Genomic DNA, 144,179 nt, shown 5'->3' on the forward strand with positions numbered 1-144,179 from the left:
CGATCTAGGAAATTGGAGCTGGCTCACCACAAGACTGAGGTGACGGTTGTCTACAACCGGAAGTCGTAGCAGCAGACGGAGATCAGTGTAGGCGAGTACATTATCCTGGCAAAGCGCTCCGTCAAACACTTGGGAGTGATGATGGACGACAAGCTTACCTTCGGTAGCCACGTCGATTATGCCTGTAAAAGAGCCTCCACAGCTATTGCGGCACTGTCCCGGATGATGTCCAATATTTCTGCGGTGTACGCCAGTAAGCGCAAGCTTCTGGCTAGTGTTGCTTCGTCCATACTTAGGTATGGCGGCCCGGCGTGTGGCACTGCGCGGAGTCCTGAATGCTACCGACGGAAGCCGGAAAGTACTTACAGGCTAATGTGCCCGAGGTTGCGAGCGCGTACCGTACCGTGTCACACGACGATATCTGCGTCATTAATGGTATGGTGCCTATCCGCATCCTTATGGCAGCGCGCGTGGGACAGTTCCACCAAAGGAAGGTGGACCCATAGGTTGATACCGAGGGTAGATAGTTGGATTAATAGGCGCCATGGGGAAATTAATGGGGTCGAATTAAACCCTTCTACTGGACAGTTAGCCACGCGGAAGACTTCCGGTTATGTCGTTTTTGTTGTGAATGCCTACAAGGCGACCCCGTGGTATGAAATCAGTAGGTCGGCTCCAGAGGCACCTTATGGTATGCAACTACTCCCAAATCGAAGCTTCTTAACACTTAAGTCTTACGCGAGTGGCCTGATTCCGACGCTTGTACAAACCCTGCATAAATTTCCAAGCTTCAATAACGTCCATTTATCGTTAAGCTCCTGCTTCGTGTTGTTTTCTGGTTTACTCGTTCTGCCTCCAACCTCTTGACAGGATCTACCAATTAGGTTAGCTTTTTGTCCAGTTGCGACCACGAGCTTGTAACTCGGTGGCTCAGGGATTGTGGTTCTTCAGGGTCGTTGAGCATGACTTGGCTCTCACATCTTTCAAGGAGGACGAACATAACAGCAGGACCGGTACAATAGACTACACTTACTCACCAGTGTTTCACAAATATACGAATTACATTCAGGAAATACAAAAAGCATAAAATCTGATACAAAATTGGTGAATTCCCGAAAGACGAGGCTTGGTGGCTCCTTTCGAGCCCGACAAAGCGAAAAATAGCAAAAAGTGGTGGAAAAATCTTAACCCAGGGCTATGCTCTCGAAATAAGCTACCACTGTGGCTCCTATTTACAATTTTACATTTTATTGAAATGACGTCACTTTTAGGGGGTTTGTACTTGCGGTTTTGTTATCGCCAGCCGGTAGTTCGGGAACGTCTGGAGCTCTTCGAGTGCCGTTTGGAGCCCACGGACCACGGAGGTAGTAAGATGGCGGCCACCGGAGTTGATGAGGTAGCCGGAACATGATTTTCGGCAGCGAACGCCGAAAAATCGTGGCAAAGCCGGCCACTGGGAACCAATATGGCGGCTCCTGTTGAACCCACAGCATACGGCGGTCGACGATGGTAGCCAGCGACGTAACAAGCATGGTTTCGTATATCTCCTACTCCCAAAAGGGAGGGGGGGGGTTTCTGGCGGAGAGCGCGCTGGTGTTTCGCGCTTCTAACGGTTCGAAGGCGATTCTAGGTGGTTTGGCCGTCACCGTCGCTCTGGCCATCGAGGCGGTACCGTCTGCTGGGAAAAAGCTCAAAGCAAAGAAAAAGGCCCAATCCTTGGACCTAACCACAAATTAGACCCCTGTGACGTCACATTCCTTACGACCTGACACACTTTTCACAATTATACAATATAGGTTACCTTTTTCTTGTTGTTTTAACGTGTTTGTTGTTGTCTGGTAGTTTTTCTTTTAGAATTTCACAGGATCTAACATGGGATCTAACAATTTAACAATTAGTTATAGGATAAGTTTCTAACACATTCTAACAATTTACGTACTTTCTGCATGATTTTTACCACGACTAACACTTTTTAACCATACTAACATTAACGTAGCTAGTAGGTCGAACTAACATTCTTATTTTATCCTATTGAAACAAGAGAAAAAACACTAAATTAAAACATTTACACCACATGAGGTTTATCAAATCTAACCTCGACATCGGACGAAAACACTACACACGCGCGCACTACTATTTCTTTCAGAAATCACCAGAAAAGAGAGCTGCATTATGGAATGCTAGCCTATTTATAGGGAATCAAAGATTTGCATACTAATGCAAATCTATGCTTTCCGTGTTTTTAAAATCGGAATCTGCCTGTACTCTGTTATTTGGGCGACACCTGTGAGTTGGAGCCTGAGGAACGAACCGGTTCAAACTGCTCGAATATGAACTGACACTCGAGCATGACAGATCGCCGTGAGAGTGGAGTGGCACTTTCTCATGCATCAAGTCACTGCATGAGTGCCGCTCACTCCATTTGTTTTAGTGACTAGTTTGGAATAAGGGCGTGTTAGGTTCGGGAAAAGGATATTTTGGTCTTGCGGTGGAGCCGACAAGTTAAATTTGGAACCGACGGTTACAATACCCCGTCGTCCCTCCTGAAAAATGAAAGAATTTTCATTTTTGGTCAAAGTCTAATCGGGTGAATTTAAGAAATTTGAAGTGAAACTACAATTTTCGAACTATTTATCTTGAATAGGCCCTTTTGATATAGCTTGTACATCTTCTTCGCCCTTGCGAGGAAGCAAAGCACTCATAAAGGTAACTCATTCTCTAATATGTACTGAACAAAATCGTCGACTCTCAACTATTGTTTACGTTTCGACACTAAACTATCGGCTCGCGAAACCGTAATCCGTGTTTACTCGAAGCTATCGCGGACAATTTTCGGTATGAAATCCGGCGCAAACTGGGACAAAATCGTGTCCGCCCGTAGGAAGTTCCCGGGATGTTAACGGGTCATCGATTCGCGGATCACTTTCCGGTCGTACTTCTCTCGGACTGTTATTGAATCGGGGGGAGAACTTTCTCCAGGGGAGGCAATTATGCATACCAGGTAAGAGTAATAATTTTGTAAACAAAGTCTCGAAGTACTAAATTTGTTATTCTATTTTTAGCATCGTCACACCATTGATGGACATCCGCGTCCGGACATCTTAATGGGTGAGTAAATATTCAATTAACGACTGACTTGAAGAAATTTCATAATCAGTTTCGGTTTTAGGATCGGTCAATCAGCCGTCCACCGAATGAGGGTATCTGCGATGGGATATTTTCGTTCGCCAACTCGTTTCGCCGAGCTGGTCCCGATCGCCGATGTGAATCGCCGGACATGACCGTTACTCCTTTTGAGTTTGGGCTATCGGCTGCTAAGGAACTGGACGATTGTCTCGTCTTCAGGGATAACTCTCAGGCCATTCGGGTGACCCGAGAAAACTGAATCGTTTGATTACTCTCGCTGTATTTTCAGGAGACAATGATTCAAAATAAAGAAGGGTTGGGGTTGGGGAGCCTTTATTGCTTCACGGCAAGAAATTTTCCCAAGATTAAGTGGGTGGTTGTGCCTCTGGGGCTACAAATTATCAATGAGATAAGATGCTGTTGGAGAAACGCTTGCATGCTGAGGCAAAGGTTTGTATCGAGGTTTGTATGGACATTTCTATTCTGGTTCATTACCGATCGCGGTAATTGAACTTTCGCGAACCTTTATTCGGTATTCGATCCTTTTATCGTATCGTGATTGATTCGATCCTGCGATTGGATCTCTATTTCGCGTCTTTTCGGATCACTTACCAACGAATACGGTGCGGGTTGATCATTCGGCCACGGTTGCCGGACGATCGGTCTTCTACGAATTGAAGACTGGCAAATTACGATTTGTTCGGGTTTTCAACGGGTCGCGTTTTCTGCTGGTTTGAACCAACGAACCGGATCGTTGTCGGTCATTTCGATCAATCTTGCCGAGGAACGAACGAATCGATCTCGGGATTGCATTAGACTCCGACAGCGTTTCTCAATGGGTTCTATTACTGATCATTTCAATTTCGCAGACTATTCAAGATGACATGGGCAGACCGGAACTGCCATTAACTACGCGTACGCGGCTATTTTCTAAAATGTGTTATCCTAAACTGCGATTATCGAACCGAATTCGAAACGAAAATAAATTAAAAGCGACTATTTGTTGCAAGCGCATTTGAAAATTCCTATTATGAGCTCCAGCATTTTGTAATGCGAAATTTGTTATTCTAGGACTGGCTACGAACAGGCCTGGATGATCCAAATCCATTTATGTCCAAAATATTACAGAGAATCTTCGTTAGGAGAACGAAGAAAGCTACTAAAAACAGGCTGCTGTTTTTCTCGTCCCCTCCGGGGGAGAAAATGAAAGCTTTCTGTCATTTTTCGTTGGGCGCCAATTTGTAACTCGGTGGCTCAGGGATTGTGGTTCTTCAGGGTCGTTGAGCATGACTTGGCTCTCACATCTTTCAAGGAGGACGAACATAACAGCAGGACCGGTACAATAGACTACACTTACTCACCAGTGTTTCACAAATATACGAATTACATTCAGGAAATACAAAAAGCATAAAATCTGATACAAAATTGGTGAATTCCCGAAAGACGAGGCTTGGTGGCTCCTTTCGAGCCCGACAAAGCGAAAAATAGCAAAAAGTGGTGGAAAAATCTTAACCCAGGGCTATGCTCTCGAAATAAGCTACCACTGTGGCTCCTATTTACAATTTTACATTTTATTGAAATGACGTCACTTTTAGGGGGTTTGTACTTGCGGTTTTGTTATCGCCAGCCGGTAGTTCGGGAACGTCTGGAGCTCTTCGAGTGCCGTTTGGAGCCCACGGACCACGGAGGTAGTAAGATGGCGGCCACCGGAGTTGATGAGGTAGCCGGAACATGATTTTCGGCAGCGAACGCCGAAAAATCGTGGCAAAGCCGGCCACTGGGAACCAATATGGCGGCTCCTGTTGAACCCACAGCATACGGCGGTCGACGATGGTAGCCAGCGACGTAACAAGCATGGTTTCGTATATCTCCTACTCCCAAAAGGGAGGGGGGGGGTTTCTGGCGGAGAGCGCGCTGGTGTTTCGCGCTTCTAACGGTTCGAAGGCGATTCTAGGTGGTTTGGCCGTCACCGTCGCTCTGGCCATCGAGGCGGTACCGTCTGCTGGGAAAAAGCTCAAAGCAAAGAAAAAGGCCCAATCCTTGGACCTAACCACAAATTAGACCCCTGTGACGTCACATTCCTTACGACCTGACACACTTTTCACAATTATACAATATAGGTTACCTTTTTCTTGTTGTTTTAACGTGTTTGTTGTTGTCTGGTAGTTTTTCTTTTAGAATTTCACAGGATCTAACATGGGATCTAACAATTTAACAATTAGTTATAGGATAAGTTTCTAACACATTCTAACAATTTACGTACTTTCTGCATGATTTTTACCACGACTAACACTTTTTAACCATACTAACATTAACGTAGCTAGTAGGTCGAACTAACATTCTTATTTTATCCTATTGAAACAAGAGAAAAAACACTAAATTAAAACATTTACACCACATGAGGTTTATCAAATCTAACCTCGACATCGGACGAAAACACTACACACGCGCGCACTACTATTTCTTTCAGAAATCACCAGAAAAGAGAGCTGCATTATGGAATGCTAGCCTATTTATAGGGAATCAAAGATTTGCATACTAATGCAAATCTATGCTTTCCGTGTTTTTAAAATCGGAATCTGCCTGTACTCTGTTATTTGGGCGACACCTGTGAGTTGGAGCCTGAGGAACGAACCGGTTCAAACTGCTCGAATATGAACTGACACTCGAGCATGACAGATCGCCGTGAGAGTGGAGTGGCACTTTCTCATGCATCAAGTCACTGCATGAGTGCCGCTCACTCCATTTGTTTTAGTGACTAGTTTGGAATAAGGGCGTGTTAGGTTCGGGAAAAGGATATTTTGGTCTTGCGGTGGAGCCGACAAGTTAAATTTGGAACCGACGGTTACAAGCTATATCCGGTTAATGAACATTCAGTTGTTGACCAGCCAGAAACCACCTAGTCCCGTATCGCCTATCCTTTCCATGGGTTCTGTCCTCTGTTACAGCCAATTCATCTGTCTGGAATCCTGAAACCCTCCTAAGCCTCCGAAAATGCTCCTGTAACGCTTCTGAAAATTCGCTTAAAATCATTTCATACCCCTCATACCCCATTTCAAACCCCCCTCAGACTCCATGTAACACACCAGAGATCTTCCGACGAAAGAGAGAATTTCCTGAAATGCCTCCAAAAATCTCCTGAAACCGCCTTGGGCCCCCTGTAACGCACGTGAGACTGAAAATCCTCTGAAACTTCCTGAAATGCTTCCGAAAATCCCACCAGACCCCTTGTAAATCCCCTGAGACCCTCTAAGATCCCCCAAAAACGCTCCTGTTACGCCTCTGACCGTTCCTCCTGATACTCCCTGGAAAGCCTTCTGGAACCTCGAATTCCCTTTGAAACTTCTAGCCAATCGCCCTTCTTAAACTTCTTTACAACCTTAAATAGAAGGTCCTAAATAGCATTAGGCAGCCTCGACTCAATACCTAAATGGAGGTTTGGGTGTATTGTATATTGTTGATGAGGAAGAGTTTAAGGTCTTCTATGATAATCATGACGTCGTAATTGGGCAACAGCCGCACTTGTTGTGGTCTGCGCAACGAAATTTATCTCGTACTCTTGAGGAAATTCTCATCTGGCATGTTATCAGGCTTCCTTGTTCCACTAGCCTTCTTCAGTATAACAAGCATAACAGAAGCGCCGGTCGCGATTACGCAGCCACCCAGTCGGAAGGCTCGCCTCAACACGCCAATATGACGCGCCGAGGCTCACACATGCCCACCGAAAACCCGATCAAACCGATGCAACAACTCCCAGCAGACAGACGACTGTTTCTGGCGTTGGGGTCTCCCCAGACCGGGACTGTGTGTACAACCTACCTCGCTATACATGCCACACACACAGTATGTAATTACCTGTTTTTCCTCTTTCAGCGTGCGCTCTTCTGGTGCACCAAGCATGGAAGGTGCAACAGCGGGGCCAGGCAGTATCCGCCGCACGGGCAAATGATTTTGGAAATTGAAAGTTACCTCGCGCTAAAACTTTACATCTGAAATATCAATAAACCTTTTTTCCGTGGTGCCGAGCCACGACTTGGGTAAATATTAAACGAACGCTGGAGATTAGACGTGGTTTTATTGACTGCTACTTTGGCAGGTTGCGGATCCGTGTGGTGGTCATGCGTCGAGGTCTATGGGATTTCAGGGTGGTCAGTCTGGGTGTAGTCCGGTCGTCAGTGGGATGTGGTAATGACCAAGGTTGAAGATACTCATTAAATGTTTCCAACAGAGGTGTGAACCGGTCGTTGAATGTTCGATTTCCGATTGAATAGGATTCATTTGGGCTATAAACATTAATTGTGTTTTAAGCCCTGCAAAGCAAATGAGTCCACTCTGAACAAATTAGGTAATATTTTAGGTAGAAGTCCTGACATGATGTTTGAAGAGATTTGAGATAGTTTTTCTATCTATATTGCTGATATTTCAACAGAAATTTTGATGTGTTCATAGGCATGTAGTTGGCATTAAGAGGAAGATCTGCCAATCACAAACAGTCTTCTACTCGCTGGAGATACGGTGAATTAGATGCAGTGGGAAAACTGTCACTACCCAGTTGACAACTCGCCATCACTGCCGTGTGCAGCATAGATGTCCCAAGTTCTACGGGAATCCCTATTAACATGGGACAACTATGCTGCCAACGGCAGATCAGCCAACGAAAGGTTCACATGTCGTAATTGTGTTTGTTTTTCCGTGCGACACCGTGTCGCAGAAAATAGCAAAGAATAGCCATAACACTAGCATAGGGGGCTGCTCCGTGAAACGACGACGACGAGAAAAACAGTTCCGCGGAAGTTGGATATAGCGTGCGAAAAAAGAGTAAGAGATCAGAAGAAGAAAAAAAATAAACATGGCAAAACTGGAGCAAAAGAAAACCATGCGGCCCCCCGGTTGTGGAAGCATTCGAAGAATGGTGCGATAATTTTGCCCTGTCTTCTTGGCCGATCGGCAAGCTCGATGAAAGTAAAGTAAGACGCGGCTGGTGAGGCCAGCACACGGTGCGGTGGGTACTATCCGATAGTCATTTGATGACGCAATACATGACTGGTACAATTGTTAACTCTGCAACCTCAGCTGGGGGTTCAATGGTGCATTGAATCATTGATCCGAAGTTTTTTTTGTTGGTCTAGAAATGTTTGAGAGAATAGAGTACAATGAATCCGATATTCGGTTATGTAAATAGAAGATGAAAGTAATAAAAAACAGAAGTAAGACAATAGAAAAAGCTGTACATACAAATAAAGAAAATAAATGATAAAAAGATAAAAAACAATGGATAGAAGCTAAGAAAAAGGCAAACTTAGAATACACAAATTGAATAATAGAAGAAAGCCGGAGTAGTCAGAAGATAGAAGATAGAAGATAGAAGATAGAAGATAGAAGATAGAAGATAGAAGATAGAAGATAGAAGATAGAAGATAGAAGATAGAAGATAGAAGATAGAAGATAGAAGATAGAAGATAGAAGATAGAAGATAGAAGATAGAAGATAGAAGATAGAAGATAGAAGATAGAAGATAGAAGATAGAAGATAGAAGATAGAAGATAGAAGATAGAAGATAGAAGATAGAAGATAGAAATAAAAATGCTAAAATTCGTGAAGAAATTCTCGGAATGCTGCAACATGCTCTGAAGATGTATCCAAAGGAACTCCTGGAGAAATTTCTGAATGAATAACTAAAGGAATCTCTAAATGTATTCCTGAAGGAATGTCCAGTCGAATTCGTGTACAAATCTCTGGATGAGTTTTTGTTAAATCCTGTTAAGAATTTCTGAAGGTTTCCAAGGATTTTTTTAAAGAAATCAAAAAAGAATCTTTAGAAGAAATGCTTAAAAGAAACTCGATGGGAAACTCTTGGTGGGATGCTCGGGAGATATTTTAGATTACTGACGTACGTACTGCTGAAGGAATTGCTAGAGGAAAATCTGAGGAAACAAGTTGATGAAAATCTTCTAACATTCCTACAAAAATCTCCTGCGAAATTTTGAGTATTATTTTTGGAGGAATTTTTAAATTTATTCCTGAAAAAAAAACAAAGAGAAGTGTCCAAATGTGTTCTTGGTAGAAATCCTGGACAAAGTTTCGGAGAAACTACATAGAGAAATATCTAGCTGAATTGATAAGAGAATCTCTGTCTGAATTTCTGCAGGAATTCTCAGAAGAATTTCTGCTTGAGCCACTTAAAGAACTCAAGCAAGCATCAGTGGAGATAACCTTGAAGACATTTATGGAGACATTCTTCCTGGAATCTCCAATGGAATTCAATATTAAATATCCCGAGAAATTCCTGCAGCAGTCCTTGGTGAACTTCGCTAAGGTATGGCTGTACGAATTTTCGTAGGCATTTCTGGAAGAATTTCTGATGAAACTAGAGGATTTTTTTTTGATTTTTCAGAACAATCCCTGATAAAAAAACTGGAGAAATTTCTGAACAAACTTCTTAAGGAATTCCTGGAAGTTTTTTTAGCGCATCCCTGGAGAATTTTTTGGAAGAAATGCATTGAAGACTTTCTTGAATTGTGGAAAATTTCCGAAGAATTTTCTGAAGGAATCCCTGGGACAATTTCTTGAAGAATCCTTGGGAGAATTTATGAATAATCCGCTGGAGAAATTTCTGAAAGATTCTTTGGAAGATTCGTTTACGAAGGAATTAGTGGTTTGAGTTCTGAAAGAATCCCAGGCGGAGATTTCAAAGGAATCCCTTGAAGATTTTCTTAAGAAATCTTTGGAAAATCTTCTGAAGGAAACGTTGAAAGATTTTCTTAACGATTCAATGAAAGATTGTATAAAGGAATCTCTGAAATATTATGTAATTATTATTAATTAATATTTATTAAAGACACTTTACCACTTATGTGACATTCGTGTCTGGTGGAAATATTATGTAAGGAACTTCTAGAAGAATTGGTAAAGGATTTTTTGAGAGATTTTATTAAAGAGTCTCTGGAATCGCTTTCAGGAATCATTGGACAATATTTCTGAAACAACCTGTGAAAGATTTTCCAAAACCAGTGGAATCCAAAGGAGTTACTAATGCAATTTTAATTGGAATTTGTGGTGGAATTTCTGGAGTAACTTCTGAAAAAATGCTCAGAGGAACTCCTAATGAAATTCGTAAAGGAATTTCTGAAGCAACATTTTTTTTTTTAAATAATGCTTCGATAAATTTCTGAACAAAAAAAAACCCTTGAAAAACAATCCGAAAGGATACCTGAAAAATTTTTAGCAGCGGCACTGCAACTAAATGATATGAACATTGAGAAGAAAAATGACAGAGGGAGATCTGTTAAAGTAGATCTGCGCAGTGACGTGCAAAGGCGTACAATTGCAATGAAGCCAATTTATAGTGAAATTACTTATATAATTGCTTAAATACCTAATTTTCCTTATAGCTAACAGTTGAATTGTGCTTATAAAGATATTATTAAATTAGCCTATATATCACAGAAACTATCACAGTAAGTTAGCTTATCATCTACCAGTTCGTAATTCTAACCTTAATAACTATTATCACAAATGGATCTAAAGTAATGTTATGGATAACGAATGAAAATCAGTCTGATATCGCTTTGACCGAATTATGTGAGTAACGATTGTAATTGTAAACACTTATTGAAATAATCGGGCAATAAATTCCAGCTTTAAGCTGTACTCGCACCCACAGATAGGTGTTTGCGATCTGCTCAGAAGAATTCGGCTTCGAGCTTCACTCTCAGAACCCCCTTTTCGCCGTAACACTACCATTATTGCACAATAATGGTCTACGAAACAGATTTACGAGGAAAGATGCAATCAGCACCTTCAAATGATTTTCTAGATGAATATGGTCTTCTACAAAATTGTTCCTAAAAATATGGCCCTCTTTTCAATATACATAAAAAAAGGGTGGTCCATATTTTCAATGAAATTGGGAACCAAACTTTTTTATTTGCAAGAATAACTTTATACATTCTTCGGGATAGTTGTAGATCCATCAATTTTGAGTAAGTTTGCTGAATACACTTTTTATGTAGCTTTAAAATTGACCGATCTAGAGGTATTTTTCTGAATAAGCTTAGGGTGGTTCAAGAAAAACCGGTTTTCTGGCGGTAACTTTTTCAGTTCCAATTTTTCATAAAAGTCGCCCAAAAAACAATTGTAGAGCATTTGAAGACGCGCCGTTTTGTGCGCTGAGATGGTCGTTATCTCTTTTGGTTCAAAAGTTACAGGCATTTTTCTTAAAAAAAATCATAGTTTTTTAAAAAAAGATGTTATGATGGGTTGGGGCAAACATAAAAAATATCTTTTGCCCGCATTCAAAAGAAGAAATGTTGTTATAAAACATATCAAAAAATTAGAGGGGTGTTATTTTTATAACACAAGTGAAAAATACTTGAAAAGTGCCTATTTTTTCTAGAAAATCATCAATATCTTTTGAACGGAATGACGTAGCAACATTCTCAGCGCACGCAAATGTGCATTTTTTTAAGTTCTTAAAATGGTTCTTAGACAATTTTGATGAGAAATTTGAAACAAAAAAGATAAAGCAATAAAACGATTTGTTCTAGCGTCACCTTATGAAAACTATGGGAAAATGCTCCAAATTTGGTCAAAACAGTTTAAACAGTTTAAGGTATTGATGATTTTCTAGAAAAAATAGGCACTTTTCAAGAATTTTAACTTGAGTTACAAAAATAACACACCTCGAATTTTTTGATATGTTTTATCACAAATCTTCTTCTTTTGAATGCGGGCAAAAGATATTTTTTATGCTTGCCCCAACCCATTATAACACCTTTTTAAAAAAACTATGATTTTTAAGAAAAACGCCTGTAACTTTTGAACCAAAGGAGATAACGACCATCTCAGCGAACGAAACGACGCATCTCCAAATGCTATACAAGTGATTCTTGGGCGACTTTGATGAAAAATCGAAACTGAAAAAGTTAACGCCAGAAAACCGGTTTTTCTTGAATCAGCCTAAGCTTATTCATAAAAATACCTCTAGATCGATCAACTTTAAAGCTACATAAAAAATGTCTTCAGCAAACTTGCTCAATATTGATAAATCTACAACTTTCCCGAAGAATGTATACAGTTATTCTTGCAAATAAAAAAGTTTGGTTCATTCTTTGAAAATATGGACCACCCTTATTTTCATGCACATTTTTAAGAGGGCCTTATTATTAAGGTCCCATTAGACGCGACAAATATTTGGCCAAACAAGCCCAACAAACGCCCAACACAGCCTGGATAAATGTCGGACTTCAATTGCAAATATTTGTCATAATGACAAACAGTCTAATAGCCCCTTTAGGAACAACTTTGTGGAAGACCATATTTGCCTAAAAACTCATTTGAAGGCGTTGAATTCATCTTTCCTCGTAAATCTGGTTCGTGGACCACTATTGATTGAAAATTGTTCAATGTTCACTAAAGATTTCTCCATAAATTTGTGCTGGAATTTCTCTGAACCCCTCTGAATTTTCCCATAAATTCCTCCAGAAAATCATAAATTTGGTTTGTTTTCATAAACCTTCTGGGGATTTTTTAGAATATCCTCCAGAGATTCCTTAAATTTTTTTTTCAGGAATTCCTTCAAAAAATCTTCCAAGCATCTTTTCAAACATACTTCCAGTCTCCACAAATTCCTACAGGCATTTCTTCACATACTGTTCCAGGTATTCCAGGAATTGGAAGTTCTTGCTGAAATGTTTCTCTAGTTTTCATCAGGTATTCCTGACCTTTTGGTGACCGCACGGCTACGAGGCTCCACTGAATTTGAAAAAAAAAATAGTAGTATTGGAAACAGGGTTGAATGAAAAAATCTCACAAAATAAAAATGATTTTTCAGCTCTTCAGAAAACTGTAGCGAATAAAATTTAAACAGTAAAAATCTGGAAAATATTAATTTTTGTCAGCAGTTTTGTATACATAAAACACCATTCAATACCAACAATAAAACATATTTTTGATGGAATAATCCCCAACGTTTAAAAATGGTCTATTTTATGTCAAATTTTTACACTCTGCTTAAAACATCTTCAAATACCACTCTTTTTGCTAAAACCATCTCGTTAATGAACTTAAAAATATGCCCAATTTTAAAAAAATACGAATTTTCAATTTTGAATATTTTACATTTGCGAGAACGTAATTTGGAGGAGTATGGAAAAGGGGGGTCCTCAAAAATGGCCTTTTCTCAGTCTTAGGAATAGCGCTAAAAGTAGTGGACATGTTTCTTGAAAAAGTTAATTGACTTACATCATGAGCATTCTGGAGAAGAATGTATTTAGGTAAAAAAAAAATTTCAAAGATTATCGCACATTTTCGAATTTTTAATTGTTTTTGAATGTGTGCAAAATTTAAAAAAACATGTTATGACGTAAGTTCCGATTAAACAATTATTATTTTGAAAATTTACCCTGGCATATATTTTTTCGAAGATTTATACAGTATCTTGAACAGTTACTTAAATATCGAATTGAACTATTTTTAGAGCGATTATGAAATTTTAAACTACTTAACGATTCACTACTTATATTGGAAATTCCCCCAGCGGTTCTTCAAAAAATCTTTCAGATGTACTTCAAAAAAAATCCTCCAAAAACACCTTTAGATAATCCTCTAACGTTTTTTTTTCTGAAATTGTTCCAAAAACTACTTTGGAAATTCTTTTATGAATTCCATTCAAAATTGCTCCAGAGAGTACTTAAAAAATGTAGGGATCCCTTTACAAAATTCATTTAAAAATGTCTCTAGGGAATCTTTCAGAAATTCATCCAGCGTTTTTTTAGCCGTTTCTTCAAAAAAAAAAAAAAATCTTCGAGGTAGAGTCTTCAACCATTTGGGCAAGTGACTTTATAACTAAATTCAATTTCAATTGATTTGAATTATTTGTATAGGGTTAGTTACTGTACGTTTCTTACCGTGTGCCAAAAACTAGATTATTTGGTGTAAAATTGACTTAGTTAATAGCGGCACGTGCTCAAAATACGTACACCTGCCCAAATGGTGGGCTTCGTGGCCGAGCGGTTAGCGGCGTCAGTTGTTTAGGTGTCTTGTAAGCCTCGGAGTGTGGGTTTGATTCCCGCTCCAGTCGGGGAAAACTTTTCGTCGGACGAAAAATTCTCCACTGGGCCACTGGGTGTTAAATATATGTGTTGTCCGTTGTCAAATGTTAGTATTGTTCAGTCTGTAGAGGCCGCAAGGTCGAAGACGGTGTAGTTGTCTTTTTTTTTTTAAATGGCACATGACCCTGTTCCTACATAAAATCGTATCGATATTCATTCACGAACTTCTTCAGGGATTCCCTTTGAAATTTCTTAAGGAATTCCATTGAAAATTTTCCACATTACTTTCTAAAGAAAATTTCCTAGGAGTTCTACAGAATTTCATGCAGGGAATCTCCCCCAAGTCAGTGCATTTTGTACATATAATTTCTTGTAATAAATCCAGCAGAAAAATCTCCAGAGATTTTTTCAGAAATTCATACACAGATTACTTCAGGATTCTCCTCGAGTATTCCTGCATGTTTTCTTACCAAAAAATCGTTCAGGATTTTCTCCAAGTATACATCTTGTAAAATTTCATTCCAATTTTTGTCAGGACTCTATTCACAAATTTCACCTTTTTACAGGAATTTCGTTAGAAATTTCTTAAGAAATATTTTTTCAAGAATCTTTTCAAGCTTTATCTGGGTGTTACTCGTAGGATGGCTTTAGATACACTTCCACGGATTTTTTTCTAATTTTTTTTTCAAAAAATTCTTTAGGTATGTAATTTAGACAATTTCCCAGAAATATTCCTTGGATTTTTTGAGGAATTCTACCACCGGATTCTCAAGGTACATTTTTTTTTTTTTTTTTTTGAAATTCATTTTCTTGATGTAACGTCCCAACTGACACAAAACCTGCTCGTTAGCTTACTATTCTATGGACATAATAGTTATTTCTCTGCCAAAGACCATTTACTATGTGTACATCGAATGGCTGGTGCGAAAATACTTTATGCCAAAGAAATCAAACAAGTTTCCTAAACCAATAATACCTAAACCGACCGGAAATCGAATTCGTCAGATTTAGCATGGTCCTGCTATCCGTGCAGTTACCGCTGAATACCCGTGCAATTATCATCTGGTACCAGATGGTGCCTGTCCATCTTTCACAATCAAACAAAGGCAAACAATGCAGGGAAACAATACAGCTCAGCTATTCACGATATGATTGTACTCAAGGATGCGCAACCTAAACTGGAAGCTGTCACAGATGACCAAAGTCCACCATAGGTCTGACAGGAACATCTAAGTTGTGGCCGTGTGGATCAAAGACGGCAGTTACGAGCGGACGATCTCCCAGATCTGCTTAAGTAGATCTGCAATCTACCGTCTGGTAAAGGGTAAAACTAGGACTACATCAACGATGGTAGTCGCTAGTATTCCTGATAGTTTTGAAAACTAACCCCAGCTTTTCTTTCTCCAGAAACAAATCCCTGCCGTTTGGTTCATCCGCACGTACGACACTCAGAATCAAATTTTGATTGAAATCCTGAAATTGGTCTATGCCTGCAGGATATCAATTCAATTGTATTATGATCCAAGGAAAACCTTTAATCTCATCCTTTCCAGTCCTACACCGTTTGGATGGTACACTTTACACTTTGATCTTAGCCTTTAGGCCGAGAAGCGATACCGTTTGGATGGTAATTCCTGACCTGTCTCAATGTTAACTTAGTTCACACCAAGTTGCCAAACAGTACTACATTGAGCTGATTGTGCAATATTTTTGCCATGATAGTCAATCCAAAAGCGAGATAGGAGTGTATCTAAATATATCTACGCAACCATCAAGTAAATCAGAGTAAGGTAAAACAACTTTACTACCGCTAGTCGACATCATCGGCGTGGATCTACAACAACTGAGCACCACCGAGGCTAAAATATGGACTGAATGTCGGTAGCGGTTGTCTCAATTGGCTAAGAATAACACTACGGATCGCCTGATCTAGTGGTAAGAGTCAACTAAACAGGTGACCCCTAATTCATCGTGTTATGCGGCTTTATGCTTACCGTGCCAAAGAATGAATTGTTAGTGGGATCTAATAAAAACCTGACTACAAACGGAGCCTGTGGAGTACTAGGGCGCCCTCCACAGTATTCTGCGCTTACTGCGCTATCCGGAGCAATGGTGCAGTTGACCTTGTGTTTCTCCGATATAATCTGCTACCCTGCTTAAGCCTCAACTGCGAGACTCAATAAGGGTGGGATTATTAGTATGTTGTTTATTAGCTTTAATTATAACCTATATGGCTCTTCGCATTATGCGTTCTTCACAGTGTCCTCTGTGTATGTTCGTCTCTGGCGTTCTTCAATCGATACCGAATTGGTTTTTATCGCTGCTCTTTTTCTTGTGTTGTGATTGTAAGAGTTTATACGTGCCTAGTTTGGGTAGTAGCTATAGTTATGACAGCTCAGACCAATCTTCAGCATAAAAGAACAGCTTTGGTCCAAGAACCTTACCTTCGTAGGGGGGATTTCTATGTAGATACAGTGTCGGACAAAACAATAAGACCACCAGCCATTTTTCATACAAAATGGTCAAGTTTGACGATGTGATGCTCGGTTCATAGTGAACCGATTTAGCTGAAATTTTGACAGTTGCCATGGAGTTACGTGAATTTTGATTTGTATTTAATTGAGTGAGTTCTGCTCACTACATCAAAAGTTACAGATATACGAAACGACAAAATAATAGGACCACTTTCAGATTGCCATTATCAAATGATATATGAGAGTATCTGATACTTGATGATTGATAAACAAGTACTAAGATTAAGGATGCCATTTAAACTTGGGTAAATTTTTATTAAATTGACCACAAATATCCAACATAAAAATTTGGTGTCAGAATTTTGTCGCACCGGATATCTGTAACTTTAGAAGTAGTGAACAAAACTCAATCAATTAAATACAAATCAAAATTTCCGTAAATCCATGTCGGATGTCAAAATTTCAGCCAAATCCGTTTACTAGAAACCGAGTACCATATCGTCAAACTTGACCATTTTGTATGAAATAGGACCGGTGGTCTTATTGTTTTGTCCGACACTGTACATACATTTACATTTATTTGTTCAACATCATTAAGACAAGACATAATCAACAATAGTACGCCACAATACTCGGTTTGTGGCTGCCGCTCTCCATCCTCGGTCGCGCCCAATGCTCGCCAAGTCACGCCCCACCTGGTCCGCCCATCGTGCTCTCTGCGCTCCACGCCTTCTTGTGCCAACCGGATCCGTTGCAAACACTATCTTTGTAGGGTTGTTGTCCGGCATTCTTGCAACATGCCCTGCCCAACGTATCCTTCCGGCTTTGGCCACCTTCTGGATGTTGGGTTCGCCGTAAAGTGCTGCGAGCTCGTGGTTCATCCTTCTCCGCCACACACCGTTCTCCTGCACACCGCCGAAGATCGTTCTTAGCACGCGTCGCTCGAAAACTCCGAGTGCTTTTAGGTCCTCCTCGAGCATGGTCCATGTCTCGTGCCCGTAGAGGATCACCGGTCTTATTAGCGTTTTGTACATGGTGCATTTGGTGCGTGGGTGAATCTTTTTCGACCGCAGTTTCTTCTGGAGCCCGTAGTAGGCCCGACTTCCGCTGATGATGCGCCTCCGAATTTCCCGGCTCACGTTGTTGTCAGCCGTCAGTAAGGATCCGAGGTAGACGAATTCCTCCACCACCTCGAAAGTATCTATCGTAACATTACTACCCAGACGGATCCGGTCGTTTTCGGTTCCGCCTACCAGCATGTACTTTGTTTTTGAGGCATTCACCACCAGTCCGACCTTTGCTGCTTCGCGTTTCAGGCGGGTGTACAGTTCTGCCACCGTTCCAAATGTTCTAGCTATAATGTCCATGTCGTCCGCAAAGCACACAAATTGACCGGATTTTGTGAAAATCGTTCCCCGGCTGTTGAGCCCGGCTCGTCGCCTCACACCTTCCAGAGCGATGTTGAAGAGTAGACATGAGAGTCCGTCACCTTCTCGCAGTCCCCGGCGAGATACGAATGAACTGGATAGTTCACCCGAAACCCTTACGCAGTTTTGCACACCGTCCATCGTTGCTTTAATCAGTCTAGTCAGCTTCCCAGGAAAGCCGTTTTCATCCATGATTCTCCATAGCTCTGCGCGGTCGATACTATCGTATGCCGCTTTGAAGTCGATGAACAGGTGATGCGTTGGGACCTGGTATTCACGGCATTTCTGGAGGATTTGCCGTACGGTAAAGATCTGGTCCGTTGTCGACCGGCCGTCGATGAAGCCGGCTTGATAACTTCCCACGAACTCATTTGTTTTAGGTGACAGACGACGGAAGATGATCTGCGATAGCACTTTGTAGGCAGCATTCAAAATAGTGATCGCCCTGAAGTTCTCACATTCCAAATGGTCGCCTTTCTTGTGAATGGGGCAGATTACCCCTTCCTTCCATTCCTCCGGTAGCTGTTCGGTTTCCCAGATCCTGACTATCAGCCGATGCAGACAGGTGGCCAACTTTTCTGGGCCCATCTTGATGAGTTCAGCTGCGATACCATCCTTACCAGCTGCTTTGTTGGTTTTGAGCTGGTGAATGGCATCCTTAACTTCCCTCAGCGTGGGAGTTGGTTCATTTCCGTCCTCCGCTGCACTGGCGTCGTCGTTCCTTCCGTTGCCGTGGACTCCCGTGCCTACGTTCTCCACGCCGTTCAGGTGCTGATCGAAGTGCTGCTTCCACCTTTCGATCACTTCACGTCCGTCCGTCAAGAGGCCTCCGTCTTTATCCCTGCATATTTCGGCTCGCGGCACGAAGCCGTTGCGGGATGCGTTGAGCTTCTGATAGAACTTCCGTGTTTCTTGGGAACGGCACAGCAGTTCCATTTCTTCACACTCCGCTTCTTCCAGGCGGCGCTTTTTCTCCCGAAAGAGGCGGGTCTGCTGTTTCCGCTTCTGTTTGTAACGTTCCACGTTCTGTCGAGTCCCTTGCTGCAGCATTACCGCCCTCGCTGCGTTCTTCTCCTCCAAAACCGTTCTGCACTCTTCGTCGAACCATTCGTTCCGTCGATTCCGTTCCACGTACCCGATGGTGCTCTCGGCTGCGTCGTTGATGGCTGCTTTCACTGTACTCCAGCAGTCCTCTAGAGGGGCCTCATCGAGCTCGCCCTCGTCTGGCAACGCGGCTTCGAGGTTCTGCGCGTATGCTGAGGCGACATCCGGTTGCTTCAGTCGCTCTAGGTTGTACCGTGGCGGTCGCCGGTACCGTACATTGTTGATGACGGAGAGCTTTGGGCGCAGTTTGACCATCACCAGATAGTGGTCGGAGTCGATGTTGGCGCCACGATAGGTCCTGACGTTGATAATGTCGGAGAAGTGCCGTCCGTCAATCAGAACGTGGTCGATTTGAGATTCTGTCTGCTGTGGTGATCTCCAGGTGTAACGATAAGGGAGGCTGTGTTGGAAAAAGGTGCTACGTATGGCCATATTTTTGGAGGCGGCGAAATCAATGAGTCGTAGGCCGTTTTCGTTAGTTTGCTGGTGGGCGCTGAACTTACCAATCGTCGGTCTGAATTCCTCCTCCTGGCCTACCTGAGCGTTCAAATCTCCTATGATGATCTTGACGTCGTGGCTTGGGCAGCGATCGTACTCGCGTTCGAGCTGCGCATAAAATACGTCCTTGTCATCATCAGTACTTCCGGAGTGTGGGCTGTGCACGTTTATTATGCTGAAGTTGAAGAATCGGCCCTTGATCCTCAACCTGCACATTCTTTCGTCGATCGGCCACCAACCGATCACGCGCCTCTGCATATCACCCATCACGATGAAAGCTGTTCCCAGCTCGCGTGTGTTGCCGCAGCTCTGGTAGATGGTATGATTACCTCTAAACGTTCGCACCATGAATCCTGTCCAACACACCTCCTGCAGTGCTACGATGCCGAACCCGCGGTCCTTCAGTAGATCGGCGAGTATGCGGGTGCTCCCAATGAAGTTGAGAGATCGGCAGTTCCACGTACCGAGTTTCCAATCGCAAGTCCTTTTTGTTCGCTGGGGTCGTTGCCGTTGGTCTCGGTTCGTATTATTCTGTTGCTGATTTTCCGTTACAATGGTTTTTTACGGCTGGCTCGTAGGGCCTGACACCAACCCCCTACTTTCCGGAGGACCATAGTGCACAGTTGAGCTTAGAGTCCTTCCCTGGCACTCGGACGTAGATCAGCCGCCCCTAACATGGGGATCAGACGCTGTTGTGAGCCACTCCTCCTGGAGAACAGACGCTCAGGTTTGCCGAAGCAAACCCCCCCTTCCCTGTCAGCCTACGACCAAAGTTCCCACCAGGGTTGGTTACCCGATCTTCCCTAAGGTTGCTCATAGTTTCCGGCCGGTACCGCGTGGAGGTAGGGATAGGAGTTGCTGGGCAGAGGCTAGTGGATCACAATGGGATCTGAATTGCGCAGCATACCCAGCCTTTACCGTGCCATCTACGTAGATGTAATGCTTTAATTAACACCTATATGGTTCCGCATTTTGCGTTTGACCCGATGTTTGCTACTTTCAGTAAAATTGAAATGACAATCTCGCGTGTCATGCCTCGAGCCACAAAATGTTTTGATAAAACTGCTTGTTTGCCGCCTTGCTATTCCCAAATCTTGGTGGAACTATACAGTCAAGTTTATTCCGTAAGTGGATAATGCATCGTATGAAGATCAGACCTATCAATTTGACCTCTTTCTTCTGAAATGATTAGAACGCTTTGTCGAGCATCACACCCGTTTTATTCTTCTGGCAAACATGCCTCTCCATGGGAACTAACATGCTTACCAAAATGGAAAGTCCACTGTTATTTGTTTACACAATGGTGTTTACGATATCGGAAAAGCATTCATTAAAAAACAATTTTGTTTGGCTGTTGTCTTGGATTTCGAGGCTACTTTTGAACACTTATCAATCGATTCCATATTGGAAGCCGCATGGATTGTCCTTTTGATCTTTCAATGATTTCCAATTGGATTTACCAAATGCTCAAAAACCAACATCTCTTCTCGGCATTACGTCAAGCAGCGATCCTTTCCAGTCCTACACCGTTTGGATGATAATTCCTGACCTTTCTCAATATTAACTTAGTTCACACCAAGTTGCCAAACAGTACTACATTGAGCTGATTGTGCAATATTTTTGCCATGATAGTCAATCCAAAAGCGAGATAGGAGTGTATCTAAATATATCTACGCAACCATCAAGTAAATCAGAGTAAGGTAAAACAACTTTACTACCGCTAGTCAACATCATCGGCGTGGATCTACAACAATCCGTGAAGCTGAGCACCACCGAGGCTAAAATATGGACTGAAGGAGTGTGACCGGTATTTTACTGAACCCTTTACCTGCTCTTATAAAACTTTCTTCCACTTCCTCATTGTCACTTGTCCACAGCTGGGTAGAGCTAGATGGACGGCAATGGATGGACCTATTTGGATGGATGCTGTTTTGTCCCACACCTTAATCAACGATGGCAATTACGGAACACAACAACGACGACGACGACAACAACAACATCAACAGAGACGTCAACAATAATAAATGTGGTTCGAGCTGTTTTGGAACCGCGGATATTTTATGACCTACTCCAGGGAACCAAACTAAAATTTGCATAATTAAAGACCTTCGGTGGTCGCTGCTATATGATGAGGGAGATCAAGCTCGTTTGCTAGATATTATGCTTTCGCTGAAATGGTCGGGATTGTTGGGGGGCAAAAAAGCTAACGAGCGACATGTACCGTGATACAAAAAAAAAGCTGGGCATCACCTTCGTCTGCCAACGACCTGCCCAAAGAGCCTTGACGAAGGTGAAATGGAGCACAGCGGGTCCCAAAAAAAACTTTTACTCTCCCTTCACCCGAAATAATCTGAAACCGGTTTCGCCTCGAAAACGAGCTGCCCTTATGTAATCATCGATTGTTTAATAAGTGACCGCTGATTGATGATCCATGGTGGCGGCGGCAGCGTCGGATACACTACTGGTAAGGGACCATGGTGTCGCCCAGCAAACTTTGAACCATAAGGTAACCTCCCTCCCACCAGAGGGTCCAAAATTGCACCCCCGATAAAGGGAAATTACCCATAGCAGCATGAGCGAGCAGTGAGCTACTTTCTATTGGGCGACTCTTGCTTGGCACCCGTCCGTCATCGTTTAAATGCCCTCCCCAATAATGGCCAGAGGGGGTCTAAAAGTTATGTTTTATTGCGTGTGGTGTTATTACTCCTGGTCGGAGTTGTTGTTTTGGTCGAGATCGAATTAGGAAGTGCTCTTTATGTAATATCTGCTCCCAAAGCCGCGGTGGCGGCCTTGCTACAGGTAAGCTTCGGTATGATGTACTTTTAAATTAGTACAAATTGCCAAGTATAGACATTCATATATACATCGATTAGTTGTCATAAAATCGATAGATTTCTAAACATATTTGGATATCATTGATGAAGTATATCATAATTTGTTGAATATGTATGTAATGTAACGAAGCGTTACATGTACCGATGAAAATATATAGAAGTTCATCTGTAGATGTAATGATGCGATGTTAAAAGGCGATCTTATTCGGATGCCGACTGCCAGCGGCAATCGGCCATCGCCCGCCAAGATAAACGATTTTACTGCCGTCCGAGCTCCACAGGTCTGGACCAGATCCAAGTACAGGAACAGGTTCGTCGTCGGTTAATCTGTCAGCACGCAGCGATATGCGAGGCTCGCTCTCTATCTCTAGGCTGTGTGTTTGTGACGCTGCATTTTGATTGATTGGGTCGTGCGAGATTATGTCATAGTGGCTGCTGGTTACGATAGCTACAACCAATTGGTAGGATCGTGTCGGATATGTCTACCAGGGCACAGACCTGCAATTATCGTAATCTGCAAATATTAGGTCAATTATACAATGACACGCAAAGCACGCTGCACACCTCTATGAACTTTTGATGGCTTATTACGATAGGATCTGGAGTAATGATACCTTGAGGCGGAAACGATTTGAATTGTGTATGTCATGATTAATTTTGTGAATGATCTGCAATCTGCTGTGTTTATATGGTTTATTTTTTACTTCTAGCTTTTGGTTGCAATGTTCTAAATACTTCCAGTTCACTACAATAGATGTAGTTCGTCGTAACTTATCCTGTCACATCCTGCAAAACCTAGTACAGTTCCATGTTCCAAGTTTCCAATCGTAGTCCTTATTTCGTCGCGTGGGTCCTTGCCGATTGTATCGAGTCGTATTTTCTCCTATGTTATTCACAATGGGGATATTTACGGGTGGCTTATTGGGCCTACACCAACACTCCTGTCTCGCCAGAGGGCCATCGGAAGGGGAGGTCCACCGTAGACGCTATCTTGTCGGTTACAAAAACCGCCGAGAAAGCACTCGAGCCTAAGAGGAGGGGAATTCGCTTCTGCGGGGTAGTGACTCTGGATGTAAGGAATGCATTTAATAGCGCCAGTTGGGCTGCTATTGCCGATGCGCTCTTGCGTCTGGGGATACCGGAGTACTTGTACAAGATTCTCGGAAGCTACTTCCAGAATCGCGTACTAGTATACGACACGGAGGTGGGTCGGAAGTGCTTTCACATAACCTCAGGAGTCCCGCAAGGTTCCATCCTGGGTCCGGTGTTATGGAATGTCATGTACGACGAGGTGTTGAGGTTAGAGTACCCAGTGGGAGTGGTGATTGTCGGATTTGCCGACGATATTACGCTCGAAGTCTACGGTGAAACGATCGAGGAGGTGAAGTTGACTACCGACCACTCGATCAAGGTTGTGGAGGCGTGGATGCGGTCCAGAAAACTGGAGCTGGCTCACCACAAGACAGAGGTGACGGTTGTTAACAACATGCAGTCGGCGCAGCAGACGGAGATCAGTGTAGGAGAATGCACTATCCTGTCGAAGCGCTCTGTCAAGCACTTGGGCGTGATGATCGACGATAAGCTTACCTTCGGTAGCCACGTCGATTATGCCTGTAAAAGAGCCTCCACAGCTATTGCGGCACTGTCCCGGATGATGTCCAATAGCTCAGCGGTGTACGCCAGCAAGCGCAAGCTTCTGGCTAGTATTGCTACGTCCATACTTAGGTATGGCGGCCCGGCGTGGGGTACCGCGCTAAGTACTGAATGCTACCGACGGAAGCTGGAAAGTACTTACAGGCTTATGTGTCTGAGGGTTGCAAGCGCGTACCGTACCGTGTCACACGACGCTCTCTGTGTCATTACTGGTATGGTGCCTATCATCATTCTTATCAGTGAGGACATGGAGTGCTTCGAAATGCGCGGCACAAGAGGCATACGCAAGACTGTCAGGATGGCCTCTATGGTCAAATGGCAGCGCGCGTGGGACAGTTCCACCAAAGGAAGGTGGACCCATAGGTTGATACCGAGGGTAGATAGTTGGATTAATAGGCGCCATGGGGAAGTTTCATTCCACCTGACACAGGTCCTTACAGGTCATGGTTGCTTCCGACAGTATCTACACCGTTTCGGGCATGCGGATTCTCCCGAATGCCCAGTGTGCAATGGTTTAGAGGAAACGGCGGAACACGTGTTGTTCGTGTGCCCGCGTTTTCGCACAATGCGTGACCGCATGCTTGCCACATGCGGGGAGGACACAACTCCGGACAACTTGGTCCAGAGAATGTGTAGGGATGAGATTAGCTGGAATGCCGTTTCAACGGCTATCACCCATATCGTCTGGGAGCTACAGAGGAGGTGGCGCGTGGACTCGGAGAATGGCTAGTCCAGATGCAGTACAAGAGGTGGTCCAGGGGTTCGAAGTCGGCTTCGTAGGTCATACCGGTGCCCTGCGGTCGAGATCGACCCTTACAGCGATTAAGTGGCCGCGGAGAGGAAGTCCCGGTAGCGGTGCTGTCGTGGCGTCGGTCTACTGGGTTGGATCTGAGCCCGCGGTTGGAAAGGGGTCCCCGGCAAGGGTCGGGGTAGGTGAGATCCTGCTGTCTGCAACCTACGGGTGCATCTGATAGGGCCTGAAGGGTAGTGATACCCTTCCTTTGCGGGCAGGTCAGATCGGGTTGCACGTGGGCATCAGTTCTTGATGTCCGCTCAGCAGTAGGGCGCGGGCGGGGTTGACCCTGCCCGCCTTCCGAGGACAAAGGGAGTGGCGAGGACCACTCGGGAAACTGGCTAAGCGCCAGCATGCTATCGTGATGGACTCTCCAGAGCGAGTCATCGATGTTCGTTGCTGCTAGGCTACGGCAGCTAACCTTGAGGGTGCGATATGCACTAGCCCCTCTCTGAAGCAATACCTTCTTGGTGGTTCCGGAGAGACGTAGGGTTTGGCGACCATAGGAATGTGTTTTAGTGGGTCGAGGAGAGAGTAGTCCTGGCTTCTACCGGCATTGTAGAAGACGGCCTCATCCCCACACTACCCTAACCTTCCTGTTAGGGTGTCTGATGAGCAGATTTATCCCCCTATGGTTTAGAAGAAAAAAAAAAAAAAAAAGAGGGCCATCGTGCCAGTTCTGTTTAACGTCCCAACCAACACTAGGGCGACCACGCTGAGGGGGCTACCACCTTGGATCTAGCTGGGCGTGGTGCAGCGTTTCTTACTCAGCCGCTGGATGCCAGAACAGACGCTGTTTAAGCCGCACCTCCTTGATGAACAGACGCTCGGGTCGTACCTCCTCAATCTAGTTGAAGTCATAAGGACAACGGTGCCCAGGCTGCACTACCAGCTAAGCACACAACTCTTAGCTGGCGGTCTTTGTCATCACTTGACCCGTAGAAGCATGAGGTAGGAAATTGTGAGGACCAGAGCTATGTTGGACGCTCTCCTTATCGACTCACCGTTTTGCAGCCCAGATAGAACAGCTATGGCAGATTATGCACGAATACGGATTCCTGGATAAACTGATACGATTAATCAAGGCGACGATGGATCGAGTGATGTGCGTAGTTCGAGTTTCAGGGACACTCTCGAGTCCATTCGAATCTCGCAGAGGGTTACGGCAAGGTCTTTCGTGCTTGTTGTTCAACATTGTAGTAGAATGTTTAATAAGGAGAGCGGGGATAAACACGTGTGGAACGATTTTGGTTGGCTTTGCTGATGATATTGATATTATTGCTCGTAAATTTGGGACGATGGCGGAAACGTACATCCGACTAAAGAGTGAAGCCAGGCGAATCGGATTAGTCATTAATGTGTCGAAGACAAAGTACATGATGGCAAAGGGCTCCAGGGAGGAATCACCGCGCCCGCCACCCTGAATTACTATCGTCCGACGGTGATGAAATCGAGGTGGTTGAAGAATTCGTGCACTTGGGCTCACTAGTAATTGCCGACAACGACACTAGCAGAGAAATTCAGAGGCGCATTGTGGCAGGAAAACGTGCTTACTTTGGACTCCGCAGAACTCTACGATCGAATAAAGTTCGCCGTAACACGAAGTTAACCATCTACAAAACGCTCTCCTCTATGGGTCCTCTTTGGGCACGAAACATGGACCCTATGTGCAGAGGACCAACACGGCCTTGGAGTTTTCGAACGGAAGGTGTGGCGTACCATTTACGGTGGAGTGCGGAACTGGAGCCAAACAGCCATGGACCGAGTGGAATGGAGACGGCTACTATGTACAGCAGAGACCACCCAGGCCTTAGCCTGATCGGTAGGGTAAGTATGAACTTCTGATGAGAAAACATGGACGAATACCAGGGGGATTCCTGAAGTAATCTCTGTATGAACAACTGCAGCATCCACTGACTTGTCAGAAATAAGATTCACTGACTTGTTGGGGAAATCCTGAAGGAACTCGTGGTTTCAAGAGGTTCCAGCGGTAATTTCAAGTAGAATTTCTGGAGAAATTCCAAAAGGAATGCTTGAAGGCGTTCGTGAAGGAATAATTCGAAGAATTTCTGAACAATTCGCTGAAAAAGTTTATGAAAAAAAATGTTTGGTAGAATTTCTTAAAGAAATCCCTGGAGAAATTTTTGATTGAACTTTGTGGATAACTTCTGAACGAAACACTGGTAAATTTTCTAAAGAAATTTCTGGAAATTATTTTGATTCTCCGGAACAATTTCTGAAAGAATCGCTAAAAGATTATCTAAAGGAGTTTCTGAAAAAAAAAATGACAAGATCGTCTGAGCCAGGGAGTTTTTTTGCAGAGCATATGGAAAAAAATGAAGAAAACGCTGGATGAATTTCTATTGCATTCCTTAAATTAATTCCTTGAATGAATTCCTGAACTAGGAATATTTTCTAAAATAAACCCCTGAGGAATTTCTGAAGGATTCCTTGGCGCAACTTTCCGGTGATATTTTTGGAGTTTTCAGACGGTTTTAAAGACAATTGTCTTGAAATCCCGCTTCAACAGTGCATCAGAACTTCAAACGCACAAATCTCAAGAAGCAAGTTTCAAATAACAGTGCATTTATTATTTTGTTCTTGCTCACTTGTAATAAGCTTAAAAGCAGAAAATCAGGTGCGCTGGTTTTGTTTACGGAGAGATTTGTGCGCTTGAAACCGTGAGTAGGTGCCAAAGTCGGCCATTGTGGCGGCCATTTTGGGATTACAACAAGTCTGTCCTTAAGGCTAATACAAGAATTTTCAACGGGGTTCAAGAGGTTTCAGAGAGATTTCAGAGGCGTATTAGGAGGTTTCAAGTCTCTATCATAGAATTTCAGGGGTGTTTAAGAAAGTCTCAGGAAGTTTCAGAGGGATTATGGTTGTTTCAGAAGGCTTAACGGCTTTAATAGGGTGTTTCAGGGGATTTCAGGGGATTTTCACGTCGTCCTTGGCAGTTTCATGAAATAACTGGGTGTTTCAGGAAAGTTTCAAACCGTTTCAGGGAGTTTGATGGGGTTTCATGACCGTGTCAGCAGGTCTCCGGGGATTTTAAGGGGTTCGTAGGGTATTTTAGGGTGTTTCAGGGTAATAGGTTTCAAGGGAATTCAGAACATTACGGAGTGTTTCATGGAGTTTTCTGGTGCATTTCTGGGGTCTTCAGGGGTGGCTATAAGTGTCGTCTCTTAAAAGACATCAAAATTCACCCCTTAAGCCCTCTTAATAGTTCTTAAAATTCTCTGAATCAAACTAAAAACGTCTAAAGTCCCCTTGGCGCCACTCGCTCCACTTAAAGACCCTGACACCTCCCCTGGAAACCCCTTCTCTTATCCTTTCCTGAAGCATACCAAAACCAGATATTATACTAAGGCAAGGTATTGTTCGGTTATTCTTATTTGAAATAGCTTATTTTGGTATTATGTCATCGACAAAACAAATACCTCGGCTCAGACGTAACACCTGGTGTTCGCCACAGCAGATGGTATAAAAAACTACGCTCTAATTCGTCACTTTTAAGGATGTTACCAAGACAGTTCTCGACCATTGGAGGATTGCGTCATTCTTGTCTAAGAGTCAGAGATTAGTCCCAAATATTTGTGCTTTGATTCGGGCGGGAAGGAGGCATCCCTCATAACAGCAGTGTAGGGCTATACACCTAAGAATTTTTTGCGACTTACTTAATGCTAATGCTAATACTAACATAAGTCATTAAAACTAGGTTAGATATTCACTCTTCACCGAAATGTTCATTTCTTCCCAGTAGTTTTCCGATCCAACTTTCCTCGATAAAAAATCCTCGACTATGGTGAACATCTCGGAAGTGGTTGGTTAGATGATAGTAAAATTCCTCCAACCAGCACTCTATTTGGATCGTAGTTAATTACTCCTAACAATGTCGAGTACACCTTCCAATTCACAGATCAACTACCGTAAACTCCATTTAGGGAAATTCAGGTACACTTGCTACCTACCTACGAAAAAGCCATCCGGTTACATCTCGGTTGGTTGGACCAGTGCGATCCAAACGTGCACCTCTCAGACTTACAATCAACCGACCAACCAAGGAGTTCATTGAGAGTGAGACCACGAACACCGGAAAATACTCTCACTCTCGGTGAGTGTATCAAGCTTTGAATCAAAACATGGACCCACCATCGCACCACACCGGTCTGCGGTCCGTCTGCATGGCTGCTGCAACAAGTTGCACCTTTGCAAGAAACGGAGGCGTGAAACTTGTTTGGTCACTTGACGCTGCGCTGCTACTGATCGAGCCGGTCGGTCATTCGGTGTGACAAAGTCGTTTGTCTTTGGCAGCAGCAGCAACAGTGGACAGTGCAATGTGATGTTGTCTCGCTACACCTGGGAGCTACAAGATGATTTTCCTGGAATTTATCGAGGGGAGGGAGCTGCTTCAAATCCCCTCAATCCTTCACAGAAAAAAATATTAATGTAAAATTCAGCGAAAAATCATGCACATAAAGGGAATGCTAGAGTTAGTGAATATTTACATGAGATATCATGTAAATTTACGTTACGTTCGTGTAAATTTCCGCTAATAGTCGCGTAACCGGTTGGTGTCCATGATGGTTTACGCGATGGTTGGCGGAAATTTACACGATCGTAATGTAATTTTACATTATATCTCATGTAAAAGTGCACTAACTCTAGCATTCCCTTTATGTGCATGATTTCTCGCTGAATTTTAATTACATATTTTTTTCTGTGTTCTTAAAACTCCTTGAAGATCATTAAAACGCCTAAAATACACCCTGAAATTCCCACCTTTCAATTCCTGTTGAAGGCTTTAATTATCCGAAACCCTATCTGGCACTCCAAAGAAATTCCCATTAAACCTCTTAAAATCTTCTGAAACAACCCTAAAACGCTCCTAGAATCCTCTGAAACGCCCATCTGAACCCCTCTGAAATCATCTGTAATTCCCTAGAAAACTCTCTGAACTCCCCAAGAAACGACATACTTCATGGATGTGTGTTTCAAACTTTACCAGGAATTCCGCTCGAAATACTCCTACTTGAACAACGAGAAAAACTCGCGGAAAGAAATTTATGAACCAACACGACTCGGATGCTGTGCAGGACCGTGCTCTGTGCACTAAGTACGACCATGGCGGACCCAAAGAGGGGCGAAAAGTTTAATATAGAGCACCGGATCTGGGGGTCTTAAGACCATTTGGCCGTAGCCTTTGGTATCAAACGCGTGCACGTCGTCATAGGGCTCGTCGTGGTCGCCAGTTCGTGTGGTTGTCACTCGTCGTCGGGGAAAAGATCAATTTCTCCTGCCGCGTGCAAAAGTCTAGACGGGATCACGTCACGATTGATTGGCGCGCAATCTGCGCTAATGAGGCACGATCTTTGAAAATTCCACCCATCGCATCGCATCGGAGAGGTTTGGCGCGCGAGCGCGCGCGTGTGTGAAAAGTGTCTAGATTTTCGGACCCCTGGCTTGCGCTGCCCGTCCGCCCTCGGTGAGAAGTGAGTGAAGAAAAACACCATCGGAGGCAGTACCCAAGAAAAAGAGTGAGAGTGTCGTCACCCGGTCCGGGTTGGGCATCTGTGCGAGAGGTCCACGGTGCAGCATCAGACCCTGGCAATATCATATCGATTCGAGATCGCGGACGGTTCGGAGGCGAAAAGTTTTTCCTCTTCGGTCGGAACGGTGGACCCCAAGGTGGTGCGTGGTGCGCGCGCGTGTGAATTTCTAAACATTGTCAGTGTTGATCGAGAAGACGGTCGGACGGACGGACCCCAAGTGGGTAATGTTGGTTGGGTACGACCATTCGGATGTCAAATGCAGACAAAGTTCATTTGGTGTGAAAGGGAATATGATTACCATTTTCTTCGTTGGAAAGGTCGCAAAGTGAGATTTGGGAAACAAGTGCCTGACAAGTCAGTGTCGGTTTGTACACGCAGATTAGATGGTGGATTGTCTGCGGTTTGAATCTGCCGGAGAAACGATTTTGTTGCGGTGAGGTGTTATGAAGTGCTGAACTAGCCAGTTGAAGAAAACGTGATTCGTGGAAAAGTTGATGAACATCTCCAAAAGGGTAAGATATTATGTTAGGACTGCTGAATGTGTAATTCAGAGATAATTGTGTAGTGGGTTTGCAATGTAGAAGGTGAACCAAGAAAAGGATGATTCAAAGAAAAAGGTTTCATTGCGACGTTTATGGGAAAATAACATAGTGATAAAATGTGTCAATCTGTGATGCCAAATGAACTGGAAAGCATTGGAAAGCATGTTTTATTGTTTAAATCGACTGCATAGTAATCAACATTACTATTTTAGTCAATGCATCCAGAGATATTAATAATGATTCTTCCTAAAATTGGTCTCGCAGGTAGATTTTTTTTCACAAAATGTGCTCATTACCTCATAACAGTGAGTAAAATTAAGGTTATTAAAGAAAATTTCAGTTTTTAAAAGTAGAAACTTTGAATATTATTAATTTTGGTGAATTAATTGACATACGGTGCTCGTAAAAAATAGCAACATTGATGGGATGCACGAGTGCTTATGGTACAGCTTTCCAGCGTAGCACGACAAACCTACACCACTACTAGTTCAGAATTACAATGTTTCTAAAGAACCGAGATATGTTTCGTCAAACTTTTTGAAATCATCAGTGACCGTATAGTATATCGTAAGTAAACATCTGCAATATACATTAATACCACATAGCATAGCTTTTGTGAAAGCGGGTAGAAGAAAAGCAATAGACCACAATTGGTTTGAACAAGGTACAAAAGGTGATGCTCATTAAAAATTCCATACAAAATCACCAACTTTGACATGCTCTAACTCTAACGCAACGCTCGCTCTTTGAAGACACCCCAAAATAAAACTTATTTTTTCTTAGCGTTTAGCAATCGCTAGAACCGATTTGACAGATAAAACAAAGAAAAGTAAAATAATGCCATGCATGGATTCGAACACCGGACCAGCTGATCCTGTACAACATCTCTTACCTCTCGGCTATTTCACCGAGTTAGAAGGTGGCTAATGAACGTAATACTGATTTTACGTTTCTGGTGAAACGAATTTGTTGACATCTAACGCAACCAACCAGCACTTAAGGTATGCACACAGCAGAATCTAGCCATCGCATTTTGGATAGATTTTTTTCAATTTTCATCGAATCGTGGTAACCTATGTCGCAAATGAAATATTATTGTCAAAGGAATCGAAAAATATGTACTACGGGAGATATTTTGACATTGTGTTTAAAATAGAATCAAAGGAACAAGAAGTCCTCGAAAAGTTTTTGCACAAACGTGCTGAAAATCTGACAATGCACATTAAAACGACCGTCCCCACAGACTTAAGTTAGCTTTCAAGTATTCGGTTCTATACATCATTACAACGTGGAAAGGTTGCAGATTAACTTAAGACCAAGAAATAATCAAAGTTTGGCAAGAAACACATAGTTTGGTCAACAATATGAATTTGTGGTTTGAAAACCCGTACTTTGAAAAATACATGTACAACAAATCATCTTTTTACTACGAGAAATCTCAAGGAAAATGGCTGGCACTCCTTATTCAAAAGCTTAGATATTATATATTGATTTGGATTGATTTTTGTGCCCTGTTTATAGCGGAGAATCCTTGCGTTTGTATGCAGAAAACTATTTGGAAATTGTACCACATTTTTCCAAAAAAACGTAAAATCTCATACACCTCAAAACTAAACTAAATTGAAAAATAATGAGCAATCGTGAATTGGAACTTTCAAAAAATGTCAAGAAAGGCAGCTTTCATCGAAAAATAAGATTGATTTTGACACAAAGGTGGTAGAAATTTACATGATGCGCGTAAAATTGAGTCCAATTTGTGATTCAGTCTTGAAAACGTTGAAACGTTCTTTGGTGATTCCGTTTCGTGCAAATTTCAGAATTTCTAAGTGTGTATGCTGAGATTTGTTGAAGTAACACTTTAAAATTTTTCAGGTGAGATTCAAAATAGTTGGAAACTCTGTCAAATTGCTCAAAATAATAGCAGTGAAAATAAATTGAGTTGTTGCTTTATCTTGATTTAGAAAAAAAATACTTCGCGCGCTTTTCGAACAGTATCCGCCCTGGATTTAAATCAAAAGCTGCAGATTAAAAAAAAACAGGCCGAACATAAATTTCAAAACAAACACTGTTTTTTTAACAATTCAATAACGTGTACCTATAACTTTTTTACAGAGGCTCCAAAAATTTCAATTTTTTTCTTCAACAAAACTTAGCACATTCAAAATAACTTGACCTGATTTGATGTCTTGTTTTATTTTTATCTTTATTAACGAGATTTTTAATCCGGGGCTAGTTCATCTCGGGACAGTGTTGCGAATACTCACTTCCGAAAAAATATACTCACTTGCTTCTATCTCAGTCCAGAAGCATGCTATCAAAAAATGATGTTTGAAGGACTTTTAGATTGTAGTTTAATCTAAAAGTTTGCCGAATAAAGTAAAGGTCGCAGACGCATACCAAAACTGTGAGAGAGCTGTGAGCACAAGGTGAGTATAAATTACACGAATTTTACTCACCTCGTACTCACAGCTATCTCACAACTTTGGTATGCGTTTGCGACCTTTACTTTATTCGGCAAACTTTTAGATTAAAACTACAATTTAAAAGCCCTTCAAACATCATTTTTTGATAGCGTGCTTCTGAACTGAGATAGAAGCAAGTGAGTATCGCTCTTGCAAGTGAGTATTCTCAACACTGTCTCGGGATCCACGCTTTGGTCCCATTACAATGAAAGAACCCACATTTTTGGTGAGTTTGTCGAGAGGGGGACTCGATCCCAGGTCCTCGATGTGATAGTTAGGTGTTCTAGCCATCACACCAGATCCGCTCCACATTTTGCTTTGTTATTATTAACTTATTAGCCCATGTCTGCCCAGCGTCTTATTATAGGGCAGTATTTTTGAAGTGAATATCTTGAAAATTACACAATGTTTCAGCGTACTGTCTTCGGATATGTTGTTCAGATAATCCATATTTCTTGCATGGTGAACAATTAACTTCAGAATTGGCTCACTAAATGGCGCAAACGTTGTTGGTGCAAGGATAACACATTGCCGCAGTTTGTTAGTCTAAATTCAACAATGGTTTAAATTTGTTGGTGTATTTTTTTCTTTTTCTTCTTCTTCTTTATGGCTATACGTTCCCACTGGAACTTGGGCTGCCTCTCTTCAACTTAGTGTTCTTTGGGGATTTTCACAGTTATTTATTGTAGGGCTTCCTTTGCCTGCCATTACATGAATTTGTATAATGTGGTGAGGCAAGCAATATAGAAAATTTTCCCGACTGGAACGGGAATCGAATCCGGATTGGTGATGCATAGCTTAACCACTAGGCCAGGCCCGTGCACAGAAGTGGCGCCAGGGGGGGGGGGGGTTGTTTCCTAATTTCGGCAAAAGGCGGAGGGGCGCCTAGTGTATGGAGCGTCGATAATGGGGGGTGGGGGGGAAGGGGGGGGGGCTAACACCTAAAACCTCCCCCCTTGTGCACGGGCTTGCACTAGGCCAACTGGAGACCCTGGAGTTGTTCATAATGAAGTAAATATTTAATTTAAATGATCTTCAGCTATTTTTTTTTCAACAGATGGTGCTGTAGTATTATTGCCAAAAAATGCTTACCGTATTGATGTTTTCTGCAAATTTGTTTATCTGACCAAAGTTAGTCCGGTAACGTAATTATTAGTAAGGCATCCTTCGAGCAGATGGAGCTGTGGGGAAAATACTGTTATTCGACTCTGTGAAAAGAGATAGAGACGCCAAATCCGTTCGAGAATGAGCCATATGCGTCGAAAAGATTCCCAGTTAAAATTTACCTCACAAGATGTCACCGACATTTTGGTCTAAATATGTACAAGGCCTCTGTAAGGATTTATCTATGAAAATATTCAGATACTCCTTCCGATATTTCTTTATGGATTCCTTTCCGATTTCATCCTGTTATTCCTCCCTTGATTCCTATAGAGATTCGTCCCATGATTTCTCATGGCATTCCTCCTGGAATTGTTCCCGGTTCTTCCTGAGATATCTACACGTATTCTTCTTTCTCCAAGGACTCCACATGACTTCTTCAATGATTTCTTACGGGTTAAAAAAAATGTTTGCTGCGCTTTCATCAAGCGTTTCTCTTGCGATTACTTTTGAAATTTATTCAGTTTTCTCCCGGGATTTGTTCATTGATTTTGCTTGTCATTTTTTAGGATTTTTCCGGTATTCCTTTTGAGAATATTTCCGGGATTCCTTCATTGATCCCTCCTGATTTTCCTTCAAATATTAGATTCTGGGATTCTGACAAGGATTCCTTCAGGATACTTTCTGGAATTCCGTTAGGAACGCCTTCTGGGATTCTTTCATCAATTCCTTCCAGGATTCTTTTAGGAAGGATCCAGGGATTATTCTCGGGATTGCTTCACTGATTACTCCTGTAATTACTTCTTTACAGACTTCTCCCAGGATGTCTTCCGGGTTCTTTCACGGATTATTCATAAGATTCCATCAGGAATTGCTCCAAGATTCTTCCTGGGGTTTCTGTCGGGATTTTTGCTGGGATTTTTTCCGGGATAGTTTCTTGCATTCAGGCCTGAAGTGGGTGATTAAGGGTGTCAAGAAGAGAGACAAAATCTGTTTTATGAGCCTTTGCATAAGAAAGTTTCCTCCTGGTATTTCTTTCGAAGTTTTTCCTGAAATTCTTCAATAGATTTCACCCGGAATTTTATTCTGGGATTTGCTCAGCGAATTACGGATTCTTTCAAGGATCTTCTTTAAAGCTTCCTCCTGGGATTCCTTCAGAGATTTTTCCAGGATTCTGTCAATGATACTTCCACGAATTCGTTTTTCAGTTCTAACCGGGTTTCAATCATTGACTCCTGCTGAAATATTTTAAGGACAGACTTGTTAGAATCCCAAAATGGCCGACTTTGGCACCTACTCACGATTTCAAGGGCACAAATCTCTTCGTAAACAAAACCAGCTCACCTGATCTTCTTATTTTAAGCTTATTACAAGTGAACAAGAACAGAATAATAACATACACTGTTGTGTGAAGCTTGCTTCATGAGATTTGTGCGTTTGAAGTTCTGATGCACTGTTAAAGCGGGATTTCAAGACGTTTATCCTTAAGGGATTCATGCAGGGTATTCTTACGATCTTCGTTGATGAATATTTCCCGGATTCCATCAAGGACTAGCCAGACAACCAGTAATCGTGAAACATGTTGCATAAGGTGATAAAGTGGAGGCCATATGCGTGTGTGTCTTCATTTAGGCGCACGTAAAATGTATGTATATCGTATCCACTTTAACAACTTATTCAACATCTTATGCTATCACTGGTTGACCGGGTACTTCCTGGATTCATTCAATGGTGATATCCGGGTATACTTCCGGGATTCTTCTATGGATTTTTCCCGAGATTTCATCAGGGATGCCTCCAGGCTTTTGTCTTAGTTGCTGGGTTTTCTTTCAATATATCTTCTGGTTAGCCTTTATTTCTTTACTGATATTGCCCAGTTTTCAGGTTTTGTTTCAGCAATTCTTCCCGTTTCTTTTAGAGATTTCTCCCGGGAACCCTTCAGAAATTTCACCAAAAAATCTTTAATTGAATCTTCCCGGGTTTTCAATAGTAATTTATTCTGGTATTTCATCGAGATACTTCCTTTCATGAATTCTTTCAGGGATTTTTCCAGGCATTTGTTCAGAGACTCCTTCAGCGACTCATTCAAAGATTCCTCCTAAGATTCCTTCGGAGATTCCTCCAGGGTTTTTTTCCCGGGATTCCTGTTTTATGATTCCCTATTGGGATTTATCCCAATACCTATTGGGGTTTGCTTTCTTATAGGCATTTATCCAGAAAATCTAGATTTGTTTCTGAAGCCTTTCTCAGGATTCTTTCAGGGGTTCCTCAAGGAAATTCAAAAGGACTACTTTTGAGATTCATTAGTAGATTTTTTCAACATTCTTTCAGGGGTTTCTTTTGCGAGTGCTTCAGGGATGTCCTAAGCATTATTCCTGGGTTTTCTCCCAGGATTCCTTCTGGACTTTCTTCCTAGTTTCCTTCAAGAATATCTCCCTGGATACCTTCATTGTGTTCTACCGGGATTCCTTCGTTGATTCTTACTAGGTTTCCTTTAAGGATTACTCCCGAGATTCTTTCAGTGATATTTACACGGATTCCCTCCGGCATGCCTTTATGGATTTCTTCCGAGATCCCATTATTCATTTCTCCAGGGATTAGTTCGAAATGTCGGAAAGGGAGATTTATTTGAGGGATTATTCGAGGATTTCATCTAGATCCTTTGAGTAATATTTCCACCGATCCCTTCATTTCCATTAGGAATTCCTCCTTGGGTTCATTTGACTCCCCAGATTCCTTCAGGGAACCCTTCTGAGATGATTTCTTCAGGAATCCTTTCAGAATTGCTTCCAAAATTTCTCCTGCTCTGTCCTGCGTCTGTCTCTTGAGATTCCTTCAGAGTCTATCAGGTACTCTTCTTGAGGTTGTTTTGGGGATTTGTGACAAAACTCCTCTTGGATTATTTGAGTGATATCTTTCAATATTCCTCCTACGAATTTTTCTAAGAGTGGACTACTTCGATATTTTTTTCCGGGATTTCTGCGAGGATTACTCCATTTAGGGGATATTCTTTGATAGTGTAGGGCAGGGAAATGTCAAAATTGATAAAAAAAAGTTGTTTTATGGATTTCCTTGAGTGATCATAAATCAAACCCATACTCTCTCAGCATGGTCTTGCCGAGTGAAGAAAAGTTTGAGTTAGATCAAATAAAAGAGGAAGCGAAAAAAGAAAATGGAAAAACAATCAGATTAGTCGACGCACCAAAATTCGAATTTTTCAACTCGAACGTGTAATCTGTGCTGCTATACACCAGTGAAACTTGGTATGTATCAGTGGAGAACACTCAACGGCTGCAGGCAGCTGCATGTCTTTATCAATAGATGCCTGCGGTATATAATTCGTGCATGGTGGCCTCACAGTTGGACCTCCAACGTGGAGTTCCACCGTCGACGCCATCAAAAGCCGACAGAAATTCGGGAGCGAAAGTGAAGGTGAGTCGGCCACACTCTACGCAGGGGCGGAAACGAACTCTGCGAGACATCGCAGCAGAGGCAGACCCAGAGGATCATGGTGGTGCAGCCTCAACAACGGAAAATAAAAACAAGTCGACATAAATTTGGCCTGGTCACAGGTCAAGGTGCTGGCGGGTATTCGCCCAGGATGGAGATTTTTCAATCAGCCCTCTGCATCACCGTCATCGGAACCGTTTTCTCAGATAAAAGCTTTTTTGGTTCCGTTTCGGGTCCTGATTATCTGTGCAAAATTTGAGCACGATCGGTTGCGTCTACACTTTGCGCATTGCAATTGAAATTTGTATGGGATTTTGTATGGGAAAACATACTTTTTTGCATTTTTGTCATAAGTTGAAAAAGTTTGTCTGAAACTTTAGAACCGATACTGTAAAATGATAACCTAGGATGTTCTGAAAAACTTTGTTAAAGACCGCAAAGCGATCCGATGCATGTGAAAATAGTTATAACCAACGAACCGCATGCATGTGTGTATGTTTTAACATGTAAAGGAATAACAATAGCAACAAAATCATGCTGTTTCGCCAAGCAATGCCGACGCTATAACTTTTTTCATAAGCATCAGATCACTTCGCGGTCTTCGACAAAGTTTTTCAGGACACCCTAGGCTATGTTTTTACCTTATCGGTTACATGGTTTTAGAAAAATTCGAGCTAGTTATAAGATAAATGCAAAAAAGTGTGTTTTCCCATGTAAAATCCCATACAAACGATGCGCAAAACGTAGACATAACCGATCGTGCCCAAATTTTGCACACTCAACGGGATCAAAAAAGCTTTGATCTGGTGGGATTGGATTTTTCATTTTTCCATATAAACGATGACCCACTCTAATCACCATGAGTGCTCAAGACTGAACGTAAGTAAGTTTCCTGAATTCGGGAGAAGCAGCAAAGAACCGGAATTTGTGGCGTAGAATTGTGAACTCAGTAATGATGTTTCAGTGAACTAAAGAAATTAATGTATGATAAAGAAGTTCAATTTTAGGATACCATTTCAATTTATTATTCTTAGTATTGGATGTGTCAAATTTCAGTCAACTGACTTCATAACCTTATAAAAATGTAAGATCGCAGTAAGGTTATCTTCTTTGTTTGTTTTTCAATCTCACTGGCTTATCTTTGCGAAGTGGCATTTTTCCCAAACTTAATTTAACTTTAAGTGTTCCATTGCATCGTCGTCTGCTGTGCATCTGCGTCACTCCGGATCCGTACTCCTCTATCTCTATAGTATAATGACCAACATTAGACGAATCGAGCAATCACCAGCAAACTCCATTGTGAACGTTTCGGTAAGCTCACGCTTAGAAAGAAATTTTGGGCTGCGAGAAAAACCCATTTGCATCGTTCCGCAAATTAACCATTTCGTTTGTTGTTTTACCTACCTCTGCGGTGTGAACACATCAGAGCTAGTCTAAAAGAGAGAGAGAAATGCGTACATATATGGCCAGGCCACACAGAAGTATTAATCCACCCGAAAAAGGGCATTACACAATGGTCGTGATTATGTGGTGGGATGCGTCCCTAAAATGCAACTTTAGACTGGAACCCACTATGTACTACTGTGCCCAAAGAGTGTGATAATTGATTTCCTTGCACTAGCTAACAGCGCCGTCGTGCACGGTTTGTCGGGAAATGACGATTTAAACGCGTTCGGTATTCGTCGTGGCTGCTGTGCGGCCACAGGTTCAACATCATGATGACGACGGTGATGAAAAAAGTTATAAGTGGCTAGGAATTTGCTGCACTAATGATTGTAATTTATTGGTTCATAATGGCTGTTGGTTGTTCATAATGGGGCAATATGAGATAAACGCGATTTTGGAGTGTTTTGTTATTATTGAAAACCGGATGTGCACTTTGCACACTATCCATCGTTGTTTTGATCAACAATTGGTGAGTTTTCAAGCCGTGCAACAATTGGCGATTTACGAGATTTCTCTGAGAAGTCTTTCAAGAGTTCTTTCATCTTTAATTCTTTGTTTGCGGGAAATTTCTACAAAGTTTTCCTTAAGAATTAACTCCAGAAACCAATTTAGGAACTCTTTTATAAAACTTTTCCTGGATTTCCTCCGATATTGTTCCATTGATTCACCAAGAAAAATTCCTCCCAAAAAGTCTTCCACAGGTATCTTTTGAAAGTTCTTTCAGCGATTCGTTAAGAAACTCATTTCTCCAATTTCAAATTTCTCCAAGAATTTGTGTAGAAAATCTTTCACAAACTCCTCAGAAAATTTTGCCGAGATTCCACTAGAGACTCTTTCAAGGACTCATTTAAAAGTTTTCCTGGAGATTTTTTCAAAAATCCATTATGCCCAAGTAACTTTTTTAATCAAATAGATTTTAGTAGGTTCTAAGCACCATCATAAAACTAAAACAAAAGCTGTTAGGTTTTATATTTATCTATTTTATTAATGTTTCTCGGTGAGCCAATGAAAATCATTGATTTAACGTTGTGACGTTTCGGCTTACTGCTTTCCTTCGGCTTTGTCTGAGGATCAATTTCTACAATTTCGTTCACCGCAACAACTTTCACTTCCTTTACTGCTGGGCGATCACGTTAACGGTGATGAACACATCCAATCATCAGGTTTTATGACGGTTCTCAAAGCCTCTAAAAGACTAATCGGTCATCAAAATGTTACTTGGGTAAGATTCCTTCACAAATCAGTCCAAGGATGCCAAGTATAAGGAAATCTTCCATGGATTTCTTCTAAAATCAATCCATGGTATTCTCCAGGAACTCGTTCTTAAAATCCACCAAGATTTCTTGAAATAACTCCTCTTGTGTTTTCTTTTCAGAAATTCTTCCATTTTCCAGTGGCTCTTAAAAAAATCTAATGATGTTTCTTTCAGATGCTCCCTAATGACTTTTCAAAATTTTATTTTAGGTAGACTTCTATGGGGTTCTTCTGAAACTCCACCAGGAATTACTTTTGAAAATTATTTTAGGAATCCGTTCAAAAAATCAACGGGTATTTTTTCAGGGATCCCTTTTTTATTTTCTAGAGGGGTTTATATAGCAATGTTTTTAAAGATTGTTTAATAAATGCTTCTGGTTGTTTCTTCAGAAAACTTTCCAGTTATTCCTTCAGCAGTTCTTTATGGTATTTCTTCAGGAAGTCAGGAGATTTGTTCAGGAATCGCTCTAGGGATTGCATTAAAAATTCCCACATGAATGAGTCCTGAAAGTTTTTGCAGATAATCCTGCGGAATTCCTTCAGAGATTCTTGCATTATTACTTTCAGTGTTTTAGGCAGGGATTTCTCCAAAGATTCCAGAAGAAGTTATACGGAGATTATTTCAGGATTTCCTTCCAGACATTGCTCCAGGTATTATCCCAGAAATTGATCCAGTTTTTCTTCTAAAGATAACTCCAATAATTATTCTACGGATTCTCCAAGATTTTTACTCCAAAATATTTCCTAGAAATTTCTGTGGAAATTACTTAAGAAATATATAGAGAGTGATTTCTAGGGAGTTGATAATTCATTTCTCCACGTATTCAGGATTTTTTTTAGAAATTCGTCCACAGAAAGTATTCAAGAACATTACTACAAAATCGTTCAATAAATTTATTTAAGGAATTCTCTAGGAATTTTCCTTTTAATTCTTAATTTTTTTTCTTGATACTCTACAAACGGTTTCCCAAGAAATTTCTCCAGGAATTTCTTGAGAAATTGCTCCTGGGATTCCTTCACGTTTTTTCTTGGGATTTCTTCGGGTATTCCTCCAAAGATCCATTCAAAACTACTTTCTAACAGGTATTCTACTGACAATTTCTTCAGATATTCCTTCAGGCAATGATGCAAATTATCACCTCACGAGTGCTCAATAAACTTATCAATTGTATTTTTATCGCTTGCGATTGAACTGTGTATTGCTCAGCGATGACCAGAGGTATAAGGTTTTATATTTATAAAGAGGTGGCAAAACGAACATGATGTAACTCTCAAACGATTTTGCACACATCTATCTGTCAGTGCCGCTACATGCTCGCTCGAACAGTCGAACAACACCGAATGGGTTGGTTTAAGAAGCTACGGCACGAACGCTCGATACGCACACAGAAGCAACGTTCGCATGTACCGACACTATACCAATGAAGTTTCCAGCCAACGATGCTTCGCGATCGCGATAGGCTATCGAAAAGCATCGAAAGCGATGAAAAGACAGGCTTGGCTGGAACGCATCAGCTCAACGGCGAAAAGGAACAGCTAACAATGCTGATCAGCGTCGAGTCTGTTCAAAACTGGAAACGATGTCATGGTCGCTTAAGTTCATCATTCATTTTTCGGCCAAACAACCCTTTCAACCAAATGACGTTCGGCCAAATGATCCGGAACCCTATTAGTACCAGCAGATGGTTTGATAAAAAGAGGAAGGGTGAAAACTTATTCGTTGTCGAAAGCAAATTGCATCATTTCCCGAATGGTTTCACCAAATATCAAGTTTGCCTTCAGGGTTCACCTCAGAAAATCCTGCTGGGATTATTTCTGAAATTCCTTTGAAGATATATTTCTATCTCCAAAATCTTCTTTAAAATTTTAGAAATTCCTTCAGTGATACCTGCAGACATTCCTACAAGGTCTTTTTTTTTAGAAATTGCTCTTGCAGTGCCATCAGAATTATTTTTTGGGATATCTTTAGAGGCTCCTTCAGATTTTTTTGAGGTATTTCTCCAGGGATTTTCAGAAGTATTTACCAGAAATTACACAAATATTACCGAAGGATTGTTTAAGGAATCTCTGAAGGAATCTCGAAGAAATCCCTAGAGGATTGACACAAGAAATCTCCTGAAAAGCCCCTTAATTCTCAGACAAAAATCACGAGAGACTAATGGATAAATAATGCAATCAATTCCTAAGTCAAATGCTTGTGAAACTTCTTTCAGTAAACCCGTAGAGAAGTTTCTTAAGGAATTTCTGAAAAAACGCCTGTAGAAATCGCAGACAAAGGAACACGTAAAATTCTTGAATAAATCCCTCAATAAATTTCTGAGAGATCTCTAGAGGATTTTATGAAGGAGTCCATGGTAGAACTGCATGAGCCATTTCTGCAGAAATTATTAGAAAAAAATAACTATTTCTGAAGGGATTTATACACAAAAATCCCTAAACTATTACCAGAAGAAATTTCTGAAGGAAACTCTTCAGCCACCAGAAACAAATACTGGGGAATTTCTTTAGAGAATCACTGAGAAATAAAAAAAATGAATTCCTTGAAATGTTAGTAATTGGTGCTGTAATTGTTGTTAAAAGAATCCTAGAAAAAAAATCTGAAAAAATCGAAGTTCTGAAAAATCAAAAGCTATGCCTGAAGAAATTCCTGAAGGAACTATTGAAGGATGCCCTGAAATTCGCTGGAGGAATTCCCAAAAAATACCCGAAAAAAATCCTGAACAAATGGAGTTATATCCAAAGAAACCTCTAAACAAATATTTTCTGAAAGGTTTTTGGAAAAAAAAAAATGAATTTATTAAGGAAAATCCTAGAAAATTTTTTGAAAAAATCTCCGAATCTTTGCTAACACATTTCTTCTGAAGTTGAATTATTGAAGAATCGTTTGAATAAATTCCTGGAGAATTACTTGAGAATTGTCGGAGAAATCTTAAAGAAAGACTCCTGCATTCTTACACTATTTTTGAAGGATTTCCTTCAGAATTTGTTGAAGTTGTTGAAATTGTTGAAATTGTTGACAACCATGAACTTACGTAGCAAGGAGTACCCTATAGACTCCCTTGAAAATCCCAGAAGAATTTTACAGGAAGACATTTCGGAGGATGCCCGAGAATCAGTTTCAAGATGAATCTTTTGATAAATTTCTTGAGAAACTCCTGAAGAAGTGCCGAGAAAAATTCCTGGGAGAATAACTGAAATCTTTTGAGGAATAATTTTTAAAATCATTCTTTGAAATCCTGCAAAAAACATCTATGAGTAAACATACAAGAAATTTTTTGATCAATCCTCAAATTTCTGGAATTTCTGGCAGTGTGCCTAGAGGTAATCTAGGAGAATTTTCTAGATGTTTTAAGGAAAATTTTTGCAAAACTCATAAAAGAAATTCGACTTAAAATATCCTTTTCGCAATAATTACATAAACATTTCGTTAAATAATAATACATGGATGGGTTTTTCCGGAATAATTCCTCATTGGGCACAATAGTGAAATCATTTTCTTGGGGTGTACCAGCATAGGGGGCGCTGAAATTTAGAAACTTTGAGTAATCAGCTCTGATGTTATCAGGACAGCACTTTGGTATTCTTAATATCATTCAGCGTGGTAGTTGCACCGACAAAGTTGTTGCTTCGTCGTTCCTATGCAGCGTTGGCTCTCCAAGCCTACGTGTCCAAGCCGTTCAAGTGCTCACCGCTTGATCACGTTCGTTCGTCCCACAAGAGACTCTCATCCGGACCTCTGCAAATTTGGGCTTGCGTCAGGAGGCCCTTGCAAGTATTTGGTCAAATGACATTCGGTCAAATGACCCGTAATCCTCGCACTCTGCGTTTTCTGGGCAACATTTCTGCTCCCGGAAGATGCGAGTCGGTTGCTTCTGTTTCTCTTTGTATCGCTCCTTATTCTGCTGTTTTCCTTGCTGCAGCATGTCTGATGCTATGCGTTCTTCTTTTCCAAAAATCTCTCTGAACTCGTCAAACTAATCGTTCAATCAACTCCGTCCCCAGGATCAGACCATACTCTCGGCTAACATCGTTGATGACTGCCTATCGATTCTGCACGCATACACCCAGCGTCATCTAGTTGCTGTCAGCCGTCGGTACCGTACATTGTTTATCACGGAAAGCTTTTGTCCATAATTTGATCATTTATACGCAGATTGTAAGATACATTTTCTTTCATCGAACCATTGTTCCAGATGACAGTACAAGACGGCAATCATGTAAAACACGTAGATTTGAGTTCCACCCGTCAACCATCACGTCAAAACAACCTCGATTGAGTGTAGCATAATGACGGAATCCCCTTCGTCATGGCCCTCGCCCCAAGCATTCGAACAAGTGGAAGATTCGAATCAATTAACGCACCGTTTAATGAATGGCTTACTGAACTGCAATTCCTCACTCACTTCATCTACAGAGCAGCGTCCATATAATACTTCAACCCATCCACTGTACTTTGCGATTCATCTCGTTTCCGTCTTCCTTTGCAGTCCGGACAAAGTTGCATACGAGGCGAGTAGCCCAACAACGACGACCTGCAAAGTGAGATGCCCCTCAAACGAGCACCGATTAAGACCCTGCCGCTGGCTGGCTGGCGCTACTTTGGCTGCTGATTGGCCGTTCGGTTAATTTCACCTTTGGGTCGCTGCCGGCCGGGGTTCATTGCTGTCGACTTTCGTGACCCATTGGCAAAATGAGGGGAAAAATGCCGTAATTGATCTCTTTTGCTTTCAATTAACGCAGAGGCAAAAAACTGCAGCGGTTGGTTGATGATTGCCGCCAGCCAGCCGACCGTGTAGCCGACCGTCGACGTCGTTGTCGCTTGTTTTGAACGGTTTTCTCACGCCACGCTGCCACCGCGCCGACGACGAGTGTAAAGTTTCAGCTCAGGCGATCTGCATAATATCAATTATTGAGCCATTTTGGACCAACTGCCAGCAGTAGTAGTGCACCGATGACGCTTGGAGGCTCTTCGGCTTGTGGGGAGTTTGCAATATGAATCACTTTTTTTTCTGCTAAAAATATTGATTTTATGTACCCACTTATATACCAAGGCTCAGTGATAAAGCAATCAAACTGGTAGGCCGAACTGAGTGTGAAGTGTTGGGAAAAGTTATGCATTGCTACGACGCGACGGTAGAGCTCTAGTTTTGGAGATTGAGAACAATGTCTATTGAAGTGTTTGGACTTACTGACCGTAATTGGCAGCATGCTCTGTAGTTGGGCTCGATTTTAATTGCGAAGGCGGTCATTTTGATTAATTACACGAATCGTTTCTTTTTGATGTTATGCGGTTGCTTTTATTTATGTTTACTTAGTTTCTTTAATCGTTTACAAACTTGATTAACTTTTTATTACTTTTTATTACTGTTTAACTACAATGCACTCCTAGAGGTAATTTAGTTAGCACTATTCTCTAACTATAACTTTGAGGAAAAGTCTTTTATGTGCAGCTCATGTGCAATATGTACGTATATTGAAGTTTATGTCCGTGTTATATGTACTTTTGTACGGTAAAGTTACATCGCATAAGATGCAGCGAAAAAACCTTATGCTTACAATAGTGGAGGCGATATACGTACATTGGCGAAACAATAATAACGTTATATGACTTGAAGCGATATTGTATGCGATGTACGGTGTCAATATTGCGACGCATTACAGCATCTTATTCGACAGAAAAATATTCGAAAATATTTTTTTTTCACTCCAGTGTCGAACTTATGACTTTTGGATTATTGAGACACCAACTCAACACCAAACATTACTATTAAAATAAGCTGATTTATTTTCATGATATTCTAACTCACCTCAGTGTTTGTTGAAATGCATTTGGTTTACTTGGGCTGTACTGTTTGGCTGGCTATCTGGAGTTAAAAACAACAATAGGTGGTTTCCAGCACAGTTTTCACTACCTTTCTCTAGCTAGTGCCAGCCATTACTGATTACTGATTAGGATAAACCGCCGCCACCATTGTTGATTATCAAACACACAAAACAAAAAAAACCAGATTAATCCACCTAGTGGTGATAGTGCCTTTCTCGTCGAATATATATGTACTCATGATCTTTCCTTGGTCGGGATACGACTGAGATAGTTTTGCTTCAGAATTTTGGCTTTGCAGTCTTTTGGAGAAATCGAAAACACTAATTTATGATTTTTTCCGACGTTTCGGTCCGTATGGGGCTTTTTCAGGGGTTCAATCGGTTAAGGTTTCCTTGTCAAGATGGCTTTGCTAAACTCAAAAATTTCATACGGAAGTTTTGGTATATATTGAGTCCGTTCGGTTTGAAACCGTCGTGATGCGGTCAATCTACTACCTATCGTGTGGTCTAGAATTCGGTCCCTGTTCTTGTAATCTTCCACTATTGCTTTGTATAGAAAATTTCTGTGCATGGGCCATCATTCCGAAGCATGATCTTTCCGTCGACGTAATCCAAACTGTTCCTGAATCCTGAGAATATTTTATTGAGAAAAGCAATAATTAAAAAAAAACCCTAATTAATCCACCTTGCGGTGATGGCGCCTTTCTCGTGCCTTCGAAAACACATTTCAACACAACTCAAGTGACATGTTGATGAATATCGCACTTTCATACGTTTAACAGAAATCCATTTCTGAGACGCCTTTTTGGATATTCTGGTAGCTATTTTTGAACTCCGGTGTCCCCCATACCAAATATACCCATATTGAACGGTTTTAGAGCGTAAACCTCCATTAAACAGCTGCCATCTTGAAGTTTATGCCGCCATCTTGAATTTTGAAACGCCATATAGCCGTATAGTGAACATATAGCCTTTCAGTACACTTCGGTGTACGAGAAAGGCAAAACAATATTTCCGAGCCTAAATGCTGTAGAAAACTAAGATATTTAACTAAACCAATAGATTGAAAAATCTGTTTTTGATATACACCTAAAAATTCTGAAATTTGCACGAGACAGAAACATCAATGAACGTAAACATTTTCAAGACTGAATCACAAATTGATCTCAATTCTACGCGCATCATGTAAGTCCTGGTTAGTTGCGTTAGATGTCAACAAATCCACTTCACCAGAAACGTAGAATCAATATTACATTCATCTGCCACCTTCCAACTCGGTGAAATAGCCGAGTGGTAAGAGATGTGGCTCACAATCAGCAGATCCTGAGTTCGAATCCAGGCATGTTGATATTATACTTTTATATGTTTTATTTATCAGATCGTTTCTAGCGATTGATAGACGCTAAGAAAATATAAGTCCTAGGAGACGTAAATATACATATTTGTGTCTTTGAAGACGCTTGTATATGTCAGGTTCAGGACACCTAAAATTACATGATTTTTTCTAGGTGTTTAGAAAAATCAATAAACTTCCGAATGAGGGTTTAAAAGCTGCGATAAGTTTGACCATTTTCAAGTTATAGCCAGTTTGAGGCAAGCAAAGTAAAAAAACATGTAAAGTTCAATTACTATGAAACGGTTGAGATTTGACCATATGCGTACACATTTTATTGTTGATCCTCTATCACTCCTTAAAAAGTTTGCATTCACCCATCGGGACCCCCCGGAACCGGTTCCGGAACACTACCGGTTCAGATATGGTCTGATACTGTTTTCCTGCTAACCGTTCATCAGGTTATCGAAAATGCCGCTGTTTGATGTTTCGCATGAAAGAGTTATGTTCAATTTCATATTTGGTCACTTCCGGCGGAACATCCAGAACCGGTTCCGGAACACTACCAGTTCATATATGATCTGATACTGTTTTCCTGCTAACCGTTCATCACGCTATCGAAAATGCCGCTGTTTGATGTGTCGCATGCATGGGTTTGATTCTCTTTTATATTTGGCCACTTCCGGCGGGACATCCGGAACTGGTTCCGGAACACTACCGGTTCTGATATGGTCTGAGACTATTTTCCTGCTTACCTTTCATCAGATTATCGAAAATGTCACGGTTTGATGTGTCGCATGCATGGGTTTGGTTCTCTATTGTATTTGGCCACTTCCGGAACCGGTTCCAGAACACTACTGGTTCTGATATGGTTTGAGACTATTTTCCTGCTTACCATTCATCAGATTATCGAAAATGTCACGGTTTGATGTGTCGCATGCATGGGTTTGGTTCTCTATTATATTTGGCCACTTCCGGAACCGGTTCCAGAACACTACTGGTTCTGATATGGTTTGAGACTATTTTCCTCCTTACCATTCATCAGGTTATCGAAAATGCCACGGTTTGATGTGTCGCATGCATGGGTTTGGTTCTCTTTTATATTTGGCCATTTCCGGCGGGACATCCGGAATCGGATCAAGAACACTACCGGTTCAGATATGGTCTGAGACTATTTTCCTGCTTACTGTTCATCAGATTATCGAAAATGCTGTGGTTTGATGTGTCGCATGCATGGGTATGGTTCTCTTTTGTGTATGGCCACTTCCGGTGCGACATCTTGAACCGGTTCCGGAACACTACCGGTTTAGATATGATCTGATACTATTTTCCTGCTAACTGTTCATCAGGTTACCGAAAATGCCGCTGTTTGATGTGTCGCATGAATGAGTTATGTTCAATTTTATATTTGATCACTTCCGGCGGGATACCCAGAACCGGTTCCGGAACACTACTGGTTCTGATATGGTCTGAGACTATTTTCCTGCTTACCTTTCATCAGATTATCGAAAATGCCGTGGTTTGATGTGTCGTATGCATGGGTTTGGTTCTCTTTTATATTTGGCCACTTCCGGCGGGGCATCCGGAACCTGTTCCGGAACACTACCGGTTCAGATATGGTCTGAGACTATTTTCTTGCTTTCCCTTTATCAGATGCTCGAAAATGCCGTGGTTTGATATGTCGCATGCATGGGTTTGTTGCATTTTCATGTCTGGTCCCTCCCAGAGGTACCGATCCGGAACACCAAAATGGCCATAACTCCGGAACGGCTGGACCGATCCGAACCATTTTCAATAGGAAACAATGGGACTGTATGCCGCGTCGAATGAACCGTCGGTCATTAAAATCGGTTGAAGTTTACTGCCAAAAAGTGATGTGAGTTTTTTGTACACACACATACACACATACACACACACACGCACACACATACACACATACACACATACACACACTCTGACATCACCTCAATTCGTCGAGCTGAGTCGATTGGTATATGTGTCTCGACCCTCCGGGCTTTCTATCAAAAAGTCATTTTTGGAGTGAACATATAGCCTTTCCAGTACACTTAGTGTACGAGAAAGGCAAAAATTGAAACTTATTAATGGAACATATTCCGACATTATGTTAAACGTATAGACAGAGCTGGAAAATATCAGAATTTTCAGTTGACTGCATGAGCACCTTCACTATCACTGAAGGCCGATCAACATCAAGACGATAGGTACAAGCTAGGATCCCAAGTAACAATTTAAATTCCTTTTTGATTTGTTTATTTTTATAGAAGCTTTATCATAGCATGAAGAATTCATGAAACATTTATAGTTGTTTTTATCAAGAGAAAATAATCTCCGTTCGTATGCGGTTTTTAAGTTTTCTTCAAGTTAATTATGAAAATCGCGCATAAAACAAATTGGTTCACTAAGGCATTTAATCTTATAATAAGTTTTAAGACATATTTGGGGTTATTTTCAACACATAACATCAACCAATTTTATTAAAATTTTATGCTTCGTTTATTAAAGTACAATTCATCTGAGTTGTTCTCCTTTAAAAACTTCTTAAAGCTTCCAATTCTTGAGCTAGAGCCTCTACCCTGGAACAAGAACTAAGCGGAATAATAAAACAACGAACTATCTTAATATTTCAAATAATAAATTATGCAACAAATTGGCTTTCTTATGCAAATATAAACACTCAAACATTTTTGCTCACTGTTAATTTAGCCGTTTTGGTGCTCAAAAGTAGCCATATCGACGAAATATTCATTTTATAGTCAATCAAAAATGCGAGTAGCTTGCTGCTGTCGTCCAACCTTCAGCCAGTTACTCACACAGGCCACAGCAACTTGAATCAAAAATGAAATGGGTACTTACTGTGACTCTTCGCATGCTCATGCTAAATAGTGTAATACTAGTAAATTTTAGTAATGTACAAATTAAATACACGAAACTATAATATAATCGGCACTTCCTGACGCAAAATGTACAGAAACAACTTTCTAGCTCCAAAAAGGTAAACAAACAATTGTCAAAGGCTGTCACTCTTGAATAAAACGAATAAGTTTCATGTAAGACGAACAAATCTGCCTTAAGATTATCACTAGTAAAATCAATCTTCAATAAATGTTGTAGATTTCATGCAAGGCGACTTGGTTCCATCATTGTTTTGAGGTGGTTTGGATTAAAGGTAATAACAATTGATGGCGGCGGCATGAGTTTTGTTCGCTTGGAACGGCAGCCATGTTTAGAAATAATTGAAAAAGTGGCGTAGACTTTTGTTTTTATAGGAAATTTATGTCTTCGTATATTAATGAATGATATTATTTTTGAGGCGCTTTATTATTTTCGTATGTATTGGGTGGCATATCAACGACAAAGTGGGTATGGCACGGAAAATTTTGATTCCCTGTCATCAATGATCTGTCAGGCAATTTTAATGCTTTAGCCATTTTAATTTGATGAAAATTAATTCACAGTTCATTTAACATTTCATCCATGAAACAAAACTTGTTCGCATCTGAATAATGCTTAGGTAAAAGATTTCATTTATTATGCACTATTAGCACTTTTGGGAAAGACAGCTAAAAGATCAACATGCCTCAAGCTATTCTTGTTAAAGTTTTATGAAGTTCTTATAATCAATCATCAGTGTAAGTACATAAATACAACTTGTTTCAAAGCAGTCTTCAAAAGCAGCCTTGAAGATCTCCTGAAGAGTGGGCCAGATAAGTCTTATGGATATTTTATGCCTATTTAATCTCGGATTTGCAGGACAAAGAGCTTTATTGCTAAGTTTTATTATTCAATCTTAGAAATTACTTCAGGATTACCACAAAAGTATAATTGTTACTTGGGATATAACTTCTTTCACAATCACAGATGACTGTACGGTCTTCGACAAAGTTTTTTCTTCACACTTTAGGCTATATTTTATTATTATAGGTTACAAGATTCATGTAAAATTTGACAAAAAATGCAAGCAATAAATCCATAAAAAATCCCAATAGTTTTAGACGCAAAAGAGGATTGAAAAAACTTAGTCCGGGGTTGATGCGTACTGTATATTGTCCTACTGTATATTTTGACACCTCAGGAATCTGAAATGGTGTGATTTGTTGAGATTGCTTTAGTACAGACAAACAGACATATCATTTGGAACATATTCACCATCAACTTCGTCACGAAAAAATAATCGCCAAGTGCATCAGGTTGCATTTCACAACTCGCTGCTGGCTTGATGGCGGTAGTGAGTAAATGTCAAACGAACAAAAACGATTTCACGTGTAACTTTACCAAATACCGTATCTAACAAAATCCACGAACGGAGGCAATCGATGGGAAAGTTCGCTGTTCCCGTAGCAACTAATACATTGAGCATTTCAGAAACGTGAAAAATCCGGGTAATTTTTCACAAATCATCCTAAAGGTAAGTGACACAAGTAGCCCTTAACGAAATTCAGCGCCTCATGTGAAAATCTCTTTTTTGTTTACATAGAGTAATGCGGGGCAAAAGTTCGCAGTGGGTCTTACTCTGCGCACGAGTTAAAAACCCAAGCAAACTTGTATGGATTCGACACATTGCATTGTCAGGCCAGATACTCGTCAATAAAATCTATCTGATGTATCGCATGCATGGGTTTGGTTCCTTTTGGCACTTGGCTACTTCCGGCGGGACACCATAGATCGGTTCCGGACACTATCGGTAGTCTTTAAAAAGATCTTAGAGGTGGTCTGAGCTTATTTTCTTGCTAATCGTTCATCAAGTAATTCAAATAGCCGCTATTTAATGTGCCGCAGGGATGGGTTTGGTTCTCTTCCACATTTGACTACATCCGGCGGAACACCCGGAATCGGTTCCGGAACACTATCGGTTGATCCAAATATGGTCTGAAACTATTTTCTTGCTAAGGGTTGATCAGGTTGCCGAAAGAGCCGCGATTTGATGCGTCTTGGCTACTTCCGGCAGGACATCTGGAACGGGTTCTGTAACACTACCGGTTCAAATATGATATGAGAATGTTTTCCTGCCTACTGTTCATCAGGTTATCGAAAAAGTCGCTGTTTGATGTGTCGCATGCATGGATTTGGTTCACTTTCATATTTGGCCACTTCCGGCGGAACACCCGGAACCGGTTCCGTAACACTACCGGTTCAGATATGGTCTGAGAATGATTTCCTGCCTACTGTTCATCAGGTTATCGAACAAGCCACTGTTTGATGTGTCGCATGCATGGGTTTGGTTCACTTTTATATTTGGCCACTTCCGGCGGAACACCCGGAACCGGTTCCGGAACACTACCGGTTCCGATATGGTCTGAGACTATTTTCCTGCTTACCGTTCATCAGGTTATTTAAAATGCCGTGGTTTGATGTGTCGCATGCATGGGTTTGCAGCGTTTTTATATCTGGCCCCTTCCTGGGGTGCCGATCCGGAACACCTAAATGGCCATAACTCCGGAACGGCTGGACCGATTTGAACCATTTTCAATAGGAAACAATGGGACTATATACCGCGTCGAATGAACCATCGGTCGTTGAAATCGGTTGATATTTACTATCTAAAAATGAAGTGACCTTTTTGTACACACACACACACACACATACACACACACACGCACATACGCACACACATACATACACACACACACAGACATCATCTCAACTCGTCGAGCTGAGTCGATTGGTATATAAGACTTGACCCCTCCGAAGGCTCTATAAAATTTTCGTTTTTGGAGTGAACATATAGCCTTTCGCTACACCTTGGTGTACGAGAAAGGCAAAAAAGGTTAAAATTAGGAAAGGGAGCGTCCAAAAATGACGTAGCTTATTAGGGGGGAGGAGGTGTCTGAGATTGTGTGACGAGCCATGTATTAGATATGGAAAAATATGCTACGAGGGGGGGGAGGGGAGAGCAGAGATGCCAGATTATTTTCATCAAAAATCTGTATCAATACAGGTTTTTCTGTATCGCCGTATTTAAGGGTGTAGCAGATACCGAAACTTCAAAAAATGTACTCATTTTTGACGGTTTTAAATTTTTATTGGTGTTTATTTTTCTAAAACATATGCGAAAATGAACAAATTTTTATGAATTCTTATGAATTTGAGCGGCATTTTATAAAGTTTGCAGTAAATTTATTGAAAATAACTTTAAATTTAATGCTAGTTTGTATGGGGTTTTACATGGGAAAACACACTTTTTTGATTTTCTCTCATAACAAGCTCGAATTTTTCTAAAACCGTGTAACCGATAAAGTGAAAACATAGCCTAGGGTGTGCTGAAAAACTTTGTCGAAGACCGCGAAGTGATCTGATGCTTATGAAAAAAGTTATAGCTTTGGCATTGCTTGGCGAAACAGCATGATTTTGTTGCTATTGTTATTCCTTTACATGTTAAAACATAAACACATGCATGCGGTTCATTGGTTATAACTATTTTCACAAGCATCGGATCGCTTTGCGGTCTTCAACAAAGTTTTTCAGAACATCCTAGGCTATCATTTTACAGTATCGGTTAAAAAGTTTCAGACAAACTTTTTCAACTTGTGGCTAAAATGCAAAAAAGCATGTTTTCCCATACAAAATCCCATACAAATTTCAATTGCAATGCGCAAAGTGTAGACGCAACCGATCGGGCTCAAATTTTGTACAGATACTCAGGATCCGAAACGGAACCAAAAAAGCTTTGATCTGAGAAAACGGTTCCGATTACCCACACTAGACTGCATAATTGATCGGACAAACGCTGATTTTCATGCAAAATGATCAAGTTTGAGATGCTGTAACTATGGTTTGCTTTGGTGGATTGAGCTCAATTTTTGTTAAGGAGCTACTAATATGCTGAATTTTACATATACAAAGTACGAAATGTTTTCGTTCACAGGTTTGGGCGTGGCAAGGCGTTCAAAATGTGCAAAAGTGATCGGACAGCGGTACCGTTTTGATTTACACGCGTGCCGCTGTCGTACTGTCGTATACGTAAAATCCAGCATATTAGTAGTTCCGTGACAAAAATTGAGCCCAATTAACCAAAGCAAATCATAGTTACAGCATCTCAAACTTGGTCATTTTGTATAAAAATCAGCGTTTGTCCGATCGATTATGCACCACAGTGTACGTCATTTATGGACGCTCCCAAACAGGTTCAAAAATAATGATTGTGTATTTTTAGTATTGAAAAACTTGTAATTTTTGGACCACCCTGGTCCCTGGTTTGGGAATTAGTAAATGACGAAATAAAAAATACGGGTCTGATTATTTTCGATCAACCAACCCACATTTGGAATTCTACTTAATCGATTTTCTATAGAAAGTCAGCATGTGTATATCCTATGGCAGGCACTAAAATAGTCTAAATATGGCCTGGCAGAAAGTCAAGAAAATTTTCTTCACGAAAAGTTTCCTGGACCGATCGGGAATCAAACCCGTCACCCTCACAAGGTATTTTTGAATACCCGTGCGCTTACCGCATCGATTATTTGAGCTGTGGCTGTTATTGGTGCTGAAAAGCTTGAAACTCTCATAGTTGTACATTGTACTATTCTGTGAACTAACATTGGACAAATTTGGGTAACACATCGATTTATGTGAATCGATTAAATCGGACCAACAGAATCAATTCATCGATTTAATCGAATTCCTTGAATCGATACATCGAATAGATATTGTAAAATGTTAAACATCTATAAAATAATTCGTTTGCAATATGGATTATGGGATGTTTTATTTGTCTAAATAAATTCAATATCAAAATTTGATATTGCACATCGACTGTCTCACGCCTCTTGGTCGCAAATGGACATAACGATGGGATAGTGCATTTTGGAAACCTTATGAAGGTTTAACATTTTTGAATCGAGAGAAAACCCGGATGAAGTAAATCGATTCGGCCGATTTTTTGGGGCTTAAAAATCGATTAATCGGAACAAAAACATCGATTCATATTTGCCCAACGCTACTGTGAACTATCTTTAACCCTTAGCCGAATTTAGGTGTAATTTTTATTTTCCAGGTCCCATAAATATACCAGAGCTTTGATAAATCAACCATTACCTCTTGTCCGACATCCAAAAAAGTGCCATTATCGGCCATTAACACAACATTATCGACAGCCAACAACAGGCCTCCAAATGGGAAAGGCATACAATATGCTGCGCAACTCGCCCGTAGTGTGTTATGTTCTTCGGAAAACGTGAGCAAATAGAAACATAAATATCGGACATAACATACTGACAGTGCTGAAGTGGTGTGGCGACTGAATGGAAGTGCGAGCAAAACAAAATAAAAAAAGGGTAAAATCACTTCCAAGACCTATCTGAGAGCGTCTGAACCTGAGAGTGCGGCATAAGAAACCTGCAACAAGCAAGACAGCAACGGCACATGCTGCTGTAGATATGGTATCTTTGGACGGTTTACTAGTGGTGATACCTACCGGGTGACTGCTAACATGCGGTAAGAGTTCAGTAAGGCAGGGCAACAAAAACGACCAACTGTGGAACCGTGCCAACATAACCGTGCCCTGTAGGCTTTTCTTTCCGATTTATGTTTCCTCCGGCAACGTTGGTTTTTACCGGGCTTTGGGTGAGGTATGGTGTGTATTTGGTGGCGCTTTAGTGGCTTAGGGACAAAAGGTCGAATACACCAGATCAAAGTCGACATGCACAGATGAACAAACGTTACACTCTACTCTTTTTCCATCCATTTTTTTCTTCAATCCTGTAATAAACTAAAAAATAGGTGATCTGTAAGCCACTCGTGGCTTTAACTTTGTTTTTGCTTCTGTTCAATCTTTGTTCACTGCAGCCACCCAATGACTGCTTGACCAAAAGCAATATTTTATATTCTAAACGATTTTCACTGTAATTTGTCCTAAGCGAAACGTCTATTAGGGCCCATATAGCCACAGCTGTAAAGGTGTGGGTATTCAGCATGACCTTACTGAGGGTGGTGGATTCGCCTCCCGGTTGTTCAAGGAGTTTTTTGTAGTGGAAATTTTCTTGACATCTCCGGGCATAGAGTATCTTCGTTCCAGCCTCACGATATACACATGTAAAATGGTCATTGGCAGAGGAAGTTCTCATAGTTAATAACTGCGGAAATGCTCAAAGAAAACTTAGCAAAGAAAGCAGGTTTAGTCCCACTGGGGACGTCACGCCATAAAGAAGAATAATTCGTCTGTTTGTCTGTAAGGCACCATTGTGCAAGATATTACTCAATTTTCGCTACAAAGGAACCACTCAATCTATTTTTGTCAGACTTTGGTGAACAGCATTCGCAGTTTGATTCAATAATGTCGCGAATTAATTCTCGCCGTCTGCCTTTCTAATTGCAATTTTGCGCAGGGTTCCAACTGTGTTCCCTCACGCCGTGAAAAGTTGGTCGAGACTCAAGAGCACCGTCAACAGATTCCCCCCACTGTGCCACCTGTTAGTGGCCCAGCCCTCCGCCTGCGGAGGTCAGTGCGGTAATCATCACCCTCGTGGTCCCCGCTCGGTAGTCACTCACTTTAAACTTAGGCCTACGACGACGACGACGCGACGACGACGGTCGACTACGTAAGCCGTAGTAAAGGTCTCTGTCGTAATAAGTTGGCACGTTTCCTCCAGTGACGGTTTTGTTTTTGTTTCTTTCTTTTATTGAGAACTGTGAAATATCAAACGACGATGAAAGATTAGCTCCTGGAGCGGAACACTCGTAAAATCGCACAACCGATTGCCGGGCATAAAAACATAGATCAATTCATCTTGAAGGAAGGCAACATTTGCTTGAGATCCCGAGATAGTTTGATTATTTGAAAAAGGATTTTTCATGTGTTTTTAAAACATGCTTTTTCGGATCTAAGAGGATACAGCCAGAGACTGGCTTGTATATACTTTAACCAACATCTTTCCATTTTTTCATAGAAAAAGAAAATCGCCACCAAGAGGAGGTTCCTCGGGTTCGACCCACTGAAAACTCATTCTCTCTCTTCGTTACCTTCGCGATACTCCAATTTGGGATGACTTCGAGAAGGGGGAGGGGGCCTACATGAGTACCTGTACATGAGTATCTTCTATTGTTTAGCGCTCCACCAGCTATCGCCTTAAGTTGTCCTCTCTCCTCTTGAAGCCTTGGTCCTGGCTTGTACTATAGACTATCCGTTGGACTCCAGCTCCCGGATGGGAAGGGGGATCAACTCAATTTGCTGTTGATCGGCCCGCCATTTTCTCTGTAGTTCAAGTACGATTTGGGAGACCGTTGAAGAAACGGAATCTCACTTGTCCGCTCCGTATACATTCTTTCAACAATGTTGTCCGGAGTGATATCTCTACACGTTCGCTTCATAAGCGGATGGTCATGAGTTCGAACTCAGCCCCGGCACTTGCAATTTATCGTCAGTTGCTCTTCCCCCCGAGAGCAGCTGGCACCTGACCCTTTTCGGAGCATATGCTCTAACGGACCCGGAGGTGCTACAAGAAAAACTAAACACGTGGGTTTGGTTTTTCCGACTGAAGTGGAGCTACGCCATCCGGTGAAAATTTTACTGGAAAATTTTCAAAAGAAGAGTTTCCCGGGCAGAGTTCAAGTACTGACGATCAAAATGTAATATTGGTTTGTTTGAGATAAGAGGTAAAAGTACTGAAAATAATAGCAAAAATTTGTTCTTGAACCATCTAACCAATAGCAAAATATGATATTTGAAGATCAATCAAATAGCTCACTGCTATTGGTTAGACCTTACCAAGAGCTAAATGTGCCATGATGATGATGTTGCAGGAGTAAAATTGAGATGTTATTTTCAGTACTATTACCTCTTATCTCAAACAAACAAATATCACTTTTTGATCTCCATATCAAAATATGCTATTATTGAGTTTTTTTTCCTCTGCTCGGGTTGCGATTGTTGATTCAGGAAGTGTTAATGCATTTCAGATATCTATTTGATATCCGGATGCATTAATGCGGGGCTTACTGTTGCAGAAGACGACCTTAGGATGCACCTGCGAGTCAAGGCATACCTCGACATGGGTCGTTAGATGTACAGTAGAGCTATCACCTTCCATCTCCAGGACTGAAAATGTTTACGTCTATGCATACAAGTAAATGGCCAAAACAGACGCAGACATTTTTCTTCCATAAAAGCACTACCGGTCAGTGGGCGATGGATTGTACATACATACATACATACATACATACATACATATGCTCTAACGGACCCGGAATTTGGATATCGGCGAACCGCAACTCATAATGGACCCCCAATCGGACTGGAAAAGGAACAGCAGCCACACATCAGCATCATCGTGCTCATCATTCTACCATGGACAGTAGGGTGGGGCTAATTTCAAAAAATCTCTCCGATATATGATTTCTCAAGTGGAAAGTGATCTACTAGTCGAAATAAGTCAGCTGTACAAAAATGAGCGATTTCGGTTGATATTTAGGGGTGGCGCAAAGGGTTCAAGTGAAATTTTTGCTAGAACAAACTTTCAAAAATCATTTCAAATTTAATTTTCAAACTTATTTTTTCTAGACTAAATAGGTGATTCTAGAACCCAATTGGGCCAAATTTGGGCTCAAAATTGCGATATCTCCACTGGTTTCTGAGATATTTGAGAAAAATGTCATATTTTGGTACCAAACCCAAAAAATACTGAAAAACGACATTTTTTTCAAATATCTCAGAAACCAGTAGAGGTATCGCAATTTTGAGCACAAATTTGGCCCAATTGGGTTCTAGAATCACCGATTTAGTCTAGAAAAAATGAGTTTGAAAATTAAATTTGAAATGATTTTTGAAAGTTTGTTCTAGCAAAAATTTCACTTGAACTCTTTGCGCCACCCCTAAATATCAACCGAAATCGCTAATTTTTGTACAGGGGAGTCTGCATGTCCGAATCTGTGCAGATACTACCTAGAGCATTTGCCGGGGTCCGTGGCGTAGTGGACAGACATTCACTTCCTAAGTGGATAGTCATGTTTTCGATCCCAGCCCCGGTACTAGCAATTTTTTGTCAGTTGTTCTTCCTCTTCACCATTCTTGATATTCAATTGGAATTTTTCAAAGGTAGTCCGTGACATTTATTTTAAAGATTCGAAAAATAGTGGTTTTCTGTGACTTTCTTGTAGCACTGATCTAGCCGCACAAGTTTTTCATTAATTATATTCTCAGCTTCAGTTTTTAAAAAGAGCTGTAGGTGGTTGAATTTATAAATGTCGAAATGACACTTTCAGCACTGATGCCATTATCACCATGCTTGCCCTTTTGCAGGCATATTCCACGTGGCTACTGAATTTCAGCTTATCGTCGATCATGACCCCCCATTGCTTCAGTGAACGCTTGGAGTTGATCATGCACTCGCTTGCGATGACCACTGCTTGCTGTTCAGACTTGCGGTGGCTTACCACTACTACCTCCCCGAGTTACAGCTGTCTCGACCTCATCCAATCCTCCGCTATACCGATTGCGTGAACTGCTGTCAGTTCCACCTCCTTTATCGACTCGCTATATACCACGAGGATAACGTCATCGGCAAAGCCGACCACCTTTACGTCGGGTGTAAGTTTGATCCTCAATACGCCTTCATACGCCACGTTCCATAGTCACGGGCCTTGGTTGGATCCCCGAGGTACCCCCGCGGTGATGTTGAAGCTCCTCTCACCTTTCTTGATGTTATAGATTGGCACCCTGTTCTGGAAGTAGATCTCCAGTATCCGGCAAAGGCTAACCGGGACTCCTAGGTGGTGTATGGTACAGTCGATGACGGCCCAGCTGACGCTGTTGAACGCATTGTTTACATTGTTTACTTCTTTTGGAGCACTATCTCGGCTATTTTGGTTACAGCCTTAATAGCACCCATCGTCCATCGACCCTTACGGAAGCCGAACTGGTTATCTGAGAGGCCAGAGTCATCGAGTTTCTCGGTATAGACCATCAGCCAGAAGGCAGACAGGTATGTATGCCGACGGGACGCCGGGTAGCTTCCCGGGTTTGGGCGGTAGAACCTTTTTCACCTCTCCGGAAATTTACCTCTGTCTAGGCACATCTGCTCTAGGCCATTCTGAACATGTCAAGGCTAGCCTCGATGGCTGTCTTTATGGCTACTGTCGAGATACCGTCCGGGCCCGAAGCATTGTTCAATAGACTGGCCGAAATACAAAAATGTCGAAAAATTCCACGGGGCACCCTCTAGAATCGTGCCTTTGAATGAGAAGAACAATCTGTGAAAGATTCAGCTTAATTGGTTAAAAACTGAACTGGCGCAGATGAGTTGAAGGTTTGTATGGGATGTTCAGTCGAAATATATGGGAAATTGGACTACCTCCAGTCTCTCATTCAGCACGCCGGTTTGGCTAGTCCGATTTGGCTCAGAATTGAAAGAATGGTATACTATAGTTGAGATCCTAAGGAACATCTTTGTAGCAGACCATACCATGATAAAACTTAATTTAGTTGCGGTTTCAGCTAACGAAAGAAGGGTGAGGACATCTTCCCCCGTTTACTCTCGGTTGTTATATACAGCATGTGTTTGTCGGTCGAAGCTTGCGCGCTACATCATAAGGGCTTGTTCACAAATGTCATAACGCTGGAGGGGGTGGGTGTTTGTACTTCATGATGTTACAGCTCGAACAAAATTTTTTTCTTCCCACACACTTAGAAATTCTGAAATTTCCGCGAAACTGAATCACCAAAAAACGTAAACGTTTTTAAGACTGAATCATAAATTGGACTCAATTTTACGCGCATCATGTAAGTGCTGGTTGGTGGCGTTAGATGTCAACAAATCCGTTTCACCAGAAACGTAGAATCAGTATCACGTTCATCAGTCTCCTTCTAACTCGGTGAAATAGCCGAGAGGTAAGAGACGTGGCTCACGATCAGCAGATCCGATGTTCGAATCCCATGCATGACCAAATTTTACTTTTCTATGTTTTATCTGTCAAATCGGTTCTAGCGATTGCTAGACGCTAAGAAAAAATAAGCTTTTTTTGGAGTGTCTTGAAAGACGTAATTTTACATGTTATAACCTCTAAATTTGTGTTTTTGAAGATGCTCGTATATGTCAGGTTCAGGACACTTAAAATTACATGATATTTTCTAGGTGTGCATATAAACAATGTTACGAAGGGGTGGGTGGGTGTCAAAAAAGGCCAATTTTGGCGTTATGACATTTGTGAATGAACCCTAGGCAGCTATGTAATTCTTCATTGTTTCGATACCCATCCAAAATAATGAAATAATGAAGGACAACATAGCCTCCTATGATGTAGTGTGCAGGTTTCGAACGACAAACACGTGCTGCATGTAACAACCGAGAGTAAATGGGAGAAGATGTCCTCACCCTGCTTTCGTTAGATGAAACCGCAACTAAATTAAGTTTCATCATGGTATGGTCTGCTACAAAGATGTTCCTTAGGGTCTCAACTACCATTCTTTCAATTCTGAGCCAAATCGAACCAGCCAAACCGGCGTGCCGTATCAGAGACTGGAGGTCATTTAATTTCCCATATATTTCAACTGAACATTCCATACAAACCTTCTACTCATTTGCGCCAGCTCATTTTTTAACCGATTGAGCTGAATCTTTCTTAGATTGTTTTTCTCATCCAAAAGCACGATTCTAGAGGGTGCCCCGTGAATTTTGAAAACTTTTTTTTTCGTTGCATACAAATGTGGGCCGGTCTATTGTTCAACTTAACCGACTTCGCTATTGCGAGGAGCTCATCGTTTGTCACCGGAGCGACCTTACTTTGGGTGGTTTGGCCAGAGGAGACGGGGGCGCATAGTCGTGTATCGTGGCACGCCCAGACAACCAGTAATCGTATAAGGTGTTGCATAAGATGATAAAGTGGAGGCCATATACGTGCATGTCTCCATTTAGGCGCATGTAAAATGTACGCATGTCGCCTCCACTTTATCATCTTATGCAACACCTTATACGATTACTGGTTGACTGGGCGGGAACAACGTTTCCACGATCTTCTGCAGCATTTCGGAGCATTCTGGGGTGCTGATGCGCCTTTCATTTTGGCCATGCACTCTTAAAAAAATAGGAATTTACACGTGACGTAATCCATCACCGTACGTGAACATTTCATGACTGAATGGCAAATTTGGCTCAATTTTACATCCATCATGTAAGTTCGAGTTGATTGTACAAGGTACAAACCTATCTGAACAGGTAGGTAGAAACAGTTTTACATTTATCGCTTACCCTACAACTCGGTGATATGGCTGAGAGGTATAGTACGTGCCTCTCAATCAGCGGACCAGTGTTCGAATCCAGCTCATTATTTTACTTTCGCATGTTTCATCTGTCGATTCGGTTTTAGCGATTGCTAGCTCGACTTTATTTGTGATAGAAGACGTAAATTTGTGTCAATCGGGCCGCTTCTTTTATGTGCGTCCAAGTGGACTTAAATTTACATGATTTTGTCTAGGAGTGTAGTGTAATGATACTCCAGGTGTAAACGGAAAACATATTAAAAGGTAACTTTATTGGACATGAAAATTACATTACATTGACGCGACACGTATATACAATGACGGTTACAAAGCTTCTAAAACTAAAGTCTGCTTTTGTGCATCAACCGATCGCATATTGAAATGCCACCGGCGAGCAAGCAGAGCGGCGAGAGTTGAGAGATTGTTCAGTGGTTCTCAACAGCATCCTTCTTCTAGGTCTTAGGCAGGATGTACGGAGTTCCGCAATTTGTGGACACCACCAGTATACCGGTCAATTTTTGGGTAGAGATCGCCTTAATATTGCGGCGTCACATGCACGGCTTAGGGTCCCGACTAGATCATCGCTGAATAGATCGTCGGTGATACCCTCCGTAAGCAATCGCTCCACAAATGCCGGCTTATCGAAACGCGAGGTCAGTCATCCCCGATGACGGTAGATGACCTACGGCTGTGGTCGTCTTCGTCCGTGTTCTACGCTGTATGAAATCGTCACTGTGTGTGTATTCATCGTCGACCCTCCAGTCCGAACTAGGTTTTAGACCCAGGCTTCAGAAGGTCACACCAATGATGGACTCTGTACCGTTCATACTGTAGGGTTTTCTGTCGCCTTGGTTCGCGACATCTAAGTTCAATCTAGTCATAGCTTCGAGTAGAGCGCAGCCTCTCGCGTTAGTCGAGCTACTCCATTCTATCGCCCAGGCGTTGAAGTCTCCACGGATGACCACGGGAAGTGCATCCCGTTGATCTTTGCTATTGCGATGCCCTCGTGCGACGTGAAAATTGCTGTACATATCGCCGCTAGCTTGACCTTATCCGCTACCCAGTTCCTGTTATCGGGAGGGATGGGGTATGGGTCCGATAGTAGGGCGAGGTCTGTACTTGACTCCGAGGCTGACTGCTACAGCAACTGTTGTGGGGCTTCACAGTGATTCAGGTTTAGCTGTGTAACCCTTGATTGCACACCCTGGCGATGTGGCCTTCTACTCCGCACTTCTAGCAGAGTTTGCTCCTGTCGGAGCCTTTACACGTCCACGACTTGTGTCCTTTCTCAAAGCACTTGAAGCACGCCTCTGGCCGCTCGCAGGTGCTGAGTGGATACAACAACCAGCCAACTCTGATCTTGCCGACTGCATTCGCCTTGTTCACCTCCCCTACTGGGATCGTGGCGATCTGCGTGCCTGCTGGGCCCTTTCGCAGACGGATCGTTGCACTTGGTGCATCTAATTCGCACTGCTGCTTGAGTGCGGCTGCGAGCTCCTCTGTCATTGTTCTCGTTCAGGTTTTCACACTTGAGAGTCTTTTTCACCATTAGGGCTCTTACCCATCTTGGTCGCTTCCTTTTTCAGCACTATAGCATCATCTCTCCAACCGGTGCGCCGGATGCTTTTTACATCCACGCCAAGCCATGCGAGGCGATTTTCACCTCGCATGGCTCCTCGGTATAGGAAGCTGCCTCAGTTTTTGAGACCAAAGCGTCGCTCCTTTTGCGCTTGCAGGCTGACTTCACTTTTCTCACAACCTTCTTCTTTCCGACCGTGATCCAAGGGCTCTCCTTTCCTTGGTCCGGTTGACCACCGTTCCTCTTAGGGTTGGCCTCTTCGGGCTTGGTTTCCCAGCCCCTTGCGCGTTTCGCAACCGACTTGGCAGCCTGGTTACTCGCGCTGGCCGTACCTTTCTACTTTTTTTTTTTTTTTTACTTTTCGCTTCCCAGACAACCAGAACTCGGATAAAAATGTATAGATTCCATCATATTATCACTAACATACCTCACAATCACATAAATGTAAACACCAAGTGCAACAAAAGTGTGAAATTCATCGCAAAACCCGACATTTTAATGGTTGTTTGCGATGAACCAAACTGAATCGCATAATAACACGAGAAAACTCATAAGATAACATTCAAATTCGCAATTTGCAAGGTTATGCGAATTTTATTTAGTTATGGCAGCTCTTCTTGCTGTAGTGTGTTGATCAACTCGCATAAATGTACAAGCAAGTTTGTTTACATATCAATACAAACTCACATAAACGATAATCTGTTATGCGTACATAATGTGATTTGAAATGTGATAACACTGATAAATTTGCTGTCTGATTGTGATTGGACTGCGGATGCGTAGCGAGAAAGCGAAAAATCATTCAATAGCGAACCGTTTGTAATAAAATTTAATCATTATAGCTGTTTAAGTGGCCATGGTGAATTAATTCGAAGTGTTTTGAACAAGCCGGGGGACGGGGGGACGGGGGGGTCTGGCCAAAGTCTACGCTCCATACAAATTTCGAAAATTTTGTGTGAACAAAAGTCTACGGAGGGGGAGGGGGGGTCTGAGATTGCCCAAAATGAGTCTACGTAGTTTATGGACAGCGCCTTGTTAAAAATGCAGAATTTCACGTTTAGGTTCACGTTGTTTGCCAATCCGCCTCGTACTGGGACACCACAGGTAAGTCAGTTTTATTTTAGAAGACTTTGAGATGAGTTAGAGTGGCATCGCAATTTATCAAGAATTGTGTGGTGTTAAGTATAAGGCGCCGGCTGCTAATCCTGTTCGACACCGGGGGTGATGTAGGTTGATCTTTATTTGTTTTGATAAAATAACTCGCATAATACGATTGATTACGTCGCAATGTGTACTACCATCGATAATCGCAGAAGGTATCGCTTCAACTCACATAGCGTTATCTTTCTTCCGTCAATGCACGCATATCGCCTCCACTTTTGCACGTATACAGCATATTCGCAGCATTTTGTGCGATGAAACTTTTACGCTTAGTTGCACGTATGACATGGTCGTAAACTTCATTTTACGTGTGAATTGGTTGTCTGGGTTGCCTCTACCGAACGCTTCTTGGGCCACGTATTTTCGGCAGGTTACAGCCATGCAGCTCGAGCCGCAGGGCGGTTTGACATCTCCGCTACGGCCCCGGCGGGCGAGCTGCATGGTTTCATGCACCATCGTCGCGCTGCCAGCAATGAAGCAGCTGTCCGTCCGGTCACCGCACTTCCCTGCTCGCATCAGCCGAACTCCGCTCTTCGACCAGGAGAACGTACTCCTTCTTGATCAGAACCAGCTGTTTTAGGTCCTTGTTGATTCAGCTCGTTCAGCTGTTCGGCGGCTACCAACATCTTTGATAGCCCGCTCCTGTTGCGGTTCAGCACCCGCGTAAGATCCACGACAGTCGTCGACGCTGGGCTGCCCCATTCTCCACCTATCCTTCTGCAGTTTACTCGTTGATGGGTACACCAGCCTTGTATTGGCGATCTCGCCAATCCACCTCGGGTTCAACGCCATTTCCTCTGCCTCTCCACTCTCGATTACATTATTGTTGTTGGTGGATTTCGTAGTCTTTTCTATTGGTTCCCCCTTAGATCCGGGTCACAAAACTGGACTTTGATCCGGGTGGTTATCTAAGCAACCTGATGGTTGGTACTGTCCTTTATGGGGATTGAGCTCAGAGCCGGATCAGCGTTAACCTGGAGTGTTAATTTGAACCTACTTCCAACCAGTTAGTTGTTCAAGCTGGCTACAGGTTAGGAGCGTACTTTAAGGGCCACTCCACGGACGGAAAACAGCGAGTCAGTGTCACATGACCTTACTAAGAGGATAGAACGCCGTCGCCACCACTCACCACACACAGTAATCAAGAACTTTTTGGCGTTATTTATGATGTACTTGAGGCACTCCCAGCGCTGTTATTGGTCGTGAGCTTCCCATGACGATGAACAAGTAGGCCCTTTCATCGTCACAAGACAAAACGAGCATTCACGCACTTCGTCGAGTCATTTTGCTATAATCAAGCGTCATGACGGAAACTTTCATATTGTTTTGAAATTAAAATTTTCACCTGGTCCAAACAAATTTAGGCTAGCCGTTGTATTTAACTGATAGAGAGGATATACATTTATGCTTTGAAGGATTTAAACAATGACAAAATCCACGAATGTTGTAGTAATTGCCTTGTTTACAATCATGTCACGCTCCTACATAACCGAAAAATGAGCGAATATTGTAAGCCTCTCTTGGTCATTGGCTCCCGATTCGATGACATTGAGAGAGACACTTCTGTAAAATTCGTGTGACGACCCGTGTTGACGCTGACGCTTTCCAAGCTGTAGAGTATGTAAACACTATTGATGTACCCTGCGGTAATTAGATATGTATTATATTTGTCATTTGTATGTCTATTGTCTGTGACGCTTTGGTTCAAGCTTTGGTCGTCTATTTGTCTATGGAAATGTCATTATTGAGAAGCTCAAAAATAAACAATAATAGTAGAAGTGTAACCACATCGGAAAGCGGAGTGACTAATAAATCGCTGTTCGTAACTTGAGTGAGGTATGTGGAATTTCTGCAGCATCCGAAACTGCACGTAATCCGGAGCAACTCGACACAAGCCTGCTCCTAACTAGCCTGTGACACTTTGGAAGCGGTGCCATAACGCTTGTACAGAGTTGCTTCCGGATGTGTGGAATTTCTGAAGACACCCAGTAGAGCCCACTGCTAGGTCTCCACCACGCCTAAGCTTACTCCGCTTAGCATTGTCCGTCCGGGGGCCACGATTATTGATAATAGTTCTGTTTAATAAGAATCCCTTTGAAGTACGCAATACCTGGACACTAGGGCATGCACTGCACAGGGTACATTGAAAGGCATAGAGCATTGGAGTATGAACTAGACTGTTCTGGTACTGAAACTTACGTCCCTTTGATTTGGTTTTCAAATCGATTGTTACAAAGTTATCAACAAGTGTATTAGAGATAGATATAGACGCTTGGGGCGGCGATGACAATATTTCGTCAATAAAATATTTGGGGGTTGAAACATGGACCTTACCACATCTTCCAAACGGACGACCACCAACGAGTAAAAGTGTAGTTGGCAGAACATGTGACGCACTTCGAATCCCGTGATGCAAACTGATGGATGTTTCAGAGGGGTTTCAAGGCTTTTTTATGACTGTTCCGGAGGAGTTTCAAGGCAGATTCAGCGGATAATAAGAGGGGTTTCCTAGGGGGTTTCAAAACCTTCCCGGGGTTTAGGTGTTGTTAGGGATATATCCCCTGAAACGCCCCTTAAACCCCTTGGGATTCCCCGGGCAGCTATATTATCGCTCAGTTAAAAATTAGAAATTAGCAATAAACTTGATCAAAATCGCCTAACACTTTGTATGGGTGAAGCAATAAAAATTTCAGTTTTTGTTGAATAACTGGCAATCCTATGGATATTTTTCAATAGTTTTTTGTGCAGATGATAAAATGAAGGAACATCTCTCTGTTATCAAAGACTTTGATAGTTTTTAATATTATTTCTGTGAGATATTGGATATTGCTAATTTTTGCCGTTTCAGTGCGCGTTAATATTTTAGTCATTATAAACTGTGTAGTTGTGGGTAGGTATAATGTTTTTTTTTGTTCACGTACCGGTACGGCTTATTGCTTCCTGCTGCTGCCGACGTTCCTTGGGAGTCCTGCGAGCGCTCGCTGAGGTACTGGCTGGACGGACAGGTGAGTATGTTACTAAGACAATTTTGGCGATTGTCGAAGGGGGTCGGTTCCTCGACCGACGGTAAGGCGTCTTCCCTCTTTGACGGCAATCGACACGGCCCAGGACGGTACCGGAGTGACCGTGCCGAGAGGGGTAAGAGCTCTTTAACGTTTAGGGGTGTCAACCCCGAGCTGTGGACCTCCTTTACGATTATGGCCAATCTGACCAGAGGCCTACGACGATCCTTGACGGGTTAGGCGTAGCAGACTAGGTTTTCTAGGCCGAAACGAATGCTCCTGGTGTAACACGTCAGACCAGAAAAGATGGCGATTTTAAGGCAAACAGAAAAAGGTCCTGTGAGGGTAACGGGAGGAATTTATTAACCGTACTTTACCCAGTCACTAGATGGGAGCTAGTTTAAGAAAGACTGGGTAATAATCATACCTGATGACTTCAAGTTTCTCTCCCGATTTAAGAAATACCACTCACTTTCCGTTACCTGGACACTTTAGAACGACACCTGGAGCACACGAACGCCTTTTACAGATTGGAGCAATAGTACTTCTTTTACTTGACCCGACCCCCTTGTACAATTTTCCTCTTTTCTTAAATTTACCTCAATTTGGGTTGGGGGTTGTTACCACCTATTTAACGTAATGCGCGAATGCGCCTGTAAGTCCACTTATCGTTTCAGCCATTTTTGTCCCTAATCCATAGCTTGCATGCAATCTACCCTCTTATCTGTTTTCATGTACATTCAAAATCACGCCATATCCACTAACAATTACAGTTACATATTTTTACATTTGATTAATCTTTTCAACACTTAAAACCTTTTTTCTAAATAACCCTATCCTAATCCAACACCACTTAACGCTAGAGACGTGACTGTTCACATAACAAGAGCACAAATTAAAAAAATACTAAAAATTTGTATTGAACGATTACAAAACCCCTGGAACGCTTATGAAACCCCCTGAGACATTCTGGAACATCCATGGAACGCCTATGAACCTCTCTGAATACGAAAGATTGCTCATGTTGCCTCCTAAGCTCTGCTAGAGTGCCCCTGAATCCCCATGAAAGCCACTGGAATGCTCCTGACCCCCTGGAACACCCTTGACACACCCATGAAGCACCTGAAACCCGTTGGAACACACCTGGAACTGAAGCCCAACGGAACACATCTGGAATGACCTTGGGACCTCCCTGAAACCCCATTAACACCCGTAATACTTAGAGTGTCCATTTCCCGGGTGTTTTCCTTGTCCCGGGATTCGGGATAAAAATTGTAGCTCTCCCGGGAAATCCCGGTTCCGCGAAACAAAGGTTGGGAAGCTATGCTCTAGAAGAAATGGTCCGGGTCTGAAAAGATTCACCCCCGCTTCAAATGCACCATGTACAAAACGCTCATAAGACCGGTGGTCCCCTACGGACACGAAACATTCGAGACATGGACCATGCTTGAAGAGGACTTGCAAGCACTCGGAGTTTTCGAGCGACCCGTGCCAAGGACGATCTTTAGCAATGTGCAGAAGAACTGTGTGTAGTAGCAAACGGTGAACCACGAGCTCGCTGAACTCCTCGGCGAACACAAGATCCCAAAGGTGGCCAACGCCGCAAGGCTATGGCGTGCAGGGCATGTTAAAAAAATGCCGAATCACAACCCTGCAAAGTTGGTGTTTGCTACTGATCCGGTTGGCAGAAGAAGGCGTTGGAAGTAGAGCGCACGAAGGGCGGACCAAATGGAGCGTGATTTGGCGAGCATTTCGCTTGACCGAGGATGGAAGCGTCAGACGCAAACCGAGTATTGCGGGATTCTATTGTCGATTATCTTGAATTAAGAGACCAGAGAAACCATCGAAATATTGAGAAATATCGATATTTAGACAACCATAAGTGCACACTATTTTCAGAAAAATAAAACAAATGTCGAGCTTCCATGCATTCAGTTCGTCAATGCATTGCAATACTTTTCATCAAAAAGAATAAGACAAGTTTGAATCGGAAGGCATTATAAACAGCATAACTAGCAGCCGCCCGGCGCGCGGACGACAAAAAGCGCGCGTTGAAAACAAGCGATAGCAATTGTAGTGTCATAAAATTCATATTTATCCAACTTGGCAAATAGAAAGTGTTTGGCGGCACCCGGCCAGCAGAGGCGTTGCCGCCTGCTCACCAGATGAAGTTGAAAAGTCGAAGGTCCATTAAGCTGCCCAATGAAAAAGTGCAACAGTGAAATTGCTGTTAACTTCTTCTAATGAATACGGCCTTTTATTTACCTACCTACCGATGAAAGCGGTTTTCAAAATCTCTAAGGGTTCGTGGTTTCTGTAGCGTTGGAATCCCTCGTTCGCTAATAACTGGCTGTGTTCAGCTGTTTGTTTCGTGTGGCACCAAGCCACGCGGATGCGAGTAAACACTGATCACTCGAAGAGGGTTCTCTGCTGTATTGAAGAGGCCCTTTAAAGATCAAGTACCGCCCTGATGCGTGATGTGTGGAATCGATCGCAATGCGATCTATTACAAATGGTATTTACACCGTCGCGTTTCACGCTAGGTGAACGAAGGATTAACGCTTCGTAATTGTTGGTTTGGTTGATGCAAACAGCCTAGGGAGCGAATTCAAGTGGGTCGGAAATCACGATGTGATTTTATACTTGATTTATTGATTGGGGGGTGGATCCTAGAAGGGTTTCATGGAACCAAGCTAGTGAAAGTGATAGGTTAAAATTTGATTAAATGGATACTATTTTCAATTAATTATTTTTTTATTGTGCATGCTGACGGACCACTCCAATTTTATTTCTCCGATAACAGTTAAAAAGAGCTGAATTGAATTGAGTGGAAAAATAACCGTTTTAGATTAAACACTTCTCTTTACAAGAGAGGCTTACATAATCAATTGAATTCGAAACCTAATTCTGCATCGGATGTGAAGGCGACGAATTCGATTCATACTCTCTCCAGAAACTTTGTAATTGAAACTCCTTGATTCCTTGGAAAGAGATAATCTCCGTGTCACATAATATACACCGTGTCCAATAAGTTCTCATACAAAATCAAATTCAATTCATTTCACATCTGTAATTAGGATTTTCAAAGTAAATTTATATATTGTAAGACCAACTAACATACACCAAATACAGCATATATTTCGGAACTAACTGTCCTTTATCCTTCTTTGCTGATCGCTTATGTGTCGTAAGTCCATTTCAGCTGGCATGCACGCCACTTCATTGGTATTTTGTTATATTTTAACGAGTAATGGTTTTAAGTTGAAACAAATTAGGTTCCTGTCCTCCCAATTGCTAGTAGCAACTTTGACCAGAAGAGAAAAAAATGAGATCCTGTATTGGTAAAGTACGGAGCCATTTTATTTTGTACAAAATAAAACGTAAATTAAACAAAAATGTCCATTTACCTGTTTCAATGAGATTTGTTGTGTTGAAAAAGCATGGGTGTATCTTATCTGGTTGATTCACACCATTCTCACTTATAAAACATGCTTGTATTCTTATTGTGGTAAATTTTGTTCAAAATTTACGTTTTATGATGTTTATCTTTGATATAACGGTTATTTTCATGAAAATCAGCCCAAGTTGAGCTGACTTGCAAATTTCTTACCATATCATCACTAAAACTGTTATTGATTTGATACATAACTTGGGATACAAACTCAAAATTTATCCTTATGGACTCTATTTCGCTACTGTAGAATAAAAAACTTTTCGGATATTTTTCTTGCGTGCCGGAGAAAACGGATTTTAGAAAACGGGAGTGAACTGCTATTCTTATAAAAACAAATAGAAAGTACACACTAAGAATAAATCGCAGAATTCGGTGAAATATTTCACCGAATTAAAACTGTGAAATATGTTTTTACAGATCTTTCTGTGAAATCCAATGTTTTCCAATCCAACTGTCACAATTTCACAGTTAATTCGGTGAACGCAAACAAATAAACAATTTCTGTGAAACTTTTACATTACAGTTCGGTGAACCACAACATTTTCGCCGTGTGCTGTGATTTTTACCGAATTTCTGTAAAATCAGTTGTCGGCCATATTTCCAAGCGAAAATTGTCAAAAATTAATAGGTGCTTATTGTTTGCGTGAGCGTATGTCAGTCATTGCTATAGTAAAGTGAAAATTGGAAAATTGGACGATTTCCAACAGCTTCACAGAGACTGGTTGGTATTTTCCGTAAGTACTAATTGCACATTATTAATTTTTCTTTTTTTTTTTTGTCATGCAGGCCTATAAACTGCTGATTCTGCTGGGTTGAAGTGTTCGGTCGAATGCGGTAGCGCGGTGCATTGGAACATCCCGAACAGCCACTTTCGTGCTGTTAATTTGTGTGCCCTCGTAGTGTTGATCATTTGAGCATGAAAATAAATAAAACAATTTCAAGTAAATGAAAAACACCTATTCTGATTTTGACTTTGATTTGAGAATAGTTCGATTAATCGCAAATAATTCATTTGCGAAATCACCGTAAATTTGTAGAAAATCCGCATAAAGTTCTGTGAAATCTACAAAAACAAACAACGAATCCACAGAAAAACTGTAAAACAATTCACCGAAATGTTCGGTGAATTTGACAGATGAACATTTTCAATCTTTACAGTTTGTTCGGTGAATCAAAAAATCACCGAACAGTTTACCGAAAATTCTGCTGTTGAGATTTCGGTGAAATTTCACAGAATTCTGTGATTTATTCTTAGTAGTTATTCTAAACCGTATGCTTTATTTAATCAGTATTATGTGGCTTTTCAATACATGTATTCATTTTGAAAATATAAATCACATATGTGAAATAAAATGAAAATTTCTAAAATTGTATTTTGTATGAGAACTTATTGGACACGGTGTACAAATACAAAAAGCCCTCAGTCAATATATGTGAAAGCACTCATAGAACTCTCAGCTGAGAAGCCGACTTCGCCTCAAGTCGTATTTCAAGGTGAAAACCTCGCAAAAATGTAAATTTACGACCACCGAAATATCGCAAAATCACCCAATTATAGTCGTCCAACTTCGAATCTCATCACCCCTGCCGAGTCTCATCCATCATTTACCGGGCAGTTCCGTAAGTGTCGTTGCACAACCACGCCTAAACAATAAACCATCTTTTTTCCCATCGTGCCTTATTATACTGAGGATGGTCTCACTTAGGCTCGCAGTGTCGTCCGGTTGTCACACTTAACCTCGTATAGCAGCCCCGCTTAAATCAGATAAAACAAAACACTGCACTGCATATGCGTCTTCTTCTACTTCCTTCTCCTTCGCCGAGGCATGGGAGAAAATTAAGTTTTTATCTATGTAATTGGTGACAACGAGAAAGTTTTGAACCTTCCGAAATGTGGGTTTTTACAATCCAGTCGTACACGGTTGGTAGCATGCTCTGCAGTATGAGAAATACCGTCGCTCTATCAACTTGTGACCATCTTGGTCAGATATCAGTTGATTCACTCAGAAAAACGTTTTACGAATTACAAAGTACAGAGACCGACAGGGAAAAGGAACCCTCAGGCTATTGCTGTTTTGTTATTACCATATAGAAAAAATGTAAGAATAAATTGGTTAAATAAATGTGTTTCATCTAGGGGTGTTTGAAGCATAATAAACACCTGGGGCGAAATGGACACCCCTTGTTTTTGTCCAAACCGTTGAATATTAAGTAGAAAGCTGAATGAAGAGTTGAGAAAAATATGTATTGTATTGTATTGTAAATTCTAATTAATTTTTCATACGGAGAGGTTTTTATAATTTTAAAGCAGCAGATAGTATGGTATTACGAGCATTTCATGTATACATTTGTTTGCTCAACATCACATTTAAGATAAGACTAATCAACTAAAGTACGCTACAACACTCGGTTTGTGGCTGCCGCTGTGGACCTCGGTCACACCCAATGCTAACCAGATCATGCTCCACCTGGTTCGCCAATCTTGCTCTCTGCGCTCTACGCTTTTTTGAGTCAACGGAACCAATGACGAACACCAAATTTGCATGTATGTTATCTGGCATTCTTGCAACATGCCCTGCCCACCGTATCCTTCCGGCTTTGGTCACCTTCTAGATGTTAGGTTCGCTGTAGAGTTCAGCGTGGTTCATCCTTCTTCGCCACGCACCATTCTCCTGCACACCGCCAAAGATCGTTCTTAGCACGCGTCGCTTGGAAACTCCGGGTGCTTGTGGGTACTCCTCGAGCATGGTCCATGTCTCGTGTGCATAGAGGATCACCGGTCTTATTCATGTCCTGTACATGCTGCATTTTGTGAAGAGTAGGCAAGAGAGTCCGCTTCCCAGGAAAGCTGTTTTCGCCGATGATTTTCCATAACTCAGTGCGGTACCATATGTACTCAGTATGCAGAACAACCTTCGACGCAATCCGAAGCAGTTTTGGTCTTTTGTCAACACCAAGAGGAAGGAAAATGGGCTACCTGTTGAAATGCACTTCAGAAATATAACGACTTCCACAATGTTGCAGAAGTGTAACATGTTTGCCGACCATTTCAAGAACGCTTTTAACAACATCCCTGCTTCTGAATTAGAAAGCAATGAAGCACTCGGCGACACGCCGGCGATGTTATCGACTTTGACCTGTTAAGAATCTCCGATAGTCAAGTCAATTCCGGCAAAACTTTCTATTCCGCCGGGTCGGATCAGATACAGCAAAGTAAATTCCCGACTGCCTGGAAACTGTCAGAGTTGTTCCATGTTCACAAGAAAGGAGGTAAGTCTAACATTGAGAACTATCGCGGTATTACCTCGTTGTACTCCACTTCGAAAATTTTTGAAATAATCATTAACGATGCGCTTTTCTTCTCCTGCCGATTCTACATTTCGACGGACCTACACGTTTTGCCTTTCTCGTACACTAAGTGTACTGGAAAGGCTATATGTTCACTCCAAAAATGACTTTTTGATAGGAGGCCCGGAGATTCGAGTCACATATACCAATCAACTCAGCTCGACGAATTGAGGTGATGTCTGTGTGTGTGTATGTGTGTATGTATGTGTGTGTGTATGTGTACAAACGAACTCACGTCACTTTTCGGCAGTAAATCTCAACCGATTTTAATGACCGACGGTTCATTCGACGCGGAATCTGGTCCCATTGTTTGCTATTGAAAATGGTTTGGATCGGTCCAGCCGTTCCGGAATTATGTCCATTTAGGCGTTCCTGATCGGTACCCCAGGAAGGGGCTAGATATGAAAATGCAACAAACCCACGCATGCGACACATCAAACCATGGCATTTTCGATAATATGATGAACGGTAAGCAAGAAAATAGTCTCAGACCATATCTGAACCGGTAATGTTCCGGAACCGGTTCCGAAGGTCCCACCAGAAGTGGCCTAATATAAAAGTGAACCAAACCCATACATGACACATTCCACGCACTTCTACGCCAAGGGTGTGAAATTTCAAAGTGATTGTTTTACCCCAAGCTTTCCAGCATATGAAAAAGGGTAGATTCAATCTTAGGAAAACCATTTGTTTTACTTAAAATTTGACTCGTAACGTATTTAAATAGCTAGGTGAAGTAATAGCATTTTATGTAATAAAAATGACATTTTTCATTGATAATTTTGAAATATGCCTGCTTGCATGTTAAAGTTCGAAAACATTATTCCTATTTTATGTTAATGTAGTATAATAATGCATATTTTATACACCCAAAGGAAGCTTTTCATAAAAATGAGTTTTGATATGTTTTAATCACTTTTTGTAATAGCCGCAATTTAATGGTGTCCCGTTACGAAAATAGCACATTTGTTGTAATAACGAATTTATTACGAACTTTAGAAAAATGATTTTCAGGATTCTCTTAGTACTCGTGGAGACCTTTCTTCCAACATATGGGTTACCTTGATCGACGCGTTATCTTAGGCGTTACAATGGGTACGTAGACATGGTGTCCCGTTACGGAAATTTTGAAGACATTCATAAGTGAGTCAATAAGTTTGGTTTGATCAAATATTTAACCAAAAATCTGTACCCATGATAAAATGATATTATAGGGTGTATATATTTTCATTATCCTTCTTGGTGTAATGCCCCTACTGGAACAAAGCCCGCTTCTCAGCTCTCTACGAAAACTACGTAAACAAAGGACAGGTATTCTGGTGGATCAGTATAACAAGTGATATTTTATTTAGTTTTGTGGTGACAGCATACTCTTTATATGCTATAGCCTTTTTATCATGCGCTATGAATTACCATCATGATGAACATGGGCATGAGCATGAGATGATCGTACAATTCGTAGTTGCTATTCCGTTAATGACCAGAACAGTCAACATTGTACAGGGAACCAAGAGGAAGGGGCCTGGGTGTAGCTTTCCATCCTCAATATGCAATTTTAAAGATTCAAAACTTTATATTGTCAGTACCGGCGCCGGCCACGTCCTTACGGTCATCGGGATAGGGAACGAATGTTAGTGTGACATCCGTTGCTACTAGAGACCGTGTGTACTTCCGCATCCCACGGTTGTCACAGGAAGGAAGTTTGTTAGTGGGAGGGGATAGATAGTTACATAGATCTGGATTCACATTGGTAAGTGATGTGAGCTATGTAACCCTTGATATGATTTAGTATGTTTATGTATTAAATTTGATTATATACCGGGTTTGGATAATGTTTAAACCACGCTTATGTCGGATCAACTCGTAATAAGGCACGTTCTAAGCTTATCGGTTCTCAGTTAAAAATGAACTGTAAGCAATTCCGTTCAGTGCCAATGCTAAAAAACCGGAACATGTGCCCTAACTTTATGAGACAACTGAAGCTAAAAAGATTACAATAAATATCGCAAAACGATCTTTGTTTTTGAGTTTTACCTATGTTTTTGTATTACTCTTTTCTCGCGTTCTCGTGTTATTAAGATTGCGAATAATTAAACCAAGACGCGAATTTATAAAACTTGGCACAAATAAATCGACGCGGACAACGGGGTCTACTTGTCACTGAATCGTACGGTAATCTTCACCTTTTGCCGATTTGATCGCTGATTGTCTGCTTGTAAATCTGAAATAGAAAAAAAAAAAATTAAATGGTGGTACGTTCTCTACAGTTATATTTTTGGAAATTTTGTCATTTATGTATAGGATAAACTTACCTCCATCCCTCTGAAACAAAAGTTTTGCCAAATGCCTGAAAATGACAATTTCGTGTGTTATTGTGTTTTAGAGGGCCCCCGCGGTACCTGCTCCAGGTGTTACGGAGCAACCATATCAGTTGATATATACTCACGTCAATTTTTTCTATCCCATTCTTTCGAAATCATGAAGATTGATACGTCGCTCGGCGTTTTTTTATTGCAAACCAGAAATGTCCCCGATGACACCCCCGTGGAACCTGTGCTATATGTTCCGGGGTGGCTATATGAGTTGATACATACTTCAGTCTATCGTTTCTGACTCAGTCATACGAAATCATGAAGATTGATATGTCGCACGGCTTGTTTAGGTTGAACACAAGAAGTGTCCCCAATGAGGCTCCGCGGAACCTGTCACGAGGATCCGGATGGGCCAACTTATTCAAATCTGGTTATAGCAGCTGTGTTTCACTGTTCGCAACAAAAATTTCGCTGAAAATCGATGGTTCAAACACAACAACACACGAAATAATCGCTTTTTGCCATTTTGACAACCCCCTGACCCCAGCACAATCCGAAATATCGCCGGGATGGTTCCGGATATTGCATGGCCACTCGAGTATAATAAACTAGCACCAATTTATGATCAATTGAGGGCGACTTAAAAAAAAATCGGATGAAAATTGACAAAATACCAGCATTTTGAAAATTAATTGTCGGGTGTCGGGTACGTGAAAATAAACCACGGAACAGGTTCTCCAGGGCCCATTCTGATGGCCACCAAAGGGCCAGACGGGTTTGAAGGCCTATTTGTGTCCTGCCGGACAACTACCATCTATCTGAACAATATTGTCGAAGACACCAACATTCTAACTAGCAAAACATTTGATCTACAACTATATGTCTTCAGCCGTAACGGGACACCATTTTCAAAACACTGTTTTCACGCTAGCGTAACGCTGCGCTCCCAAAACTAAATCAAGAATAGGGTAACGGTCGAATTTTGGACCCCTAGACGACATTAGTTTGAATTTAAGCTAAAATCAAACAGATTCAAAGGGTGTTACACATAATGATGATGTTGGTATGACCGTAAAAGCCACCACTGTCCGTCAAAAATACACACAAGGTCATTTCTGGCCGAAAATTTGATGAAAATAACTGATTTTTGAAGCATCAGTTTTCACTATTTTGGACACCCCAATTTATTTTGGACCCCCTAAAGTATATATTTTGGACACCCGGTGTTTAAACCAACTTGAAACTATTTTCGAAGAATCTGCCACTTGCATATGCTCGATCACATCCTAATCACTTGATTGACAAAGGCTGATTAGACGAACTTTACAAATTTAATGCGCTAGATTGATAAAAGTTTTTGTTTACATCTGCAAGTTTCCCCGGCACCACTTTCTCTTTTCGTAAACATGCCGCGACACTCGCACGGATGACGAGATTAATAAAAAATAATTTCAAGGCAAATAATGATATTTCCAGTTAGCAAATGATTGCTGCTCGTGCAGAACAATCTAATTTAACGAATGATTCTAAAAATGTTCGTCTTCTCTTCATTACATCTGTGAGAATTATGATAATACGACCCAGGGGGTCCAAAATATATGGGGGTCCAAATTATATTGGTTACCCTATTTCCAAAACTATACATTTCTCAGTAAAAGTCACTTCGGCAATCTTGTTCACATCATTTCAAAGAAGAAATGTCTAAAAGACTTTATTATTCAAAACCTCATAACAGAGCTGAAAAACGCATATCAGTTTGAAAATTTTAAAAAGAAGATTTCTGCGATGGTGTCCCGTTACGAAATGTAACATGTTATATAAAGCAAATTAGAATAAAAACCCCACAGAACAAGTATTGCATCAGAAAGTACATCTAATAAGCTTGTTATAAATCCTGTTAAACCATATGGTCATGAACATTATATTCGATTGCAGACGTCATTTGTTCACGAAAGTTAGTTCCTCGCGGTGTCCCGTTACGCTGGAATGTGTCACATGCGACTCATCAAATCGCAGCTTTTTCAATAACCTGATGAACGGTTAACAGGAAAATAATCTCAGATCATATCTGAACCGGTAGTGTTCCTGAACCGGTTCCGGGCGTCCTGCCGGAAGTGGACAAATATAAAAATGAAACAAACCCATGCAAGCGACACGTCAAATCGCGCCCTTTGCGATAACCTGATGAACGGTTAGCAAGAAAATGGTCTCAGATCACATAAGAAACTACCGGTGTTCCAAAACCGGTTCCGGAGGTCCCGCGGGAAGTGGCCAAATATAACAGTGAAGCAAACCCAGGCATGCGACACATCAAGTCGCGGCTTTTTAAATAACTTGATGAATGATAAGCAAGAAAATAGTCTCAGACAACCTAAGATTCTACCGGTAGTGTTCCGGAACCGGTTCCGTATGTCCCGCCAGATGTGGCCAAATATAAAAGTAAACCGAATCCATGCATGCGACACTTCAAATCGCGGCTCCTTAGGCGACCTGATGAATGGTTAGTAAAAAATAGTTTTAGACCATATTTGAGACAACCGGTGGTGTTCCGAAACCGGTTCCGAGTGTTCCGCTGGAAGTGGCTAAATATAAAAGCGAACCAAACCCATGCATGCGACACGTCAAATCGCGGATTTTCCGATAACCTGATGAACGGTAAGCAAGAAAATAGTCTCAGACCACATAAGAAACTATTGGTAGTATTCCAAAACTAGCGTTGGGTGCTTCGTCGGAATTCAAAAAATGAGAAAAATTAAAGCAAGCGATAGATATCTTGACAAAACTAAGACGATCTCATCCAATCACACCATTTCAGATTCCTGAGGTGTAATAATGCAGAAGGATGGGTCAACGTTGTATGGGAAAATTAAAATTTAATCGTAATAACTCCGAACAAACTTTTTCAATTCTCTTTCGCGTCTAAAATGACTGCGTAAAATTTTTGTGCGACTGGTTGCTCCCTCACGCACTGTAATGTGGTTGAAAGTTGAATGGGATTCAGTATGAAAATTTTCAGTTACTTGCATGTTTTTGTCAAATTTTACATGCATCTTGTAGCCAATGATACTAAAATATAGCGTGTGTAGAAGTGTGTAGAAAATACTTTGTCGAAAATCGTTAAGGTATCTGTGTTTGTGAAAAAGTTGTATCGTCTTGGTGTTGATCGGCCTCCAGTGATAGTGAAGGAGGTCAAGCTGTCAACTGAGAGGTCTGATATTTTTCAGCTAGGCAGAACATAACGTCGGAATATGTGCCATCCATAAATTTAAAGTCAATTCAATGATGGCTCTGATAAAATGCTAAGTAAAGTATTCTCATGATTCAAGAACATTTTAGCTCACGTCAACGGAAACGTCATGAGTACATATTCGACGAGAAAGGCACTATCACCACTAGGTGGATCAATCCGGGTTTTTTTCCGGAACGTTCAGTCTCTACTAACTTGGTGAACTTTGTTTCAGGTGTGTGTGTGTGTGTGTGTGTGTGTGTGTGTGTGTGTGTGTGTGTGTGTGTGTGTGTGTGTGTGTGTGTGTGTGTGTGTGTGTGTGTGTGTGTGTGTGTGTGTGTGTATACAATTCAACTCCCACTGTCCGGCAGTGGTATTATGGAAGAAAGATGTCTGCAGTTGTCTGTATGTTTTGCCTTTCTCGTACACTAAGTGTACTGGAAAGGCTATATGTTCACTCCAAAAATGACTTTTTGATAGAAGGCGCGGAGGGTCAAATCACATATACCAATCGACTCAGCTCGACGAATTGAGGTGATGTCTGTGTGTGTGTATGTGTGTGCGTGTGTGTGTGTGTCTGTATGTGTGTGTACAAAAAAACTCACATCACTTTTTGGCAGTAAACCTCATCCGATTTCAATGACCGATGGTTCATTCGACGCGGAATGTGGTCCCATTGTTTCCTATTGAAAATGGTTCGGATTGGTTCAGCCGTTCCGGAGATATGGCCATTTAGGTGTTCCGGAACGGTACTCCAGGATGGGACCAGATATGAAAATGCATCAAACCTATGCATGTTACACATCAAACCACGGCATTTTCGATAACCTGATGAGCGGTAAGCAGAAAAATAGTCTAAGACCATATCTGAACCGGTAGTGTTCCGGAACCGGTTCCGGGTGTCCTGTCGGAAGTGGCAAATATCAAAGTGAACCAAACCCATGCATGAGACACATCAAACCACGGCATTTTCGATAACCTGATGAGCGGTAAGCAGGAAAATAGTCTCAGACCATATCTGAACCGGTAGTGTTCCCGAACCGGTTCTGGGCGTCCCGCTGGAAGTGGCCAAATATACAATTGTACCAAACCCATGCAAGCGACACATCAAACCACGGCATTTTAGATGACCTGATGGACAATGAGCAGGAAAATCATCTTAGACCATATCTGAACCGGTTGTGTTCCGGAACCGGTTCTACATAGGCGTTCCTCTGGAAGTGGTCAAAAATACAATTGAACCAAACCCATGCATGCGACACATCAAACCACGGCATTTTCGATTACCTGATGGACAAAGAGCAGAAAAACCGTCTCAGACCATATCTGAACCGGTAGTGTTTCGAAACCGGTTCTAGGCGTCCCGCTGGAAGTAGCCAAATAACAATTGAACCAAACCCACGCATGCGGCACATCAAACCACGGCATTTTCGATGACCTGATGGATAATGAGCAGGAAAATCATCTCAGACCATATCTGAACCGGTAGTGTTCCGGAACCGGTTCTAGTCGTCCCGCTGGAAGTGGCCAAATATACAATTGAACCAAACCCATACATGCGACGCATCAAACTACGGCATTTTGGAAGACCTGATGGACAATGAGCAGGAAAACCATCTCAGACCATATCTGAACCAGTAGGGTTCCGGAACCCGTTCCGGGGTTCCCGCCGAAGTGGTTAAATCTGAAAGAGAAACAAACCCGTACATGCGTCACATCAAATAGCGGCTTTTTAGATTATCTAATGAACGGCCAGCAAGTGTTTCGGAATCGGTTTTGAGTGGCCGGAAGAGGCCAAATGTAAAAGTAAACCAAATCCAGGCATGTGACACATCAAATCGTGGCTTTTGCGATAACCTGATGAACAGTTAGCTAGAAAATAGCCTTACGTCACACTAAAGACAACTGGTAGTGTTCCGGAATTGGTTCCGAGAGTCCCGTTGAAATTGTCAAACCCTGCATGTGACACCTTCAATTTGCAGCGGTTTTGGTTAACCGATGAGCAGTTAACAAGACAATAATGTTAGACCATATTTGGTTCAGCCGGTAGTTACCCGGAATCAGATCCGGGTAGTAAAATGTAAAATTTAACCAAACCCATGGATGCGGTACATCAAATCACGACCAGTCTTGTAAACATTCGACACTTTTTACTACCTTCATTTCGTTGCCGCAGTCGGGTGTCAGTCGGCTTTGTTACATTCGAGCGCTATCGTTACCTCTTACCTACACACAACACGAGCAGTAGAACGAAGATCAATAAACATAAAAAAGTGTCAAATCAATGTCATCTGACACGATGACATGTGTCTAATTCTAGCTTTACGCATAGATGTGCAGCCAATTCCGATTATGAATGTTAATATTAGTTTATTATTGCATGTTGCATTGAATACGACACACAGATGGGCAACATAGCTCTTATTATGGAAGAAGACAGGAATAACAAAAGCCGAACCGTCTCCCGAAGCCGCTATCGTGGTGAAGTGCATTCGTTTGACATTTTTGTTCCGAACAGTAGTTTGATTGCTTGTGTTGCGAATGTCGGAGACAAAGGAGGCCGAATATCGACGAAAAGGTTCGAATGACTGTGATCTCTAACAAGACTGATCACGACTTATCGACAACCTGATGGAAAAATAGGGTCAGACCACATTAGATTCCCGGTAGTGTTGCGGGTTCAGCTGTGGCTTCGAAAGTGGTTAGAAGTAAAAGTGAAGCAAACCCATTCATGCGATATATCAAATCGTGGTGATTAGGTAAAGGTGAATAAATAGCAATAAAATATTCTCAGACCCTAATTGGGACAACCATGACTCATGGAATTAGATCCGGCTATCCTACCGGAAATTACCAAAAATAAAAATGAACCAAACCCATACATACGACACATCAGATCGCAGATTTTTTGATAATCTAAAGAACGGTTAGCAAGAAAATAGCCTTAGATCACAATAGAGACTAGCTGTTGTGTAGCAGAACCAACGTTCATGTGAAAAATTAAATCGTGGCTTTGTTTAATGGCCTGATAAACATTAGGTATGAACAACAGTGACGAATAGGTCTAAGTTCTCAAACAAAATATAGACAAAACTAAAACGATCTCATCAAATCGTACCATTTCAGATTCCTAAGGTGTAAATTTATAGCAGGATGGGTCAATGAATGGTGAATGGAAAAATAAGAATTTGATCGCGTCAACAGAAGATGGCTGTTTTAAGGAATTTTGAGCTCTAAAACTATGTAAAATAAGTGTATTTGGTATGGGAAATATGTTCACAGTTCACCAGAGTATCCAAGATAGCGGTCCAAAGTCCAAGATAATGGCCCAGTATGCAAGTTAAAGCCTATTTTATAGGATTTTCAATTCTTGCATTATGGGCATATTTTGTATGAAAATATGTCCAGAAATCAAAATTTGTAATCAGAAAACACAAGCTGTGCGCTGTTTCACAAGGTCTGCAATATGACTATACAGGGGATACTCAAAATAACTGGGACAGGTAAAATTTTCACTTTTCAAAAAATGTTCAAATCGCTGTTACTTTTCGAAAAGGGCATCAAATATTCTCAAATTTTTACTGTATCAACAAGCCAATTTTCAGCTGTTATATCTCCGGATTCAATGAACCGAATGCAATGAAATGTTGATCATTTATGACTCATATAAAGAGCTATTAAAAACATTTTACTAAACTTAAAATTCTTCACACGAAAGAAAATTATTTTGATTAGATTATTTTTCTAATATAACACCAATTTTTCCAAAACTTCATCCTGGTTTCAAAATTCGAGATAGTAATTAAAGCTCATTTAAATTCCCTTTAATTGCATTGAATATATTTATGTTTCAAAGAAAAGCAACCAAATAGCCTTCATTTAATTGAAAAAGTAATGGGATGCATATGAAAATAAATTTACTGAAAAAACATGGAATAAATGAAATCGCCATAACTTTTTTTCTTATTAATAAATTCAAATTAAGTCAACTGTTTTTCAAAGTTCATTATTTAAGTCATAAATGATCAAAATTTCATTGTATTCGGTTCATTGAATCCGGAGATATAGCAGCTCAAAATTGGCTATCGTATGATTATACCTTTTTCTAGAACCTTTATAATTTTGTGTAGAATGGCCCTTCCCAAATTTTAACCGCTGATACACAACTAGTTAATAAGCTCACAGTAAAAATTTGAGAACATTTGATGCCTTTTTCGAAAAGTTACAGCGATTTGAACATTTTTTGAAAAGTGAAAATTTGACCTGTCCCAGTTATTTTGAGTATCCCCTGTAGTTTGAATGGGGAAGAATGCCGGTCTTCGTCCAAAACTGGTAACCAGAAAATCATAAACAACATGCCAAAATTCAATACGGCGACTATTTTATGTAATTTTAGGTGCAGAGACCAAAAATGAATACCAGAACATCCAACATCAATGTTCAAGTTAGTTTAGTTGGGGTAGATATCCGGAGTCATAAAATGATGACCGGAAAATCTTAAATGACGTTTCAAAATTTTGCGGCTTCATGGCACTTGTTTGGTTTGAGTTTTGGATCGTTGTTTTATATTTTCTGAATATTGGATGTTATGCTAATATAAAATGTATCCATATTGAGAAGATTTAGCAAGCAGTTTTCATTTTGTATTTATGTCAATGTCATCAACATGTCGCTCGAGTTTTGCTGAAAGGATATTTTAAAGCACGAGAAAGGCACCATCACCACTAGGTGGATTAATTAGGGTTTTTTACTGAGTTTCACACTCACGACTGAAATCATCTTTAGCCCGGGAGTTGAAAGGTGATTGCTCTGTTGGGATCCAGTGACCCGTTTCAGAATGTTTGGTTACTCACGTCCATTCCGAGGTCACTTTCACTTACAACAAGCCCCGCATGTGTGCATTACCGTTATCAAATGGATAATGAAAATGCAAACACACTTCCTGCTTCAAAGGTAACCTTCGAAACTGGCGCGTATTTAGTTCAATTTGTTATAGTAACGATAATCAGAACGTTCTCACCGGAATCCATCCAAGGTAGCGCTGCCATCACCATGGGAACGTCGTAACAGCGCAGATAGGCTTGTTCGGCACGCTCCTCGTCTCACCACCATCGCGCACGTATTCAGCCATCATTAGAGCACACGTCACTTGGCCTCTCACATAGACATAATTACCAATATGAGGCTACACTGTTTGATTCTGGAACCACTCGCGAATACGCGGGAGAGCCATCCGGATGGCGTAGCACCGTCAGCAGAATCGCGAGGAAAAAAAACTTTCAAACGCGAACGAAATGCGGCGAGCAGATCAAAACACGTCTGCGCGCAGCAACGCCTACTGCGTTTTTTTCTGGTGAACTTTGTTTCAGGTTGCCTTAAAAGCATAAACTCTGGATATCAAAAAGATGCTCTTTACACCGATCTGAAAGCTGCGTTTGATTGGGTTGACCATGGCATCTTACTTAGAAGGCTCGAAAGAATTAGAATGTCGACACCGTTGGTCTGCTGGTTTAGATTCCACCTTAAGGAGAAACTTCAAAGAAAACAAATATGGCTGCCACAATGGCCGAATTTTACCCCTACTCACGTTTTCAAGAACACCAATCATATAAATTCGTAAACAAATGCGCTCGATTTGGAAAAGCAGCCTCTTTTTGCAAGTGAGCAAAGGTAGGATAAACAAGTGCGGCTTGCTTCGATGCTTCATTCGTCAGATTTGTGCCAATAAAGTTTGTATGCAAAACTACAGTGGGATCTCTTGATGTTCCACCTTAAGGCGAAACTGGAAGCATTTCCTCACATTTTGGTTTTTGATTTTTTATAACGAAGCAATATTTTCAAAATCGGGTTTCGTACACATGTAGAGGATGGATCAAGGTATCTTCTGATTTTTTTTTCATAGTGGAAAATGTTTTTCATTTTTGCAGAAACCATTTTTGAACTAAATTTTACAAAAAAAAATAGTTTTTGAAAAAATGGAAAACTTTTTCAACACGATTGATTGATTGATTGATTGATTTGTCTTTATTAAAGAGACTTTCAGCCCTTGACTGGTTCGTCTCTTTCAACACGAAAAAAAATCAGAAGATACATTGATCCATACTCTATGTGTACGAAAACCATTTTTGAAAATATTGCTTCGTTATTTAAAAAAAAATCAAAAACTGGAAAAATGAGTAAATGCTTCCAGTTTCGCCTTAAGGAACGGACGGTGTGTGTAAAAATTGGAGTTATTCAGCAAAACTTCTGGAGTTCCTCAGGGGAGCAATCTCGATCCTTTGCTCTTTGTTATTTTTATCAACGAAATTGCTGTACTTCTGCCACCGGTATGCCGCGTATTTCATGCCGACGACGTCAGAATCTTCATGGTGATCAAATCGTTTGTCGAGTGTTTGGAACTCCAAACTCAAATTACCGATTTTCAAGCAATGTGCTTTCGGAACTTTCTAACACTAAGCGTAGATAAATGTTTCGTCATTTTCTTTCATCGGAAACCTGTGATATTCAACTATCAACTGGCTGGAGTACTGCTGCAACGAGTTGAACAAGTGCGACACCTAGGCGCTACTTTAGACAGTGCACTCACGTTCAAAGCCCACTGTACCGAAATTGTCACCAAAGCCAACAAACACCTTGGGTTTACGCTCAAAATGTCCAGTGACTTTCGTGCTTACATTCACTATTTTGTTTGCTTGTTCGTTCTATTTTGGAGTTTGGAGTCCCTTTCCGAGGCGTCTCAAGAGGTTTAGAGGTCTCCTTGAAGCGCCATAAACCCCCTGGAGCCACTTTGAGACCCTGTGAAACCCGTCCGAAACCCCATTAGACCCATCGGAACCCCCTGAGATCCGCTGGAACATCATAATAGATCCTCCTAAGCGCCCCTAAGACCCCCTCGAACTGCCTGAAACCCACTGAGACACTCTTAAACACCCCGGAGACCTCAGAAACTCCTAAAACGCGGCAGAGACTGAAAACCCCTAGAATTACATCAGACGTCCCGGATACACCTAAAGCACCCTTAAAACTCTATGGGGTTGCCTAAAATAACCCTGAGACCTTCTCGAACTTCCGTGAAACCTCCTGATACTCCCTGCAACGCCACTGAGATCCCTCGATACCCCCTGAACCCCCTGAAACACCCTCGAAACCTTCTAGGACACCCTGAAACACCGCTAAGACCCCCTGAACTGCCATTCTTTTGCAAAGTGACGTAAGTGACATTGACAGTTTGGGTACATTTTTGGTTATTATTCATAAAACTCTTGATAGCTCGCTATGCTTTCCTCCATAAATGTTAGATTACTACCAGATCTTGCATCCTAATATACAAGGCATACCCCAGTGTTATTATTTAACCGGAATATACCAAAAGTCGAAATTTGGAATGGCGCTTACGACTCTCTGCAGGAGAACGACAGTGAAGCTCTCCTGCAGCTCCCTGAGACTCCCTGATACGCCCCAAAGATCCCCTAGAACCTCTTGAGATGCCCTGCCATCCCCTGGGATCTCCTGAGACGCTCCTGGGACCTCTTGGCACCCCTGAGATCCACATGGGACCCTCTTAAACGCCCCTGAGATGCCCCTGAGACTCACAAAAATCCACCTGAGACCCCCTAAAGCACCCCAAAGATCCCCTAGAATCCCCATCTTCTTCTTCTTTATGGCTCTACGTCCCCACTGGGACTTGGCCTGCCTCGCTTCAACTTAGTGATCTTTGAGCACTTCCACAGTTATTAATTGAAGGGCTTTCTTTGCCTGCCATTGCATGAATTTGTATATTGTGAGGCAAGTACAATGATACATTATGTCCAGGGAGTCGAGAAAATTTTCCTGGTTAAGGTTATGGATCGCCAATCCGGATACGGTAGGGCGGGTTCGATTCCCGTTCCGATCGGGAAAATGTTCTCGACTCCCTGGGCATATTGTATCATTGTACTTGCCCCTCAATGTAAAAATTCGTGCAACGGCAGGCAAAGAAAGCCCTCCAACAACTCTGGAAGTGCTCTACGAACACTAAGTTGAAGAGAGGCAGGTCAAGTTCCAATGCGAACATCGAGCCATAAAGAAGAAAAAGAAGAGGAAGACTACCAGGAGGCCTCCTTAGACTCCCGCGCTATGTGTAAAAGTGGTTGTTATGAAAAGCCCCGTGCCGTACCTTATATTTTATTCTCGCGTAAGTGAGGACCTCTAGTAACAGAATCTGTACGATTTATTATACAGGGTGCGTGCGGTAATTTTGCACTAACCTTCAAACAGGAATATTTCATCAAAGGGTTGCAATAAAAATATAAAGCCCACATCATCAAATACACCATATTTCTAGTGAACTGTGAAAAATATAAAACCATTCATAATCAAAAACGTGGTGGTATGAGAAAATATTTTCAGATCCTATGTTTTACACTAGGCGCCCAATAACATTTCGGGTTCTACTATTTGTTGTGTAAATAAGACGAAATCAGTAAAATGTAATATGTAAAAGCCCGATAACGATACACGAGACGTAATGATACAGATATGCTTCAAAAATTATAATTTAAATAATTTTGACGTGGTGATTTTAACACATTATCGAATAGCATCAATAAAACTGGTTGTTTTTTCAGTACATTAAGTCTAGGGTACAACTTTTTGCCTTTCTCGTACACCAAGGTGTACCGAAAGGCTATATGTTCACTCCAAAAACGAAAATTTGATAGAGCCTCCGGAGGGGTCAAGTCTTATATACCAATCGACTCAGCTCGACGAATTGAGGTGATGTCTGTGTGTGTGTATGTGTGTGTGTGTGTGTATGTGTGTGTGTATGTGTGTGTACAAAAAAACTCACATCACTTTTTGGCAGTAAACCTCATCCGATTTCAATGACCGATGGTTCATTCGACGCGGAATCTGGTCCCATTGTTTCCTATTGAAAATGGTTCGGATCGGTTCAGCCGTTCCGGAGATATGGCCATTTAGGTGTTCCGGAACGGTACCCCAGGAAGGGGCCAGATATAAAAATGCATCAAACCTATGCATGCGACACATCAAACCACGGCATTTTCAATAACCTGATGAGCGGTAAGCAGAAAAATAGTCTAAGACCATATCTGAACCGGTAGTGTTCCGGAACCGGTTCCGGGTGTCCCGCCGGAAGTGGCAAATATCAAAGTGAACCAAACCCATGCATGAGACACATCAAACCACGGAATTTTCGATGACCTGATGAGCGGTAAGCAGGAAAATAGTCTCAGACCTTATCTGAACCGGTAGTGTTCCCGAACCAGTTCTGGGCGTCCCGCTGTAAGTGGCCAAATATACAATTGTACCAAACCCATTTAAGCGACACATCAAACCACGGTATTTTAGATGACCTGATGGACAATGAACAGAAAAATCATCTCAGACCATATCTGAACCGGTAGTGTTCCGGAACCGGTTCTAGTCGTCCCGCTGGAAGTGGCCAAATATACAAGTGAACCAAACCCATGCATGCGACACATCAAACTACGGCATTTTCGATAACCTGATGAGCGGTAAGCAGAAAAATAGTCTCAGATCATATCTGAACCGGTAGTGTTCCGAAACCGGTTCTAGGCGTCCCGCTGGAAGTGGCCAAATATACAATTGAACCAAACCCATGTATGCGGCACATCAAACCACGGCATTTTCGATGACCTGAAGGATAATGAGCAGGAAAATCATCTCAGATCATATCTGAACCAGTAGTGTTCCGGAACCCGTTCCGGGGTTCCCGCCGAAGTGGTTAAATCTGAGAGAGAAACATACCCGTACATGCGTCACTTCAAATAGCGGCTTTTTTAGATTACCTAATGAACGATCAGCAAGTGTTTCGGAATCGGTTTTGAGTGGCCGGAAGAGGCCAAATGTAAAAGTGAACCAAATCCAGACATGTGACACATCAAATCGTGGTTTTTGCGATAACCTGATGAACAGTAAGCTAGAAAATAGCCTTACGTCACTGGTAGTGGTCCGGAATTGGTTCAGAGAGTCCCGTCGAAATTGTCAAATTCTGCATGTGACACCTTCAATTTTCAGCGTTTTTGGTTAACCGATGGGCAGTTATCAAGACAATTATGTCAGACCTTATTTGGTTCAGCCGGTAGTTACCCGGAATCAGATCCGGGTAGTAAAATGTAAAATTTAACCAAACCCATGGATGCGGTACATCAAATCACGACCAGTCTTGTAAACATTCGACACTTTTTACTACCTTCATTTCGTTGCCGCAGTCGGGTGTCAGTCGGCTTTGTTACATTCGTGCGCTATCGTTATCTCTTACCTACACACAACACGAGCAGTAGAACGAAGACTGATCACGACTTATCGACAACCTGATGGAAAAATAGGGTCAGACCACATTAGATTCCCGGTAGTGTTGCGGGTTCAGCTGTGACTTCGAAAGTGGTTAGAAGTAAAAGTGAAGCAAACCCATTCATGCGATATATCAAATCGCGATGATTAGGTAAAGGTGAATAAATAGCAATAAAATATTCTCAGACCATAATTGGGACAACCGGTAGTATCATGGTCCATGACTCATGGAATCATATCCGGCTATCCCACCGGAAATTACCAAGTATAAAAATGAACCAAACCCATACATACGACACATCAGATCGCAGATTTTTTGATAATCTAATGAACGGTTAGCAAGAAAATAGCCTTAGATCACATTAGAGACTAGCTGTTGTGTAGTAGAACCAACGTTCATGTGAAAAATTAAATCGTGGCTTTGTTTAATGGCCTGATAAACATTAGGTATGAACAACAGTGACGAATAGGTCTAAGTTCTCATATATGAGAACAAAATATAGACAAAACTAAAGCGATCTCATCAAATCGTACCATTTCGGATTCCTAAGGTGTAAATTTATAGCAGGATGGGTCAACGTTGAATGGAAAAATAAGAATTTGATCGCGTCAACAGAAGATGGTGGCTGTTTTAAGGAATTTTGAGCTCTAAAACTATGTAAAATAAGTGTATTTGGTATGGGAAATTTGTTTGGAGTCCACCAGAGTATCCAAAATAGCGGTCCAAAGTCCAAGATAATGGCCCAGTATTCAAGTTAGTGCCTATTTTATAGGATTTTTAATTCTTGCATTATGGGCATATTTTGTATGAAAATATGTCCAGAATTCAAATTTTGTAATCAGAAAACCCAAGCTGTGCGCTGTTTCACAAGGTCTGCAATATGACTATAGTTTGAATAGGGAAGAATGCCGGTCTTCGTCCAAAACTGGTAATCAGAAAATCATAAACGACATGCCAAAATTCAATACGGCGACTATTTTATGTAATTTTAGGTGCAGAATCCAAAAATGAATACCAGAACATCCAAGATGGTGTCTCAATGTTCAAGATGGCGGTTAGTTTAGTTGGGGTAGATATCCGGAGTCATAAAATGATGACCGGAAAATCTAAAATGGTTTGGTTTGAGTTTTGGATCGTTGTCTTATATTTTCTGAATATTGGATGTTATGCTAAGGGGCTGTCCATTAATTACGTAAGGGATTTTTTGCGATTTTCTGACACCCCTCCCCCCCCTTGTAAGATTTTTTGTATGAGAACCCAATAATTTTTGTATGGCGCGTAAGATTTCTCAAACCCCCCTCCCCCCAAAAACCCTTACGTAATTAATGGACAGCCCCTAATATAAAATGTATCCATATTGAGTAGATTTAGCAAGCAGTTTTCATTTTGTATTTATGTCAATGTCATCAACATGTCGCTCGAGTTTTGTTGAAAGGATATTTTAAAGCACGAGAAAGGCACCATCACCGCTAGGTGGATTAATTAGGGTTTTTTAGCAAGCATCGGTCACTTAGCGGTCTTCAACAAAGATGTTCCGCATAGAATTCCCTATACTTATACTAAAAATAAGGATTACTGAACGCTTCCATTGCCATCTAGTGGCAGAAAACTAAAACTATGCCATTCCTGCACATATTTGTATCAGTTTTACCATATAAACTTCAGACTAGTCGAGCGATACCTAAGACCTTATAAATTCAACTCAAATTTGTGCTGTAGCTTATGGGAGTCTAAAACAGCAAATTGAGGTGGTCATACTTAGGATATTTTAGTTTTAAATTTTCTCATGAATGTTTGAGCAGCCCTAGTAGAATACCATTGCTCAAATAAGAATTTCCGACTTCTTCCAGTTATTTCTCCGCTATCTTCCATTCCAGCGATGTTGTTTTTTGTAGGTAACAAGCCTATAGAATCCCTCAACTACACTGAAAAAATCAGCTTCATAGCGTTCTTGACAGCTGAGAAAATGCAGATAGTATGCAGCTGCTTCATATATTTAAACTCAAGTTGTTCGCATTTTCGTCTTCTAGAAACCTCTTTTTCAAATTTATGGGATATTTTTTGAACGGCACACATAACGATGATACCATTGGAGCTCCTCGTACAAAAAAATATTCTGGTTTCACCTAAAATAACACAATTGTTGACCAAAATATAGAGAACAACACTAAAACGGACTTGCAGCGGTTCTCAGGATCGTTCAAAAAAGGTTATCGATATTAGAACCACTTTTTTCTTCCTAAATCATTGAAATAATCACAACTGTTCGCGAAAAAATCATTTAGTATAGATCTATTGTCGAATTATTTTTAAAACGTGTTTTATGATTACGATATGATTTAGTGCAAAAATATCGCACGCACCCTGTACTAACTTTAGGTCTTTTTCTTTAATTTTCATTTGTTTCATATTTTCCATACAAATGTGAAAAAATGAAATTTAACGATCAACTTCATCTGATGTATGAATGAAGTCCCAAAATGGAATATTCTAAACTGCGCGTATTCTGATTCTAGTGGTAATAAATACGATTATGGTGGAAGAAATAATTGAGGTACATTCATTTTTCATAACAACTCCCACTGGACAAAGTGTGCCCCTGGAAACGCTCCTGAAATGCCCTGAACAACCCCGTGAGATCCCCTGCAACCCACTGAGATACCGTGAAACGCCCCTCAGACCACGTAGTACACCCTTAGACTCCATGGAATGCCTTTGAGACCCAGGAATGTCATATATATAGATCGGTTCGGTTGAAAATTCGGATTCGAATCGGTTGAAAATTGATTGAGTTATAGCAAAAGCCAGACTTGTGCAAAAAAAAAATGAATCAAGTGTACAGATTTTTCATCAGAATTTTGTGTGGGATACAGATTTTTGAACAAATTATACAGAAAATCATCTTTACATCTCTGCTAAGACCTCATGAAACTTCTTGGGCCCCCTGAAACGCCCCTAGGGCCTCCTTGTACCACCTAGAACTTTTCCGAAATCCTCTGAAACGCCCTTGAGACCCTGAGTTCCCTTGAAATCTCCTGAGATTTATTGAAACATCATTGAGGAACTCCCGTGAAATGTCCAGGGTCACCCTTAAACGCAACTGAGACCTCCTGAAACGCCTCTAAGACTCCCTGGAATGCACCTGAGACCTTCTGAAGCACCTTTTCACCCTCTAATGGGTCCCTTGAAGTTCTAGGAACCTCCCAAAACGCACCTGAGGCTCCTTGAAGCATCTCAGAGACCCGAAGAATCTTCCAGGAACTCTCTTAAACTCCCCTGAGACATATTGGTACCCAATGGGAGCCTCTGAAACAATCTTAAACGTCTCTGGGACCCTCTGGAGCACTCCTTAGATTCCTTTAGGCCACTTGAAATACCATGGAACCCCCGAAACGTTTTTGAGAACCCCTGAAGCGCCCCAAAGACCTGCAGAAACCCACTGTAACCCACTGAAAAGCATCTGAGAAATCTGGGTGCCCCATGAGACCCTCTGAAGCACCCTGAAACGCCCCAGAGACCCACTGGAACGTCTCTGAGACCTCCTGAAGCACCCCCTAGAACCACTGAAGCCCTCGTGAAACCCTTTGGGACTCCCTGGTATACTCTGGAATCCCTGAGACCCCCTGGAACGCAACGCCCCAGACATCTCCAGGCAATCCCTTGAGATACTCAGGGACCCTTTGAATTATCCCTGCAACCTTTCTTTACTTTTCCCCATAAACGCCCCCTGGCCATCGTTGCCATAGGAACCGTCATTATTACATTTTCTTATGCACAATATTGATTCTGATTGACTCTCTCTCGCTTTTTATGCAGGACCTTAAATAGTTATTTATGTGACGAGTTGCAAAAAGTTGATTTTTTCAGCACGAGTTGTACATTTATCCAACGAGGCTTGCCGAGTTGGATAAATACGAAGAGTGCTGAAAAATCGAGTTTTGCAACGAGTTCCATACAAAACTTTATGCAATGTTTTTTTTCATAATACAACCCATTTGTGTTGCATAATGTTCATAATGCAACTCAAATGAGTTGCATTATGAACATTATGCAACTTTTTTTCATTATGCAACTCATTTCAGTTGCATAATGAACCATTCTTCAGTGAGGGCCCATATAGCCGAGGCGGTAAACGCACGGGTATTCAGCATGACCATGCTGAGGGTGACGGGTTCGATTCCCGGTCGGTCCAGCATCTTTTCGTGAAGGAAATTTCCTTGACTTCCTTGGGCATAGAGTATCTTCGTGCCTGCCACACGATATACGCATGCAAAATGGTCATTGGCAGAGGAAGCTCTCAGTTAATAACTGTGGAAGTGCTCATAGAACACTAAGCTGAGAAGCAGGCTTTGTCCCAATGAGGACGTTACGCCAAGAAGAGAGAGAGAGAATGAACCAGTTCGGAAAAAATGGCTATTATGATATCAAAATGAATTATATAAAATTAAAATTACAATACTCAATTGCATAAAAGTGCTTAAATTTGAAGTGCATAAAAATAACCTGCATTAAACAAGTTTTAGCCGGGGCCCGTGGCGCAAGTGGTCACACATTTGCTTCATAAGCGAATGATCATGGGTTCGATCCCAGCCCCGGCACTTCGTCAGTTGCTCTCCCCCCCAAGAGCGGCTGGCACTTGACCCTTTTCTGAGCTCTCATAGCTCTAACGGACCCGGATAATGGGATATCGGCGAAATGGCAACTAATAATGGACCCTCAATCGGACTGGAAAAGGAACAGCAGCCACACATCATCATTCTTGTGCTCATCATTCTACCATGGACAGAATATAAAGTGGAAGCAGCGTATAGGCTACCAGTTCGATAATAGTAGAATTAGAATAGAATAAATGTAGGCGCTATACAAACTGTAAGTGGACAAAAGAGCTGTGAATAAGATTAGATGGTTAAGAATAAAAAACAAGTTTAGTGTACACATATTCAACAAACTGCTGTAAAAATTACGCAAATTGAAAGAGACATTAAAATATTAATAATGAGCACGCATCAAACATGGGAATTTTCACCAATACTCTTTCACTACAATAGGGTTTTGTACCATTTGGGCAGGTGTACCTATTTTGAGCACTTGTCGCTATAACTAAGTCAATTTCAAACCGATTGATTTGAATTTTTGTTCAGAGTTAGATACTGTACGTGCCTAACTCTGGACAAAATTTCATATCAATCGGTTTGAAATTGACTTAGTTATAGCGGCAAGTGCCCAATATAGGTACACCTGCCCAAATGGTACAAGACCCCCTACCTAGCCCCCTACTTACTGTTTTCAAACCAGTAAGACTGACTGTACATGTCAATGGTTACTCCTCCGTGATTGATCTGAACTGGTAAAAATTTCACTGAGACCCAACTGAATAAGGGGCTCGGACACTCCACTAATTCTCAAAGTGCAATTTAGGCAGCTCATACGTTTTCGATCAATACCGGCGCCGGACAAGTCTTTACAGTCAGTTTAGAAGGGAAAGGAATGCTAGAGAATGATGGCTGTTGCTTGTAGATACCGAGAGCACTCTACGTCCCCACAACCAGCACGGATGGAGAATTTGTTAGTAGGGTAGGATGTGAGATCTGGGAGTCGCCTTTGGTCGGTGATGCGATCCATGGATTGGAGATATATTTAGGTGATAGGTTGTGTGTTAATTACTCTCTGGAGAAGAAGTGGTAAAACTCGCTTGGTTGCATAATTTGTAGGCGTTATATGATAGATTGATACAATGCTGTGAAAGCTGAAAGGAACGGCTGCTGATGGCTTTTGAACCCGCTTCTGTTCTAGTCATGGCTATGATCTGTATATGTAGAGAAAAAAAATAAAGAAAGTAGATAGAAAGATACAAAGTAGAGACGGGCCAAGGATTGAACCCAGGACATTCTGCGTACGAGTCATCAGCGGTAGCCGCTACACCACCAGGCTTGTCTGTTAAAAGTACTGAACCGATTTTTCATGAAAACTGGGACAAACTGTCATCATACACCTTAATATTTCCAGACAAATGTTCAACAACTTTTACCGTTCCATCGCAGAGTTACATATCTGTATTTGTACTCTGATTTTTGCAGGATATACACCGGGTATTATTTCCATCAACCACGCTTCCTAGAGAGTGGTGACTTTAAGGATCACTAAGTCATTTAGTACTAGATTTCTCATATTTTGTGGCACAGTGCTGTGCCAAAATTCAGTATCAAAGGGGCGTAACTGCAATAATCGATTATTGCTAATAACTTACATCCGTGATCTGGTTCGGTTCTTTCGGTTGCTCTTATAAAAAGATCTTACCGTGTTTCAATGAATTGCACCATACGATCTTCAGAAATTGAGCGGATGTCCCATAATAATTCAGATAAAAAAAAAATATAAACAGGAACAGATCACCTGTATGACACTGAACACGAAATGTGTCCTAGACGTGACATCTGTTCGTCTGTGGTAGTGAAAAAATACTAATGTCTTTAAAGGATAAAGTATCTACTGCAGGAACCGTTTATGACAGGATTCGTCATTGAGAGCGAACAAGTGAAACGGAGAAAAGATGCCAGGTATAATACTCTCAATGAGCTGTACGTCTGAATGAAAAGCAAGCACTTTTCTGAAACCACTCAAGGTGATAATCATTCGGTGTGTCTGTTTTTGGGCTTTTCATATATCACGTGATGAAACCAACATCGAAAAGGATGCAATGAAACCGTCATTGCAGGTAAAAGTGTTTGTCTGTAAGAAATCCATAAATGTAAGTAAGTAGAGAGATTTAAGATTATTGGTATCCTAGCCCTGCAGGTAACAGGATCATGATGGTTAGAACAAAAAGAATGAAGTGAATAGTTCGAAATATAACCAGATATCGAGACAGGAAATCAAATCATTTGTAGACCAATCACGTAAGTAAAGTTTGTTAACTGAATACGTCTGATATCCCTTTATCAGTGGTACATCGGGGAAGTAGATGTGCATAGTATCATAGTACATGATTAGTATTAATTATAGCTTTGTGTCCTAAAGGAAAAAAAATGTGAATAAAAGTTGTGTGTTCAAAAAATAAATGTAGAGATTCTTCAATAACTACTATGATAGAAAAGAAAACAAAAACTCAAATTAATGTTCACAGAAGTAATAAAAAAGACACTCAACAGTGGAAAAGCATCATGCTGAATAAAATTGAATGGAACTACTGAACAACCACGAATCAGATAAATAACGGCATAGTGATATGAAGTAAAAATATGCATATTTAAGCATCACATAATTATCATCATTATGGCATCGGACTTTTTTCCTCTTATTAATGACTACCACACGTGTATCATCTTTTTTTTTCTGCCGGTCACTGTTGTAGCTCACCGGTCGTCGATGCTTAAATATTGTGCACCGCATGTCCGCCCATGCGGAGCAACGTGCTTCAAATTATGGGCGAAAACAACCCGATCGACGACCCTCCTCAATTGGGGTGAACATTTTTGCACACCAGATATCAATTTCGCAGCCGTAATCGAAAAGTAATCCTCCTTCATCGGACGCAAACTGAGCTCACGGAGTAATTGCACATCATCTTGTTTCATCCGCGTCGTCGTGCTCGTGAGATTATCGCGCCAAATTGGCCTGCACAATTGCAACACCCATGCGCATATTATCGTCATGATCATCCTCTCTACCCCCTCAAGAGTGCAACAGACCATAATTACCAATTCGGTTTTGCATCTTCTTTGGCAGATTCCGAGCCTTGATGATCCAGGATGCTGACGACGGTAGCACTCTTACTGGTCACGTCGTCCGTGCTCGGGACGACGGCCGCCCAAAGTCCGTCTCCAAACGACCCGCCGGCGAAACCAATCCGAACGATTCTTCTGCCGACCGTTCCACCGGATGAGGTAGGTGTGGTTCGGCAATTGACTTTCGACGGAACCCAAATTGCTCTCAAATCTGTTTTGACCCTTTTAGGTGTTCACCGTGGTTCACGCACAGTCGGCACCACCAACGACGGCAGAGGTGGCACATTCGAGGAATGGCGTTCAGTATGAACACTCGATAGCGTTGGGACCACACAGCAATTACTATGTGTACTATTCGGACAATGTTCAGAGTGTGCCACAGCAGGAGCAACAGGAGCAGCAGCTGCAACAGCAACTTCCGGCACCGATTGCTTATCAGCCTCTCGTTGGGTAAGGTGGTTTACGATTAGAGTAATAACTAACTAATGTAATATTTTATATCACAAGAGAATATTATACATACATATTTTGAAGCTTATTCCGATGCGCAGCCCTGAAACTCTTCGGAGTCTCAACGGTATCAATTAATCCCCATGTTTCGGCAAAGATGATGGTTGTAAACCTTGCCGAAACGTAGGGACGAATTAAAATCGTTGTCGTTCCGAAGAGTTTTTGTTCAGCAGTACTCTTTTGACAATTTATTTGTTCCTACAGTTTTTTTTTTACCATTGTTCTTCTACAGTGTATCTGTAGATTCATTTGTAATTTTTTCCAGGATTCCAGGATTTTTGGAGGATTCCTCCGAAAACTCTTTTAAGAACTCCTCTGAAAATTATCTCAAGCAATTGTGATTTCCATAATGAAGGAAAAAGATAAAAGAATTCTTTAGAAAATATTTTTAGGAATTCTTGTGGAAAATGCATTAGAGATTCCTTTGACAATTATTTAGGATATATTTTTCCAGAAATTTATGCAGGAATTCTACCAGCAAGTTATTTAGGAATTTATCCTGCAATTTATTTGTGGAATTTCACGGTAGATTTTTTCATAGTTCCCTCTTGCAGTTTATTGAGAGATTTCTATAACAATTTCATAAGGAATTGCTTTCAGTGGTTTTTTTCAGCAACTGATATAGATGTTTCTCCCCTGGAAATTCTTTGAGGACGTCTTCTGGCATTTTTTCTGGACTTTCTTATGGTAAATACTTAAGAAAATACTCCGGCAGTTCTTATGATAAATGTGTCTAACAATAACTTCAGGAATTTTCAGGAATTCCTTATGGCATTACTTCGTCATGTTACTTAAGAATTTCTCAAGCTATTGGTTTATAAACTCTACGGTATTTTTTTCGGAGATCTCTCTTGTCTTTTTTTTTGTAAATTTCTTGAACATTATTTGAAAACAAAAATGCATTATAAAATCCTTCGGGAACTTATTTCATATTTTTTCTAGATATTTTCCTGGAATCTTTGAAACGCTAGGTATTCTTTAAGCTATAAAATTCCATAAACATTTTCTTAAAGAAATCCTCCTTCAATTTCCTTAGTTCCTCTGACAATTCCTTTAGGTTCTCCGGATTTCTTTTATGATTTTTTTCAATTATTTCAAAAATTTGCATATACAGGGGATAGGCAAAATGATCGGGACAGGCAAAATTTTCACTTTTCAAAAAATTTTTAACTAGCTGTGATTTTACGAAAAATGCATCATATATTCTCAAATTTTTACTCTAAGTTCTTCAACTAGTTGTGTCAGTTTGCCTTTCTATTCCGCAGAACCATTACCTGTTCTGTGGCTTAGTTGGTTAAAGCGCCGGTCTAGCGAATACGGAGTCGTGGGTTCGAATCCCACCAGAACGCGATTTTTTTTCACAAATTTCATCTCTCAATTTGTCAATTAGCAACATTTCGTACCTTCTAATTACAAGTTTTTCCAGTATGTTTCAGACATACCAGCAAACCTGCTAATATGCCAGTAAAATGGGCAATATGTATCATTGTACTCTTGCTTGCGTCACATGGCGCAGTTCGGTCGTCCGAGCGTCCGACCGTGCCGAGCTCTCGACGCATACTAATTAGACACCAGCAAAACAAACTGCCTGGTGGCTAGGTATGCGGAGTGCGAGAGCAAGTCTCGGCTTCATATAAATAATTCGCTCGCACTTGTCGTTAGTGGGCACAAACAGGAGTGTGTTGTGGATTGGCATCTAAGCCGAAAAGAGAGATGAGTTTGTGAAATAGGAGTGTTCACGGTGCGGCTTCGGAGTCAGTTTGGCTTTCTATTCCGCAGAACCATTACCTGTTCTGTGGCTTAGTTGGTTAAAGCGCCGGTCTAGCGAATACGGAGTCGTGGGTTCGAATCCCACCAGAACGCGATTTTTTTCACAAATTTCATCTCTCAATTTGTCAATTAGCAACATTTAGTGCCTTCTAATTACAAGTTTTTCCAGTACTTTAGGTAGTGCTTCGCTAATTTCTTATAGAGTTTCTTCGACATATTGCTTAGGATTCACATTTTTTCAGTATTTCTTCTGGAAACTTCCAGAACAATTTTAGATATTTCCTCAGAATTATCGAAAGCATTTCTCTTAGGCATTTCTTCGGACATTTTCTTAAAAAATAAAGTTTTCTTTAGGAATTTTCCAGACATTTGTTATAAGAAAACCTCCGCCAATTTCCGTAAAATTTTCTCTAGTATTTCCTATAAAAATATTTTAACAACTGCTCCGTATTTCAAATCACTTTATTTGCATATATGTTTTTTCTTCTTCTGAAATCCCATTATAAATTTGTTCGGCAGTACCTGTAGCAAATCCTCCGGCAGTTTATTTAAAAATTCCTTCGGTACTTTGTTAACAATACATTTGCAGTTTATTATTGAATTTTTTTGGAATAATTTTCGGGATTTGGTCATTTAAATTTCTTTGGGAGTTCTGTTGGTAACTATTTCGAAATATCATCCAGAGATTCTTCTGCCAATTAGTTTACAAATCCGTTTATAATAAATCCGTTTATCCGTTTATATAAGAGCCATAACAAATGATTCGGCAAATCCTTCAGCAAATTCTTCGGCAATATCTTGCAGATTTCTCAAAAAAATGTACAGAGGAAGTTTGGCATTTTTTCCGGAGGAATTACTTTATAAATTACTGGAAAAACTTTAACCTTCTTTGCGCATTAGCTTACACTCACCTCGCTGAGCTAGTGCACGTTAAGGGATCATAATGCACAACTAGGGTTAAAAAACTGCCGGATCCCACATAAAAATATTGATGGCTTCGTAAAAAAATAGCACGGGGATTTCAATGGAAAATTCCTGAAAAATTACCAGAGAAACTCTTGAAGATATGACCAGCGAAATTATTCATGGAATCTCTGAGGAAAATTTTGTAGGAATTTTAAACCAAATAAAATATATAGGGAAATGCTGAAAAAGCTGCCAATTGTCGCAGTTTTCTCCGGTAAGTTTTTTGGGAATTCCTCCTGTTTTTCCTTTAGAAACTACTTTGGCAATATTTTGCAGATTTCTTTAACAAATACGGAAAATGTCTTCATGAAATTTATGCTTTTCTTATGAGGTGTTCAACAATTGGCGAGAGACGGTGGGCTGTCCATATTTCTGGATATTTCGAACAACCTACACCGTGTTTGTTCATACAAAAAAAAATGTAGTGATCATGGTCTTTTAAAACAACCCCCACCCCCACGTTATGAATAGCCTTCATTGCAACAATTGGCAATTTATCATATATATGTGTTTGTTAATGAAGTGTCAAAAGAAAACCCGACAATGTTCCAATAGAAATATCCAGATAAGAAGTATTTGTCAGGATAATTAAAATTTCTCAAGAAGTTTCTGGAGGTAATTCCGAAGAGAGTGTTAGAATAATTGCCGTAGAAACCTCAAAAGTTATTGCTTGAACAATTCCTGGAAAGTTACCAAAGGAATTTAGATCACATGCCTATAGGAATTTTAAAAAATCCGTCCGAATTTATACAAAAAAGTTTGAAGAAATTTTCATATGAAGCCTATGAGAAATTGTCAGAGGAGTACCTGAAGGTGATTCTTAGTTCCCAATAAATGTTTGGACTTCATAAAAGAATTGCCTGAGGTATTTCCGGTAGAAATCTTGAAGTTGATCAGCAGGAATAAAATCATTAGGTTTTATATAGCAAAAGACATCCAAGCCTAAACTTTTCGAAATCAAAACATTTTCTAAAAATTTCACTAATGAAATTAAATTTCTAAACAAATATCCAGACGAACTCCTAAAGGAACTACTGGGAATATTTGTTAAAAAATCTGAAGAAATCCTCTGAGATGTTCCAGAAGGAATCGCCCGTGGAATTTCTTTATCAATTATTAACCCCACAAATGTATGTACATATTTGAAAAATAATTTGCCAATCAAAATTTGCAGATGTTTCTGAATAAATTGCCGGAGGAAGTTCGAAAAAAAAATGCACGAGTACTTGCAAAGTAATTCCTGGAGACGGAGAGCTGTCCGAAAACAGTCATGAAATGACCGTTGGATGAGTTTCCAAAAAAAGAATATCTACAGAAATTATCAGAATAGTTTCTAAATAACTTGTCGAAAAAACTTTTAGAGCAAACCTTTCATAAATTGCTTAAGGCATTGTTAGAGGTCATTCAAAAAATCACGAGAGAATCGTTTTTTACCAATATCAAGAAAACTGCATATTCAGAAACTGCATGCCAAAGTGGGCCGCAATCAAAATTTTCCCGCGCACAGATCTAAAAATCCATTTTTAGTTTAATTCAGTTTTAGTCGGCAGACTTTGTACTGTAAGGATCTGTCAAGCAGTGGCGCAGCTCTCAGAATGTGATATCAGAAAATCTCTTTGAAAATTATTTCTTGTATCATGTTGAAGTTCTAAGAATTTGAAAAATCATAGGAGCTTAGTAAAGGTTCAATTTTGTAGTAGATTGAAGAACTTAGTTATTCTTGAAGAAACAACTACAAAAAGTAGCCACAGCAATCGCTGAAGATTTTTAATGAATTCTTATAGAAACTTTCAAAAGAATACCCGTTGAAACTATCAAGGGGTTCCTGAAATACTTGTCTGAGGAATTTCAGAAGTTTCTCAAAATTTCTCAAAAAATTGCCGAACAAATTTCTAAAGAAACTCTCTTGAGGTAAGCAATTCTTCAGAAAAATGTGTTCTTATAAATAATTGAAAAAATTTCTGAAGTAATTGTCAGAGATGTTTGTATTGAATTTTCCACTGAATCAAAAGATAGATAAAAACACAGGGAAATTTCTAAGGTAAGTTCCCAATGAAATGCCAAATATATTCCTAAGCAAATTTTCAAAACAAGTTTCTGGATAATTTTTTAATTTAGGAGGAATTCCTCAAGGCATTCATCCAGAACTCTCTGAAAAATTCTCGGAGGAAGCAATGAAAAACAAAATCCCTGAGGAGACCCGAAGAAGTTTTCTCATTTGTTTTGGTTTTTGATTTAAGAATAACGGAGCAAATATCCAAAAGTCATTCACATTTGTAGGAAGAATCAAGTTATCTCCTGTTTTTTTTTCCTTCTGGAAGACGATAATCAGTTTTCCAGGAACCTTTTATTTGGAAATTTCGTTAAAAAAAGTTTTATGTTAAACTGATAAACGTTCTCCATCAGAGAAAAAAATGATGCCTTGGCGATTTTGAAATGATTAAGAAAAAAAAATCAAAAACCACAAATAAGGAAATGTATCTAGTTTTACATTTGGGAAACAATTCCTTAACGAACTTCTGGAGGAATTTTTGAAGAAATTTTCAGAGTTTGGCTCCATGGAATTGTCGAAGGAAACTGCTGTAGTGATAAAGAAGTTTCTGAAAAACTTACCTGAGAAATGCCAGGAGTTTGTGAGAAATTGCAAAAGTATTTTCCGCAAAAATTCCTGAAAAATAAGAGTTTCGGAAGAATTTGTCTTGGGGTCATAAGTAATTCCTAGAAAAAAATCGTTTCAAGAAATTACTTAATGAATTCAAAAAAGAAATAATGTCAGAAGGAAATTCTTTAATAAATAAATAGAGGAACTGCTGAAGCAATTTCTAAACATGCATGAAGAATTCATAATAAACTTCTGAACTTACAGGAGAATTCCTAAATTTAGAAATTCCTGAAGCTTCTTCTTCTTATTTGCGTAATTCCCCACTACTGGGACAAAGCCAGCTTTTCAGCTAATGTTATATGAGCACATCCGAAAATATTAACTAAGAGCTTTCTCTGTCCATTTTGCACATGTCTATCATGTGGCAGGTACGAAGATACTCAAAAGTTAAGGAAATTTCCTTTCATGAAAGTACCTGAACTGCCTGGGAATTAAACCCCATCACCCTCAGTAGGGTCAAGCTGAAGTCTCACGTTTTTGTCAGCATCCATTAATTACGTAACGACAAAATCAACATTTTTAGACCCCCTCTCCCCCCTCCATAACGCTTTTTTGTATGAAAACCAACGCCCCCCCCCCTCCCCCTAGAGCGTTACGTAATTTGTGGACGGCGCCTTTGTAGCTGTGGTTATATGGGCCCTGAAGATATTTATCCAGAACTCACATATTTGTGAGATTGTCGGCAGTGGGATTTGATCGCAGGTTCTCGGCGTGATAGTTACGCGTATTACTCATCAAACCATCGCACTGGAAGTAATGAAATAAAAAATATCCAGTAAGCCTTTAAAATACTGCTGAAGATGATCAATTATTGGATGAACTCCTATGGGTATTTTGGCATGCAATTCTAATGAAAGGGGCCTGGAGGAACTCGGGATAAAACCCTGACTAAATTAATGGATGAATGTTTGAAAAATTTTCTCAATATTTACCTAGGAGTTCAAAAAGAAACTGCTGAGAGAATTTCTGAAAAAAAAAAACTGTTGTAGAATTCGGGCTTCTCAACAAATTGCTGGAGGTATCCAAATAAGAACTGTTTTCAGACCTTTTGGTTCGCGGTGCACTTTCTGGAAATAAATCTCTACGCGGTGCACCTGGTCAGAGTTGTCCAAAGTGCAATATCGAATTTTTAATAAAGTTATCGTATTTTTCAAAACGACTCTCGGGTGCATGCACTCAATTTTGAAATAGTTTTTCAAAAACAGATGTGATTATTACATTGCCTTGAATTTTGTACTACATGGAATTTCGTTCGAGTGACGCTGCTGTTCGACATCGACTGTTTTCTTGCTGGGAATATGTTTCTCTGAAAATTGTCATGTGAGGTCCAGAACAGGCTTATTGTCACATTAAAAAGTTTTTGGCAGGTTCTTAAAACCTCGACATACTTTTGCTTGGCCTCAGTATGAGAAGTTTGGCTAAAATATAAACGACTCATAAAAAAGTGATCATTTTCCATAACAAAATCAGAAATTGCCAATAAAGAAGTAGGGGTGGGAGCAATAATAAAATATAAAATTTCCATAAACAAATCAAAAAGTGCATAAATAAATCAAAATTTCCCATAAATAATTGATTTTCGAGCAATAAAAAACGTTGGAATTTCCACGAATAATTCAATAATTGCAATAAATAACTACATTTTTTCCACCAAAACAGTTAAAATTTTCCATAAATAAATCTGATTTTTCCATAAATAATTTAAAAATTCCCAATTGAAAAACATCAAAAAAGCAATTGAAAATTTAGCAATAAATCGGATCTGATGAGCAAGGTAAAAGTACCGGCTGAGCCATGCGGCGGAGCCGCATAGAGGATTGAGGAACTGAGGCGGCAGAAGGCCGCCGATGTTTCCGAAATCCGATGCGCCGTAACTGCGTCGATTCGGTTCTAGGCAATCCACAGATCCAAGAATTTGCCCGGTATAATGCGAACAGAGATGTTATCCCTTTTTTAAGTCCGACGAGCGTTAGCGAGTTCGGACAGCAAGCGATTGTCTGTTAAATTGCACAATAGTTTCAGTCTTTCTATCATAGTTCTATAATGTAGTATGTTCGAAAATTTTTGTTGGAAAAAATATAGTTTTTTATTGCAATTGTTGATTTATTTGTGGAAATTCTTGCATTTTTTATTGCTAGAAAATCAATTATTTATGGGAAGTTTCGATTTATTTATGCGCTTTTTGAATTGTTAATGGAACTTTTCTAGTTTATTATTGCTTCCACCCCTAATTATTTATTGGTAATTTTCGAATTATTTATGGAAACTTTTTAATTTATTATGGGACGATTAATTGGCTGCCGAGAAGTTTTGTTTTTCCAATAACATAACTAGATTTGTAAAGAAATCTATGCCAAAAATCCCTACCAGACCCTTGGAAGCTTCACTTTCAGAACTTTTGCATATTTTTGGCAAGGTATTTGGAAAATTTCTTCAAGATTTTGGCTTTGCGGTGCACCCTGGCCAAAAATTGTTCTGAAGGAAATGGTGAATGAATTCCTACTAGATTTTCTGGATAAATCCTTAACGAAATTCTGAAAGACATTAATACAGGAATTCCTAGATAAACTGCGTGAAAGATTTTTCAAATAAGTTATCAGATGAATTTCTGATCAAACTGTCATAATTATAGAAGTTATTAGGAGTAAATTTGAAATAATGTTTGGAAGATTTCCGGGGAATCCATAAATTTTATTAATTTAATCATTGATTAACTGGAATTAGTCCTTTTGAGTCAAGGTATAGCACATATTTACATACAGTACAAAATTACAATTTTCAAATTGATCTGTTATATAATTCCAGAAGCTTTAAAACTGTGAAATATTTGAATTTAAGCCCCGATTGGGACCTACATGTTTTACATTCTCATGTAATATGAAAAGTTTTAAGGTATTCTAATAAGATAAAATTAACAGATGGATTTTTTCACAAGCATGTGCAGCTTTATAGCCACTTCTGTGTGGTGTACCTAATTTTTTAAATTTATGATCTACATTTTTCATACTTCAAATTTCTTGCACCGTGCATAATAGTCAGAAAAGCAGGCATGAGTCATATTTTTTGTTTGAACAAGTTTTCTCTTGTGATGCCCATCTGAGAATTATTCTACCGTCACCTTTAGATCCTTTGTCAACGAGAGTGAACGCATCATTTAATCATGCCAGTTTTCCACATTGACCTGCATTCTGACACAGTTTTTTTCTTTCATTGACAATTTCAGAATTCCACAAAATTAGATCACCTTAACATACACATAAAGCCTGTCCACTTTTTCAAAAATGTTCTCTGATTCTTAAGTCCACCCCATAGTGATTGGCATCCTAAAAGAAGAAACTGGTTAAAATTTCAGCCAAATCCATTGATATTAAGATGTGCATCAAATCAATTTTATGTTTTTCGACTATTTTTTGAACTCCAAAAAAATCATAACCACGCTCAAACTTGTCAAACATTAATTCTTTCAGCTCAAATTGAAATATTTTCTTGTTTGCTACAAGTTCTCCCAACAACGTATGCCGATAAAATTAAAGGAAAAATTTACAATTATCACATTTGTAATCAGAAAAACATTAAAAAGTTGAATTTTTGATATATTTTGTTATGATACACCCTAATATATGCAATTAGTTGTATATTTTAAATCGGCATCATGTTGTCTAATATTTTGTGATGATTTGCTTATTCGAAATCAATGCTGTAGGAATTGAGCAAAAAATATTAAAATTCGGGAAAGTTAGTCTTTTTATGATGTCAATCAAACTATGGGGGTGAACTTAAGAACCTGAGAACATTTTTGAAAAAGTGGACAGGCCTAATACACATACATAAAGATGCCAATTAACACTGGCCAAGCTAATGACCGGTAGTTCAATCAAACCCCCAAATATATAGCTCGAGAGCAGTGAATCAAAATTCAACCATCGCGCAACAATAATGACAATGCCGCAACCTGCATTTGTTGCGACAATCCACCCAATGTGACATAGGTTTGTCCCAACTTCAACTGAATAGGATATCGTACATCGTACATCACGTGTTCAGAGATTTTTGAGCCATGCATTGCGATTTTCGAGAACAAACCTCTAGTCGGTAAACACTGCAACGCTGTTAAATACCTACCATCAAACAGTTTCAATTTTGGGGCAATAATAATACATTATTCAAGAGTTGAAAAGTACGCAACAAATTCAGCTTCTGTTTTGTCCCCATCAAAAAAAAATCGGGATTATGTCATTATCTGTTACCAGTTGGGATAAAAAGTAATCGATCGTGTCTCATTTATCCGACAATTCTCTTCACTTCTCGAGAGTACGAAAAAAACATGTTTTAAACTAAATAATAGAAATCACGGTTTCATGTTAGTAGTTATGCATAATATCATTGCTAGAATATTTCTTGGCAAGATATTGAAGGTAGAGATTAATTTTCGCTTCTTATGCTAATCATTGATAAAACATGTACACTGGAAATGTAAAACAAAATTATTCTTATCTATCGGTGTCCCACAATATCGGGTTACTAGATGGCATGGTGCTAATGAACTTTATGTAGTAATTCCGGTAAAAACAAATTGTACTTATTTAATCAACGATTGCCGCTTCTCTTCTTTTCCCGCAGATACTCCAACGAACAGTCTAGTCAGATAATGTATAATCCCAACTCTGTGCCGGTACAGCTGGTGACTCTTGTCCAACCCACGATCGATGCCGCCATCCGCCAGGAGAACGCCACCGCTGAACAGCAGTTCTTGCCGACTCCAGCACCGCCACCTCCATCGCCGTACCTAGACATCAACGAGGAAGGAATCCAGAAGCTGGTCACATCGACGCAGAATCTGGTAACGAACGAGGATGTTGTGAGTATCAATAACGCCGAAGAAGGTGAGGAAAAACCGGTGGATGTGGAGAAAAAGTCAGAAGACACGGACTCGGATAACGAGACAAGTGCAAGTTCGAAAAAGGAGAATCGATACAACGATAACGTGGCTGTTCCGTCCTTCGATAACCCAATCGTTGTCGGCGAAATGGCTGAGACGGCTTCGAGAAACCACCGATCGGGAAACAAGGTGGACAATTTGCTGAAACAGATCAATGTTGAAATTCTCGGCGAATCTGACGATCACAACAGAGGACAGTTTTTGAAGGAGACCATCTACAGAGCAAATCAAGTCACATCTGAGCCATGTGACGATGATGAAAAGTCTGTACCAGTGGAAATCAAACATGAAGTAACGACGATACGACCAATCAGCCTCAGTACCAAAGGTCGTGTATCAACGGCTTCTAGATTGAGTACTCGCTTCCGAACAACGACGGCCAGCTTGCCTACGGCTACCGCACGATACACAGCTGAAGAACCAACCACTGTAACTCCAAAGCCTGTGCCGCAGAAATATTTGGCACCGATTCAAGCAGGACTACGCCTTTCCAACTCTGGTAAAAACATCGAGGACTGTGTTGATGAGAATGGGCCAAAAACGGTCGTGGAAGTTCAGAAGAGTATCAACCTTAAGAACTTGGTAGTTGGTCCTCAACAAGTTCAACAGGTAAAGCAACCGGAATTCGGTGCAAGAACAACTGTTGTGCACCAACCAATCATTGTGGAAAAGCCTGTCGAACGGATCGTCAAACAGAATGTTTATATTGAGAAACCGGTGGAACGCCTCGTACACCAACCAGTTTATATTGAGAAGCCAGTCCCACAACCTGTCGATCGGATCGTCGAGAAGAAAATCCCTGTTCCTTACCCAGTCGAGAAGATTGTTGAGAAACCAGTTCCTACTCCTGTTCATGTCCCATACCCTGTTGAAAAGCAGGTCCCAGTTCACCACTACGTTGATCGTCCCGTGCCACATCACGTGCCTGTTCCCGTGACTGTGGAGAAAATTGTCGAAAAACCGGTCACTATCGAGAAGGTTATCACAAAGGAAGTCCAAGTCCCGTATCCGGTGACGCAGATCGTTGAAAAGATTGTCGATCGACCAATCCCGGTGGAAAAAGTCATCACAAAAGAAGTCCAAGTGCCTTACCCCGTCACTCAGTTCGTTAATCGTCCTTACCCGGTTGAGGTTCCGGTAGAAAAAGTGGTTGAAAAGATCGTTGATCGTCCTGTTGAAACGGTTGTCGAGAAACACGTTGAAGTTCCCGTGCCCGTCGCCGTTGAAAAGGTCGTGGAGAAATTCATTGACCGTCCGGTTCCCTATCCCGTTCAAGTCCCCGTTGAAGTCCCTGTTCAAGTACCTGTTCACTATCCCGTAGAAGTCCCTGTTGGTGTTCCCATCCCGTACCCCGTAGAAAAGCTCATCCCCGTCACCATTCATGAACCCAAACCAACCCACGCCATTATCAAAACCACTCACCATGAAAAGCTTTTCGACTTCCATAAGCTATTTGGAGGAAAGAAAAAGCACTACACCGAACACTTTATCATAAAAGCTCCACCACTACCGAAACCCCCAGTAGTCGAAGTCCCTGGTAAACACTACTACTTCCACAACCACCACTACCCCAAAAACGATCTACACTTTGGAGCATCGATCCCGGCTCCGTCCTACGTGGACGTGGGTCACATCAACGTCCTTCCACACCACTTCCCTGAAAAATCCAAACACATCTACGGTGTCCCACTCACCGGAGAGATCTTCAACGGTAAATCATCGTACCATTTCAACCCTTATCAGCATTACCCGCTAATCGATCAATCGCACTTTGTAGGCAAATTTTCCTACCAAGCAGCTCCGTTACCACTTCCTCCGCCACCACCGCCACCGACGCAGCATCACTTCCAAACGTCCTCCGCTCAACTTCTGCCCGGAGTTTACAAGGACGACTACGTTGGGCCAACACCGCTGCTGGAGGATCACTGGGCCGTCAAGAGTGACGTCAAGTTCCGCCGGAGTCCCGCGTACGGCAAGAGCCTGCGGATCGAGTACGGAGGTTTCAAACCACCGCTAGTGCCATCGCTGGAGATCGACGAGAACGGAGTGCCGCTGCACAAGGAACAGAACGCGAACTGAGAGGTTCATTGGGGGCCAAGGTTGGATCGCTCGCCTCTCGTAGACTGAATCTTTTGTAGAGATTTTGTGTGTGTTCTGCACGTAATTGTTATTCTTCGAGGAGTAATTCGGATGCCACGGAACCGAAGACTCTTGTGCTGTAGTTTTAGATTAGGAAGGAAGAGTTAAAGTGAAAGAATAGCCCAAAATGCCAACAAAGTATATCAAAGCTGGTTTAGTGTAACTTTAAGCAGGAATATATCGATTTATAATTAGTAATTTATTGTTACACTTGTGTGTTCAAGTGTTAGTAATAAGCAACTGTGTATGAGTACGCGAATAAAGTGGTTGGTTAAATTGTGGTTGAATTGCTGATCCGAAATTTCTTTTGAGTTAGTGTAATACATAGATCATATGTTATGCAATAAGAAAATATAAAATGATCGCCCAAGTCACATTTTTCATTTTTTTTTTCATTTATTTAGTTCACATCAAATTCATGATAATACTGAATCAACAATTTGCCGCCATAATACTCGATTTGCAGCTGCAGCTCTCCATCCTCGGTCACGCCCAACACTCGCCAGATCACGCTCCACCTGGTCCGCCCATCGTGCTCTCTGCGCTCCACGCCTTCTTGTACCAACCGGATGGTTAGCAAACACCAACTTTGCAGGGTTGTTTTCCGGCATTCTTGCAACATGCCCTGCCCACCGTATCCTTCCGGCTTTGGCCACCTTCTGGATGCTGGGTTCGCCGTAAAGTGCAGCGAGCTCGTGGTTCATTCTTCTCCGCCACACACCGTTCTCCTGCACACCGCCGAAGATCGTCCTTAGCACCCGTCGCTCGAAAACTCTGAGTGCTTGCAGGTCCTCCTCGAGCATCGTCCATGTCTCGTGTCCGTAGAGAACCACCAGTCTTATTAACGTCTTGTACATGGTACATTTGGTGCGGGGGTGAATCTTTTTTGACCGCAGTTTCTTCTGGAGCCCATAGTAGGCACGACTTCCACTGATGATGCGCCTTCGTATTTCACGGCTCACGTTATTGTCAGCCGTTAGCAAGGAACCGAAGTAGACGAATTCTTCTACCACCTCGAAAGTATCCCCGTCTATCGTAACATTGCTGCCAAGGCTTGTCCTGTCTCGCTCAGTCCCACCTACCAGCATGTACTTTGTCTTAGCCGCATTCACCACCAGTCCGACCTTTGCTGCTTCACGTTTCAGGCGGGCGTACAGTTCTGCCACCGTTCCAAATGTTCTGGCAATAATATCCATGTCATCCGCAAAACAGACAAATTGGCTGGATTTCGTGAAGATCGTACCCCGGCTGTTGAGCCCGGCTCGTCGCATAACACCTTCCAGGGCGATGTTGAATAGTAGGCAGGAAAGTCCATCACCTTGTCGTAGTCCCCGTCGAGATTCAAATGAACTGGATAGCTCACCCGAAATCCTTACGCTGTTCTGCACACCGTCCATCGTTGCTCTTATCAGTCTAGTCAGCTTCCCGGGAAAGCTGTTCTCGTCCATAATTTTCCATAGCTCTGTGCGGTCGATACTGTCGTATGCCGCCTTGAAGTCGATGAACAGGTGGTGCGTTGGGACCTGGTATTCACGGCATTTCTGGAGGATTTGCCGTACGGTGAAGATCTGGTCCGTTGTCGATCGGCCGTCGATGAAACCGGCTTGGTAACTTCCCACGAACTCATTTACTTTAGGTGAAAGACGACGGAAGATGATCTGGGATAGAACTTTGTAGGCGGCATTCAAAACGGTGATCGCTCGAAAGTTCTCACACATTAACTTGTCGCCTTTCTTGTGGATGGGACAGATTATCCCTTCCTTCCACTCCTCCGGTAGCTGTTCGGTTTCCCAGATCTTGACTACTAACTGGTGCAGACAGGTGGCCAACTTTTCCGGGCCCATCTTGATGAGTTCTGCTGCGATACCGTCCTTACCAGCCGCTTTGTTGTTTTTGAGCTGGTGGATGGCATCCTTAACTTCCCTCAGCGTGGGGGTTGGTTCGTTCCCGTCCTCTGCTGCACCAACATAGTTATTTCCTCCGCTGCCTTGGTCCTCCATGCCTACATTCTCTTCGCCATTCAGGTGCTCGTCGAAGTGCTGCTTCCACCTTTCGATCACCTCACGTTTGTCCGTCAGGAGGCTCCCTTCCTTATCCCTGCATATTTCGGCTTGCGGCACGTAGCCTTTGCGGGATGCGTTGAGCTTCTGGTAGAACTTGCGTGTTTCCTGTGAACGGCACAGCAGTTCCATTTCATCGCACTCCGCTTCTTCCAGGCGACGCTTTTTCTCCCGGAAGAGACGGGTCTGCTGCTTCCGCTTCTGTCTGTATCGCTCCACATTCTGTCGGGTTCCATGCTGCAGCATTACCGCCCGCGCTGCATCCTTCTCCTCCAGAACCACTCTGCACTCCTCGTCGAACCAATCGTTTCGTCGACTCCGTTCTACGTACCCGATTGTGCTCTCGGCTGCGTTGTTGATGGCTGCTTTCACTGTACTCCAGCAGTCCTCTAGAGGGGCCACATCGAGCACACCCTCGTCCGGCAACGCTGCCTCGAGATTCTGCGCGTATGCGGTGGCGACATCCGGTTGCTTCAGTCGCTCTAGATCAGTGGTGCTCAGGCTGGAGGATAACGCGGGCCAAATTTGCAATTCGGGATCGACCTGGGGGCCGCATCAAACATCGATGCACAAAAACAACAAAAAGAACAACTCTAAAGCATATTTATTAAAAATCTGAACTGTTCAGAGCTTGTGTAAGGGTCAAACTTTATAATCTATTGCCCCTTCGTGGAGTTCAATTTAGATTCATAAGTTTGGTTGAGAAAAACGTTTGAACTTCAAATTGAAGTTCAAACAAACAATTTGGAAGTTGCCCCTAGAATTGCCTTGAAGCCCCTTCAAGAACTTGTCAAGCAGCTTTTACAAGAATTTCTTTTGAATCGCTCCAAAAAGGTTTGCTGGATTTTCTCCTAAAATTCCTTGTATAGTTGCTCCAGAAGGTTTTCGATAAATTTCTTGAAGTTTCTTTTAGTTTTTCTAGAGACGAACCAGCCAAGGGCTGAAAGTCTCTCTAATAAAGACAAATCAATCAATCAATTTAGTTTTTCTAGAATTCTCTTGGAACACCTCTAAGAACTTCTCTAGATTTGCCTTTGGAACTGCTCTAAAGTTACTTCAGGAATTCCTCATTAATCGTTTCCAAGAATTTCTCCTAGAATAGCTTCCGGATTTTTCCGAAAATTTTCCAGGAGTTTCTTGAAGATTTTAGTAAATTCTTTCCATAAGTCTCTTCTAAAGTTGATGAAATACTTCATCACTAAATTTCTTCAAAAATTAGATTTTTAACAATTGTTCCCGGAAGTTTCTTAAACATTATCTTCTAAAGTTGCTACATAAGTTGCTTCAAATTTATTGTTCAAATTTTCCTCAGGCGTTCTAGGCATCTTTTATGTCTTGATGCAGTTGGTCATGGAATCTTGTTTGTAGTTACTCCTGAAAATTCTCTTTTTGTTGCTCGAGGAATTTATTCTAAAGTTTAAGTTTAAGTTTAAGAAATTTCTGTTAGAGTGGCACCTAAACATTTTTCCAGGAAATGCTCCTATAATTTCCATGCAGTATCGCCACAACTTTCCCATTGAGTTTCTTCAGGTTTATTTTGTCCAGGATGATTTGAGTTTCTCCAAGAGTTTCTCCATATATTTCGCTTAGAGTTGCTTAAAATTTTTCTCCAATGATGTTTCCTGGAGTTTCTCCAAAAATGTTTCCAAAAGTTTTTCCAAAAAGGCACAGGAGACGCTTTATGAATCTCGCCTGAGATTTTTTTTCTTTAAGTTCGTTCAGGAGTTTCGCTTCGACAATACAAATTAGATTCGTAAGTTTTGTTTCGAAAAATGTGTGAGTCTTATAATAGAAATTTAAACAAACAGTGAAAATTAAACAATATTGGCAACCAAGTTGAGATTTGTTGAGTATTTTGTCAAAAACTTCGTGCTTTGTGTTTTTATGTTCTTCGGAAAGGCGAAATGAGAAATATTTGCTCAGCGTTGCATTGACTGCGCTTAAAAACTGCAACTAATTTTTAAATGACTCAAGATTACATTTTTAACAAGCTTTCATTATTCATTATTCAACGGATTATTCTTTTTGTTTATTAAACATTTAATTTGTGTTCAACACTATATAAATTGATCAGCAATTTTTTTTTTGTTCGAATGAGTGTGATTACTTATAACTGACACTGAGGAAGATTACAAGTGGTAGTCGAAATACGCGTATCTGTCAAAGGATAAGCAACATAGGGCGGAATTAAAAGGTACGAAACTGATTAATCAGTAATAATACACTCATTCGAAGAGGGTATTTTGCTTAGAGGGTTCGAAAAGTCAGTACAAGATGATTTTTTTGGTTTGATATCTTAATGAATTTAACGAATTATCTCAAATAATCGTTCTAAAATTTCGATTCGTCGTAAAGTACTCCGCGGGCCGCATCTTAAGGCTTGGAGGGCCGCATGCGGCCCGCGGGCCGCAGGATGAGCACCACTGCTCTAGATCGTACCGGGGCGGCCGCCGGTAATGTACGTTGTTAATAACGGAGAGTTTTGGGCGTAGTTTTACCATCACCAGGTAGTGATCGGAGTCGATATTAGCGCCACGATAGGTCCTGACGTCGATAATGTCGGAGAAGTGCCGTCCATCAACGTGGTCGATTTGCGATTCCGTTTGTTGTGGTGATCTCCAGGTGTAACGATACGGGAGGCTGTGCTGGAAGAAGGTGCTACGAATGGCCATGTTCTTGGAGGCGGCGAAATCGATGAGGCGTAGGCCATTTTCGTTCGTCAGCTGGTGGGCGCTGAACTTTCCAATCGTCGGTCTGAATTCCTCCTCCTGGCCTACCTGAGCGTTTAGATCCCCTATGATGATCTTGACGTCGTGGTTTGGGCAGCGGTGGTACTCGCGTTCGAGCTGCGCGTAAAATGCGTCTTTGTCATCATCAGTGCTTCCGGAGTGAGGGCTGTGCACGTTTATTATGCTAATGTTAAAGAATCGGCCCTTGATCCTCAACCTTCACATTCTTTCGTCGGTCGGCCACCAACCGATCACGCGCCTCTGCATGTCGCCCATCACTATAAAAGCTGTTCCCAGCTCACGTGTGTTGCCGCAACTCTGGTAGATGGTATGATTACCTCTAAACGTTCGCAGCATAGATCCTGTCCAACACACCTCCTGCAGCGCTACGATTCCGAACCCGCGGTCCTTCAGTATATCGGCGAGTATGCGGGTGCTCCCGATGAAGTTGAGAGATCTGCAGTTCCACGTACCGAGCTTCCAATCGCAAGTCCCTTTTCGTCGCTGTGGTCGTCGCCATTGGTATCGGTTCGCATTCTTCTCTTGTTGATTTTCCGGTGCTAGTCTTTTTTACGGCTGGCTCGCAGGGCCTGACACCAACCCACTAACCCAGGGAGCTGGGCTTACCTTCCCGGAAGCTACGGGTTCTGCATTGGCATTTCCTCCAACTACAGTGCTATATAGCTAGGCTCGAGCGCCAGTCTTCGCCGGGGGTGGTGTTTTTAATGGGCGCCCAGGAGATAATATTTTACCTGAGCTTCCACCCCCAAGTCACATTTTTTTAATATAGTAGTCTACGCAACAAGGTGCAGAATGATGATTTTTACAGCACGAGTCGTACATTTATCCAACGAGGCTTGCCGAGTTGGATAATTACGACGAGTGCTGTAAAAATCGAGTTCTGCACCGAGTTGCTCTCTCTCTCTCTCTTCTCTTCTTGGCGTAACGTCCTCATTGGGACAAAGCCTGCTTCTCAGCTTAGTGTTCTATGAGCACTTCCACAGTTATTAACTGAGAGCTTCCTCTGCCAATGACCATTTTGCATGCGTATATAGTGTGGCAGGCACGAAGATACTCTATGCCCAAGGAAGTCAAGGAAATTTCCTTTACGAAAAGATCCTGGACCGACCGGGAATCGAACCCGTCACCCTCAGCATGGTCATGCTGAATACCGAGTTGCGTACAACGTTTTTTGCAAGTTCAAAAATTACCGCTTGAGGATAGTTTTTAACAAAACTTTTTCAACAAACTGCACACTGATGCTTATAGCCATGTTTAAGAAAGTCTGATCATAGCAGGTTATACTGTGCAATGGATCACTAAAATAACTAAAACGACCGCTATGAAATGAACAGATAGCGCCACCGTAGCCTTGTGTGTTTGACGTAACTTGACTGCTGACACTGTGTTACCGTCCATATACGGTGGCGCTTTTGTTTTGATGCGGTGACTAGCGGAATAGTAGGCTTCAATGATCCATTGTCAACATTTTTCATAACGGCGTCCAGAAAGCACCAAGAAGTTAATCAAAACTGAAAACAGTGCTGTAATGGTTCATTACGCAACGCAAATCAGTGCTGTAATGAACCATTACAGCACTGTTAATTTAATGTGGGAAAGTAGGCCTTTTCCTGTCAGATTTGCGTGAGGTAAAACAGCCTATTACGATGAGAAATTGCAAAAAAAAATAGTTTCGAAGTGATCCTTGAAACTATCATTAACCAGAATTAATGAATAATGGGGTTCATAACTATTTGCAGGACCTCCTCAAAACTAGTTCGACGAAGTCTTACAACGGCATTGAGATCTACGATACTCTCTTTGTTGTAGCAACCCAAGCAACACACATGGTTACAAAACAGTCACGGCAGCGCATGTAAGGGTTGCGCAGTATGTCACAGTGACTTCTGTGCAACCCTTACATGCGCTGCCGTGACTGTTTTGTAACCATGTGTTGCTTGGGAAACGATGTTGGCCGCCCGTAGCTGCTTCTCCAGTATAAGTTACACTCAAACAAGGAACAAATGACATAACTGTTTAGGACTAGCAGGCAAAACTACAGTGTGTTAGTTTTGACAAGCTTCTATATTTTGGCGAGACAGGTGCTTTTCACGAAAGATTGTTAGATTAACAAGGGGAAAAGATACTAGGGAGACATGGTCCAACATGCACTGATGGGGTAGAATGGCTTCTTCTTCCTTAGCGTAACGATCCCCTTGGGACAAGCATGCTACATCTTGGTGATCTATGAGCACTTACAGAGTTATACCTGAGTGCTTCTTCTGAAAATAACCATTTTACATGTGTATGTCCAAGGGGGCACGAATGACGTCAAAGAAATTTGCATTACGAAAAGTTCCTGGGCTGACCGGGAATCGACCTTTTCAATGGTAATACCATAAAGCCATAGCTGTAAAGGCGTGGATATTCAGCATGACCATGCTGAGATTGAAAAGGTCGACATAATGTACTTACAGGTTTGTTACATAAAATCACTCATGAATGTGATCTTATCCTTACTTTAGATGAACAGTGCTATAGTATGTCTTAATAAAAGAATCCTAATAGAAGTCTCCCAAGGTGAGACAGGAAGTTCTTTTTACTTAAAAAACAACTTCTTGCTTGAAAAAAAGTTGTTCTGATGATGTTTAGTCTTTGTTTTGACGTTTTTTTATTAACTTCTGAAGATTTGCTTGTGTTTCCGCATATGTGTTTGTAGCTCAGTGTCAAAATTTTAACTCAAGTTATCACAGCAATCATAGTTATAGCATCTCAAAACTGACAATTTTGTATGAAAATTGGCATTTGTCCCATCACCTTTGCACCAAAGTTTTTCCTTAATCACGCCATATAAAACCAAAGTCAAGTAATGAGTTCTCCCATTGTTTGATATCTCCAAGAGCTCCCTTAAGCATGTTTCATCCAATATTTAAACGTAACTAACCTCTCGCTGTTTTACGAATAATATATTTAGGGATTGTTGATTTTGTTCGGTGATTGCAACACACTAAAACACGATTTATAACGTTTCGGCCATCAGATTTGTATAAATCGATGTTCTTGCCACCAGTGTGGCTTTACTGGTGGCAAGAACATCGATTTATACAAATCTGTTGGCCGAAACGTTATAAATCGTGTTTTAGTGTGTTGCAATCACCGAACAAAATCAACAATCCCTAAATATACAACTCAACGGTGACCAAAACCCTTAAGAAGTTTTACGAATAAGGTTCATACTCACATAGTTTCATACTTGTGTTTTATAAATTCCCCCTGAGGACCCTCTAAAACCTCCTAAAGACCCACTGAATCGCTTTGAAAACCATTGAAAAGCCTTGAAGCTCTTCTGAAGCTGCTCTAGCAACCCCTTAGTTTGCCAGAGTTTTAGCTCCCCAAAACCTTGATGCTCCCTGAAATGCCCTTAAACCTCTCCGAAACTTCTCTTGAGAGTTTGTCTCAATAATTTCATTTAAAACTTCTCTTAAGCCTCTAAGAACCTCTCTAAATACATCGGAAATCCCATTAAAGCCCATGCAATCTCTTACAACCCCTTGAAACCCACTTGTTGACAAAAGCAACATACATGATACATAAGAGTTTAAGCAGCACAAATTTTGATTGTACAGAAGTCACTGTGGCTTATTTCTAACGTTGTGTTAGAAACACGTCACAGTAACATCTATGCAACTAACATTGCACTGTCTCTTAACTGTTAACTCTTATATAACATGGTTGTTTGGTGTCCACCAAAACTTCTCTGAAGCTCCCCGAAACGGCTTCAAAGTCATATGCAATCATCTTCGAAACCCTTTATAAAACCTCCTTCAAATCCCCTACAACTCTCATGAAATTCCCTGCGTATCCCTGAAATTTCTATGAAGTCCCCTGATACTTTTTGAAACCTCTGACAGCCCATGACAATCCATAGAATCGGTCTGAAACCACTCTGAAACTCTTTGAAGCTTTCCTAAAGACTTATGCACACCCCCTGAAATCCCCGGGTGTCCATAAGAGACATTCTGAAATTCAATAAAGTCCTGGGAATATCTGGATCCCAGAGCCCCAGAAAAGATCATCATAAAGTCTCGCTGATGAGTGGAGGTGCATAAATTAAAAAGGGCATAAAAGAGGGAATCTTGTTCAAAAATTAAGTCAGGGTTTCAATGAGGGAATCCAACTCGCGCAATAGGTCGTGGTCTTCGGCAGATGGGTCAACTATGTCCCTAGAGTTTAAAAAAAGAGGGGTTCCAAGGGGCTTCAGAGGTGTTTCAGAGGGTTGTTTCAGGGGATTATATACGTTCGTTGGCCTATTAATGGGATTACGGGTATTCCAAGGCGTTTTGATTTTTGAAGAGGTTTCAGGAGCGTAGTGTAGAATTAGCATTAAAATACACAAACATAAAATTAAAAACAAAAGTTTCAAGGGGCTTTAAGGGTGTTTCAGAGAGGGGGTCTCAGAAGTCTTCAAGGGACGCTAAAAGGGGTTTCAGAGGTATTAAGAAGAGTTTTGCCTTGAGCGTTTTAAGGGTGTTTCTAGAGCGTTTCAAGGTGTATTTGAAAGCTTTTCAGGGTCTTTTTAGGGGGTTTTCAAGAGTGCGTTTCAGGGGGTATCTGGAGTGTTTTAGGTGAAAATATGGCAAAGTCACTTCTCTAGTTTTTAGAAGCACAAATCTGAAAATTCAGTAGACGCTTTGCACTGGAAAATTGATCGATTGGTCACCACCAGCGGGCAACCAATCGAACAACTTTCCAGATTTGAGCTCTTGAAAACTAGAGGGGTGGCTTCGACCTTAAAGACGTTCTAAGGGATTTTAACGGTATTATAAATTGATTGTGATGATGATTTCAAGGGCACTTCAATGGGATTACGAAGGTTCTAGACCATTTAAAGCCATTTCAGATCAGGCTCGTGTCATGGGGGTTTCAGAAACACTTTTGCTTTCGGAATTCCCCTAGAACCCTCACAGACCCCATGTAACGAACCTGATACTCTCCGAAATCATCGAACATGTAATGCCTCCAAACCCGTAGAAACGCCTTTGAAACTATCTGAAATGCCTTCGAACAGGCCCGTGCACAGAAGTGGAACCATGGAAGTGGTTTTCCCCTTTTCAGCAAAAGGCGGAGGGGCGCCTAGTGTATGAAACGTTGGTAATGAGCAACCCCAAACAACTCCCCCCCAACGGTGCACGAAATTGCCTTCGAAAACCCCTTCAAACTCCTGAAAACGTCCCTTAAACGTGATCCGAAAAACAATGTTCCTAAATTCTGACACTGGTACGTGAGTTACTCATTCATGCGAGACCTCCTTGTAACGGCCCCGAAAAATCCTTCTTCCGCGATGAAATCCCTTATTGGGACCCCCTGAACGCCCCTGCAGCTTCCTTTCGTTTTTCTCTATGAATATTCCCCGGCCGCCGTTACCACAGGTACCGTCATTTGCATTTCTTATGCATAATACATAGGTATTGGTTCTGATTAGCTCTGCCTCTTTTTATGCAGGATAGAGATGGGCGAACCGTTCGCGTATGGTTCCGAAGAACTAGTTCTACGGAAAGAATGACTGAACGGTCGTTCATTTTAAAAGAACGGTAGTTCTCCGCTCTCAAACAAAAAAACGAGAAAATGAATGAACTACAAAACTGTTCCTTCAGTTTTTCCGATGAACGAATATTGGGTTCTGAGAGAGCAAGTGATCTACCCAATCATTTTGCAAAATAGTGTTTCGATAACATATGCAACCGGTCGAAAAACGGCAGTTGATAAATAACGTGTCAATGCACAGTATGGCAAATTCTATACATTTTTGTAAAGTTGGATTTACTTTGACTGCTGCTGGCCACATATCAAGTAAATAACGCGACAACGTACAAAATTCAAACTTCGGTTCACAAAACAACCATACAAACCTATACAAACTACTAAATGGAAGAACGGTTCAAAAGAACTAGTTCTTTCTAAGGAACTGTTCAATTGAGAATGGTTCTTTTGAAAGAACTGTTTTGCCCATCTCTTGCAGGACATAAAAAGCAGTATAAACGTGCAGTATAAAAGTGCACTAAAATTTGCATAAAAGAGGTTAGTATACTGTTTCTGTTTACGTAAAAAATCTCGCTAACCTACCCCATAAAATTAGCGTTTGGTACAGTACAGTACAGACATAACTACAATGATCGATTTCTCTTCATTGATTTTTCCGTGGGTTAAAAACTTGACTGGCAAATCATTTTTGGCTGTTTTTGTTGTTCTAGACGCTAGTCGCACCGAGTGATCGATCATCCAAATCAGTATCGTATTTCCCGGAATAACTCGAAAAGAAAAACAATTCAGCATATCCCTTGTAGATCATCCGCAGAAGGCGGGATCGTTTAGTTGGGCGAGATTGAACAGCAGGCGAAAGCTCGTTTGAGTTGCATATGTTACAGCTAGTCACCACTAGGTGTTCAGTGCGGATGGAGTCAAGGAGCTTTGAGAAGGTGTGGCTTACGTGATCGTTCGCATGTATCTGAGGGTGCTGTGATGATCTACGAGTAAAGTACGGAATTGGGTAAACAAATATTGTATCCAAAGGAGCAATGTTTTTTTTTCAGTTTGTATATCTAGTTTCACCTTATGTGATTGCACAGATTTTCAAAATTTTCCAGTTGATTCTTTGAAGTAGGGGTAGGCGGGGCAATATGGACACCCTAAGGTTTTTGCCAACTTTACCTAACAAGATGTCAATAAAGTTTAGTTTTTTGATACATGTATCCTTTAAAAGTCTATTTAGCATCTATTGCATAAGAATGCTCACGAGGAAAAAGGTTTTATCCACTTCAAAAAATGTTTTAAAAAATGTTAGTTTTTCATGACCGTCTTCAAGCATACGGGGCAGAATGGACACCCCCATGGGGCAATATGGACACCATGAGACTTTTACGAATTTCGTACATTATTTGCACCTATAAAATCATTTCATTACAAAACAACTATTATGGATGAATAATACGCCGAAGTTGTTAATTTTTATTCAGTTAATTTAAATTCAGGCTGTTTTGGATAAAGCTTCGTTTTTGTCGGCATGTACAGCTGTGCCTAGAACAACTATTTTTCACTTCTGTCGTTTTTTGACCAATTTGTTTCACCCTATGTCTACTATAGTGAACATTTAACCGAAAATATACTGAAATCGAAGAATTTGGTTGGTTTGTGATTTAGGTTATATTTTTCCCTTGCTGCTTCTTTCAAAAAGGTGAGTGTCCATTTTGCCCCGGCAGCAGAAGATATCTCCAAACTTGATTTTTGATATAATAAAGAAGAAAATATAAACATGTTAAGCATGTAGATACAGTAAAACTACTTGCATGTGTTCTAGAAATATCAGGTTTTAATTGACCTGCAATAAATTAATCACGAAATCTTATTTTAGATGGTGTGAAAATTATAATTTCCACGCACAAAAAACGGAGGACGCAACTTTTTCGTGTAAAATCAAGTATAATTTTAATTTCGAATGTTTCTTTCCTGAAACTACGTTTTAGACAAATGGACTACATTCTCCATTCATTAAAAGTTCAAAAAAGTTCGCATATTTCAAAATATTGAGGGTGTCCATTCTGCCCCGGGTGTCCATAATGCCCCGCCTACCCCTAAATATGGAATGATCAAATAATTATATTATAGGATACGGACACTAGCTTCCCGAGCAAAGGTAGATAAATAAGTGATATCACTTTGATAACAAAATTTGTTATCGGTATTATCATTTTGTTATTTTTGTTTTCATCTTTGTTTTCATCATCAATTTAGTTATCAATAATTTTAGTCTATCGCGATAACATTAGAATACTAAATGATAACAAAATATGTTATCAGTTTCCAAATCATAATTCAAAGCTTTCCCAAAACTGAGGATTTAGTGGACCTCGAATCTAAAAATAGATTCCGCTTTTCATCTTCAATGCGACTGCAGTACGAAAGCGTAGCCTTCAACCACTCTCCCTCTCATCGAGTCCCGTTGGTGTAACGGCTATCGGAGTAAAGTGCTTTTTTCATTAATATTTGCGTCGAAAAATAATGAATATGTATAAAATTGTATTTGTGAACTCTTTCGTTTGTAATCAGTTGATAGTGCTCTTTACTTATTTCCTCTTAACTGCTATGTTCTTATATCCTTATGGCTAATGTTTCTGGTAGAAATGCCTCAGCGAATTGGTGTTTGCCAGGGACTGTCATGAAGAGTGCCCTTATTAAAAACAAATTCTCGGTATGTAGTGTCAATAGCCAGAGCATCTGTGCTCGCAAGCTTACAAAACTAGATGAATTACGACAAATATCCCAATTAAGCAATGTTGACGTTATATGTGTCACTGAAAGTTGGCTAAATGATAGAATCGATAATCCGCTACTGACAATAGAGGGATATAATATTGTCAGGCATGACAGGAAAGGACGACTTGGGGGCGGTATCTTAATATTCATAAAAGAAGGAATGCGCTATACTCTATTAGAGAAATCAGTTGACCAAACAGGTGTACCCAATGCTGAATACCTTGCCATTGAAATTTTACTGGGAAAGGAAAAGCTATTTTTTGTTGGTATGTACAATCCACCCGATGTAAACTGCACAGATGTGATTGATTGTTTACTGTCAAAATATGGAACACACTATAGCAATCTATTTGTTACAGGTGACTTGAATACAAATCTTTTGAATCACAATTCTATTAAAACTACACAGTTGACATCACTACTGAGCATCCATAATATGTTTAGCTTAGGCTCTGAACCCACTTTTTATCATAAATATGGGTCCTCGCAGTTGGATCTTATGCTATTCAATTCAAGGTCACGAGTTCTTAGATTTAATCAAATAGATGTACCAAACTTTAAATCACGATATGATATTTGCTTCACTAGACTTCGACATGATTCACATTCCACAGAAAATTGAATATCGCGACTATAACTCAGTTGACATTGATGGTATGTTGAATGCATACAATTCCTTAGACTGGCGTAGTTTTTTTTCGATCGAATGATCCCAACTTTCTTCTTAGTTTTTTTAATTCCAATATCCTAGAGCTGCACAACAGATTTGTCCCTCTTAGAACATTTGTGTCGAGGAAAAATCAAAATACGTGGTTTAACGATGCCGTTAGTAAAGCACTTGTTGAACGTGATCTGGCATATAAAAGATGGAAACAAACTAAGAGTACATCTGATCTCAAACTATTCAAAACTCTTCGTAACCAAGTGAACTTAAAAGTTCGTCAAGCAAAAAAAGCACACTATGAAAACACCCTTGACACAAATTTACCTTCCAAGGAATTGTGGAAACGGTTAAAAAGCATTGGTGTAGGTAAATCTTCCAAGTCTCCTTCCAATCAGTTTAAGGCGGATGAAATCAATTCAAATTTTGCTAGAAATTTCTCAATGAGTTCCAGTAGTTGTGATAGCGGTAGTGTCTCCAATCAAACACCGGCAGAGAACTCATTCTATTTTGGTCAAATAAATGAAATTGATGTAATAAGTGCTTTGTATCACATGAAGTCTAATGCAATTGCTTTAGATGAACTTCCCGTCAAGTTTTTGAAATCGATCAACCCACTGATAATAAAACCTGTTACACATTTGATCAACTGTATCATTGCAACTAGCATTTTCCCTGATGAATGGAAAAAAATCCAAAATTTTACCGTTCAAGAAAAAAACTAACCTAAACACACTACAAAACCTACGTCCTATAAGCATTCTTTCTGCGTTATCGAAAATATTTGAACGCCTTATTAAAAATCAAATCTGCCAGTATATAAATCAGGAAAATCTACTCATCGCTCAGCAGTCTGGGTACCGGGCAAAACATAGCACGAAAACTGCAATGCTAAAGGTATTCGACGATATCGGACTAATTTTGGATAAAGGTCGACCAGTTGTTTTATTACTTCTAGATTTTTCGAAAGCCTTCGATACAATATCTCATAAGATACTTTGTCATAAGCTTTGTGCAAGATTTGGATTTTCTAATCATGCTAAGAATCTCATCGAATCATATTTGAGCGGACGAACACAAACGGTATTAAACAATGGATTTTATTCAAGCTACCTTCCAATATCGTCAGGTGTACCGCAGGGATCTATTTTAGGACCAATTCTTTTCTCGCTGTACATAAATGATCTCCCAGAAGTTTTAAAATATTGTAGCATACATGTTTTCGCTGACGATGTTCAGCTGTATTTCGGCTGCACAGATGATTCAGCCGCGGTTATTTCCCGGAAAATTAATGAAGATATGTGCAATATTCATGCGTGGTCAGTTAGAAACAAGCTTCTGTTAAATGCAGATAAAACCTGCGCCTTATTTTTAAGTCACTCGCATTCTAATAGTTTCTTGAAACCTATTCTTAAATTGAACAATACAGAAATCCCGTTTTTGGATGAAGGTGTGAGTTTAGGTATAACGATTCAGTCCAATTTCAAATTTGATAAGTTTATTTTTAAACAATGTGGTAAAATATATGCCAGTTTACGTACATTGTATGCGTTGTCTACTTTTCTGAGCACAGATGTTAAGCTTAAGCTATTTAAAAGTCTAATATTCCCACATTTCGTAGCATGTGACTTCCTCTTATCCGAGTCTTCTATGTATGCTCAATCAAGATTGCAAGTGGCATTGAATTCTTGCATTAGATTTGTGTTTAATTTGGATAAATATGCCAGTGTTTCCCATCTTCAACATCGTTTAATAGGATGTCCATTTTATAGATTTACCCAATTGAGAAGCTGTCTATTTTTATTCAAGCTTGCGAGAACTTCTGCTCCAGGTTATTTACATACAAAACTAAAACCGAAGAAGTTTACGCGCGAAAAAATATGCTATTCCACGTCATAATTCGTCGCTGTATGGCAATTCATTCTTCGTAAGAGGCATTTCTCACTGGAATTCTTTACCCAATGATATACCATTGGAAAACTCTTCATTAGCTTTTAGGAGGAAATGTATTGAGCACTTCAATAATTAGATTATAATTGAATTTTGGATTAGTTAAATGAATTTGTAATTGTAACAATGAACTGACGCACCTTTCTACGCTTGTTTTGCTTATGTAACAATTAAAAGAGACAATAGTCTTATGTTATTGATTGAGAATAAATAAAAAATAAAAAAAAATAAAATAATAAAATATCCGGCAGTACGTACCGTTCCCTCAAAATGACTTAGTTCAGTCAACCATGAACTATAGGAGACGATAGTGTGCATCAAACGCCAAGCTCAAGCAAAACCAATGCGAGCGCCACGGCTGGGTAATCGACCAGCACGCAAATTTTCAAATATACCGTCAAATCATTTTAAATCAGCCGGTAGAATATTTTTTCTTTCATGATGGACGCTTTTTAGACTGATAAAACGATGCAAGGTGTACAAAACTGTGTAAAGATTTCGGGAGATCTGCCCAGTTCATTCGAATCTTGACAGGGATTCCCAACAAACATTTTTGATGTATAAGAGTGGAACAAACTACTCTTAAGCAAATTTTAGCTTAACCCTCTAATACCCAAATTTTTGATTTTGATCTAAATATCATTTTTCGTCATCTAAAATCGATTTAAACATGTTTTGGAAGATGATTCTTTTTAATTCTCGATTTCGTGAATTTCAGTTTTTGATTTTTCTAATTTTTATTTTTGAACATCCCCATGCTTTTATATTTTTCCTGGAAGCCGATTTGGGGAACGGATTTTTTGAAATGAAAACATTTTGAGATTTTATGATTATTGTTGAAATATTATTATTTTAAATTTTTTTCACAGAAAATTTTATTTTCCGTGTAGTTTTAAGGAAAATAATTTTAGAGTGTTTTCGATTCCCTTAAACTATTAAACAAGGATAGAATGATTTGGGAAAAATTTAAAACATGTTAATTGTAGCGATTCAATACAAAATAAACAATGACTTCTAAAAGGTGACTAAAACATCAATTTTTCAATGATTTTTAAAAAATGTAAATACGCTTTAAAATACACCAAAAATTATTTTGAGATATACAGAACAGTCCTAAATATCAGCCAAAAATATAAAAAAAATGATTTTCCACGAAACAAAAATTACAAACATGCTCAAACTATACTCCGTCTAAAGGCGGGATTGGGTATTAGAGGGTTAAGAAACTATTATTCAACTAGTTGTGTACTTGGGTTGCGACACTGTCCAACATCACCCTGGAAGACATAATACTACGGGTCGGGCTCAACACCCGGGGTACCAAATTCACGAAATCCTGCCAATTTGTCTGTTTTGCTGATGGCATTGCCATTGTTCCTAGAACATTTAGAACGGCGCAGAACTGTACGTGAAGTAATAACATTAGACTGATGTTCCCATGCAATCTTTTCCATTCACTTCCCTTTTAAGCTTCGTTGGACTGGCAAGATTTCTTTCTTTTTCAATTCGGGACTACCGCGTAGTCAGATTCCAAAAAAGTTCCAATGCTGGATGGATGCGGTGGGCAGAGCATGTTGTGAGAATGCCGGACAACAATCATGCAACAACACCTTAATTTTAAGAGTCTAAATACGTAGTTAATGTACAGGCCCAGAGCTGCAGCTGCAAACCGGGTAGGTACTTATTATGGCAACAAATTGTTGACTCTTGACCCAACATTTTAAAAGGGAGTAACCGCCTTTTGAAACTAATCCTTCTTGCTTAGCTGCGTTTTTCATTGATTCCACGCAATCCGTAGCTACTTTTGGAAAAAGTCTAGAAGCGTCTGTGAATTAAGTGGAAAATATAAATTACGATCTTCAACTTTGAATGAAACTTATGTATCCTAGAGCAGTCACGCCCTTTTGAAATATGAGTGCCAAATTTGGTGTTGAACTATATATTTGAAACTTGATTTGAAACACGTGATCATGGATGGAATCAACGTAAATTGAATGCATTAAAATTTTGTTTCGATTTTCGTTCAACAGTAGTAATCTCCTGTCGTCCTGTCAGTTTTAAATTTTTAAACAAAAATTTTCAGAAATATAATTAAAAACGTTCTGCCGAAGTTGCCCAAGATTAAGCTAAAGATGCATTTCGAAATTTTCAGTATAATTTTCAATGATAAGGTTGTTGAGAATGGTATTATTCTATAGCATACACCAAAACCTCCATTTAGGTAATGAGTCGGGTCTACCGAAATAGAGTTTTTACCTAAATAGATTCAGTTCATTACCTAAATGGATTTGAAGATTGCAAAGAAGTTTAAGAAAGGCGAATAACCTGGAAATTTAAAGGGGACCATGTGGGGTTTCAGAGGTATTTCATGAGAGTTTCAAGGGGGGTGGGGGTTGTCGGAGGCGTTGGGAGGGGGTCTTCAGGGGTATTTCCGGGGAGTTTCGAAAGGTTTCAGTTGCGTTACATGAGATCCGAGGGGATTTTAGGGGAATTTCGAAGGCATTTCAGAAAACTTCAGAGGGTTTTTGGCGAGTTGCAGAGGTATTGCTCAGGCGTTACGAAGGCGTTTTAGGGGTTTCTGAGGGTCTCAGGAGCGTAACGTGGGGTCCGAGGGGGTTTTAGGGGAATTTCTGAGGCATTTCAGACAGCTTCAGATGATTTTTGCTGACTTTTAGAGGCGTTACGTAGGCGTTTTTGGGGGGTTTCAGAGGGTATCAGGTGCGTAACTGGTGTCCGAGGGGGTTTTAGGGGGATTTCGAGGGCGTTTACCCAAGCAGCACCTGCAACATCATACAGATTGTGACTTTCTATGTTTTGGTCTAAATGAGTTGCACTAGAAGCACACGAAACTTCCATCTTGTCAATTGAGTTGCATTTAAAATCCGAAATTCGTAAAGTTGTGGCTTTGTTTCATAGAAATCACAAATTACCACGTGTTTGACAGCCAATCCGTGGAGGCGGAGCTTACATATTGCTCGCAAGTGATAAATATAGTCAGCTTACATTAAATGTGTTATGTAACATGCATGAAACATCTAACTCTGGTTTGTTTGTTCAGATTAGGTTCCAAATGAGTTACAGAAAACTTTAGCGTCTTTTCATTTTGACAGTTCTCTAACTTGTGACAAAGAAGGTGCAATAAAGTAACAAGTAGCTTCAGTAGCTTTTATAGTGTGTTGACCATCGATTCTCTCACAGAGCTTTTGGTGTAGTCTGTAAGGTGAGTAGATAATACTCCTGGTGTCCATGGTTCGAGTCTGGACAAATTTTTTACCCATCTTTTTTTATCATTCCTCCTCGTTTATGTTGCATAAGAATTCAGAATCTGCGCTTTTTGGGTTTCAAAGAAGAAGCAATTGTGTTCTGTCGTCCGTAATACGGACAGTGAATAAATTGCACTAAGGTTGCTGTTACTGGATTAGCAACAAGTCATGTTGCTTGGGTAAGGAAACTTCAGAGGATTTTTTACTTTTACTCAATCATTTAAGCACATAAGTTATGCAAAGATTCGATGACTTATGCTCAAGAAAGTTCTTAGGAAACTTTGAACAGTCCCCTTAACTCAACTTGCAACTAAATTCCCTTACACCAACCTTACCCCTAATCTAAAACACTCCAACTACTCTCAACACAATCAGGTTCCAGTTAGGTAACGTTACCTAAATGGAGAGACCTAAATAGAGTTTACCTAAATGGATTCGACCTAAATGGAGGTTTGAGTGTATCAATTCGTCTACAATCTTGTCAGTTTTGGAGTAGGCCTTGACCAGGTTGAACGGTTTTTCTTGCGCTTGTCAAAAATTTTCTTACTTTTTCAGAAACATTTCTTTCCGAGGATTACGATTCGACTGATTTTCGTGGACGAGTATACGTTTGCATTAAGATGCTCTGGTTCAGTTGCCGTTTTGTTTGGTTGGACGATTCTGGAGTTCAAATTTGGAGAAATCGCCTTGAAGTTGGATGAAGTGTTGTTGGTGGATTTTAAGGACAAGGTATTTGGAGTACATTGCTCAAAATTTCTAAAGCACCGTTTTTTAGAACCGTTGAACGGATTTGGATTAAAATGCATCACGCTGTTGACAACCACTGAACAATTAGCGTGATGCATTTTCATCCAAATCCGTACAACGGTTCTAAAAAACGGTGCTCTAGAAATTTTGAGCTATGTACTCCAAATACCTTGTCCTTAAGTGTTGGTGATTGGGTTGCATTGTGCAAGATTTCAACCGTGAAGTCTACGTTGTTTGGAGCCTAACAGCTAAGTGTTCATTTTTTTTGTATATTTATTAGTCATATTTTTTGAATTTGTATTATGGATACTGATAGGGGTGGAGGAGGGCTGTTTTGCTCGTATATGGGAGTGAGTGAACTCTGTTATCGTGTGGTGGGGGAGGCGACAGTTACTCCGTCTGCAGGACTTTTGGGATTAGACTGCAAGTTTATTGTGCTTTCAAAGTGAAGTGCACAAGATTTACTGGGGGTGGATGTCGTATAATTGGATTTTGGACCGACCCACTGCGGGACTGCTTCTTTCGGCTCGGGAGCTTTACCTTTGGAGTAAGACTATCTCCAAACATAATCTTGATCTTTCTTATTGGAGGTGGGCTCGGATGTTAGGTTCCTTAGGCCGGGTGAATTTGGTTCGCCGGCGTATTAGGCAATTCTTCCATTTTCATGGGATCCTTCGAGCGTCGTTATTGGTGGTCGGATGAAGATCCTTTTATGACCGGTCTTATGAAAAATGAATGATTCCTGGTGTGTAATAGCCTTTCGTCCCGGGTACCGTAGTCGAACGAGTTTTCTTTTTTGGAGTTAGCGAATGCGACTGCCCAACGTGCATCAGTGTGTGTAAGAGACCGAGCGAGTGATGTGAACGAGTGAACATTTAGTAAAAGCTTGAGTGGCGCTTTGGAGAGCTAACTGAATATGATTATCCGGTGAATCTATTCCTTGTTGGTCTCTTCTTGTATGCAGATTCTATTTGCATTCTATTTTTAGTTTAGTTTAGTTTTAGATAATTCACGTCTATATAAAACTGTTACAACCGTGCTATGCTACGACCACGAAACTGTTGCGAACGGAGCATGCTGCGTATGGTATACATGGCGTTTCGATTTAACAATTCAGGAAGTACGTTTTTCTAGTAAGGCTTTCAAGTTCACACTGAAAAATGTCTCTTTATTGATATCTCTTCTACAAAAGAGAATATTGGATCACATAGCCTCATCTCACCCCTTGTTATAATGCATTCGGTTTACAATGTTTCGTGTTCGATATATATTACAAAATGATAATGATGCAATAGTATTTATTTATTGCTTTAGTAATAGTCATTTTAGTTCATTTCAATTTAAGTTCAATCTTATGAATAGTGTTTGTGTCATACTATTAGATACACATTTTTTACATCAAAACAAATGAGAATTCATGTTAGGACAAATTAAGAAAAAATCAACCTACTATGAAGCTTTATCAAGTATTCTTAATTTTTTTCCCTAACAACTGTTCAAGGTTCAAATTTATGTATTTTGATTTATAAATTCTTATTGATCATTGTAAGGTTTGATTTACTGTGGACACTTTTCTTTTACATTTACGTTCTCTATTCAGCTTTGTTTGATTATTGATTTTCCATATTTGATTATACCATATTTTAATAATATATTTCATCATAATTAACACTAGTAAGATGTTGGGATCAATATGACCCAAGACAGGCACATGGGACAATGGTATTATTGGACTTATATCCGGAAGATGAAATGAACTGCCTTCCAGAGATTTTTTTTCATACTTGTAGATGGATTCTTAAACGCTTACTAACTCTTACAAACCATCCCGTGTAAATTATACCGAGTGCTACAGATATTATTATTCGCCCTGTTGAATTATACATCTGGAAGAAGATTCTCCTAATTCCACAGGCATATTTAAGGACCAGCCACACCCCTTTTTGGACCATTATGCTGCGTTATGTTTATTTTATCATCTTTCCTCCCTTATAATATATTCATTTGAATGATGCTCCATTATTGATTATATTTCAGCTTTAGCGTTGACATTTTATTACTATAACATTTCTTTACCCTACTTATCATCAAATAATACTTATTCAAATTACCCACAAATTGATACCTTATTTCAGTTCGCTACATTAATGTTCATTGCATTATATTTTATAATTCCATTATATTGATAATACCATATATCCACATAGAATTTCATCATAATAATTTATACTATTGACTATATAACTAAATAAGGTTGGGATGGCATATCAAGGGATCATTTAAGTTGTAACTGTACGACGGAGTGGCAAATATTTTAGTTCATTACAATACATATATTTCAAAAATATTATTTTTTATTGATCATAGCATTTTTTTTCTAAATATTATATTTAACCCTCGAGCAGTCGCGTCTTCGGTCACCCTCATCGACACCGCGCACACGCTATGTACCACAAGCGACCGCTCCCGGGTTTATATTAATAAATTCTGTTGTTGTTAACGGATATCTTGGTTGCTGTATACCAGAAGTCATTATTGAACAACCAAATATTGTTGTAATTTGGTATACATATCACCTAACTATAAATTTCATTACAGTTTGAAGAAGACCGATAATGGACATAACTACGTTCATGATATATCTCAGTGAATAATAGTCATTCAGATAAACTGCTACCTTATATCATGTCGTTACATAATGTTTTGTTATATGATATTTTATTATTATTATTTTCATTGGTTATAGCATACTTCAATATCATTTTTCATCATAATTAATTGCGATATTAACAATATATGTAACTTTATGTAACTACATGCAGTCAGTATGGCGCACCAGATGGTGGAGTGGATTTTCCGCCAGAGTTGGGAGAGAGGACATCATAACGTACTAGTAGATGGATTTTTCAACGCCAACAGTTGTAATGTATTTGACGCACTTCTAGTCTTACAACCAGATAGTAGAAAAGATTTTATTGTAAGCCCAGTTGGACCATACCACGAGAAGAAGATACTCTTAATTCCACAGGTTTTGCGTGAATTACTGTACTTATGGGCTCGCCACGATCTATCCTACTTTACCTTCCTTTGATTATGTATTATGTATTATATTATATAATTTCCATTTTTATATTGCGGGGTTCACACACATACACGGGGGGGTAGCCTAAGGGAGTTAATTGAACTGATGACCGGACTTAAGTTCGTGGAGTAGCCAGTCTTTTGTCATGAGCTAGCAACTTAATGTTGACTACCGAAGGAATTCAGGGATTTTAACTCACCCTGCTACAACAAACCATCAGGTAGATCATGCCCTTCGAGAATGATTCTGCAGCCATAGGTAATCCTTGCGCTGATGGTGGGTACACTTTCATCATCATCAATTCGTCTACAATCTTGTACAAGATGTGCTTGAGTTTCTAGACATTTCCAAATTTTATTTTTTTAATGTTCAATAACGATTCAGAATGGAGATGCAACATGGGCCTATGATTGATCCCAGACGAAATTTCCTCATGGGTCGAAAACCAAACACACCAATCAAACCTTGCGTTATCTAAACGAATCATCCTCGATGATGATTGAGGCCAAAAAGGTCTTTGAGAAAGAGCCCTGTAAATTGTTCGACAAGGTTCCTCACATCACATTGAACCAAATTAGAAATTATAGCCTAAAAGTGAGAAATGCGTCATTGACATAAGTAAATTAAAATAAATTGAACGCATGGGTTCTTTGAGGCAACCTTTTGAATCATTTTTCTTATTTGGCACACGTGGTTTGAAACGCGTTCAAGTCTCTGAATAAGAAATAACGCCTTACGAAAACACAATGTGGTCATCATCTTATTTTATTCAGGTTAAGTATATCATCAATCAAGTCAGTACCGATTCGGCTTCTATTACCTAAAACAAACTAATTGATTAATGATACTTGATCCCATACGGCTCACTTTCCTGGTCTCAAACCCTTGCCATGCCATGCAATTGATTGCGAACCTTTTTTTCAATTTCTTACTTCACCCAACAGTCCGACGACGTCATCTATTCAAATAACCCTAGCCTCGCTCCAGTACCGGCTTTTCTTATTGAAATGTTCAATCTAATCACGATGCAAACAAACCCAGCCGGTCGCTGACGATGCTGAGTGAACACACTAAGCTCGGTATTGCTTTGCTAATCACCGCTACCAAAGGGAGGAAAAAATATATTAATCGATACTGAAACAAGCCATCATCGATGAACATCTACCCACTTGTGAAGCAAACCGACCACCCGAAACTAGACATAGTCATCGGTGCCCATGTTCATGTCCGTGTCCATACCGGCGGGGAGAGACATGCTGCTACCTTTTGGTCAACCAGAAAGACGATGATGATGCGATCGATGATCGCTCGCATTAAATGACGTGTGAGCCAGTTTCCTCATTGGATCGATCGACTGGAAAACAAGTCGGAAAGTTTGAGCCCCCTGAGTAGGAAGAAAAACATGACCAAGAGACGGATCCTCCGAGGCAGTGCAGTGGTTCTCGATTGACTTGTCAGCCTGTTTCTATTATATGGGATGTCGAAAAATTTTTTTGCAAACATATCTTTAAACGTACTGAAACTCAAACCCAGACACTCAGCATGGGTTTCTCAATAGCTGTGTAAATACTGGGTGAGCTGAGCTAGAGTGAATTGATACGAATTAGGAACCCCTGGTTCGAAGCAACGCAGATAACAACAACCGTCCATTTTTCCCATCTGGTTTCAACAGGCCATCAGACGATTATGCAACGCCCAGTCCCAATATCCTCGCGATCGATTACGGAGTTTAGTGTCTCTGTTAGTGCGCGATCCAACTTGGGCGAATCAAAGGTGTCATAAAGTCGTGGCTACCACCACCGTTACAAGCCACTTAATTTACATAAAACCGATCAAGATAGCATCCTCAACGAGGTGGTCACCACCGCGCACCGCTTACGATAACGACACGCTATCATTTAATTGGAGTCATCAAACAAAATGTGTTGTCAAATGGCAGGTTCCGACACGGTACGGAAATCGGATATCGTTGCCTCCGTTTGAAGTTGATAGCGTTTCTGTCGGTGCAATTTGCTGCCACTTTTGGTCACCTGTTGGAGAAGAAAATTTCAGAGCTAATGCGTACCGGTTGATATGACTGGCAGGACGCATTGGTATTTCAGAGATTGCCAAGTGATCTGGCGTTTATGATTGGCGATTACCGGTTTTACTGGCACTGGTGACCTAAATACGCTTGTATGGCACATTTTGCGGAAGATATTTTCGCTCAGGTACTGTTACATGATTGTATCTTATTTATATAACGTTTATGACTTTATGAGTTGAGTTTGTTATCTTCTATATTTGGTGACCATGGACTGTAAACATCATATTGCGTAATCTATCTATTCTTCTTCTTCTATATGACTCTACGATCCCACTGGAACTTGGCATGCCTCTTTCTTCAACTCTTTTCTTTGAGTACGTTCACAGTTATTAATTGAAGGGTTTTCTTTACCTGCCATTCTTCATTACACCAACAAAGCTAGCCATAGAAATGTTTGACACTTCTCAGGTCATTTTGACAGACTACACACATGCACGAAAAAGACGGATCATATATTCTACTTTATCCATTTAGTTGCTGTTTCATGCTCATGACCTGTTTCAAAATGACCTGAGAGTTGTCAGTCATTTTGAGGTTAGGTTCGTTAATGTAATACAGAATTGCATGAACTTGTATATTGTGAGGCAATGACAATTACAGGGTGCGACAGGAAAAAATGCGAAAAGTTCAAGGCACTATTACACGCTAAATATGCGATATATGACTATTTTTTCATGATAGTGTATCAGTCAATGTCTATATTCTAGCACTGAAAAATAAAAATGAACATATTTGATGTTTAACATGTGATAATGTAAGCCTAATAAGCGGGTATCAATAAACTGCGCGCCCAATGGTCATTAAACAAAATGACTATAACAGTAACAAAATTGGCTTAAATTCGATGAACAACCAGACCACACTGATCCAGAGCCATGTAGTTTCACATACTAGATGAAAAATAAGTACATATATTTGATGATATTGTAGAGAAAATTCAAAAAAATTGTTTTATCAGATACGAAATTTAGCTACCTGTGTACTTTTTTGCAGTTTAAAAATTCTGATTGTCTTCAGCTTTAGGCGCCGCCCTGTAAAGGTTAGTGACCAAAATGGGAAAATTTTTACATAACTTTTCAGTAAACTAGCCTATTATAGATCATGGAACGTTGAAACATAGATTGGTTAATGTCAAATGGACGAAAACGAGGTTTGAAGTTGAAAAACACTTTCGCATTTTTCCTGCCGCATACTGTATATAGAACTAGCTGTCTCGGTACTGCCTGCCTGCCTGACTACTGTGTTTTTTGTCATACAGCTCCCTAGAGAAGTCCCTCGTAACTCCATCTGTATGCGAGCCCCCCGTTCCAGAGACCGGAGAGGTCCTACAACGAGCTAAGAACCTTCCCTAGCCCCAAACCCCCTGCATAAAAAAATAACACCGCTCGGTTCAGTGGCTTCCAAATGCATGAGCGTCAGACAGACAGACAGAAATTGATTTTTATATAGATAGATATATATAGATGCCCAGGGAGTCGAGAAAATGTTCACGACCAGAACGGGAATTTGAACCCGCCGTCTCCGGATTGGCGATCCATAACCAAACCAGTAGACAAATTGGAGACCCCGTACCTATCTAATTAATAAAAGAAATGAAGTTCATTCGTCACGATTGGATTAGGAATTAATCAACGGATTCAGATGGATCTTTCACAATTGCATTCACACAGGGCGTATTTGTGTGAGAAAAAGATAATTGGGAACAGTGACCAGGGCTGCAAAACGGTGAGTCGATAAAGAGAGCGTCCCATATAGCTCTGGTCATCACGAGTTCCTACCTCGTGATTTCAGGGGTCAATGAAGAAAAAGACCGTCAGCTATTTAAGAGTTGTGTGCTTAGCTGGTAGAGCAGCCTGGGCACGGTTGTCCTTCTAACTTCAGCTAGATTGAGGAGGTACGTCCCGATCGTCTGTTCACCAGGGAGGTCAAACAGCGTCTGTTCTGGCATCCAGCGGCTGAGAATGAAATGCTGTATCGCGTCAGCTATACCTATGAAGGCAGCTCCTTCAGCGCGATGTAGGCAGCGTGGCGCCGGTAAGATAGCCTGCTGAAACCCTTCAAACACCGAGGAATGCAAACGAATTGATTCAGCGGCAACGGACCTGGCAATGAATTATGGACAACGATTAAAAAGTCGGATTTTGGAACGCGAGAGCTTTGAATGAACCCACTCGTATTGGGCTCCTGGCTAGTGAACTGCAGAATGTCGGCGTAATGTGGCTGCTATCGAGAAGATACCCTGGCCCAAAACTGGAGAACGTGGATTCCGAGCGGTGGATCCCATCGCCAACACTTCATTCGAGTACCAAATCTACAACAGCGGCGGCGATAAGGTATGTATGTAGAACGTAGTGTTGGCTTCATGTTTAGTGATCGCGAGTTATTCGGTGGAAGCCGATAAGCGACCGAATCTGTGTGTTGAGAATGAGGGGCAAATTCTTCAACTACAGCCTGATCAGCATCTATGCGCCAACGAACGATAAACCCTATGACATGACGGATGAGCTCTATGAGAGCCTTGATAAGGCCTACGGAGAGAGCCCAAAACAAGATGCGCAGATCGGCAAAGAAAGTTTCTTTCGACCTGTCATTGGAACGGAAAGCCTTCATTCCGTTACTAACGATGATGGTCTGCGCCTTGTGACATTCGCACGTAAGAATATTCGGAAACACACCTGGCAACACTCGAGTGGTGACATTTGCTCCCAGATAACGGGCGATAACTGGTCAACGGGCGACATTTTTCGGACGTCAAAGATGTGAGGTTCTCCAGAGGCTCGAACATTGACTCGGATCGTTATCTTGTAGCCGTAAAAATTCTTTTGTGATTATCCAGCGTCACGAGCTCAAGAAACAGCAGAACGGTGTGTTTCAATATCCAACGCTTTACAGCCGAAGAGGTTGCTGCACAGTACCATCAGAAGCTGGACGAGAAGATAAGAGAGACCCACGGATTTGGAGATGGCAACAGTTAATGGGGGTTTATCCATTAAGCATTGACAACAACAACCAGCGCAAGAGGTGATAGGTACCGCTCAGCGACGCCAGCGTAATGGCTGGTTCGACGAGGAGTGCCAACGAGTGGCGTACGAAAAAAAATGCCGTCAAAAGCTGAAAAGCAGGAAAGTATGGAAGGGAACGATATGCGGAGGTTTTATGCAATTATCAGTGGTGCATGGCACAAGACTGCGTCAGTGCCCGCCATGTGCAATGGCAGGGAAGGAAATTTGCTGATAGACAAAACAATGGTGGCAGTCAGGTGGAAGAAGCACTCCGAATATTTGTTGAATAGTAGCAGTGGAGGAGCACCCAGAAATAGGATTACCGCTATGGATGATCGTTCAAGCAGTGGAACCACCAACACTGGATGAGGTTAAGAAGGCCCTTAAACAGCAAGGCTGCTGGGAAGGGCGATATCCCGGTCGAACTTTTCAAGCACGGTAGTGAGCAGCTACATTAAATAATTCACCAGATTATTATAAAGATTTGGATGAAGAATTGCCTACCAGCTGGTTGGATGAGAGTGCCTATTACAGTGGGATTACCCTTTTAAATTCGGTGTATAAGATACTGTCCCGTTCCTGTTGAACAGACTAAGACCTCTTGAGAAGGCCTTCGTCGGCGAATACAAGGCTGGTTTTCGTGAGCGCGGACCAACGACGGATCAAATTTTTAACCTGCTGATGATCCTAGATAAATTTCGGGAATATAACTTGCAGACTCACCATCAGTTCTTTGATTTTCAACCAGCGTACAATTTAGTGAAAAGAAATTAGCTTTGGCAGATAATATCAGAACATGGTTTTCTAGCGAAACTAATTACTGGGATAAGCGGAACGCTGGATGGATCAAACTCAAGTATTCGGATCACAAACGAATGTCTACTTCGTTTGTGACCTTGGATGAATAGAAGGACGGTAATTTTTTTTTTAATTTTCTGTTCTTGCACTCGAAAGGGCAATTAGGAGGTCTGGCGTTCAAAGAAATCATCACACGGTCGCACATGAGCGATTCCAAGCGGCTTTAGGACATTTGGTCGAATGACATTTGGTCGAATGACGTTTGGTCGAATGACATTTGGTCGAAAGTACGTTTGGTCGAAAGGACATTTGGTCGAATGGACATTTGGTCGAAACCCATTTTGTAGAAGAAGAAACATATGACATTTAGTCGAATGGACATCTGGTCAAAAGGCACTAACCGATGAAAAGAGATTTAAGTGGAAAAAATATTATAGATTTCGGTTTCTGAATTTATTTGTTACTGAACTTATTTGGTTGAAAGTATGTTTGGTCGAATGGACGTTAAGTCGTATAGCAATTCAATCATGTTAATAATATCAAATATCAAACAGCAAATATTTCATTCAAGGGTGTTTATTATTATAGTTACTTATTTTGTAATTTAGTTTTCGTTGGCATTGGTGAAGTAGTTGATTTTTCAACAAAGATTTCTCCTTATCTTTAACATTGGCTCTTCTTTCAAGTTTCATCATTTCATTGCGTTTTTGTGTAGCACATACTGGCTTTTCCATCAAAGGTTTCTCCTTCTTTTCAACATATGCTGTTCTTTCAAGTTTGTTATTTGTTCTGACAGTGGACATTATGGTTGTGATTTTTTTATCGATGATTTTTCCTTCTTTTGAACATAGGCTATTCTTCCAAGTTTCGTATTTGTACTATTTTTGAATGTTCTTCTTCTTCTTGGCGTAACGTCCTCACTGGGACAAAGCATGCTTCTCAGCAGTGTTCTATGAGCCCTTCCACAGTTATTAACTGAGAGCTTCCTCTGCCAATGACCATTTTGCTTGTGTATATCGTGTGACAGGCACGAAGATACTCTATTCCCAAGGAAGTCAAGAAAATTTCCTTTACGAAAAGATCCTGGACCGACCGGGAATCGAACCCGTCACCCTCAGCATGGTCATGCTGAATACCCGTGCGTTTACCGCCTCGGCTATATGGGCCCTTATATTTGAATGTTATAGCTCCTGTCTTTTTCTCATGTATTTTTCCTTCTTTCTATTCTTCCACGTTCATGAACCCTCCTAGGATGTTAGGTTTTTCGCACCACGATGGCGTAATGCACGTTCAGTGTGCCTGTTTGGGTCATATTGACCCCAACATCGTTTTCCTGTGCGCTGTACCAACTGCTGAATGTTTCAGAAGAAATTTTTCCTTTTGAACACAGCTGATGCCTTTTTTTTTAGATATTTTTCGTTTTTTCAAACATAGGCTGGTCTTTCAGGTTTACTAATTTCATTGCGTCATGTAAATACCAACTGCTGATTTTTTTCATCAGTGGTTTTACCTTCTAGAGTTTTGTTCAAGTTTTCTAATTTTACTATGTTCATGTGTTGAAGCTGCAGATTTTTCATCTGATATTTTTCCTTCTTTTAAACCTAGGCTGTTCTTTCATGTAGTGTTGCACTTGAACTGAACACGAGTCGAAAATAATATAAATGCTTTCAATGTTTTGATTGAAACGCAGTAGTAATTTAACTTACGTGTCAGAGCTTACTACTCAAGAACGCCCGTTCAGATACCGATTCAGCTCCGAACTCATATGTGCTTACTCTATCGATATTTTATGCGAATAAATTGGTCTGGTCACCCGGAGTTTCAGAAAATCCGTAAATATAAATATACATTGTGGGGTTGAGGTGTAAGAAAGTGTTATTGATAGCCTTGACTTTTCGAGATTTTTTTCTGGAATAGCCCACCAATGGACTGATGACAAGACTGATTGGACAAGACTATTGGTTTATGATCTTTGATGGTTATTGTAACTCACATGCCGAACATGTTCCTGAAAATCCGGATTTTCCGAAAACCACGGTAATCAAATCCTGCATATGCTCCCAATAAAAGATAAGATCGAATCCCAAGATTATTCAAATCTTTGAAAAAATGGCGGATATATAACCATTTCAGTTTTGAGGATACCAGGGTATCATGCAGGCATTTTGCGAATGTACCTAATTATGCATCTGCGCTCAATTATGAGCTTACGTTCCAACCTCCAACTGAAGAATTTTCAAATATTTCTGATCGCAGCATGCCGAGTTTAAACTTGAACGCGTTTAAATGCGTCACTTTTTTCATGTTATCCTCTTATGGTAGTATCAATCTGCAAGCAAGTATCATCACTCTGGTATCGCTAGGTGTGTTTTCGGACATTCTCACCTACGAAGTAAATGAGTACTAATGATTTGTATTGCTCTAGCAGCGAATGCCGCACAGCAATATACCTAGTTGGCAACGAAATGAAAGTTTTCCAATGACAGGTTCAACGAAAGTTTTTTCCGCTGATCTGCGAATAGTAGCCTCATTAACGTCGGCGTTCTGCAGTTCCGAGCCAGGTGCGCAAAACGTGTTGGTTGAATTAGAGTTCTCACGTTTCAAGATTTGATTTTCCAATCGTTATCCTTAAATCGTTGCCTGGTCTGTTGCCGTTAAATCAAACCGTTTCCTCTAGTTTTGCTTTTTCTGGTAGGTGACAGTTTAAAGCAGGCTTCCTTACCGGGTCTGCTCTGCCTACATGGCGCTCAAGGAGCTACCACCTTGGGTACGCACCCTCCTATTGAGTATTCGGAACGTACCTCCTCAAGCTGAAGTCGGAAATACCACAGTGCGTGGACTGCACTACCTGCTAAGTACATAACTCTTATCTAGCGGTTTTTGTCATCGACTGGTTTAATGCATTTTCATCAGTTAGTGCCTTTCGACCAGATGTCCATTCGACGAATTGTCCATTCGACTAAATGTCATATGTTTCCTACTCCATAATATGGGTTTCGACCAAATGTCCATTCGACCAAACGTCCGTTCGACCAAATGTACTTTCGACCAAATGTCATTCGATCAAATGTCTTTCGACGAAATGTCATAGATCCATTCCAAGCAACTGCATCAAAATTAAGGAAAATTTTTAATTCATGATTTTCTATTGAACTGAAACTTTGCACAGTTTTTCAGTTCCATCTAAATCGCCATTTTTCGATATCAAATTTTTATTTAGAGCCACGACTAACTTTTCAAAAGGGTGTATGTGAAA

General features: G+C 40.8%; 1 protein-coding gene and 1 long non-coding RNA gene across 4 annotated transcripts; one reads left to right on the forward strand and one right to left on the reverse strand.

Annotated features, from left to right (window-relative positions):
* Nucleotides 1–4,304: 4,304 nt before the first annotated feature.
* LOC109412215 (uncharacterized) lies at nucleotides 4,305–5,970 on the reverse strand. Of its 2 annotated transcripts, none has more exons than XR_009998542.1 (3): nucleotides 5,546–5,970; nucleotides 5,390–5,478; nucleotides 4,305–5,317 (listed from the first exon to the last, which is right to left on the reverse strand). It is a non-coding gene; the product is annotated as an uncharacterized LOC109412215 (long non-coding RNA). The 2 variants fall into 2 exon arrangements; XR_002130627.3 differs by having other exon boundaries at nucleotides 4,307–5,172; nucleotides 5,252–5,329; nucleotides 5,390–5,970.
* Nucleotides 5,971–30,161: 24,191 nt separating this feature from the next.
* Nucleotides 30,162–112,496, forward strand: LOC109414912 (titin-like). Of its 2 annotated transcripts, XM_062855354.1 has the most exons (5): nucleotides 30,162–31,024; nucleotides 99,251–99,408; nucleotides 99,479–99,699; nucleotides 109,778–111,807; nucleotides 111,874–112,496. In XM_062855354.1, exons 2-5 carry the CDS (start codon nucleotides 99,274–99,276, stop codon nucleotides 112,173–112,175), a joined length of 2,688 nt encoding a protein of 895 aa, XP_062711338.1. In that variant the 5' UTR covers nucleotides 30,162–31,024; nucleotides 99,251–99,273; the 3' UTR covers nucleotides 112,176–112,496. The 2 variants fall into 2 exon arrangements, with proteins under 2 accessions (XP_062711338.1, XP_062711337.1); XM_062855353.1 differs by having other exon boundaries at nucleotides 109,778–112,496.
* The last annotated feature ends 31,683 nt before the right edge of the window (nucleotides 112,497–144,179 follow it).

Source organism: Aedes albopictus, chromosome 3 (assembly GCF_035046485.1).
Source record: "Aedes albopictus strain Foshan chromosome 3, AalbF5, whole genome shotgun sequence".
Classification (NCBI taxonomy): Eukaryota; Metazoa; Arthropoda; class Insecta; order Diptera; family Culicidae; genus Aedes; species Aedes albopictus.

Bases quoted from the DNA above. Each gene is read 5' to 3' on its own strand.
- LOC109414912 (XM_062855353.1), top strand. From the start codon at position 99,274: ATGCTGACGACGGTAGCACTCTTACTGGTCACGTCGTCCGTGCTCGGG. The intron at 99,409-99,478 runs GTAGGTGTGGTT...TGACCCTTTTAG, and splicing joins CGACCGTTCCACCGGATGAG to GTGTTCACCGTGGTTCACGC. The intron at 99,700-109,777 runs GTAAGGTGGTTT...CTTTTCCCGCAG, and splicing joins GCTTATCAGCCTCTCGTTGG to ATACTCCAACGAACAGTCTA.